At 42.0% G+C, this 104417-nt stretch overlaps 3 protein-coding genes across 6 annotated transcripts; 2 read left to right on the top strand and 1 right to left on the bottom strand.

The window, feature by feature from the left end:
* Positions 1–12292: 12292 nt before the first annotated feature.
* MYF6 (myogenic factor 6) lies at positions 12293–14036 on the top strand. 2 transcript variants are annotated; one of them, XM_074901490.1, is made up of 4 exons: positions 12293–12811; positions 13087–13177; positions 13425–13557; positions 13825–14036. In XM_074901490.1, the coding sequence occupies exons 1-3, from the start codon at positions 12293–12295 to the stop codon at positions 13541–13543; spliced, it is 729 nt and encodes a 242-aa protein (XP_074757591.1). In that variant the 3' UTR covers positions 13544–13557; positions 13825–14036. The 2 variants fall into 2 exon arrangements, with proteins under 2 accessions (XP_074757591.1, XP_074757590.1); XM_074901489.1 differs by lacking the exon at positions 13825–14036 and having other exon boundaries at positions 13425–13726.
* Positions 14037–20163: 6127 nt separating this feature from the next.
* On the top strand, positions 20164–21596 carry MYF5 (myogenic factor 5). The gene is made up of 3 exons (XM_074901488.1): positions 20164–20670; positions 21177–21252; positions 21403–21596. Exons 1-3 carry the CDS (start codon positions 20164–20166, stop codon positions 21594–21596), a joined length of 777 nt encoding a protein of 258 aa, XP_074757589.1.
* Positions 21597–44145: 22549 nt separating this feature from the next.
* Positions 44146–96250, bottom strand: LIN7A (lin-7 homolog A, crumbs cell polarity complex component). 3 transcript variants are annotated; one of them, XM_074902793.1, is made up of 6 exons: positions 95944–96250; positions 76679–76797; positions 58108–58179; positions 55548–55757; positions 49755–49963; positions 44146–47303 (listed from the first exon to the last, which is right to left on the bottom strand). In XM_074902793.1, the coding sequence occupies exons 1-6, from the start codon at positions 96221–96223 to the stop codon at positions 47261–47263; spliced, it is 933 nt and encodes a 310-aa protein (XP_074758894.1). In that variant the 5' UTR covers positions 96224–96250; the 3' UTR covers positions 44146–47260. The 3 variants fall into 3 exon arrangements, with proteins under 3 accessions (XP_074758894.1, XP_074758896.1, XP_074758895.1); XM_074902794.1 differs by having other exon boundaries at positions 44395–47303; positions 49751–49963; XM_074902795.1 differs by lacking the exon at positions 58108–58179.
* Positions 96251–104417: the final 8167 nt, after the last annotated feature.

The following is a 104417-nucleotide window of genomic DNA, read 5'->3' as shown; positions in this document are numbered from 1 at the left end:
TCCCAAAAACGCTAAGCAAGTTCACTGCTAATTAAACCCAGCATGAGGACACAATCACAGTACTGAACAGTTGGAATTCTGGAAAATAGTTTATGTGAAGTGTTACAAAATTCCTGGAACCATGCAAACATCAAATTTGAGATGCTTGACTGAGAAAGCTCCCCAATGAGAGGTGATAATCTGAGCATCTGCAGACTATTGTTTATAAATTTTTGCTGTTGCCTGTGTAAAATCAACTTCTGCAAATACACATCCTCTACATGGAAAGACAACTAAATATAAGCAGCCACAAGGCACTGATGCTGCTTGAGTGTGCTCACACACTACCTTCCAGCTAGTAGAATAAATAATACAGTTTGTAAAGATGGTGCTAACTGTGTGATCATTTAATGACTCCTTGTTCCATGAAATACTCAGGCCTAGAATCAGCTGAGTCAAGACAAAAGAGATATATGTATATATATGTGTGTATAATATATATATATATATATATATCTCAAGTCTTTCTATAAACTAACATGACTTTTGTATCTAAATAGAGCAACACTGGTGATCCAGAACCTTCAGAGGTCTCTCTCCTCCAAAATCGGTTTCAATTAATTAGTTACTAATTAACTGGCAATCTTTCTTGGTAACTCTTTACTAATGACACTGATATTCTTGGATGCTGATTTCTCATTCTCTTGTAATGATGAAAAGTTATTTCCTTGAGAGAAAATGTAGAAAAAGTTCATCTAAGGCTTCTCATGTCAGTTTTTTTACAATTTGTGCAGGATGGACCTTGCAGCTTGAAAAATGATAAAAGATTCAATTTTCAAGGACAATCAGCATCAGAGACAACTTCTCTCCTACCCATGTCACTGCTAATGATCATTCTTGTAAACATTTCAGAGCCTTTATACTCTTCACTGTGTATCTTTCAAATAAGACAAAGTTTCTTTTTCCTGTTGTTAAATACTTGTTTGATACTTGCAGATGAGAAACTTTTTTAGGTGATTCTGTTTCATACTGTTGAGTGGACTCAGCTGACCTTGTAGGAGCACCACTCAGAATCTTTAAATTGATACAAAAAAGACTGATGCTGTCCTCCACAGCCAAAGCAGAAATTGGGATGATTTTGTACTGTCCAGTGAATGTTAACACAGTTGAGTTTTCAGTGTTTGCACCCCTGACTCTATCAGTGATAGACATATTCCTGATTATGATGACCAGTTCAGTTTGATTACTTCTTTTCCTTTAGAGGTTTGCAGACCAGTAATCAGTTCTGAAATATAAGTTGTCTTGCATATCTTTTATTTAATTCAACAGATCCTGATTCCTCAAAGCAGGACATGGTTTACTGACAACAGCAATGTGAATGCAGGAAGAAAGCAGTCTGGGGTTAGACTCATACCCTGAAGACTGCCTCCTTGCTGTAAGCACAACTGCTCTCATTACCTCTGCTCACTATTGAATTTGCAACTTGCTAATTAACATGACTGCAGGTAACCAGTTCTGAAGGAAAAGAACAATAATATGCAGTTACATGAACCGGTTAATGCCATGCTCTGAACTCATCTGGTTTTAACACCTCTCTTTTCATATAATATCCACTTTCAGAAAACGCTTGCAGACATTACTGATGAAGTTTTTACAATTAATTTTATTCTCATAAAATGACATTTATAATCTATAGTCATCTCATTTAAACTGTCCCACATGACATCCTTCTAAATTGGAGAGACATGGATTTGACAGATGGACCACTTGGTGGTTAAGGTGGTTAGATAGTCACACTCAAATAGTTGCTGTCAGTGGCTCAATGTCCAAGTGGAGAGCAGTGACAAGTGTTCCTCAGGGGTCAGTACTGGGACCAGCACTGTTTAACATCTTTGTTGGTGACATGGACAGTGGGATTGAGTGCACCTTCAGCGAGTTTGCCAGTGACACCAAGCTGTGTGGTGCTGTCAAAATGCTGGAGGGAAGGGATGTGCCATCCAGAGGGACCTTGAGAGGCTAGAGAGGTGGGACCGTGCAAATCTCATGAAGTTCAAAAAGGCCAAGTGCAAGGTCCTGCCCATGGGTCAGGGCAATCCCAAGTACAATTACAGGCTGGGTGATGAGTGGATTGAGAGCAGCCCTGCAGAGAAGGATTTGGGGGTATCAGTGGATGGAAAAGTGACTATGAGCCAGCAGTGGGTGCTCACAGCCCAGAAAGCCGACTGTATCCTGGGCTGCATCAAAAGAACTGTGGAGAGCAGGTCGAGGAAGATGATTCTCCCCCTCTACTCTGCTCTCATGAGACCCCGCCTGGAGTGCTGTGTCCAGCTCTGGGGCCCCCAACATAAGAAGGACATAGACCTGCTTGAGTGAGTCCAGAGCAGGGCCATGAAGATAATGAGGGGGCTGGAGCACCTCCCTCATGACGACAGACTGAGAGAGTTGGGGTTGTTCAGCCTGGAGAAGAGAAGGCTCTGGGCAGACCTTAGAGCGGCCTTCTGGTACTTGAAGGGGGCTAAAGGAAAGATGGGGAGGGGCCCTTTACCAGGGAGTGTAGTGATAAGACAAAGGGTAACAGCTTTAAACTGAAAGAGGGTAGATTTAGATTTCATATAAGGAAAAAATTCTTTGCTGTGAGGGTGGTGAGACACTGGCACAGGTTTCCCAGAGAAGCTGTGGCTGCCCCCTCCCTGGCAGTGTTCAAGGCCAGGCTGGACAGGACCAGCAACCTGGTCTAGTGGAAGGTGTCCCTGCCCATGGCAGGGGCGGTGGAACAAGATGATCTTTAATGTCTCTTCCAACTCAAACCACTCTGTCATTCTATGAAACACTGAGTTTTTTAGAAGTCCAAAGCACTCTACAGCTCCCATTGAACAGAACATGACTAGGCTACTATGTTTGGACCTATCAAAATAAAATTATTATTTGTCATTTGGACTTTATTTAGGAACTGCTGGTGCGCAATTCCTTCCGGCTGTTCTATTTTTCAGTTATTATAGCAACCAATAATACTTCAAAGTAATAATTGTAATGCTTAGCACTTCCAACCAAACACTTCTATTAGGCTGCTGTAATACACAAATGTTGTTTACAAATAATGACACTGCAGGTCCACAGACTCTGTTATAAGACAGCTGTTTCACACTTCACAACAAAAATATTTTCTCACTATTTTCTCTAAGTCTAAACATAGCTATATGTGGTCCAGTTACCAGTTTCAGAATACAGGTTTAAGATTGCTCTTCCAGGGATTCTTTATCTAATCAGAATAGATTATGTTTCTTTCTTCCAAACTTTTTCTCATCATTTAATTATCAAATAATTTTCAAAAAAACATAATTAGTACACTTTCTCCAAGAATCCAAGCACTTACAGCAAGTCAGCTGAAGCCTTACTTTTGATGATTTTTGCAGACAGAGAGGGCATCTGGCAATTTCTTAGTCTACACAGTTTCTCTGAAATGTTCTCCAGAGTAGTCTGATGAAAAATTAAATACAGGCATTCTTTGAGTATGTTTTTGTGAAGTCTGGCTAGAATGAGAAGGGTAAGCCCCATTTTGTCATGCAGACTTTCTGAATACTATGCCCTTCTCATTCCTGCCTTGTGTCCTATGTTCCAGATGCAGTTTGTGTCCTATAGTGCCAATTGTACAGGAAAGGGTGTCAGCTCAGCCAAGATTCTTTCCATATCTTGAAAAATTTCTTTTACGATGACCATAAAACTCCTCTGCACTTTTTGAACATCACAGGAATGTTTTAACATGGTATAGACCTAGTAGTCAGAGCCATTTACTTATTTCAAAAATCTCAAACAACAAATCTGCGATTTTCTTTGTGCCACATACCCACAACATGTTGAAGAGACCATGTTACTTTAAAGAACACTTTTGAGCCTTCAGGAATCTCAATGCAAGTGAAATTTTAGTGTATAAACAAGCAGAAGTTATTAAGTGAAATTATGTGGAATGAACAGAACAGAGGTGCAGTACAATACAGACTGCTGTATTTCTTGCACTGCCAGATCACAGGTAACCAACCTTGTTTACAAGCATGTACCTTAAAGGACACACAGCTGAATAACAGAATGACCTTCACAGCCTAAAACAGTTTTGCAGCTGTGCAACAGGTTCCGATAACAACATGATACAATATATGTTGGATTCAAGGTCATTATAGCTATTTAATACAGAGCAAATTTCCTTCCGGAAGACTTTTTCTCAATGGCTTCCATTTTCCAAAACTAGCAGCTATTTTCCTTCTGAAAGCCCATGTAGACCCTGGGGATTCTGTATTGACCTTTTCTCTAGTCCCAAATGGATTATACAGAATTTATTTTTTAAGTTTGAAGGTGATACAGGCTGTCATGTTTCAGGGCTCACACCACTGTAATTGAAGGGATTAGGAAGAAACTTCTCCGCTGAAACCTCTTCAGAGCATCCTGCACCTTCCACTGAAGTGTCTGATATTGGCCTTTCTCAGAAAACACAGATGACAAATTTGGTGGTCAGTGGTGAGTCACCATGTGCCTTTCACCCCTATATTTGATCAGAGATAAAACTTTAGGGACTTTTGAGGTATTTTCCAGGTGGACAAATGACTAGGTTATCACCAGGAAGGGGCAGAAGTACGTTTGTCTTGCAATGATTAGAAGTTAGCAGATGTAGGAGACTGTAAGCAATGCAAAAGGGCCCCACAATACACCAGCTAGTGTACCAGCCCAAAGAAAGTGGAGATGGCAGAATTTAGAATGAATAATGAAAACATTTGAAGACCAGTGTATTCTTAAGGAATTAAAGAAAGGTAGATCTGTGAAAACATTTTTTTCTTGCTGTAATGCAGAAAGAGAGGGAGAAAATAGGAGAAGTTCTTAAGAATTAATATATATCCCCTTTTATTTTTTTTTTTTTTCATTAAAGCCCTGTAAAGCCTAAGGATTATGGACATACAGCAATCAAAAGACTTGTAAAAAGCTACACAGAGAAAGGAATCTGACTAATGCTTGGAAAGGGAATGGTCACATACCAGACTACACAAAGTACATGTTGTGAACATTACATCAGTCAGGAACATATTTATGGAAATTAAGATCATGCATATATTCTTTTCAAAGCTGAGATGACTCAGCAAAGCTAATCATCGTACCTAAGGAAGAACTTGGAGGAGAACACTTAAGACATAGCGCAGATAACTCTGCTAAAGCAGAAAATGTGAGAGGACAGCAAACCCAACATTCTGTATTTACCATATACTGTAAAAGATTGATGGCATGCCACCCAAAGGATCTCAAGCAAGTCATAACAAAGTACATGACACAAGTTTTATTTGTTTAATTAAAAGCAATGTAGTATGTGGAAAGCAAGAGGTAACAATGACACATGGAGAACAAAACCTTGAAGTGCAAACCATGTAAAATGTACCCATTACAAATCATGGTGAAATCAACACTTCTTCAAAATTATGAGCTAAAGTGATCGTCCACAAAGGCAGAAGAATACTGAAAATAAAATGAACAAATTCTGAAATTATAGACAACAGAGAAAATATATAAAACTCATGAGAAACAGGTAATTCTATAGGGCTACGACATGACTGCATTACTTGAAATATTGTAGCTACATCTTGGCAACAGTAATATCTCAAAACATTCCCATTTCAGTTGTGTCTGTATTTTAAATTCACATGTGCATGGAATAATTGAGGACTGAATTAATGCAGCACCAGGACACAAGACCAGGTAATGCCTGCATTTGACTATAGCTTATTAACTTTATCTTAATCATCCAATGCTATGCATATATAATGAAATGGCTCGTTAAACTGGCACACCCATGTCAGGGAGCTAACACCAAGAAACTAAAAGAATATCTGGCAATGGATGATGAAACAGTTGCATAGAATTTACATTCAGAAAGCAATCATTCAGCATAATCATTTCATGGTTTCATGATGTGCTGTTTTAAACAATCCCTATATTACTGCTGAGGAGGGAGTTCTCTATATCCATTACCTTCACTGTACCTTCACAGCTTCCACTTCCAAGCCACTATCATCACAGTTTTCCATGAAGATCCATGCTTCTGCACAAATCCCTTGTGGGCCCCAGAAAAATAAGCTGTCATTTTTCCACTGTCTGAGCACTAAGCTCTCTTTCTGTCCACAGACAGCAGGGATGTGATCAGCCTGGGTACTGAATTCAGAAACTAGCTCTCCACACACCCTTTCCTTCTTTTCATTTGCAGAATTAAAATGAATATTTATTTTAATTAGTAGTAGCAACTGTGGTTTAACTATTGCCCTTTTGACTGAGATTAGGTTTAGATGACACGATCATCACATCCTGAAACTACATAGTGTGAAAATGCACTCTACAATTCCAACAGTTTGTAGTGCAAACAGGCAAATAAGTACACGACTGTAAAAATGGCCTTTCATATCATTACAAAAATTGTGATGGCAAAAATATTATTGTATAGCACATGATGTGTCTTGTACTTGTGCCACAGTTCATGTCCCCCATTTTTTGCCTAATCACAAGTAGAAGACATCTGTCATTATTACCACGTTTCTTACTGCAAGGAATGCCTGCTTAGGGACAGAACCATGGAAAATGCTTGTCCCAGCCAGCAACAGCACAACAGGCCTCCGGTTTCTGATTGGCACTCCCTCCTCCCCAGGAAAACGTCTTGTAGTAAAATAAATGTGTTTGTGCAGTGGTGACTATTTGTCACTGTAGACCCTGACACAGGCATTAAAGCATCTGCCATTTAGAACTGTGTCTCATAACTGCCCAACATGAGAGCTGTAATGAAATCCTACCTTACCATACTGAACTAGAGAAGTCTGTTTAGTTAGCAAGGTTGCACCTCTCAGATACTAACAGGACTGTAACTGATATGAACACTAAAGTCCATATCCAATCAAAGGAAAACAGCAATAATTTGGAACAACTATACAGCCAAGGCCTCTGTGAATAAGAATTTTTAAATCTTCCCCTACAAAGACCATAACATTATACAAAGTTATCTTTTCCAAGTTTCTACCTTTCTGGCTTCGGAGCTCCAAAGCATATACTGTACCATTCGCTACTCGCCAAATTTGTGTTTGAAGGATGATTGCTCTCACATGCTTTTAAATTCTCTGAAGTGGCACATACTTACACACAAGCACTGGCATGCAGAGTACACACACTGCCTCTAGTCAGCTCCTAAATCTCCAGTGAGAGCGCATGTGATGGTGTGGACATGCAAATAGTATCATTCCTTGGACAAGAAGAATCTGAATAGGGTCAAGTAAACAGAGTCTAGGTAAGCAAAAGTCAGCCAATAGCGCAACAACATATAAATGAAAGTCAATAAATAAAGCTGGTGTGCTACCCCTACACACCTCTCTGAAATTCAGACATTTTAAGGCAAGAAGAGATGATGAAGTTCAGCTAAGAAGTGCTCCTACATAACACAAGTCATGAAGTTCCACATGCTCTGTTCCAGCAGCTGGAATTACGCTTCCATGAATGTCAGTAAAGTTCTTTTGCCTGTATTTCCCATAGGTCATTGTCAGCATAAGAAATGTTCATCACCCCATAGAATCTCCACTGCCCAGACTTTCTTAAACTCATGGAAAATCTCTAATATCTGTTCACCAAACATTTCTGTAATAAGTTGTAGATTCAGGGACAGATATGTGTTCTTTACCAGACTACCTATCTTTCATGCACCAACTTTCCCCTTACAGTTTCCACATCTCTCAGCCATTTCAAACATCTTTAGAGATCTCAATCCTTCCCATCTGCTTAAAATTTCCTTCTGAAGGGAAAGGAGAGATGAAGTGTCTCATCCTCCTTAGCTTTTGCAATCCTTGGAATAATGTACTACTTACTTCAGCAGCAAATCTCATAGTGCAGCAATATGTCAAGCTTTTCTCTAGTTCTTCCCAATGAATTGTGACTATGAATACATTAGCAGATAACATAGGTGCACCAGGAGCAGATCTGTAGAAACTGGCAGTGCTGAAGACCTAGCATCCACTCCACATTCCAGGATGCCTTCCATCTTAGCTTGTCCTAAACAGAACCCAGATGACACACTCTGAGAGCACCCTGTAATCAGTATCAAAAGTGCAGTAAGTGGGGGCTATTCAGAGACTTTCTCCACAAGGGTATTCCTGAGAAACTGAGGATGTAAAGACATCCTGGGTGAGTATCTGAGTGCACCTCTTCACACATTAGGAGGAATGGCAGACAAGTGACCTCTAACAGCTTAGACTGCTGTCTTACCCACGTAACATACAGGTTACAAGTGACAACAAAACACGGACATTAACAAATATCTGAAGACATGCCACCTACCCTTACCTGAATATGCTACCAAGCTCAGGTGAGGTGGTCTTCTGTATGAACTGGAACTGACAGAGAACAGGACAGGAGTAAGAGCCTAGAGTTTTTCTGTAGCAAAGAGGTACTCTAAATGGTTGCCTTGAGACTATAATAAGGACAGTGTATCATTTTCTTCTGTTGAGAAACTAGATGAAAAATGCTAAAATTATAAAAGGTATTATTGTTCCTGTGGGGGGGGGAAAAAAAAAAAAGGACTTGTTAGAAATATCAGTATAAGTTATCAAGTCAAATGTTAGAGGAATTCCAGAAACTTGGTGAAACACAAGTTTTGAAGAATATGAAGTGTTTAAAAAAGACAGAAATTAAGGCAGAAGAACAGCACTGTGTATTAACAATAAAATACATTGAAAAGGAAAGTTTCTGCTAAGAAAGATGCTGTGTAACACAAGTGTAAAAGGGGAAAAAAGGAAAGTGGGAATGTGAACAGAAAAATTTTTGTATCTGAAGTGCAAACAAACTCCAAGAACCCCAGTATGCCCACAGCCAGGCCTACACTGATAATCTGTTCTTCAGAAATCTGCAAAAAGCAAGATAAGAATCATTATCTGGTAGTCAAAGGTATCTTAGCATCTCTCAAATCAAGGGGAGTATTGTACGAGTCAAATAGGGCTATAACAAAGACAGGCTGAAAATTTCACCTTCGCCCAGGTGCTGCACAGGGGTGGACATGCCTCACTCCCACTGATTACTGATGCCCCTGCAAAGAAGTGCTGAAGAGATCAAATACTAAAAATACACAATGCCTGCAGCTGGAAGAATCTTGAGGAGAGTGAAGAAGAAAAAGGAGGTATTTGGAGCTGTATGCAGTGCTATGTGGGTCCTAGATGACAAAATGTTTCTCTATGATTCTGGGCTGAACTCCTGCTTAAACAGTAAGGTGTCAAGAGTGATCAGGGCAGTTCCAGGCTCATTATTCAACCATAATTATCCAGAAAATTTTATGTGGAAAAGTGAATTTGGAAGGATCAAAGTTCTGGGGATCAGCTGTGACTTTAAATGCAGTGCATCTTTCTTGGATTTGGGTCATCCTGACCACCTACTGAAGTTACTACTTATATAATACTACTAATATAGTACATCTCACATTTTACTTGTATAAATATATTAAAAGCACATTTTCAGTAGAGTAACACAGTATTTTGGTGGAAGAAGTAAAAACTGAATAAAGAACTGGCCTCACAGACTGAGTTTTTCTTTAAGGGGTTATCAAGCCAACTGAAGTTACAAGAGGAGTTCAGCAGTGATTCTCCTTCCAATTCTATGTCCAGTTGTTCTGATTCACGTGCTTTTACTTCCTCTTATGTCTTCGTGTTTATATCTAACATGATCTGGAATGCAAGGCATGAAGAGCAAAAAGACCATCACCAACTTTTGAATCCTCCACTTGATCCACTTTGGTAATAGGTATTTGGTAACTGAGGACATTTTGTTCAAATATGCTAGGGTTGTTTGCTAGCTATGTTATGTTCACCAAGGAGCTGGAATGGGAGATGCAGTGTGATGGCTACAGCAAAATTCAAGTTGCTGATGTGATGGAGAAATAGGCTGACTTCACTCAAATTAAAATTCAGGTACAGCTGCTAGGAGTTTTGCTCAATAAAGAGCTGACTATGCTGTGCCCACGTTACTGTGAGGAACCAAAGCTGTTTAGCACTAAGTGCTGGAAAGAAATAACTTCTTATTTTGTTTCCGTTAAAAAAAAATTTTCAAAATCTGTTGACAGCAGAAGAAGCTACTGTCTCTTAAACTTCCAGTTTCCCAACTCCCTAAGTCCAGTTAAAACTCTTGAAAGGGCAACAATTTGAGTATGATATTTCTTCCTGAAACTGTTTTCATTTGTGCACCTTACCAGTAGATCGATCTCATCTCTGTCTTGTTCCAAACATTTCCAGAGCAGTAGCAAAGAAACTAAAAAGAAAAAACTACTGTAGTAGATGTGAAAACGTTTCAAATAATCAGCAGACTTACAGTTTGGTGGTTTGTTTTTTTTTTACTACCATCACTAATGGTGTGGGACAAACACCCCTGTGGGACTCCAAAGCATATAATGCCAAGGGGTGCCTCCTCCCTGGATAATCAGCAAATTAAATGAGAAACACGAGGGATGGTAAAACACGAGGGTAAAGGCCAGCATTATATCCCTTTTTAAAGGTAGAAAATTAAATCACAGGGAAATTAAATGACTGGTCAAAGGTCAAACAGAAAGCAAGTTGCAGAGTATGGAAACTGAGAAACTGTCTTATGTTCAGTTCCTTAACTGCAAGACTACGCTTTCATTAATCTGAAGAGGAAAAAAATCTCAGTGATGGAATATTAATATCAAAGTTAGTTTCACTGAGAACAGTCTGAATTTCTCTGTCTCGTCCAAAACTGGATATTGTTCTGCCTCATTAAAGCAGAAATGAGATCCATTCCAAAACACCGATTTGGTCAAAACAAAATCACAACTACTCTTTAAGATTTTTTGTACTCCAAAAAAATTGGTTCACCATCAGTTCTGGAGAAAGTCAAGTCAATGATCAATTTCATTGTAGCTTTTGAAAAATTAACAAAAATGCCACAGTTACTTTCAGAAAGGATGAAATTAGAACTACATTCGAGAGATATTGCGGTGTTCCAGGGGCTTCATCTACTTTTCATATATTATTGTGAGTTTCTATGAAAAAGCATATACATATATATGTGCATATACATGTATACACACACACATATAAACTTACTTATCCAGATAAATATACATAGATATCTGTGTGTGTCTATAGATATGGACACATACATAGGCATATACACATATATATATTTAGGTAAGCAGAGAGAAATTACAGGGGATTTAAGGAACACGGGGCAGTCCAGGGAAAGAGGCAAACAGGCCATCTTCCCATACTTTCTCTTTCCTGATGTAAGAGAAGCTGAGACATGATGTGACATTACAGTATATGCTAACAGAGTAATCACAAGCTCCATTTCTGTCTCGGGGCTAGGAAGCTCTATATACCTTGCCAGGCCCGAGGGATTAAACTGCAGTTACACCAGACGCCTGGGCTTTGCTTGCCCTAAACACTGTCAAGGACAGGGGCTGTTCAGAGAGCCCCGTCAGACTGTAACCCAGTCACCTGGAATCACTCCTGTCACCTCACGGGCAATGTGGGAAAGTTCAGATTAAAAGACTAAACCGAGGTGTATAGCTGTGGGTGCTTCAGCACCGCGGCAAGGCTCTGCCTTGGCAACCTTCCCTCTGTGTGTGGAGGAAAGTGAGCTTGGCTCCTAACCTTGGGCTGGCCCGGGCGGCTTGGGTCACAGGAATGGCATGCTTCAAGGGGGGCAGGGGGGGAGGGAAGAGCAGGGACTTCTTCTGAAAATATTAACCCGTCTGTTTGGAGAATGATGACTGCCTTTGAAATCTCTCCGTAGAGATCTAAACTTAGCATTGGGGCAAGGAGCGCGCACGGGGGGGTGTGAGAGGTGGTCTGGGGGAGGGCTCCCTGTGAAGCCCCTCGCCTCTGTCTTCCAGCCGTGCCCCCTCGGGCCCAGGGACAGGGCAGACACCACTCCTGAGCCCCCACCTCACACTCCTTTGCTGCACCCAAAACTCATGCGATTTCATGCTAGGGGGTAGTTGAGTTGTATATTTCTTTTTTGCTTGTTTTCCTTTTTTTTTAATTTGCCTCTCTTCCCTCATGCCTCCCCCCGCCTCCCTTCTAAATAGGAGATGTTCCCAGGACAGCGCCCAGGAGACTGGCTGGAATCAGTTTTGGAGGGTGATGCACCGCGACAGCTAAAAGTTGGATAGGGTTTCAGCAGCTCCTATATAAAGCAGGGGGGACTTATGTCACCGCACTAATTAAATTCCATCTGGGTTGTTCCTCGGGGTGTTTTTGAGCCTGCCACCCAACTCAAGCAGGCAGAGAGGCCGAGGGACAGCATGATGATGGACCTTTTTGAAACTGGCTCCTATTTCTTCTACTTGGATGGGGAGAATGGAGCCCTGCAGCAGCTGGAGATGGCTGAGGGATCCCCACTGTACCCAAGCAGCGATGGCACCTTGTCCCCCTGTCAGGACCAAATGCCGCCGGAGGCTGGCAGTGACAGCAGCGGAGAGGAGCATGTGCTGGCACCCCCGGGACTACAACCCCCTCACTGCCCCGGCCAGTGTTTGATCTGGGCTTGTAAAACTTGCAAGAGAAAGTCGGCCCCCACGGACAGACGGAAAGCAGCCACCCTGCGGGAGAGGAGGAGACTGAAGAAGATCAACGAAGCCTTCGAGGCCCTGAAAAGGCGGACTGTGGCGAACCCCAACCAGAGGCTGCCCAAGGTGGAGATCCTGAGGAGCGCCATCAGCTACATCGAGCGGCTGCAAGACCTCTTGCACAGGCTGGATCAGCAGGAGAAAATGCAGGAGATCGGGGGGGGGGCCTTCAGCTTCAGCCCCAAGCAGGGCAACGTAAGCACCGCCGCTTGATTCCTCCCGCCGCCCGGGCATCCAGCTGCGAAGCCGCCGCGCCCGTCCCCTCCCCTCCTCCTCCTCCTCGGCACGGCCCCTGCGGCAGCCGCGGCGGGCGGGCGGGCGGGCTCGGAGGGGGCTGCTGGAGGAAGGTGCGAGCTCCCGGGGCCTCGGACGGGCGGCCCAGCCCGGGGAGCCGCGGCCCAGGCCCACCCCGCTAACGCCCGTCCTCTGTCCCCCCGCGTGTCGCTCCCGCCCCCGCCCGTGTGCCGCAGATCCCCAGCTCGGACTTCCTGAGCACCTGCAGCTCCGACTGGCAAAGCCTTTCTGACCATTCCCCGGCCCTGGGAGCCAGCCCCAAGGAAGGTAACTCGCTCCGCGGCCGCCCTCCTCCCCGGTCCGCCGGGCCGTGCGCTCCCGCCGCCGCCGCGCCGCCCGCCCTTCCCCTCGCGGTCGCGGTCGCCAATGGCCGGCGGCGGCCCCCGGCGCCCCCTCACCCCCGGCGCCCCCTCACCCCGCGGCGCCCGGGCGCTCCGCCCGTCGCCAGCCCTGCCCCGCAGGTCCGGCGAGGAAGAACCGTTGGCTCTTTAATCCCTTTTCTCTCGTTGAGCAGGAGGCTCCATCGTCGAGTCGTCGGCCTCCAGCAGCCTGCGCTGCCTCTCCTCCATAGTGGACAGTATTTCTTCCGACGAGCCCAAACTGCCCAGCGCGGAGGAAGTGGTGGAGAAATAAATCCGGTTGCTCTGGTAGTATATTTAACGGAGATGGAGCCCCCACCCCCTTCCCTCTAAACTAAGTAATGAAGCAAATTAACACAGTGGAGAGCCCAGGCAGGGGCCTTGTTAAGGTCGAGTCAAGGTACACCTACCCCAAAGAAAAAGAGCCCTCACCAACTCGAGCCAAACAGACTTTCCCTTTTTTCCCCCCCCCCCCCCCGAGTTTTTTTCCAATTGTGTTGCATAGACCACCCCCCCTCCGGTTTTTTTTGTTTTTTTTTTTTTTTTTAATTTAAGGTACTCACCTGTGTACCGGTGATCTGCTTTGTCTGCGACTCACCGGAAAGTTCGTTCATTCCTGTCTGAGTGAAGCTGTTGGCTGCATTTCGTGTTAGGCATATTTAAAGAGTTCCCACCTTGTTTCGTTCCTGTAAATAATTTCAGTACTGTCTTTTCTTTTGTAAACATAACAAATATATATTTAAATGGTGGAATGTGATATTGTATATAAGAACAGACGGATTTCTTGGATTGTAAAATAAAGCTCTTTGTGTTACAGTGTTTTCCCCCTCCTCGTAATTAAGTAATAACCCGATCCCAGCGTTAAAACCTGCCACTGACTTCAGCAAGATCAAGCCCCGAAGAGTCAGACATATGTACACAAGATATGACATGTGTGGCTGGAGGCAGCCCTCAGGACTGATTTTTCCCTCATTTTCTCCCCTTACCTAGGGTCGGACCCGCAGTGTTCATTACCGGCTTCCCCTGTCTTGCCAAGGGAAGCGGGGAGGGCCGGGGCTGGGGCCGCAGCCTGTCTGGCTGCCCGCAGCACTTCGCCACCCGTTCCCTCGCCATGGCTGGGGAGTGTGCTTCGCCCCCGCTCCCCCTCAGGAAAGCGGTGCTGCTCCCCCAGAATGTCCGACGCGGCCCCTCGTGTAACTCGCCAGGCAGGGACGCTTCTTCGGCCTTGTCCTGCACGGTGTGGGTGAGCTTGGAAAATGGAAGTGTGAAGAGCCCCCCCTCCCCCCATGCCTTGGTCTTGAGGGAGGCTCTACGAGTGTCACCTTTTCCTCTCGGCACTGGAGGCCTTGAACCCTGGCCTTGTCTGCGGCAAAGCTGGTGGGCCTTCTACCCCCAGCGGGGCAGCCACAGGCTGTGACAGGAGCCCGCTCCCTCAGGGGTCGGAAGCTGAGTTCTTCCCAGGAAAGGTAACTCCCCTTGACTTCCTTGAGCCTGAGGGAGAAGAGAATAGGGTCCCTCAGGGAGGAAAGAGTTAAGCGGCCGAAAAGGGGTTGTGGAGGGGGGGTAGCAACATATGAAGCCTTTCACTCAGTGGTGTAAAAAAACCCCAGCCTCGCTGCGGATGGTGAGCTGGGCTGTTCCCGGTCAGAGTGTTACGGCTCGTAACGGGCTGTTTGTACCCGCGGGAAGGGGCGACCACCGGGGAACAGTCACTCTCTGCCCTGCACACGCACGCCGGAAAGCGGGCAAAAGCTGCGGGACGGTGCTTCAACTCTGCCCACGGGCGCTCTCCTTGTCAGCTTTAACCCTTGATTATTTTGGGGTTGGTTTTTTTTTGAAAGATCGCAGCCACGTTTGGGGAAGGTCTCCCCCTTGGCGGCCGGCTCGGGCACGGGTACATCCGTCTGAAGGGGAAGCTCTGGAAAGAGACTGCCCTGAGACCTGGCTCCATCGCCGTGCCCTCCTTCCTCCGTGCCGCCACCGTGGCCAGCCTGCTTTCTAAACCAGTTAAGTAGTCGCTCTAATTGCTCTCTGATGAGTAAGGAGTAATGGCGCAGTGTGATGGGCAGGCAGCGATACGGCAGTTTCCCCCTGTTCCTCGTTTCAAACCAACGCCTTTGCCGCGGGGACCTCTCGGGCTCTTCAGAGAGCGGCGCTGCGGGGAACGCGGCTTTCTGCGCGCAAATCTCCGCGTTTTAGCCAAAGAGGAAAGACGTTGCTGTTCGCTTCTGTAGCGAAGGGGCTCGACCAGCAGCAGCGTGTGTCCGATCGGGTCAGCAGCTCGTCGCTTTCCTGAGCAGTTCGTTCCGACCCCCTCCGGGTCCGCGGGAAGGGCTGTGCGCCCGCCGCCGGGCCAGCCGGGCCCCGCAGGCCCCAGCGGGGCAGGGGCCGTGTCGGAGCGACCCCGATGCCGCGGTGCCGGGCCCAACCCGGCCGGGCTGCTGTCATCTGTCCCCAGCCCGGCATCAGCCCCGTCCGCCTGGTGGGACGCCCACGGCAGGGTCTCCTCCAGCACCAGGGTAACCCGAGCGATTGTTTGGAGTAAGGTTGCCTAAAGGAGGTTTGGGGGTTTTTATTAAATAAAGAAAATACCTCCCGAAGAGACTCTCCGTGACCCGCGCGGCTACGGCTGACACACTGGGCTTCCCAGTGAAGGTCCTCAGTGTGTTTGCAATTAAAATGTTTGTGTTTGATATTAATAACGATAATCTTTACTTAAGTCCCCAGCCAAAGCAAACAGGACCCTGGAATCACAAAATCAAAGGGTAATAACTGGGTAAGGACGAGGGGTTTCTGATTTAATCAAGTCTTTTATCCGGAGGGGCCACGCACAGAGCCATCGAACCTTTTTGCACGAGTGTTAAGTTTCCCGTCCCGCTCCCCCGCAGTTCACTTAACGCCAGAGGCGCGGGCCGGAGCGCGGCCCCCGGAGCGCCCGGGCCGAACACCGGCCTCCCTCGCCTCCACCTGCCCCGCTCCCCCGGGAGAGGGTGGGGAGAGGTGCGGGGGGCCCGGCCCGGCGCGGCAGCCCCCCGTCGCCCGCCCCAGCTGCCTGCCGGGCCGGGAGTGATGGGGACGGGGGGGGGGGGGTGCCCGCGGGGCCGCTGCGTTGCCACCGCTGTCTTCTAAAGCGACGCCACCGAGCGTCTACCGAGTGTTTAAAGCGGGGTTTTTTGTTGGTTTTTTGTTGTTTAGGTTGGGTTTTTTTGTGTGTTTTTTTTTTTTTTTTTTATTGTGCATCTTTATTTTCCTCCGCAAAACTGTCCGGAACCCCGAGAGGGAGGCGTACAGCCGGCAGCGGGCTCAGCTTATTTTGTGAAGGCAAAGGCAAGGCGGGCAGGCCCAGCAGCTATTTCCACAGGGAAAATTCCTCCTCGGATCGCTGCTGCCTTGGGGAACTCGTACGATTTTTCCAGAGCTTCCACGTTGAGCTGGGGAATGGGAGTGGGGGGCAGGGGCGGGAGGAGGTTGAATAATTGAACCATGTGCTCGCTGGGACGTCCCTCCCATAGCAGGAACTAGCAACTTTTCCCAGTCTCAAGGCTGCTAAGAGACCCCTCGTGTCCCTTTGATCTCTCTTGGGAGTCCCGCAGTGCCAGCAGAGGCCAATGCCTTCCTCAGCTGTCTTCTGTACAAATCCCTCTGGCAGGTACTAATGTGTTTACTTAGGTGCGCACGGTTCCCAGCGCTGGGGGGAACCAAACGTTTCTCACACGGCTGGAAGCGCCCGGCCCCACCAGCCCAACTGGGAAACAGTTTTGCTGGCGGGACGGCTCGGAAAAGCACACCCCCAAACCCCCTCCCACCCCCCGGACGGCCGCCGGCACCCACTGACGGCGCGAGGGGAGAGACGGGGCGATGTTGGCGGGGGGAGGGGGGCGGGAGGCGGCACCGACGGACCCGACGGCGGAGCCTGTTTGGGCGCCGCCGTCCCCGCACGCAGCATTAAAGAAAATCCAGCCCTGGGTAATGGCCTCGCTGCCGGCTGCCGCCCCGCCCCGGGCCCAGGCGGTGCGCGGGGGAGCCCCACAGCGCTTTGAAGAGGTGCGGGGCGCTGGCTGAGGGCGCTGCGCCCGGCCGGGCACGACGGGGCGCGCCCAGGTGGGCTCCAAACACCTCTCACCCTCCCAGCCCGGTAATTTCTAGTTTCGGACGGGTTTTCTTTGCTTACGTAGAAAGGCGTGGGGCTTGGGGGAAAAAAGAAAAAAAAAAAAAAAAAAAGGTTGTCCGCTCTGCGAATTGGTCCCCGCATGGGATTGAATCCCTCCCGAAATAGGTGCGGGACGGCAACTGCTGCGGAGCGGGGCGGGGGAGTTGGGGTGCACAACACCATTTACAGAGGTCCTGACGCGTTTACCATTTTCTCTGTGCCCGTCAAGAGGAGCAGACGGTGTCTGATGCTCAGGCTGTCCGCTTTCCGGACTTGAGCCTCCTGAAATGCAGCATTATCCGCTCAACCTCCGCCCTCGCTCCCCCCAGCACCCTCATTAGCCAGCCTTGTAGTTTGTGTTTTCTCTCCCCTTTCTTCAGTTCCACTCGCCTACTGCACTTCTGCAAATTTGTTTTGAGATCACTTTACCAGAGGAGCCGGGGGCTCTTAAGGGATATTTTTTTTCTTCTTGAGTGACAGGCTCTTCCATCCTTTCTTCCCCTTCCCCCAAAATGTTCAAGGAAGAAGGAAGCAAATTTTCCTAGCTCCTCAAAGACTTTTGTGGAAAAGCACGTTTCTTAACAACCCCAGCCCTTCTGGATTAAGTGTTAAAGCTGCGAGCTAAAGCTCTGCGGGCCAGGAGAGCGGGACCGAGGGGGTTGGCATTGTGCAGCGGGAAATCCACAGTGCATGCCTCGAGAGCAACCCTTGAGAGGTAATCAGAACCGCAACCGCACTTTAAAGATCGAGTTTATTTGTGCACAAAGCATAAATCTGTAAATAGGTCTTATTTTAGCCAGCGCAAACGTGGTCAATCAAATTGTGTGTGTGTGCGCGTACGCCACAGCCCAGTGAAGAGTTCAAGTTACTGCCGAGCAGAAGCGCTTCTCAGCGGCGGTTTCTTAGGAAAACAAGAGGGAACTGCCCTGTTTCAGATGCGGCCCAACTAAACAGCAACCTGCACCTCGGAGCGGCAGAAGTCTGAAATTCGGAGCTTTCCCTTTTCTGTAACTTTACTCCTTTATCAGCTCTCTGCTTTTCCTCCAGTATTCATTTCAAAGGGGGCTCCCCCCGTTTATGGCCCCAAATAAACCGAAGCAGTGCAGATGTAGCCTTCCCCAGCCTTTAGATAATTATGCATCCGCTCGTAGGAAGAACAGTGTGTGCATGGGTTTTGGTTTTCTTTAGGAAAAGATTTAGCCTCAGAATGGAAATTCGCCTTTTGGGAGGTTGCAGGGGGGTTGAAGGAGCAGGTGGGGTCTCTCCGGCCCCAGCCCCAGCCGCAGATCGATCAGAAGGCTTGCCAGCCGTGAGCGCTTGTGCAAGGCACCTCTCTAAGGAGATGTTCCCTACCCGCCTTGCTCGCTTAAGGAGCGGCTCCTTGAGCCACCGGATCGCCATGCCCTCCGCGTTACCTCTTCTTGAAGAGAGGTTAACCGAAGGCGCCTTTTTCCTGGGCACACAGACCGGCTCCGTGGCGTTTGAACCGCTGCTGGGTCACTTGCTCTCCAATCTGAGTTACCCTGGGTCACATAATTTTATTCCCAGGTAGGGAAGGTTTCCTTTGCCTTCTCATAATATTTTCCTCAACTACAAAAGCCACCTGGATGAAACCAAAGGATTCCTGAGTGTTAGCAAATGCCTGTTAAATGGCTTCATTACCACTCTAATGACCCTTGCACCGCTCCGCGCAGCTACTGCTGCGGCTGGAGCTCTGCAAAGCTTTTGTCCCCGGCTTGTGTAAAGTTACTTAGGGACTGCGGGGTTAGAAATTTTACACTTCCAGGAGGGGTTTGTTGCACTGGCAGCTGGGACGCATCTGTAACGGTACAAGTTTGCCTGAAAGCAGAAAATTAGCAAGCCCGAGGCACTGCTCGACTGTTGAGTCTCTACCAGCACCAGGTCACACGAGTAGGAGAAGGAATGGGAAGGAGGATTTGTTTCGGAGCGAACACGTACATTTTCCTTTTGTACCTTTCCCTAACAGCACTAAAATCTGAGTTTCCCCCCTCCTCATCTTTTCTGGCCACACATGGATGTGCATTTTTGTCCTCCGATTTGTAAATTTAGACGGTTGGTGACACAGCTTTAATTACAGGACAAAGCGCTCCTCAAGACAAATGAACAAATTTTAGGTCTGAGAAGAGGGGTAAATTGTTTCAGGTTAGACCTGGACCTCGGACTGTGGGGAATAAAGACAGGCAGGTAGACACTGTAGGTACTGGGGGGTGGGGTGGGGGGGCTGCGTTAATTCCCCCGTGGGGAGAGCCGGCATCCCTCTCGCTGCAGCGTGTGGTGGGAGATGGGAACATCGGGATGAGGAACGGGTCTGGAGGAAATGTCAGAGGTTCGTGCGCGTCCACTGCCCCTCTTTCTCTATCCACACCGAAACTGCAAAATCCCAGACTTGGTTTAAACTTTGGAGATGTCGCAACCAGTTCTGGGGAGGTCGCTCATTAGAGAAGTGTCCCGCTCACGGCTCTCCAACGGAGCGGTGCGGAGCAAATTGTCTCCTGGGGACTGGAGGAGGCTTGCCCAGACAGCCCCCGGCAGGGGATGTGGTGGGATATGCTAATAAAGACTGGCCGCGGCGGACCAGCCTCCCTTTACATGTATATATAAGGGCCCCCCGCATCAGCCAAAGGACACTGCGTCTCAGGTCGCTAATTAGTGAGGAAATTGCCCCAGCTCGCCTCGCCGAGAGCCGCTGGCTGCCACCCCACGCCGACGCCTCCGCTGCAGGGATGGAGGTGATGGACAGCTGCCAGTTCTCCCCGTCCGAGCTCTTCTATGACAGCTCCTGCCTCTCCTCCCCGGAGGGCGAGTTCCCCGAGGATTTTGAGCCCAGGGACCTGCCTTCCTTCGTCGCCCACGAGCCCCCCGAGCCCGCCTGCTCCGAGGAAGAGGAGCATGTCCGAGCTCCCACTGGCCACCACCAGGCCGGCCACTGCCTTATGTGGGCTTGCAAAGCCTGCAAGAGAAAATCCACCACAATGGACCGGCGGAAGGCGGCCACCATGAGAGAGAGGAGGAGGCTGAAGAAAGTGAACCAGGCGTTTGAGACCCTGAAGAGGTGCACCACTGCCAACCCCAACCAAAGACTTCCCAAAGTAGAGATCCTGAGAAACGCCATCAGATACATCGAGAGCCTCCAGGAGCTCTTGAGGGAACAGGTAGAAAACTACTATCACCTGCCAGGACAGAGCTGCTCCGAACCGACCAGCCCCACTTCCAGCTGCTCCGATGGGATGGTAAGAGAGGCGCAGGAGCGGTGGGGCTGTGGGGACCCCAGGAAGGCTCGCGGACAGGTCCCCCTCGGCCCAGCGTCGTGGGACCGGTCCCATGGGTGTGTGACGGGCCGAATGCAGCCGGATATAGGAGAGGGGGGATGGTTTACGTTAAAACAGGCCCCTTCCCAGATTTAACGCTGAGCATGAGCTTTTCGGGGACGTACGGGGGAACGGTAACACTGCCAGAGGGCACCCCGCAAGCGCCCCAGCCCCCGGGGGCTCGTCCTCCCATCTCCGGTCCCCGTCCCCCCCCCGATTAGCACGGCGCAGCAGAGGGGCAAAGTGAAGGGCGACGGGGAAGGCGCTGCCCAGCGGCAGCCTGGCCAGGCCGCTGCTGGCACGTTCCCCCGCGGGCGCCGGGGTTCCCTCCCCGCCGGGCTTTAAGGCCCTTTCCCTCCGGCCGGAGCGCCCCGCTGGTCCCGGGGTGGGGGCGGCCGGGCCGGCACTCGCCCCTCGCTGTCTTGCAGGCCGACTGCGGCAGCCCCGTCTGGTCGGCGAGAGGCAGCAGCTTCGACGCCGTCTATTGCTCCGAGATGGCCCACGGTAAGCCCGACCCGCCGGTAGCCGCGGGCGCGGGGGGTGGAGGCGGGGGTCGGAGGGGCCGCCCCGCTCCCCGCGGCACTTGGGGAGGGCAGCGGAGCCCGCCGCTGTAACGCGCTGCCCTGTCCCCCCCCCCGTTCCCCCCGGCCGCAGGGTATGCCGCCGAGCAGGGCAGCGCCCTGTCCAGCCTGGACTGCCTCTCCAGCATCGTGGACCGCCTCTCCCCGGCGGAGGAGCCGGGGCTGCCCCTCCGCGACGCCGACTCCCTCTCGCCCAGCGCCAGCATCGACTCGGGGCCGGGGACGCCCGGGACGCCGCCGCCCCGACGGACCTACCAGGCGCTATGAGGGGCCCGGGGGGACCCGGCACCCCGCGCCTGCCTCTGCCCTCCCGCCGGGGCCGCCCCCCTCGCCCAGCCCTGTCCTGCAAACCCTTGTCGGGCCAGAGGGGCAGCCCCGGCGCCGCTCGGCCCGCCGCCTCCCTCGGGGCTGGGGGCAAAGCGCCCGGCCGGCTCCCGGCCCGGGGTGCCCCCGGGGCAGACAGACCCCGCGGCTCGGGACGCAACGCTCTACCCTGGAAATCCCGCTGCAAATAAAACGTGCTGTGAGCGAGCTGTCTGGCCTGCTGGTTCTTTAAGTGCATTCCCTGGTACCGGGGGGGGGGACAGCGAGACTCGGCTGTGGGGTGATGCCGGCGTCTGTGCCCGGCCCCAGCCCAGACTTGGTCGCCCCCGGCTCCTGCCTGCGTGGGGCCATGCCCCGTCACGGCGGCTGTGGGCCGGGAGATGGACCGTCTTGCCGGGCTGGGGCCTGGGAGCTTGTTTCTCCCATCGCCAGTGGGTGTTACTCTGAGAGGCTCATGGAGGAACAAAAATGTGGAGGGTCAAATTCTACCTCCATTCCTGTCCTGCTATGGGCAGAGTTTCCTTTATTTCCTGCAAGAGTAAAGTAGTACTTCATTGTCGTATTTCTTCCCCCCAACCCCCACCCCAGCAAAGCCTTTGTTTCTTTCCCTGGGTGTGAAGTCTGAACACCTATTCCAGGATTTGGGCCTAAAATTGCATGGTGACTCTTTTCTGTAAAACAACTGTATGATCTAGTTGTGATGCCCTGTCGGGGAATTTTATTCTCCAGCACTCTCAGTGCTCTGGCAGAGACAAATTTAGTAAAGTTAGTAAGAACAAGCCTCAAGTATCTCTTTCACAATCCACAAGGCACATTTCACAATATTCAGAAAGCTCCTAATGACTTTGGTCCCAACAGCCAGGATGAAAATTCATTGCTCTATTTACATGGGTCTAGAAATAGGCAGGTCAAACCTTCATAAGCTAACAAGTATTTTCTTCCAGGCACTAAATCCAAGTCTTTCTGCCATAATAAATTTCCATCCCTTTGTACTGCTCTAGTTGTAATCCAAAACTTTTCTAGCCCCCCCCCCCCCCCAAAAAAAAAAAAAAAAAGACAGGGAAGAGGTGGAGAGGTGATCTCCTTCAGTGTATCCACAAATGCCTCCTATAACAAACACTCCTAAGTGGCAAAAGAGTGGGATATCTCACTAGCATGGGATAAGGGATGTATTTTCCATTTATGTTGTTAGCGCTGGGTGGCCAAGGGGCCTGGAAGTGGTGTTTCACCTCTGATAAATCTTACACTTGAATCCAGCCCAGCTTAGTCATGTCACCAAAAGTTACCACCTGTCTGCTCCTTGGCAGCGTCTCTGAACTGAGGATGAAGGAAGCCTAGGTTAGGGATAGCCCCGTCCTCGCAGCACTCCCAGGGGCCGTGTGCCCCTCAAAAGACTACCAGGAAAGTGAGGTGGCACCTCCCTGCCTGAGCTGGGCAGCAGGCAGCTCTGCTCCTGACACAGGGCAAGGCCAGCCTGCCCTCTCCCCTTCGCAGTTTCCCTCAAAATCACTTTCTGCCCTTGCTGTGTAACCTTGAGGTAAGTGTTTTCTTTCTTGCAGAGCAATGCAGGAGGAGCCTTTTCCAGAATGGGCTTTCTGTGTACATGGATAGGTCCCAAGTAATCATCGAGTAGGAAAAGTGGTTTGAAAACCCTGGATTGAGGTGCTGCAGAAGTACAAACAAGGTATCTGCACACTTTGTTATTACAGATGTTTCAGGAGTATGCAAGGGCCTTAACTCAAACACAGTAGTTCTTGGTTGTGGGCGATCACTTCCTGAGCCTTGTTTGTAGAAATCTTTATGCAAGGCTGTGAACATCACTGGTTTGATTCACAGTTTCTCACAGATTGCTGCAGTGCTCACCCCTCTCAACCAAAACACCATCTCAAGGACACTGCTTATGGCTAGGGTCTAATATAGTGCAGATCATTTTAAATGATGATTTGAAACGAGCCAAGCTGGAGAACTTTTCAGCATTTAATTCTGTACTGTGCTGACCTTGGCAAGCGATTGCCTGTGAAGTATGCAGAGTAACACTAGCGAATCACATGTTGGTAATGTACACCTCTCTTTGGCTGGCAGACATTTTAAGAGTTGCAAAAAGGTCAATACTTCTGAGAAGTAGCTTTTCAGAGGTGAGGAGTAGTATCCTGTCTGTGGGATGTTTGTTCACAGCCTCCTCAGTCCTACTAGACTAGATTACAGTCTGAGGGTTTTGTTATACTCACTGGGAAAACAAACTCTTAATTACAGGTCATCTATAAACAAAGCTCCTGTGAGCTGAAATGTGCCGTAAGCCCTGGAAGTATTGGAATTTAGCACTGTGAAACCACCTTTAGCCTGTGTATTGGTAAGAACAAGGTGTAAAAGGCTGCTCTCTTCGGAGATATGCTGCTGTGGTCACATTTTGCATACACAATAATAATAATTACAATAAGTGGAATTAAAAAGGAAGGCTTGTATTCTATGTGAAACACATTAATTTAAGGAATGCTGCGCCCACAAATACATCAGAAGATGATGGTCTAGAAAACCTGAGCTCCACCTCTCAACTTCTACTACCTGAGTGCTGCAGGGTCTGTAATGGCACGCACTGATCTTGCAGGCAAGTAGGCAGGTGGAGGCATGCCTCATAGTGTAGCACAGAAGTTGCAAGTTTTCTATCACTCACTATAATGAAGGGCATAATTCTGTGCATTTTTAAAAACAAAATATTTTTTAATTTTAATTTTGCCTCTGAAAATCGTGCTTTCTTGGTTTATATTTTGACTGAAGGAGGCAGCTGTGCTTTTTGTGTGTGTGTGCATGTGAAGAGCTTCTTGTATCTTTTACCTTTCATTAAGAAACGAAACAGGGATTTTCAATGAAATACATATTTTAATCTCAGATCAAAAGGCTACACTACAAAACTAACATAGGAACCTGGCAAAGATCTCTTAAGCATAACATCAGGAAAATTTCAACTAAAGTAAGAGATCTAAGGTACCCTCTGCAAAACAAATTTAGTCACAACGTTTTTAGTCACTTCTGTCTTTTTATAATGTAGATTATTTGAGTTTGTGTATTGTCTCTAAGTAGGAAAAATCCTGCTTGCTTTATGTTAGCATTTCTGAGTTGCTTGTGTGGAAAAACCACCCATTTTCCCATGTAGGAAAACAACCTCTTTCTTCTTCCTTGGTAAGGCTTAAAAGTGATAAACTTTTAGTAATTGGTTCTTGGACGATGAAGGGACCTTAATTCATACTGTTTGTCAAAATATGCCTAGGAACACCCCAAATTTATGGCTGGATTTCAGGGGAAATTCAGCACCTTTGCCTTCCTGGCTCAGCCTGCTTGTCAGGAGCAGTCAGAATTAACCACAGCAGGCACCTGACTTCTCCCCACCCCAGAGCTGCTCCCTCCCCTTCTCCTCCTCTGTAGAGCCCTTGACTTGCTCATCGCTTTTCCTTACTCCTCTCAGCTGGACCTTGGGGTCCTGCAGGAGGATTCACAGCTGGCCAGCTGATGACTGCTGACCTTTGGCAAACTCTGCACAGGATATCAGCCTTACAGCTGGCCACAACTGCCTTCCTGGCAACTAAAGACTTAATGATCTTGGCCAGCTGGTGACTGGGCTAGGATCCTGCTGGCTAATTTGACCCTGTGTAACGGATGGAGGAGTTCACCCCCAGGTGTGGAGGGGGCAAGCGGTGGGTCTGTCCATGTGCTGCCCTGGGGTGTCAGGGCCAGGCTCCTCTTGCAGCCAGCTGGATTAGTAGAATAAGTAAAAAAGAGACTGCAGAGCTGTTTTTCTTGTGCTTTATTCGAGTTTTCTGTTGGGTATTATCTTAGGCTTCACTAGTGGTCGCCTTTGCCCTCAGTACGTCTCATGCTGTTCTCTCCATTCAGTCCAAGAGTTGCATCCATCCACCAGTCCAGGGCTGAACTGAGGGGGTTATTCCCCTTCACAAACACAGTGTGATACATTTTCTCTTCATTTGGCAGGTGCCCCACTTTTCTTCCTCCAGGAGGTTATGCATCCTGGATGCTCGTGGACCTTATGCCAAACTTACTGCACTGCAGAGTCCAGCTACTTTCTCAAAGGTCTTCTGCTTTCTGTTCCCCAGACCAGCCAGTAGGCACCATCCAGTCCTGGAGTCTCATTTCATTTTGAGCATTAATAACATTTATGGACTCTGGCAATCTGCTGGAAGATGTTGGTGGCTATGATGCCAGAGACATTGCTCAGCTGTGCTTGAAGAAGGTGATAGTGGGTATGATATATGAGGTTTAGCAAGCCCAGTGAGAGATCAGAAAGGTAGTTCAGTGTCTGCCTTAAGTCAAGTGCATTTGAATCCAGTACTCTCTGAGAGGCCTTCAAACCTGGAGTAGCAGCATACGAGTAAATGTGTGTTTTTTCTCTGTATTTCTCTGATCTTCTGTGAATATATGCTTTTGAACTGATACGATTTTCTGTTTTAAAAATCCATATAACATGTATGTGAAGTAAAAATTAAATCCTACAAAGGAACCCTAAAAGCTTTCTATCTGATTTTCTTTTGAAGTGCCAAATCCTACCACTTGCAGTGGGACTTGGCTACCTATCAGGTACATAGCAAAGGTCTGGCTGTAATACAAAACTCAAACTGGCATGCTATAATATATTATAAGGAGTCAAACTGTGGATTAAATCAAGTTTGAATTCAGCCCATTGCCTTTAATTGTTTGATTCCACAGAATTTATTAAATTAATATATGAATAACTCCTTAGTTAATGGTGAGCAAACAATGACTATAACTTTAATTACACCTGTGTATAACTCAGTGCAAAGACCTCACTAGCAAATGCTCCACTCCTCCAGCAAAGAGGCTTGCATATTTTTGGAAATGGAAATATTTGAATCTGCTAAAAACTCATTCTGTTTCTCTCATTTCCATGTTTTAAGTAACCATATATGCAAGATGTTGTGGGTTTCTTTTCCCTTTGCTATCATGAAAAAAATACTAGCTTTGTTTGTTTTCCTGTCCATTTTGTGATGCTTTGAAGAAATAGGAAGACAAACAGTATTTCTGTTTTGAAAAGTATTTATTTCTACAATTGCTCTTTTGGAGCATCTTCAAATTGAGCTAATAGCACAATTCTGACACTTGCTGCCTGAGTGCTTTGAAAAGCAGAAGAAGAAACGTCTCTGCTGGCCATGTTGAAGTTGCATCTGAAATACAGATCTGAAATCTCTTCCTCAGATTTAAGGTTTATGTGTAGAGTTGTGGTATATGCCTTTATAGGCAGTAGAGATCACAGCAAAAATTCTTTCTTAGATTTAACTGAATTATCTCAGTGACTTGAAAAAGTAGCTTTAAAAAGATGAAAACCCCTGGGCATCTGGGAGGTGAGTGCCTTTGCTCTGATCCTCACTATCATGATTCTCTCTTTGTTGCAGAGTATCAAGCTTGGTGTTAGGAGCAGACCACCAAACTCCCTTCTCCCCCGGGTGTATCCCTGTTGAAGGCTGTCATTCTGGTTGTATGACTCCTACATTTCACTGAAGTTATGTCTCAAATAAGCATCTGTGAGTCCTTTAGGCCTGTTTTTCTCAGGTGTATATAATGCTGTGAACTCCCAAATGTAAACTGTGTATCTGTAAAGCTTCTGCACCTGCATGAGCACCATCCTCTTAGAGTGCCAGTGAGACCTCAGTAGTGAATACTTGAGCAGCACCGAAGTAGTAAGATTTGAACTCATAATCCCTGCATGATTAAATGGGGAATTTTGGGGCCTCATCCTGAATTTAAGCATCCACCCTCATCTTCCTTGCAAACTCTATGAGACTGTCTGCCTGGTCATGGTGTAATGTAGGAGTTCGTTCCTGTCATGCGACTGGCCAAGGAAGACACATCCCATGCAGGTGTCTCATGCAGTGGGAGAGGGGACACCTTGGTATTCTGAAGCTGTTTGACTGCCGGAAATATGGGTGGCTTAAAACCCAGCCTGGGAGAAAGTGTCTGTCTTGTAAATTGGGAATTCCCTTTGGAAGATGCACCAGATTACAGGAAAAAGGGCCCCTGCCAAAGCCAAAAAGGTGAGCACTGAAAGATGGGAGGGAAGTTGTCACACAGTTGTATATGCAGCTACTCAGTATGCAGTGAAGGGATGGTGTTTCTGGGCAACTGGGAAAAAGTTTAATAATTCTAAAATCCTCCATGCCGAGCCTGAAGTAGAGAAGAAACCAAGTAAACAAGGGCTGAGACAGCTGTATCCTACCAGTGCCTGAAATGCACATTTTTCACAGAGTACAAATTTCTCACATGTTTATTGCCTGGGTGAAATACAGAAATGACTGAACTTTGAAATGTGAAACTTGTTATTTCTAAACTTCCTAATAAGCAGGAGAGTGAAATCTCCTTTTAGAAAAGCGCTCGTGAAATTAGTCTTCTCAAGCAGAAGTGGTCTGCTCTGAGGGGTGTCCTGACCATGTCTGCCCCTCATGACTCAGGTTCCCACCTCTCCCTTTTCTGTGGAAGATGAGGACTATGAGAAAAAAAATGTTGCTTTAATACATCATTTCAGCAACACCATACTTCATTACATTCCTATTTATAAAATGAATAGTCCTGGTTTTATTACTCCTTTTTATTCTCCATTTTTTCCATCTATAAAAAGTTCTATTGTTTATAAGCAATGCTTTTGGTTACATGAATGAGTTTGAGTGTCATTTTGGTTTAATATACACAGAAACAAATTTTTATCTTCATGTAAACTCTCTTTTAATCAGAAATAGTGTATTATGAAGTACAGCTAGGCAGCTAAGTTTATTCTAGCTGCAACTCCACCGAAACCTCTGGAGTTTCACTAGAAATGGATTTGGGACAGAAGGCCTAGAATACAGTTACAATATATTCATTTTCTCATGCCTCAGAAATGGACTGTTTATGTGCCAAGCTGTAAAGTGATATTCATGATGACTGAAGCCTGAACAACATTAAAATATCCAAATCCTTGGCTCCAAATCCTCTGGTATCTGAAACTGTTCCTTTCCTTCCAAAAGGAGGGGGTTGCTGCTGCTAAGGGTAGACAAGGGCAAGAGCACAGCTTTAGTACGCAAGCTTAAATAAGGACTAGACTAGCTAATACTAAGGCTTAACTTCAGGGACCCTGAGTCTATGGTGCTGCCCCAGCCCTGAAGGCTGCCCAGTGCCCTCTCTACCAGCTCTGCCTTCCTGCTCCTGCAGCAAAATCTTCATGGGTTGACCCTTTCAGCTCAGCAATCCTTGGGAGATTTGCTGCGCCACCCCACAAAAAACACTTTTGAGAGGAATTTTTCTTTAAATGAAAAGGACTGTGAAAAATTGCTTTTTATTGCAATTATAATGGACACAGCTTGCAGTGTGCTTGAGAGCCAGGGCCTAGACTCTGTTCACACACTATGGAATATCAAGTACAGTCATGTTTTATGTTTTATTTGGATGTGATTTCCAGAAGTAGGAGCTTGAAATTATGCTTGCAGTAACTGCAGTGATTTTTTGACAGTTTTGAATGCCAACCAGCTCTTATTGCATAGCAGGATAGGTACTAAGTGCAAGGAATTCTTGAAGATCTCTTGCTCTGGGGCCTTTTTTTTTTTTTTTTTTTTTATTTGCCCATCTGTGTGTTTAAAAATAGAGTACAGTCAGAGAGAAAATTTTACTGAACACATAAAACCATTCACTTTTTAAAAACAAATTTTAGAATAATTAAAAAGAAATCACTGTGTATAAGATCTTAGAAAAAGATGCAACCAAGTTTATTTTTACATCATTTTGAACCAGTGCAAATACCTATGCACAGGCATGCATACATATGCAAGTTTTAGCAAGTTCAAGGCTTAAAAATAGAGGCAAGGAGTTCCTTCTTTATAATTACAGTGATTTGGTGGAAGGAAGAGAAACAGTATTTAAGTATTACCAGCTTATTTATGTATACTGATATGACATAGGACAACTTTGGAGATTGGTCATACCATGCTTGACTGAGTCTTCAACCCCCAATTAATTTTTATTATAAATAATCCTTGCATGTTGGGTATAAATGTCCTCTGGCAAAGCCTTTCCACAGTGTCTTTATTATCATATTGCTGCAGGCAACTGTTTTGGAAAACTCAGGAGCTTCACTAGAGAGCTTGGAGGCTTGTGGCAAGACAGTAGCTCTGCAAGGGTGAGGTTGTGCGTGTTTTATGGACAGGAAGAGCTCTGTTCGATTCTCCTTTTGAAGGTCACGTGGATAAAAGTTGTAAGCAACACCTACCACTCTTATTCCTCTAATTCCACAAGGAAATGTGCCTGGAAAATATTTTGTGTTCTGTGAATGCTTTTAGGTTCCTGTTTCTTGTTTCCTTTAGAAAAAGAGAACAGCGGTTTATAACCTGCTTGAAAATATGGGCTGAGAACTGCCTGCATTGTAAAAATCAGAGCAGCAAACAGGCATTGCTCCCACACTGAACAGTCACGAGGTTTGACCGAGCCTTCCATCACACAAAACATGAAGTTGCTGAGCTGCTCCACACAACATGGTCTTCCCCGCTGTGACCCTGTAGTGAATGGACATCTGGGATGGAGATTTCAAACTGCAGCATTTCAGTCTGCTTGGAATATGATTGTACTGCCTTTTAAAACATCCCAGGAGGCCTGCAACACCCAATACATCATGTAGAATCATAGAATAGTTTGGGTTGGAAGGGACCTTTAAAGGTTATCTAGTCCAACCCCCTGTAATGAGCAGGGACATCTTCAACTAGATCAGGTTGCTCAGAGCCCTGTCCAACCTGAATATTTCTAGGGATGGGGCATCAACCACCGCTCTGGGCAATCTGTCCCAGTGTTTCACCACCCTCATAATAATAAGAAATTTCTTCCTTAAATCCCATGGGTCAGTGCACTCCCAAGCTGGGATCCACCCCAAGGACTACATGCAGTGGTGCTTTCTGCCTGGATAATTAAAAATTTTCTGATGACAAGCACGCTCAGGCAGGACTCAGCCAGGTCTTGAGCTGATGTCGGTGCTGTTCTGCATGGCAGAATGGCAGACCTGGGCTCTAATTTAGAGCTGGAAGTGGGAAGAAGAGTTTCTGGATTAATTTTGAGACTTTTAATTCTCCCACTGCAATTAAATGAGATGAAGCAATTGGTAAGAGAACAGAAAAAAACCCTCAAATCCATATTTAAAGCATATGCTGTACATCCCAGCCAAATGTGACTCAAATAGCTGTAGCCTGGAAATTGGAATTTATAAGCATAACACTGATCCAGCAGAAAGTATAACGCACTAAATCTTATAAAATTAGAAATAATTCATCAGTACTCAGACGTAAGAACATGATAATCTATTTTCTTTTGGTCTGAATAGAAGTGCCTACCTTGAAGTGATGCCCTACACTTGCGTGAGATTTCAATCCCTTGAGCTTATCTAGAAGAGGCTGATGCAGCTGAAGCCCTTTTGGGTGCAGGAATTCAAAGCTGAAGAATCCTATTTCCAGTGGGATTATTCTTTTTATTAAACTCTCTATGTGTGCTAGAAAAGCAATTTATTTTGTCGCTAACATGGAATAAAACATCATTATGCTTCTCAGCTGTCACTGGGGAGTATTTGGAAATGGTCAATCTATTTTGGGCCCAGTAGTTCTAATCATGGCACAAATCTTTCTAGTTTGAATAATAGGAAGTGCAGGATGAGGTCTGATTTTTTTTTTTTTCCCAAAGTTCTGAATTTTAAGGAACAGATTTTCTATAGAATGTAGGATTTAAAAAAAACCACCCTGTTTCTCTAAAATGTTGCAGGGCAACATTTTGAATATATGACTTCAAAAAAAATCATCTGTACTATTTAAAGCATTTAAATCTATAGGAGTTAGGCACTTTTCAAAATCTTCTGGCAAGCAAAGGCTCAAATTCTCTAGTGGGATTGGGTGTTTAAATATATTTGATAATCAGACTGCAGAGCCACAAGGCAGGGGTTAGGCATACCCAATGCCACATGCATTGCCTAGCTTTACAAAATGCTGTAAATACAGGAGATTTAGAACACACAGAGAGGCACCTGGGCCCCAGTGTAATGTCTGGGAATACGTTATGCAAAGCAGGGCTCAGCCTAAATAGCAAGAAGAACTTGATGAAGAACATGTCTTACTTGAATGTCTTAATTTGGATTGGAATACAGTGTCTTCTCTCAGTGAAGAATTTTCTTTCATCTGCCTCAGTCCTTCATTTAATGGTCTAAGCATGAATAAGCAATTTACAAAGCAGAAGGGTGTGTGTGTGTGAAGTTGTTTCCTTCTTATTAAATAGGTTATCACTTACAGCACTCACGATGAGTGAAGATGAGTCAGTGTCCTTTTCTGCCAGTAGGGAAGGGAGTGCTTCGATTAGGAGAGAAGAGGGTATTTTGGGGCATGGTGTCTTCGTTGCATATTTGAGCTACTCCACTGCACAGACTAAACCAGGTTGCCCTTCCTGCTGCTCACAGGATTACTTTGGCTTCTCAGACATTTGATTTGCCCCTAAATCAGCTTCCTGCTTCCCTTTTCCCTAGGTTGTGGGGTGGAAGAATTGCGTGCCATATGATCCCCTTTTTCTGAAGGGCTCTGTGGGATCTTTTTGGTCATGTGGCTGGAAGCAGAGCTAGAAAATTACTGAACTGCTAGTGTTCTCCATCCTGAAATGTGAGCACATTCAGTCCTGTGACAAGACCCCTTGTATATGTTTGAGCATGTGGTAGGAGCAGTCTGCTCATCCTGACTTTCATGTGTGTCCCTTTTATGATGAGACATGTGTTTGGGTCACATAGGACGCATACTTCCCATTGTGCAGAATACTCAGGGTTAGGACTTACATCCCATGAAAGCCTCTCACCAGGCTGCACAGAGCCTAGACCAAGAGCTTTGCAACCATTGGTCTGCTGCAGAAGGTTGATCTCTGCTCACACGCTGAGCTGCAAACTGGAGACCCTGCAGCAGGAGCGGCCATTGACTCTGCTGTGGCCTGGGAGGGAGTATGAGCAGTAGTAACAGGGAAGTATTAATCCACCACAGCTGTTTGCTGAGTGACTCAGCTAAATATTTCTAGACCTTCTTGCTTTCTAGAGGAGGTCTCCTTGCCAAACCTGATCCTCTTGGGGCAAGCTAGAGCTCTAGGATGACTGCAGCAAGGCTTCTGATAAATATCAAATGTACATACTGGATTAACAATGTATAATAACTTATTCTTTGCCTTTGCCAAATATTGGAGAATGTCTCTTTCCAGTGGTGGCCATGTACTTTGAGTAGTCGTGTCCAGGAAAGATGAACAGGTTTGCTTATATCCACTGAATGAGAAATAGAGAAAGAGAAATCTGTTACCTACAGGTATTTGTAATCTCTGTTGTTGAGCTGCATGATGACTATATGTGAAGCAGGTTAATGAACTGAGCATGAAATGGCATCAGCAGTTAGCTCAAGCACATATGCTGAAGCATGTTGTTGTGTTATGTCTGTTGTATAACTGAGAAAATTCAGCTGCAAAGCGGAGTGTTGCTGGGACACGCTGTAAGGGCTGGGGAGCACCCTGGGATCCTGCAGCAGAGCACAGCATGTAGAGGTCTTTTTTCCAATGCTCAAGTAATTGCTGGCTTGTATACCCTCAGAATGAATGTGTATGCCACTCATGGAGTAATGCTGAAGGATACAGCAATGTGATTTTTTTTTGGTCTTCTCTCTGCATCATAGGCAGTATAATTTGGCATTATACCCTACATGCCTTTACTTTTCGAGCACCAGCATTTGTCACTTTTTTTTATTTATTTTTTAACCTGTATCCTTTAAAATCCTGTGCTGAAGTGACTTAAAGTTGTGGCAGTCACCCATGTGGTTCCTGAAATTTTGCATGTTTAAGGTTGCTAAAGCAGCAAGGTCCATCTTGCGGTACACAGGATGATTCTGTTTATCCTGCTTGTACCTGCTTATCTCTTCCCCAAAGGAAAAACTGTTTGAAAAGTGTATGTTGCCTTAATAAATCCATCCACTATTACTAATGCATGACAAAGAGCCAGGCTGCTGCTTATGCTTTTCAAAAACTGTTGTGAGGTGGAGTAGCAGCAAAATGCACAAAACAATCTTCCATCTGAGTCTCTGGGGAAATGGATTAATGAATCTGGATGCTGTCTTCATGTGCTTAAACTGAGGCCTTTTTTTCTGCTGCTTCTCTACATTCTAAATTATAAATAATGCTGATACATCAAATGCTACCATCTCTCCAAATTATGGTTCCCTCCACAGTCCTACTTTGAAATTTTGGGCTTTGTCAGATTAAACTGTCCTTTAGTCTCATTCTCACATTTTCCAGGGCTTTATTCTGCAAGTATTAGGAATTATGTTGGAGTAAACATGGGCAAAACTAAGTTTGTTATATGGCTGCACTCTAGGAAATATCTGCATCTACAAAGAACTTATCAGTCAAAATGAACACCACAAATGATAATAATATTTGAAACAACAAAAAAACTCCAAACAAAAACCCAAACCTGGATGTTTAAATTGTGTTTTAAAACTGCAATCAGGAAATCAGTTGATAAGGGACACTTTTGGGGGAACTACAGAAAGGCACAGAATCTTTTTTAAAGAAGTTGCAAATTAAAGTGTATAGAGTGTCAAAGCCCACCCTTGGAGATGACTCAAACTGTCCCGACCACTTGGCTTGCTGCAGGCCATTAAACTTTAATTTATAATTTTTAGAATTCATATTTGTAACTTGATTCATGGCATTGATGAAGCTGTGGTCAGTCCTCCTGAAATTGCCATCCCCAACCTGACTTTGCATCCGAACCTTCAACTTCCTGTTCCCATCCTCTTTGCATTTACTGATTGCATGCCAGGCTATTAAACAAGAATCTTTTTAACATATAGAGGTTTTCAGCAGCAGAAATGCTTAACTAGGAGGAGCTGTTTGATCCAAACATCCATTTGCTGGACTGTGCAACAGTACTACAGGGTAAATCGTGCCACTCCTGCAAGTCTAGTCACACAAGGGATAAAGGGCCACACAGAGTGGGAATGAACACAGGGCTGCAGTGGCCGCTTGACTCTTTTGGGGAAGTGGGTGATGTGAGAGCTTCTCTTTTGGGATTCAGGGTCACCAGGGAGGGTGAAACAAGGTGAGATGAGAAAGGGTGCTGTCGGGAAGAGCAGGCTTCTATAAACGTCCTTGTGGAAACTGAGACACAGGTAAATGTTGGTACCCTCAGGATTATGGACATCTGAGGGATTATCCTGAAAAAATTCTCATTTTTGATCTTAAATGGGTAAAAGGAAGGATTTTCCTAGCTCCTGTGATGCCTTTGGGATCTAGTCCTTGGATCTTGCCTCTACTTACAGGCACCTGATTATCTTAGAAAATCTGTCTGTAAGATCTCAATTCAATAGGATATTTCTGTGCATGGCCATTTTATTATGACATGGACTCCCTGGTGAAGCCAGGGGCATGCATTTTAAATCCAGGTGTGTGGTTGTGTACATTCGGCTATAGATGGCAATCATTTCTTCTGTTTTTGAGTACCATACTTCACAATGAAGTTGTGATCCATAATTGTGCCTTTAAGAGATAATCAGTACCTAATAAATAATAGCACTCTAAAAGTGCTAAACAAGCACAGTTAGTCATATGCTGATTGCATAAGTGTAATTTTGTCACCTTTTTTTATAGTATCTTAAAATCTGTGATAATTTGCTATTGTATCTAGTTTTATATGTGTAAACTTTCTGCAGAATGATTTATGAAGTTACATGCCATCTGCTACGAATTTTGGTAAAATTAATTTATCCTGACTAGATATGGTCATAATTTTCAGTATGAGCTTGGTTTCTGGAATGTTTTCTTTTAGCAAGAGGCAGGTGGTGCTTCAAACACTCAGGGAATGAATTTCAGACAGAGTTTGGATTTGTCTTTTTAGAGGATTTGAGGATCTAGTCGTAAAATACAGCTTTGGTTTGCTGTTTCATGAGCAAATAGTTCTCCAGACACAGATCCTGCTCACTTGTTTTTGATTTTCTTCAAAGCATCACAAATTCTTTAGGTTAAAGATATGAAATAGAGTGACTGTAGCTCTATGGAAAAACAGGCAGTGTTTGGCTTCATTACAGGTATACAGGATAGAAGGGAGGGTTAAACACTGGATGGACACTGTAGCCGTATCGGGCAGCACATACGTATATGCAGTAAGGAAGTGTATGGGTGCAGCAAGCAGAGCATCTCCAGGGGCAGCACTGCTTCTGGGGCTCAGCAAAGGCAGCAGGACAACTTGGGGAGCATGGCATGCCCCGAGGGTGTTTTCAAGCCACCAGGTGAAAATGGCAAAGGGGAAATAATGTGCCCACTGGGCTGAGGAGCCACCAGGTCCAGCAGCAGGTTGCTAACAGTGTGTTATGGTCTTAGGTGGTAAATGTTCTTGTGTTTTTCTGTCATTCCTATTTGTTCTTCTCAAAGCAACAGTTAGAAGGCACCAGGCAATCGGCCAAAGTAAATTAAATCTTTTTTTGGCAATATAATAATTTATTTTTCTCAAATTTTAATGAAATAAGGTCTTCATTCTTTTGGCCATATGTTTCTTTCAGCTCTGCTTGTTGAGGTTTTTGTTGTTAGCATTGCTTTGTAAAAAAAAAGGGGGGAGATGCCCATTACACAAAGTAAAATGTATCTAAAATACAGGGAGCTATTTTGTTTACTACATGGTTTGCTTTAAAAGAAAAAAATCTTCCTTTCCATATTGTTTTCCATATATGCGTGCCCAGAAGAAATTCGGTCTTGAGAGGTATAAGTAGCAGTAGCCTTGAGTAGATCATCTGAACCCCCTCTACCAGCTGCTGTCAAATTTGAGAGGGGATGTGAAACTTCTCTGGAGGAGGGAAGAGGTAAAATAAAAACAACACAATTTGAGGTATATAAAACCTCAAATTCTACTACAGTTAGAAATTGCTCTGTAGTAATTTAAGCTAATTTAATAAATAGTTTAAAAAAGATAACACTTTTAAAAAGTACTCAAAGTTGCATAGGAATCCTGTCATTCCTTTTGTTTGGATAAATAATTGGAGGAAAGTTAGAAAAGAGGAGGTTGAAATAAAAGGTTAGTTTTCACAGCAGAGTCACTAGTGAAGTCTTGCAGGGATCTGCACTGTATAACATATTCGTAACTGATCTGGAAAAAGATGTGACTGTCAAGGAGAAAAAGTTTATTGATGGTAATAAATCAGGGTAGTAAATAATAAATAATAAACCAGGACTGTCTGTAAGAACTGCATAAGGACTTCATGGGACTCAGTGACTGGCTGTTAAAAATGGCAGACGACAGTTTTGCTATATGTAAAATAATGCACATGGGGAAAAACACTTATAACTTTAAGTATAAAATTGTGGGTTGTCTTACCAGTTGCCACTCAGGAAGGAGATATGATAGTTATAATAAATGGTATTGGGTGTTACAGAGAAAGAGATAATGAGCAATCAGAAAATATCACTATGTTCCTATACAAATCTCAGTGTGCTCTCACACTATGCAGGCTCCTCTATCCCATATGAAGACTTATGTAGCAGCATAGGAAAAGATTCATGGCAAGGCAACAGATGTGATCAAAGATTCCCAAATGACTTCTCTACAAGGAATGTAGGTTGCAGAGTAGCCTAGGACTTCTGTTTTATTTTTAATTCTTACCATTTATCCAACATGAGAAGACTGATGACTCAAAGAAGATGCAGTAAACCTAGTAAAAGACCTAGATAAAAGATAAGGATATGATAAAAGCCCATGAATGGCAGAGGAAGGCAGAGAGGGAATGATTGTTTAATGTCTATCCCAGTAGAGTAAAGAGAGGGCACCAAATTACAGGGGAAAAAAAAAAAAAAAAAAGAAAAAAAAAGTTCAAAACAAAAGGAGATGGTTCTTTGCATTGTGTGTACGTAAACTGCGAAACTCTGCTTCAGGATGGGTGGCTGCTGAAAACACTGGCTTCAAAAAGCCCCTGGAAAAATTAACATAAGAGAAATTGATCAAGGGGTACCAAATACAATGACACCCAGTTTTGGTTCAAGAAGCCTCTGAGGAATTTCCAAGTTGTTGGAAGCTGGAAGATAGTTATGGGGGGGAGGTCACTGCAATGCTTGCCCCACCTTCTGCTCTTTGGAGTTGGATTACGAAGCTCCTAGTGCTGGTTTCAGCTGGTGTGTTCCCTCTGATCTTTAATGTTCTGTTCTCTTGAAACCAACAAAATATGTATCACTGGATGTTTTTATAGCCAAGTAGCATGCAATTTCCTGGAATTACATCCTAGCAGTTGTTGATTCAATATCATCTGTATGCTACAGACAACATGCAGACATAGTTCGTTCATCTCAGTTATTGCCCATTTGCCTCACACATTCAGAGAGTCTGCCTGGCTTCTGTGCACTAATCTTTGGCAGTTGCTATCCTGGCAGTAAACGTTTTTGTGCTCATCAGCTAGACTGTTGCATTAAGTAGCATCTAAAATGTAAACTTCCTATCTGATCTATTCATCTAAGTTCCCTCTGCAGTGAATGAAGAAAAAGAGGCATTTCCCATTAACAGTATTCTGAGGTGGGAGAGATATAATCACCCCATATATTTTCTTCAGTGACAAGTTGGGAATAAGATGTTCCTACAGACAAACCAAGAAAACACAGTACTTTCAATGGGAAAGGTGAGAGAAAGTTTTTATGCTTCAGTGGATGAAGCAGAAACCCTGTTAAAGCTGAGATGGGAATAAAGACTATCAATGCAGAGGGGAGAGGGATGGAGGAGGATGATTAGAAAATTCTTCCACTGTCTTCACTGGGAAAAAAACCCAAAACAACACTGTCAGTAACCATTACATGGATGAGGTGAATCACCCCTTGGACATAATTGTTCCTTCCATTAACTGCAGAGGCTCCTGCTTGGCTTAGACCAGAAAAACCTCTGTTTCAGAGAGGTTTAGCTGCAATTAATCGCACCTTCACTGATACTGGCTTCTTAAAAAAATAATGTCAGGTGTTCTGACTGACACCTGAGTCACTTCAGCCTCTTTAACATTTACTTCTACAGTCAGAGAAATTTGTCAAATCTTCATCTGATTTGACATTTGGGACTTTTTTTTTTTTTAACTCCAGCTTTGAAGATTGTCATTCTTTGACTCTTGGCTTGCAGAGCAAATTTGCTTTAATATTGCACTCATCAGGGGTATTACTCCTGAGTAACTGAGCTGAATAATTTACTAAAGGCAAGATGACTGCTTCTAAATCATGCTTTGGAGGTGTACTAATTGTTATGCAGATAGCTGCCAAGGGTTCATTAGTTCAGCAAAGAATCTGGTTGGAAACGCTTCAGTATCTCATGAAAATCACTTGCACTTCCATTAGAGCCAACGACTTTCTCCCATCCTTGCTTCATTCAGATTTAAGCTAATCATCCTACATTTAGTTAGGGACACAGGGAAGAAACCAGCTGCAGCTGCACCAGACTCAGTGGAAGACTTGTTTACAGACATCAGGAGATTATTATTTGAGGCTTTCAAGCAATCAACATACATCTTGTCAAAATATGGTTTTGGTCTTACTTAGCCTTAAAGTCTTTGACTTTAAATTTGGCAGACAATTATGTAATCACACTGGCCAATTCCAGGATAAGCATAGGTCTTGTTTTATCTCTCTTTGTCTAGGATTGTAACCTTTATCAGAGTAAGTGGCTTTGTAACAGGAGAATCTGGTCTGCTGTTAAGCCCCATACTCAAAACATGTAGAATGAAGAGGAGATCTGGCCCTTGCCTCACTCCCAGGTACTGTCCTTGAACCTTACATGTCAGGGAAGAAAAAGTGAAAGTTGTCAGTACCTGGACTTTACCACTGGAGCTTGCTGAAGGTAGGACTGTTTTATCAAGCTGGCTGCCTTCCTCAGGTGGTGTCCTTTTCTCTTTCAAACACTGGTGATAGTTTTCTGAGGCTTCCTGTATTTGTCAAGCTGGTGCTTCTTGGGTATTCCCTTTTCCCAGGTCTTTCAAAGAGGAGGAAGCTGTCTGAGAAGATAAACTGTGGTGTACAAACTGTAGCTCCTAGTTTGTTTCCCCTACTGAAAAAAAAAAAAAAAAAAGAAAACTTTCAAATACCTGCATACTTGGTTAGAGTTTGGGGAGAAAGAGGAAAAAATCATGGAGTGTCTAGAAGGGGAGAAATAAAATTCCTCTACAGCTAGTCCATAGATACACCTGGATCTAATGATCTGGGACTGTTTGGGTGCCACTCTGAGGAAGATAGTGCCAGGCAGTGGTACAGGCTGTTAGCATCTTCAATAAAATCACAACTACAAGAGAAACCCAATCTGATGACTATCTTTGGCAAGTTCCCCCCTGAAAGCAGAGTAGCTGCTGCAGTGTGAGATTCATGACTTGCATCAAATTATTACTGCTCCATGTGTTTCATGTTTTGTTTATTTCAGTGCAGGCAATACACTTGCCTAATGGTGCTTTGTGTAATTTTTTCATCAGCACGTGTATAATCTTCAGCAGCGGCAACAGCAGGTGTCGTATGATCAGACCCTGGCTGTGCACAGTTCACTAATCCCATTAGCAGTATTTACATTAACCATAGAATTCTTACCCAGGTAAGAATATTGCTTTTACTGCTGTTATCCTATTGCTATTTGTCACTTAGCACATTCACCCATGTGATATTATTGCAGATGTTAAATGGAGCCTTTTTGAACTGTCCATTCACTGTAAGATGTGTGGAAATATGCTGAATGAATGTTGCATACATCTGTGCGTTTCTGCTTTTTAAGGCTAGCAGGAAAAGAGCTCCGCAGCAGTGACACTGGAAGGAGCAGCTGAGATGCTATGAGCAGCGTTTTACACTAGGCGTCTCCCTTGGCGTATTTATTCAACTGAGAGCTGTACGGGGCCACTGCCCATGAACATACTTGAACACAAGTATAGGTAAGGGCAGCTAGATATACGCACACAACGAAGCTGTAAGCTTGCTATGTATACAGAGGAAACAAATCTAACAAGTTTTGGAACAAATTATTGAATTTTTCTCTTCGGTGCAATACAAAACAGCGGAGACAAATGCTGCTACAGAAGACCTAGTCAACACCTATATTTTAGTCTGAGTTTAATTGACGCTTAAGCCTCCTTCCCGTAAACTGTCAAGTTTGTTTTCCTTTAGGGGTACTAGGACTCAACGGTAAATAGTTTAATTTCTGTCAACACTACAGACAAGATAAGCACAACATGCACAGAACTGAGGCTTTAAAGGTAGTGCTGGCATAAGTTCTGCACCTGAAGCATGAAGTTGGTAGAGAAATTAATAGTCCTTTTCATTTGGTCAATCCATTGACATTTGGTCAAGAGTTTAAGAAAGGTTCATGGTTTCTCAGCTTATTGTTGAAAATGTATGTTGAAATAGAATTTTGAAACAAATGAAACATTGGTTCCTGGATGTCTTTATACAACATTATAAACTTTTCCAGATTAAATTTCTAGATGGCTGAAGGCTCTATCTGTTAGGATATTGCCAGGGGTTGGTTCCACATTTCCCACCCCCAAAATCCCAGACAGACATGGGTCGGCATGCCAGACATGCTGGACCTTCTTCATCTGTACACAACGCATGCCGTCAGTGTGTTCTCAGTAACTCTGACCTACTGTACATGTGTGAATTCACTGTGCAATGCATTCAAGCAGGTCTAGATGTCCATCAGTTCTAGGCAAGGAGCTGTTGTTTCAGCCAGAGGACAGTGTATGGCTGTTCCACAGTCAGCGTCATCGCATAGAGTACTTTGTCAGCAGGGAACTAAATGAAGGTGAAAATCATCACCTGCTGCAAAGGAGCTTACTCAGGAAAGAGTGGACATTCTTAGTGTACCCTGACAATTTTTTTTTCAATATTTATCTTCAATTTTTCGACCCCCTCAAGATATCTTTTCCTCCTGTACCCCTCATGGGTAGTTAAATTATTTTGTGTGTGGGAAGCAGGACAGCTGACTATGGTGGCCATGAAAGGGCAGCTAATGGATGTGGAGTGCAAACGAAGTAGCAGAGCACTCCAGGAAGTAGACCTGGCAAAGCCTAAATGCCATAGCTGGCTGAGGAGATTGCACATGGACAAGAAGTGCCACTGCTCAGCTAAGAAAAAACTTGTATGAAAGAAGAAGGGGGGGGGGGGGGGGGGCAAATACTGCAGTGGGAGAGTCACAATAGCTTTGTGGTGATATTTGGGTTCTAGTCAAAGCGAATTTGGGGGGCAAAAAGGTGGGGGATTAGATATGAATACACTTAGGGTAGTACAGACATCAGTGGGAGAAGTATTTCTGAGTTACTGTCATCTGAGAGGTAACCCTTACCCAACAAATTTTTCATGGCTACCTTAACATAGCCAGGATTCTTCCCATGCTGTTCCTCGTTCTCATTTTAGCTAGGCATCTTGCCTGATTCTTACCAGAACCTGCTATAAGAGAACTGGCTTATCCTTTCAGCATAGAAAAGTAACTTGTTTAGAGAAAAATAATATTTTATTTTCCTGGAGAAGTTTTCACGCATGTATGAAAAATCAGAAGTATTTTCTCCTTTCTGTAGCACTGCACTGAGTACTCTCTGTACTTCAGAAGTTATACTTCATGTTTGTCTTCTACATTTCTTTAATTTCAACAGAAATGTTAGAGAAGTGACTCCTGGGATACAGTTTTTACTTGGACCAGTTTACAAGCTATTACTAGGCTCCCAGCTGGATTATTTCAAGTGCAATAGTTGATCTGGTTTGGGATGTAAAAATTAAAAGGTTAGGCAAGATTTACAGCTTCAGACTTAGCACTGAGTTTTCCTTGAAATAAAACAAATTTGTGGGTCTATAAAACATGCCCACTTTGAGGAAACATACTGAGAATTGATGATGGGGAGGACTTGTAGTATGACTAACGAAGAAACTCTGTAGCACTGTAGTGTGCTTGGGTGTCACCTTTTTGCAGACAGAACCCAGCTTCATCCAAGCCTGAGAGAGGAAGGAAGGAAGGAAGAGGTATTCATCTACCCTATCAGATCTTTATGGTTTTGACAAAAGTAAGTGCAATTCCTGAGTCATATGCTTCCTTCTTGGTCAGATGAGTTGGTAAGAGTGAAACTAACTACAAGAAAGTAAATTAAAAGCAGATCAGAGATTAAATCCTGATGGGATTTTTTTTCTCTTGGATTTTGACCGTCTGCTTTTGTAATCTTTTCACTTAATTCTAGATAGCTGCAGGCTTCTAGATTTCAAAACTGGTCAAGTTTTGCTATAACTCTTGGTATCACAAATTCCTGCATTAGAAGTTTAATAGCTTTCATTTTTGTGCATCTCTGTAAGCAAAAATCAAAAGCAATTGTTCATCATTTTGGCTGCAGATGTTTTAAAATGCACACACATTAGCTCAGTGTTATGGGTGGCAGTACAGACTTCTGCTATTAGCATTCACAGACTGAAGCTTGTTGTAGTCTGCTCCTGTATATACCACAACCAAGGCATTTTGATAACAATACCTGTGCTGAGCTCTTCAATTCCTTAGAATGTTTCAGAACAGACATCTGTAGCAACAGGAATCTCCTTACGAAACAAATCACATGTAAGGGCTATTAGTCATCTGAGCTATGCATGTAGACATTTTAGACTAAGGAATTCAAACACTGCTGGCTGGATATTTATCTATTTGTTAGGAAGCTGTGTATGAGTGAAGCAGCAAAAAACCCCAAAAGATGTTACTTACTTCAAGCTAGTAATTCAAGCTGTTTTGTCAGTAGGTCTGCTTATAAACCCTTTCATGGGATGCGTTATCCTGTTTTAAGATACATGTCAGAGACAGGTGGAATAAACTGCATTCAAGGGATGCCTCTAACCGTTGGCTGTGAAAACAATCAGCGTAAACTCTGCAGCTTGCTTTTAGACAGCTGAAGCTAGAGGCAATGAATCCAACAAACATGTATCTAAATCTTTTTGCTAGTTCAGACTGTATTCACTTCATGGACAAGCAGGGTGACTTGGGTCTCCTTGCAAGACTGAACACATCCCTAATCCGACCTGACCTTCTCCTGGCTACAGAATGGGCTGTATTTCTCATCAGATCTGTGTCGCAGCAGGCAGCACATTGTTGCAAATTGATCCAGAGCACTCTCTGGGTTTGAAACTTGTTTTGTTTTATTGAATGCTAAATAAGAAATGCTCTCACTACTGCTTATGCAGGGACATTACTATCTCTAGCTGATAATCCTTTGCTTATATACGGAAGGATCCCCTTAGCTCTTCTAGACACAGTTCTGCATTAGGAACTTGTTTAGTTTTATTATCCCATTTTCAGAAAGATTCAGAAAGAATTGCTACTTTCTGAAACAGTCTCTCAACCTTTAACAAAATACATCTATAAGCATAATAACTATTCTAAATTCTGCAATTATGCTTAAAATCCTGTATTATTTCAAACACAGGCAAAACTATCCTTATTGGTAAGCATTTTTTTTTTTATTCTAGGAACCTTGTTTGCTCATGAGATCTTAATTCCATTTAGAACTCTAAAATTCCTAAAGTTAGTAGACGAATAAGCAGTTTCTTCTGCAAATGTGGCATATAAGTTCATGCCTTCTGCAAGAGTTCCCAAAGGTTCCTAAATCAGATTGGAAGCTTGGCTGTGATAAATACATACAAAAGTATGATGTATAGGACTATGGATGTATAGGTCTGCAGTATTCTTCACCAGGGAACTGCAGGTAGATTTTTATGTCATTCCTTTCACTTATGGGCATTCATTACTCTTTTATCTATGATTTGCCACTGTAGAAGGAAACCAGGAAAATGCAAGCTGGTGAGCTTCTCACTTTATCAAGGGCTATGAAATCAGATGTCACAAACAGCAAAACTATGGCTAGCACAGCAGATCCATCAACTTCAGTAAGGAAATGCCACCAACCCTGCATCTCTATCATTATTAAATCTTACATCTGCATCTTTGGCATAAGTTAACATGATGTAAGATCTTATAAAAATCACATGACACCCCACGTGAAAGACAGAAAAAGCATCTTGGATTTCCTACCTCAGTTTGCTGCTAGTGCAGAGAAACAGGAGGCAGCAATAAAACTCACGAAGTTGACTGAAGGAATATCAATTCAGTGTAGTGAAACAGCAAATACCAGGAGACCAATCAGTTAAAATATGATGCACAAGTACCTGCAGACCTGCATGTGGAAAGTTGTGGAAAGTTCTCCCTGCAATTATTTTAGGTCCTAATTCAGCAACACATGTGTGGAAGTGCCTTACTGCATCAGGAACAAGGACATTTAAATCACAAATGAAAACACTGTCTACAACTAAATGCAGATGATAGGTTTAGGGACACAGATTATTTTGTGATGAAGTGGCTATATGTTTTATTGCATGAAAAGTGGCCCTTAAAAAGTTATTTCTTCCTGCTTCCATTCAAATCCATTGACAGTTGTATTTTACTTACATTTTTCTTTCATCTTATCATTAAATGTTGGCAAAGACTAGAATGTTAATTTTAGTGTGTATAAATAATTTATTGAGTAATAATATATGAAAATGAATTTGATATGCTTCTCTATATGAATGACATTCTATTATTGAAATTTATTAATCAGCACAGTCCACTCCATCAAACCTAAATTTTTTGAGGAAGAGGAGGGGAGGAGGTGGAGAGGCAGTTTGGAAAATTGCAGTACAGTGGGCTGACTAAATCTGAATACTTGGTCTCTGAAAATGCAGATATCTGTGTAATTCAAATCATACTGATGAGATACAGAACAGTTATATGCAGTCATAATAACAATTTATATACCATCGATATTAATAGCAGTGTCTGTTTGAGAATACAGTTTTAAAATAGGTACGTACAATTTTATTAAGTATAAAAAGACACCGTGCAGAGCACAATACAATATATTTCATCTTTAGTTCTGGTAGTTCTCAAACTCCACTGTCTTAATTGATATTGTCACCACCGACCACTGGATAGAATTACTTCTCTGTATAAAATGAGGCTTCTCTGGATGAATTCACGCTGTTTGGTTTTAAAAATACAGTAATTTCCTTTCAATGGCTACTTACAGTAATCAAACACTGTCAAAACTGTTGGCTAGCCTGCATTTGGTTTCTAACATATGCTAGGATACTGCCAATTTCCCCTGTTCTGCTTTGGTTCTCTCTGTTTGAGAATAGATCCTTCAAAATATTGTTTCTGACTGTTCCAAGTTCACAACCAGAACACTGGTTCTGACCATTTCTACATTCCTCATATTACTAAACTTTCACTGACATCATCTGTAGTTTTCAACATGCAAGGGTTGTCCCCTAAGCTCCTTTTCTCCCCAAGTGTTTTTTAATGAAGCATAGAAGGCATGATGAAAACGATTATTTTTTAGAATTTGGGGGTTCAATTTTCTTATTTTCTTGAAAGTAGATGACATCTTATAGCCTTCCAGCTTTGACTATTTTCTTTGGAAAAGCAGACATGTAAACTTAAGAACACAGTTATATATTTTGCACATTCCAATTTGGTTTGATTAAAAAAAAGAAAGTCAGAACTCTTAACTTCATATTCATTTAACTGATAATGTGCGAGTCTTAAAAGAAACAACTTACACTTCCTCCTCTGTAAAATATATTAATATTAGACTGAAAAATAAATTAAAGAATACAGAAAAGCCAAGATTATGCTATCACAGTAATACCTGCCAAACAAAGCTTGGTCCTTTGCTAACATTAGCTTACTACATTTGCAATACATGCTAAGCAAAGACCCTACTTCTCTAACATGTACATTCAGACAATATATATTTTATGGAATAAATATATAATATATCCAGTTATAGATTTCTGAATAGTAACTATAATAGATACAAGCAATACCTACGTTTAAAAATACAGTTCTAGGATTCCCTAACTTTACTACTAATAAAATTAAAATTGACCTAAAACTTTCTCACTCTGTTGATGCATAATAAAATATATGGAAACACCAAGAGTAAAAAGCCAATTGCTTCTACAAATGGAATACTTTATAAATATAGTAAATTGCTATTTCCAGAGGGAAAATTGAAAATTATAAACAGGAAGTTAGATTAAAACAGCTCTACAATATATAGTACAAAGTGGCTATGAAGCATGATGTACGAGTTTGATGTCTGTGACAAAACCTGGAACTGATGTAGTTGTTTATTTCTGGAGATAACTGTAGAGAAAGATTCTGTCCCCAAAGGCAGCCAATCCTGACCTCCTTAAAACCAACCTTTCAACGACTACAGAAAGCCAACTTGCCAATTTATCAGAGTAAGGAGTGCAAGATTAGATCAAACAGCATTATTTGGAAGCCCTGGACTTCTCTGTTTCACAGGGTTTACCTATCATGCTGTTCTCATTAGGAATAGTCACAGAAGTACGATGTATCTGTGACTGCCCTGTGCTGAAAAGCCTTATCATGAAGGTACCCTCCCTATGGCTGCCTTAACTACATTATTCTTGTACTGCACATTCTCCAGATGAATTCTCTTTTGTGTTCCTGTAGTTGTTTCCTTTTGCTGGAATGCTGAAGTACAGCTCTAGTTGCTTGATTACTGAACTCTTGATCGAAGCTTTTTTTTTCTTGAGAAAAACCTAGAATTAAAGAAACACATTTCTCAGAACAAGCATAAGGAATTAAGTTGCTGGGTGTCTCTTTCAGTTTAAAGAAAAAATTAAAATCAGTAAAAATACCTTACTTGCCAATAAAAAGATTTGCATAACTAAAAATATTAAAAACTTCATGTGAGACTGTGCCATTTGTATGTCTGTCTCCTGCAATGACCCTATTTTACACAGAACCCCAAAACTTGATGAAATACAACTGTTTATACCTCCTGCCAGAGTTGAGGCCCTGAGGTGGTATTCAGATCCCACTCAGAGCCTTTGTTTGCACCAACAAAGCTGGAATTCTGATGGTCATAGGACAAGGAGTCTACAAAGGGCTTTTTCCCTAAATATCAGCAGAGGTCAGTGTCAACGTTAATAATGATGAAACCATCACTGGGAGCTGCAGTTTCTGACCATCTGGGGACTTTCTGAGCCACTTGCAGACTTTTCCTGGTACAAACATTCTGTTTTGGAAACAGCTGGTATGGGATGCGGAGGATGGGGATGGAAGTCATTGGGATAATGCTTCCTACCTGATTTCATTTGGGCAAAGGGAGTGTATCTATAAATGCATTCACCTCACAAACACTCACTGATTTCAGAATAACTGCATATATGGAGGATCTCAGTACCTCACATGCCATGTGTTTTGACTACACTGGGAAACTTGCAAGACTCTTGGAAGCTATTGTAATATTGAATGTCAGTCAAGTGTGAATGAAATACTTCATAACAAACTGGAGATGAGAACCTAGCACTTGTGGGTTCCCTGCAGAGGAACAACAGAGTCAGGTTTGGGTTCAGGAAAGGTACTAGGAAGACTTGGGAAGTAGGAGTGTTGATGTGTTTGAGGGTAAGGAGGCTCTGCAGAGAGACCTGGACAGGATGGAGCCCTGGGCTGAGGCCAACTGGAGGAGTTTCAATAAGGCCAAATGCCGGGGGCTGCCCTTGGGCCACAACAACCCCCAGCAGCGCTACAGGCTTGGGGAGGAGTGGCTGGAGAGCTGCCAGTCAGAGAGGGACCTGGGGATGTTGATTGACAGCTGGCTGAACAGGAGCCAGCAGTGTGCCCAGGTGGCCAAGAAGGCCAATGGTATCCTGGCTTGTGTCAGCAATAGCGTGGCCAGCAGGGACAGGGAAGGGATCTGACCCCTGTACTCGGCACTGGTGAGGCCGCACCTCGGTTCCTGTGTTCAGTTTTGGGCCCCTCACTACAAAAAGGACATTGAATGACTCGAGCGTGTCCAGAGACGGGCAACGAAGCTGGTGCAGGGTCTGGAGCACAGGTTGTACGAGGAGCGGCTGAGGGACCTGGGGGTGTTTAGTCTGGAGAAGAGGAGGCTGAGGGGAGACCTCATCGCCCTCTACAGCTCCCTGAAAGGAGGTTGCAGAGAGCTGGGGATGAGTCTCTTTAACCAAGTAACAAGAGATAGGACAAGAGGGAATGGCCTCAAGTTGCACCAGGGTAGGTTCAGACTAGATATTAGGAAGCATTTCTTTACAGAAGGGGTTGTTAGGTGTTGGAATGGGCTGCCCAGGGAGGTGGTGGAGTCCCCATCCCTGGAGGTGTTTAAGAGTCGGGTCGACATAGCGCTGAGGGATCTGGTGTAGCTGGGAACTGTCAGTGTTAGGTTAATTGTTGGACTGGATGATCTTCAAGGTCCTTTCCAACCTAGCTGATTCTGTGATTCTGTGACTTGTCTTCATGTGCCAGCAGCAAATCTCGATGTTCTGTTGCAGAGTGGTAACAGTCTAGTTGAAAATACATTAAACTATGTCTAAATCTGGTAGCATATTCTTGTCATAAATGCGGTGGTTTTTAATTAAGAAACGTTCCCAGGAACTACAGACTTCTTAAGCAGTCTTGCTTTCAGATAAGCTGGAGCTGCACAGTGGCTATTGATCCTGGGGTTATTAGCTGGAAATTGGCTCCAGTATTTGTTAGGGCCTTTCACCTGTTTTCAAAATGCATTTTTCTTGGGACAGACCATGTGGACATGTACCAAAGAACGAACTCTCCTCATCCTCACCGCAGTTAAGTGCTTTCTAGGGCCCAAGGGTATCTCCTACCCCCTGACTGTCCTCCTCGGGGCTCCCCTCAGCCTGCCCACAGCCCAGGACCCCATGTCAGCCCTTTGGGGCTCTCAGTCCCTGCCCCAGGAATGCTGCAGCAGGTGGGTCTCCAGCTCCCCACAGCCCTGCCCTGCCCTGTCATGGGCCCCACTGAGCCAGGCGTACATACAGGCCCAGCTCCTGTTCCTGGGCCCGTCTCCAGGGAGGTGTCCAATGCCTGGGGCTGAGGGTCTCCCAGTGCCCCTGGCTGGGGCTGGGACAGCCCCCAGTGCCAGCCCTGCCCTGACGGACCCCTGGTTGCTGCAGCCCAGGTGGGATGCCGTCAGTGGGCTTTAGGGAAGACCAATGAATTGTCTCACCTACGACATATGGTTTTGCTGTGTAGTTTGCTGCTGTTGCTGCTGCTGAATGAGCAATTGCTGCTGTTGCCGACGCCGAGCTGTTCTCAGTTTTTCGAAGCGAGCCTCCATCTCCTCCAGCACCTTGGGAGTGTAGCGTACCACCAGCTTGACGCTGTCCTTAGCCGCCTTCAGCAGCTCCACTGCCTTCTCGTGGTGCTCTCCTTCCACGCTCTGGGAGCAGGGAGAACAGACTTAATAATGAAAATGCTTCTTTAATCTAAAGCTCTGTTCTCTTCGTCATACAGAAAGGCTGTAGGGGTTTTAGCAAGTTTCCACACCATACGGTTTTCAACGGACCATTAAGGGGAAGTGTTGAGTTAAATAAGATTCATGCACTTCTAGGAATGTATTCATTTTCATATTTTAAATAACTCAGATCTGGTTTAGGTTGTATTACAAACCTAATTTCTGAGCTGTGAAAAAGGAGGGGAAATACTCAACAAGCATTATGCAAACAAAAGTAATGTTAAAAGCCCCAAACTCTGTAGTAAAAACCCAAACAAACTGTTTGCAAAGTACAAAAATAAAATCCTATTTAAATGTTGTTAAGAAATGAAGAAATTGAAAGTCTGAAATGACAATTTCTTTCTTACGCCCTGTCCCTGTTTGGATCCCACAGGGAACGGCGTGTAGTGATTAGCAGTCACTGAGCTGCAGGCAAAGGAGCATGCCCGCTGCTCCCAGGGACAACCTGCCTCTTAGAGTTAATGGCATTACTAACACATTTAACATTTATGTGATGGGGGTTCTCTACTGGAAATAAACTAGTGTTTATCTGGTTAGTTGTAAGCAACCAGACACTAACTGAAACATTCCAAGTTCTTGCTGAAGGAATATATATTTTCCCTCCCTTCCTGGAAAATGTTTTATAGTAAGATGATATCTGCTGTGAAACTGAAAGTATTCCCAAAGGGGTTCAAGCTTTGATTTCTATGCTAACATTGTTTAAAACAATAAATTTCCAAAAGGGGGAGGTGACTTAGCTGTGAAAAAGAGTATTTAGTTTCTACCACTAAGTGGACTGATCAGAGTGCTTTTCAGGCATGTGGATTGTTCCACACCTTAAGAGAAAAGAAGAAATTTTCTAATGGTGTATGACTGCTCACATGTGTTGTAGGGTATATTCCAACAACGAAAAGTATCTCTGTGCAGAAAAAAAACCCCTGCACAACTGAGATCTTCACATGGATTTTATATCATTTAAAAACAAGTAATTTTCTTCCCACATAAAATAAATCAAAGTTTTACTACATGCTGTGTTTTAAAACTCTTATGTATACCATGCTATTTAAAATGAAACCATACCCATAGGCTTCCAAAGAGAAGCAGCAGCATTCAAAATATCTGAAGTTCAGTTCATGCTAAAAGAATAACTTAGCATCTTATAGCAACTGTCAGAAGGAAATTCTTTCTATTTTCATCTCTCCTATTTGACTGAGTAGCACTGTGCAAGAAGAGTGAATAAGAATTACTTCTGCTGTGGCACACTATGAGCTAGAAATAATGATTTAAAAGTTTCAAAAAGACACCATACACTTCTACGTAAGTAATATAAAAAACAAAATTCAAGCTTATTGCTTTGCTATTTATCTTCCTTCTCCTATTAAATGTCCTTCAAAATATTAATAATTATTTCACGTCTGGGTCAACTGACTGAACTCAAGAGTTTCTACAGAAATGTTAAGATGCTTCGAAAATATTCATGCAATTTAGAATAATGAATGTCATTTCAGGTGCTGAAATGATTACCAGAAACAGAGAAAACTTGAAGTAAATATACATTTAATTGTTGAAAAAAATTATTTCATGGTTTTGAACTGTATGTTCATGAAATTCCTCTAGTAGGTTTCCTATTCAATTATCTTCAAGAAAATTAATGATATGTGATTACCAGATTTGTTAGAAATTGTGATTGGGATAAATCTGCTGAACAAGCACTGCTACCCAAAAGTAATTTGGAGAAAAGAGTCTCCTGACAAATATCTGAAAAAGAAGAAATTGTTGTTGCATAAGAAACAGTGAATGTGTCTAATGCTCCAAAAAGAGCTAAAATAAAAAGCTATAGATGCACAGGGTGTTTTGTGAAATTGCTTTAATGAATAAGTCACAAGTACAAATTAAAACTTCTTCCCCACATCCCCTACCCCATAACTGCTCAATGTTAGAAGAAGTGATTATAACTAATGCATGCTGTAACTAGCTATTTTCCATAGCTCACGGCTTTTTGACTGGTGTCATGAGTTTTGCTGTGGAACAGTATGAACTTAGAACAGGCTACAAACAAAAATTGCAAGCTCCCAAGCTACATGAAATAGCTAAAATACTCATTTGCTTTCAAAGAATTGGATGGTTCTAACCAACACCAATAAGCAACTGTGATTGTATCTGTTCTGTAGGAGAACAAGATGGTGTGCTTTAATACTTCATACAGCTTAGTAAACTGCGTTTAATTCATGACCGCCTGCTTTCCTTCCTATTTGCCTCCAGCTTTGTTCTTCCATTTACAGCCAGTATTTTCTAATGAGAAATGAAGGGTTTGACTTTGTTGCTATCCAGGTCAATGGAAAACTCCCATTGACTTGAATAGTAATGATTACAGAATTAAGCCTAAAGCTCTGAACCATAACGAAAGGGGTGAAAGTAACAAAGGCAAAGTAAAACATAGTGCTGCTAAATACAGATCCTACTCTCCAAATATACCTAGCTCAGGTCTTAAATTCAGATCCTACTCTCCAAACATACCTAACTCAGGTCTTAACAACTACAGTTTTCAGATGCTATTGTTTGCTATACTTGCTCTTAATGCCATCTTCATCACTTGCACTCGTATTTCCAAGGCATTACAAATGCTTCACCTGCATAGTGGTAGCTGCACCACTGAAACAGCAGAGCCCCTTGAAATAAGGAAAAGAGCTTATAATACCAACAAAGGAAGTTGTTTTGCTGTTTGAATTATTCCGCCGCTGCAAACTGTTGAGACTGTGCTGGCGAAGGACTCCTGCTGGTATCGGTCATGCCTGCACAAGGGATTTTGCTGACTGGATTACACTGGCTGGGGATGTTGTGAGGATCTGACACTCATGTTACTTTAGAACCACCCACCAAACATGGGATTTAATAAATTTGTTTCAGAACATGCATCTTTATTTAATATGTAATTTTTTATTACATATATTTATATATGCTTATGTCTGCACTTCCCTTATAGCATTGGCAGATTGCATCAAAAAAAGGGATGCAAAGTACTGTAGAGACAAGAACAGTTGAAAGAACTGCAGATATGGTGTGAGGAAACACCAACTATTACTGTAACCAGGCTCACAGACTTGTCATGAATATGAAAGAAAAAATCCCACTCTCTTGCAGACAAAAAAGAGAATCTGATTGTTACCCCCCAAGTTGAGAAACCAAAAATAATATTTCTATTAGATATCTCTAAGCAAATGCTTGGGTGAGAAATTCGCCAATATAAACCTATTTTGTATCCCTTTCTGTATCTGACTCACACCAGGTATCTGACAAATGCAGAATCTCTGCCAGATATGAAGAGCCACCAGCAAGTGCCTTTGCTGAGCCATCTGCACAGCTTACTGCTTTAAATTTTCTTTTACTTTTAGGGGGTGTGGGACAAAAGTATGTAACAAATTCCCCAGCATAATGAGAAAACACTTTTTTAACATGCGGTGAAACCGCTCAAGGAACCATTCATCCCAGTCATGCTGGGATAACAAATCTGGATTCTGAACACACAGCTCTAATTTTATGTTGATAATTATAAAGTTGGATAACCACCAACTTCTGAGCATAAACAAGTTACAGATACTTCATTTTAATTTTATGTTCCACTGCTGAGCTGTCTGTTGTATTGTACATACTGTATATTATTTGCTTTTCTCCAGCTAAATTGAGCAAAACATAGAGTGAACTAGTCCCAGTGAACAATGTTAAATTTAGACCTATTTCGTCCTGTTTCAAGCCGTCTGCAAACAAATTACTACTTCTATAATTTTGCCTTTTTACGAATTATTTTGTATGGGCTTAATTCAGCCTGAGATTGGTGTATGAACAGTTGCTCATAGGCATTATTTCAAGTATGCAACTGCAATTCAAACTTCAAATTCTGTTGTTTAGACTCTGAACACAGAAATATTTTAGTTGCATCTCTGAATCAACTTTCTTGTATGCCTACATGAAATTGGGAATTCTGTATTGTGGTTTTTTTGCTACATTAGCTTAATATATATTCTAGAGCACATTCATAAAATATTTTGAACTGAGTATCATGAAACAGAGGTGACAACATAATCAAATTCAATATATCTTGACATCTGAAAGTCACCACTTTCCTCCCCAGTATCTGGCTAGACACTGTTGACAGTAAAAGGATTTTTCAACAACCATCCATCAATTAGTGCATAGAAACTCTTTTTATCCACCTTTTTATTCACCTGCTGAAAGAAATGCTGAACAACAACAAAATTACTTGATCTACTTCCAATCAGTGATGTTCAGGCAATTTACTTTATTAAATGTTCAGTTGATTTATTTTTCCTTGAGACTAAATAATCTTTTCAGTGGGTTTTCTTCTTTGTTTTGTATCATTACTTTCTCATTGTATACTGGGGCAAGCAAGCTTCCAGATCTCTTATTTCTCTTTTGAGAACATGATGGTTGATAGAATAAGTAGAAAAAGTCTGTCTGAAGTGTTGTGCTGAGATTTTGTTTCAAGAGAAAGGAAATAGCTATTGTTGAGAGAAACAGATGACAACATGGAAGCATGTAGAAAACAGCACTTTTTCATTCTTTATGGGCTTGCAACAAAAAAGGAATTTAAGTTGGAAAGTCTTGTATTTATGACTGGATTCTATATTATGACTGACTCCTACGTGCCTTTGGTGCATTTACATATGAGGTTTAGATGGAAGTTTTGCATGAGAAAGGATTGTTTTTATTAAGAGAAGTGTAGGGTTATATGAATGAGTCTGCTTACTTTTTCAGTACTTCACATTCCCTTGCAAAAGGGAACAAAAAGCAAAATGAATGGCAGAATTTGATCTGTGTCATGTAGTCGGAGCCTTATTTTTCCCTCTCTATTCCAACAGCTCTTATTTTTACCTCCATATTGATATTCACAGGGAAACTACTGCAGAACAATCCACCCTTAAGCATTGACTTGCATGAAAAATGACTGTAAAAAATGTACCTTTTTACTGAGAATACATGCTCCCTGTATGTGTATATTTGTACAGCTGATTTCTCTGACAAAGAGATCATAGCTGGATGAATGTCACTGAAAGAAATCTGGAATGCACCTTCCATTGCAAATCAGCACCAAATGTGCTTGCCAAGTTTCTTTTAATTTTGTGTTCAGAGTCTCTGAAGGTCACAAGACTACATAAGTGTCACTGAGGCATCACTGTTCTTGGAAAGGACTGTGTGCCTCAGAGGCTGTGAAGTACAAGAATGACATAGTCTGTTATTATGGTTGTACTGCAAAAGGAATTTGCAGAATTATCAATTAAGACATAGCTTCCTTGCAAATTAAGCATGTGGTGAAATGAAGGACAACAGAATTGGTAGCGGCACAAAGTTGTCGATGCAGCTTTGCCTCACTGCACCACAAAGGCACACTGAAGGTCTCTTGCAGAGCTAATTCTTTTGTTTCATGTGGCTGCCTTTTAAATCATGGTATTAGAACAGCTGAGAAAAATGAAAATCCAGATGAAAATGAAAGCTCTATCAAATTTCCACATACCACTCCATTAACTGAAAGCAGCTGGTCCCCCCGTTTGAGCCCTCCATGCCTTTCTGCCACTCCTCCAGGAATGATGCGAGAAATATAAATAGGTGAATTTTGTTCCTTTCCTCCCATGACATTAAAGCCCAGGCCTTCATCAGTCTTTGGCAGCTCCACCACTCGCGGGTGTGAATGGCCTTCGCTTGCAGCAAACGCAGCAACTGTTGCCTAGAAGAAAAAAAACCAAGTGATTTGGCTATGTAGGGAGAACACTGATATGCACTCAGTTGTTCATTTGCAGGAAGAATCAATTCCTGTGAAAACGTTTCAGTATCTTACTCCGACTTTTTCTGATTATCTGAAAGTATTTAAAGAGTATTAACTTCCATGCCAATGCTTTTGAAATAAAGGAATAAGCAGAGAAGTAAAGTTTAGGAGACTTGTCAAAGATGACACAGAAAGTTAGCAGCAGAGCCAGAAGTAGGCACTGGGAAGCCTGACTACACAGTGGTGAACACTTATGATCACTAGCGCATTTCTTCTTCACCTTTTCACAGGGACAAAATTTATTACTGTGGGATAAGATAATGTGATGTCTACTGTGCTCTTAGTTCAAATAAAGTGGATGAACTGAATTGTTAACTCTCTGCTCTGCTTTCAGAGGTACAGAATTATTTATTTTACTCTTTGGGTACAGAAAAAAATCCCCAAAAGATAGTCTTATTTTTAAAAGTTTAATTCATAACCTTTATGAAATCTTGCAAACTACATAACTCCTGAAACAGGAATATGAGATTTTTTATAATATAATTGGATCAAAACTTTTATTGAAAAATTAAATCTTAAGACAATGAACTTATAAATCAATTAGAAAAATCCTAGATTGTTCATCTTACTCTAGCAAAAAAAAATAATCGAATGTAACAAACTGTAAGGCTTGCATCCAGAAAAATATTACATCTTATACTTCATTCTTCAGTACAAATATTTTCCTACAAACATTAAGAAAATCTTTTATCCTTTTCAATGTGTGTTTGTAGTCCCAACTGCTCAAACAATTCTTCACTACACTAATTTTTCTTGAGCATCCTAATAATGCTTATGCTTTATAGAAGCTAGTGGATGATGTGACGTAATGGATCATTCTCAGTTACATGTTTTTGCACATGCAGACCTTGTCATCATGCATACGTTTTAGGTCAGACATGAATGCACTAGGAGAATGCAATGCAGACAGCCCAGAAATAACCAGGAAATATTGCGATACTGAAACATTGCTCTGTAACCCTGCTGTTCTATATGAATAAGAAATGAGAATGGCAAACACTAATTGGATTTCTCCCCATTTACTATACAACATAGCAATAATTTCTATGTTTACTTGCAGTGTAGACAAATCAGGATTTCATATACACATTTCTCTATATAGAACCATAGACTACAAATTTACATTGTCCATTAACTTTCAATTAGAAGAAGGTTAATATCAGAACAGCCTACAGAAAAGAACATTCTATTTAGTATGGAAAATACACTGCAATTTTGTGTATATTAGGTTATTGCTGGCTACTATACAGCTTGCTTCTCTAAAATACTGTAGAAATAATTTTGTAACAGATTCCCAACCTTCATCTGCTGATACTACTTTAAAATCTCTTAACATAAATACACAATGGTTAAGATCTTAGATCCATTATGATTTCAGAGAGTTTTGTCACTAACTTCACAGGAGTGGGAACATAAATAAATATCTCTAAAAAAGATTTATGGCTTTTGCAGGTTTACCTGTTTTTGCACACTACGTGCTATATCACCCAGAAGGCAGTGTTGAGTACAAAATGATAATGGGAACAAGAAAGCCATGGTGGATCTCCCTGTTTGGAAGCATCTACCTTTGTGCATGTTATGAAAATACAGAGCATATTTCATACTGGCACACAGAATGGGTTCTTTCATGGTTGTGTGAATTCCCTTAGAAAATTATCATTTTGGTAGTAGCAGTAATGCAGCTGTCATGGTCTAAGGATATGAGAAAGGCAGGTCCACATGGATAAAGAGACTATATTTTATTAAAAGAGATAATGCATCAGAAAAAATGGGCTTGCATTTGGCTGTGGAGTCTCTTGATCGCGCCATTTTTGTCCCTGTTCATCCCTACCACCTGCTCAGTACCTACAGTTCCCATTAATTAAAAGTGGAATTTTGACTGGTTTCTATCTCCCAAATCATTGTGTCCTCTCTGGATGAGCCATATGAGAAAATAGTCCATTAAAATAGTGGTTGTTGCAGGCAGACTTCTACAGAATGAACCACTAGATTTGCTTTTGCAAAGCAACTTTTCAAAGAGCATCAAATTCCATAAAATCATTCTCTTTTCTTAAGCTACAGAAGCAGCATAAAGGTTGAAATTTTCCATTATGATTGTTACCTGGGAAGTAGCACTGGTTCTAGACTCTGGGCTGCCACTGATGTCTAAATTTTCTTACAGTGTACACACGAATACCTGAAACACACACGCGCACAGTCAATTACTAGGTCACTTCAGTAACACGTATTTCAACAGCTGCACGTATCCTACCTTTGCAGTGGCCCTGGCTCGGAATTCGGGGCAGCCATTAACAGTTATGGTTTCATGCATGTATTGATACACCTAAAATGTTCATGAAAATAAAATGAAATTAATTATATAAGCAAAACAAGGACTTTATATTAACCCAGACAGGACAGTCCCTTTCCCTCCTAAGACTATGTTTCATTAATGCTGTATTCATGCAATCACATAGTAAAGTGTCTGCTAAACTTGTGTGTGCTTAGGTTTATGGAGACCATCACTCTTTCTCATGACAGTTTGCAAACTGAACTGTACATCTTCTGACACAATTCCCTTCCCATCTCCAGCACATTTCCCAAAATCAGGACACTTATGTTCTACGTTATCAAAAATTGGGTCCCCAGGCAACTGATTTGAATGCAAATGATCTGAACTGATTTGAGTGGTGTCTTAGTCTCCAAAAATGGCTTGTTTGTTCTCTGAACTCTCCTATGAACTAAAGATCTAGGAGGCTGACATTAAAAAAAATATGTAAGTTGCTCATCATACAGATGTTGAAGAATGGAAGTGAAAATGAAATTTCAGAGAAAGGTCACAGTACTGGTTTCCTTCAACCACAGCTAGGAATGGTGAAAAGGGCTGGCAGTCTGGTGGGTCACGCACGGGTAAGATTATCCTTTATAAAGGAATTGTAAATTCACATGAATGCATAAAATCAACATTGCGAATATGTACAACTTTCTGTCTGTTGTTTTTATCTGTTATACACTCTTGGCCACCTTCTCTGGTCCTTAACTCTCCCTTTTAAACATCTTCAGTAACAAGAAAGGAAAAGACACTGCCTTTTTTCTCTAGAAAAACTCTTAGACAAAAAATATCAAAAAGTGCCTTGATACTAGCCAGTTATTTTGAAAGCAAACAAAAAATAAAAATATTTATATATAATGTATGGAAATGTTTTTTTTTTAAAAAAAGTGAATGCAAACAAACAAAACATTTTATTTAATTTTATTATGAAACCAACAAACCTAAAAAAAATGTTCCTATAGGCCACTGATTTACTCTGGACATTTTCTTGACCTGCTTTATCAGGAATTTTGTCTTTTCATGACCTTTATGTCTCAGGCTGCATTCCTCAAAGCGAACCTTTGCTGGTAAAGTATGTTAGCTTTTACAGCAATCTCTTTCTTAGGGTCCTTGAGGACTGTAAATTCAATCGTACTTTCCAAAATATATTTACTTTTCACTGATTTGGTGATACTTTAGCAGGAGTGCCAAAACTTTACATTTGGTAATGTAAATGTTACTTTGGCAGAGAGGGTGTCAGATCCTGTACTTAATTGACCTATCCCTGGAGGTATTTGAAAGAAGTGTAGATGTGGTGCTTAGGGACATGGTTTAGTGGTGGAATTGGCAGTGTTTGGTTTGTGTTTGGACTCAGTGATCTTAAAGGTCTCTTCCAACCTAAATGATTCTATGATTCTGTAATTCTATAAACAATGGCTATAAACTTCCCATCCCCCTGTCCTGATGACTTGTTATGCAGCATCATAATGCTGTATCTCTCCTCACTGAGCCTGTTATTATAAAACTCACATACCGATGAACATATTGCTACAAACATCTAAATGGAATTAAGATCTGTGGCTCATTTCTGATCTCACTGGACAGACACAGTGGTAAACAAACACTCTTGAGTAGTAAAATGTTTGGGATGACTGATCCCCAAACCTTTTTTGAGGGATATCATACACAAGGGAAAGGCAAAAAAGGAGATAACAAGTGCAATCCATTTTAGAGATCTAAAATATCCTAAAGACTGTTTGTCTCGACTACTGTCTGCACATAAGGCATTCTAGGACTTAATTCAGAAAAACTTGGGATGGTGAAGAAAACTGAGACTAGGGGAGCATGCTGAAAAATTTCTTGCTTTCTCCATTTGAAATGAAATCTTGCTTCCATTGGTACAATTGACATTGACCTTGGTAGATGCCAGGATTTTGCCATCAATTTAAAAAATATAGAAAAAGAAAGCTCTTTTATAGCCTCTAAAGGATCTCTGGTTTGTTCTATCTTTGTACTAGATGATGCCATCAAAAAATAGGTTGAGTCTACACACTCAGCATTATCCTGCACAGATCAGTTCAATGTTTATTGCATTATGCTGTAGGACATACTCATATATAAGAACAACTACTACATTATATAAGAATACTTTGTAACTGCAGTAATGAATCATTAAATACTTGTTACTTCAAAACCCATCATATATTGAACCACTGATGATGATGTATCTTCTTGCTATCTGCAGGTTCCCCTTCATCTTAAAGCAGAAGAGCAGATCGTACACATCGTTTTTGTTTGCACAGCTATAAATGCTGTGGCTGGCTATAATGTCTAAAAGAATGTATTTGATTGTTGAACTATTATGGCATTAAATTGTTTTGAAAATAGGTCTCAATATTTCAGATATAGAACAGTTACTAAGAAGTTATTTGAAATATTCATTACTAAGGTAGGATATCACAAAGCTGAGCTGATAATGACACAATCATGTGATTATTTGCTAGGTTTGCTGTCATATAACTTCATATTGTCTTCATCCTACCAGTATCTAGCTGGTAGACTTCATCATATCCAGTATTATGCTGGTTACTACTAGTGAAAGAACAAACTCACTAGTGTGTGATTAAACGAATATGTTAAAAAAGAATCAACTGACCCCAAAACTTGTGAAAAATATGATCAATAATGCCACATAATCCTTGGGTTTATTTGTAAATTCTCAATGATAACATTTAAAATGGTGTTCTGCAAAGAGTTATCAGTGATCATAGTATGTATAGCACAGTTCTTAGGAAAAGAAGTCTTGTATGTCAAATCTCACTCTCTATAAGCAACAGATGCAACCAGTCTTGAATAGCTGCTTGGGGCATTTGTAAATCTAATTCTCCAGTTTGACTGTTACATAACGTTTAATGTAATCTGAGTTTAAGAGGAATAAAATATAAACCTACACAACTTCCTTGCTATTAAGTCTGTTTAACAACCAGACCCAAATTAACTGTACATGTTCCACCAAGCTCCTTAAACTCTTTGTAGGGTTCAGATCTAATCATTGCTCGTTCTAGCAATGTACAAAAAGCACACTGAAGTCCATAAATAACTATTGTTTGCCTTTAGCCACACTAATGCCTTTATCTATGCTGTTCTCAGCACCACCTTAACCATGATTTATGCACAACGAATCCATTCTGCTGCCTCTTCTGTGTACACAGAACAGATAAACTGAAAATCTCTTTGTTCTCAAACTAAATAAGATGGCATTTAAATTCCCACAGATTGGAATACAGCTTCTTGTTCAATCCACTGTACATGACAAGTAATTGAAATGTTTTGTAAAATCCTTCCTTTCAGTGCCTACTATTATCTGTACATCTGATTACATTTTTAACATATAGCGATTCTCCTGAATCTAACAATGTTATCCTTAGGATGTCCTTATCAGACCTTCTGTAGATTTTCTTATTTGGACAAAATATTGCTCAGTGCAGAAGGCAAAGGTGGAGAATTTAATTGTAAGTATTTGAAAAGCTCTTTTAGGATATTTACTAAAGAAGTATTTTAAAACAGTGATCTTTGTTGACCATGGCAGATGAATCTTTTCAAAAGACATCACTGTGTAATAGGAATGAGTTGAAGAAAGACATTTAACATATCACAGTATCACAGACTTGTTGAGGATGGAAGGGATCTCTGGAGGTCATTACGTCTAATCCCCTTGCTCAAGCAGGGCCACCTAGAGCCGGTTGCCCAGGACAGTACCTAGACAGTTAATATATGTTACTAATTTGAAAAAGAGCTGCCTATCTATTTTTGTATGTTCAGCTATTTCTTTTTAGAGTGTCTAAAAGAGTACATGGGTGTGTAGTAATACTACTTGCTGATAGACTCCATACACAGTCTGATGGTCTGGTGTTAGTGAAAAGCATTTCCACAATTCATTAATAATAGAGATTAAATTACAGGTGAAACGTCCGTGTTTCAAAACACAAAGCTGCAGCTGTAAGGTAAAAGGTAATATTTCAGGTAATTTTCCCCCATAGCGATTTCTACCAAGATTGTCAGTGTCTGTACGCTGAATGTTCATTGGGTAAAAGTGTGATGCAGACAGTGGTTTGTTTACACAGATCTCATTCGTGCTGTGGAGCTAGATGTACTTGGCTTTGTTTTCTCTTTCCTGTGGTGCAGAGAATACAACACTCTCATTAAGAAATACTCCTGAAAGCACAAATATAGATCTCAGACTTTTTCAGCTTCTACAGGTAGTCTCCTCAGACACCATAACCTAAAGTTATTGACCACTGTACTCAAAAAATACAAAAAGAGTGAGGGAGGAAAATTGCAACTAGAAAATCTGAACTTGGAAGCGAATCCTCCTTGTACTGTGGCAGCTCTTGCTGGCACAGAGAAATGTACATTTTATTACTTCTCCCAGCAGGAGCTGTAGCGAGTCAGATGCAGCAGGTATAATTGTCATGACGATGGTCCTCATCCCCACGCATTCAGCTGGGAGGCAAAGCAGCTGGTTTAGCATTACTGAAGCATGGGAAGGGGGATGGCCTTACAGGTACTTAGGAGCTAGCTTCTTAACAAAAATTACTCCATATGGACTCATAACAAAGCAGCATGTACTGGGCTGTCCTATTTAAGTCAATGTGAAGCTTCAGAAGAAGGTCCAGGAATAGCAGTGCACTTAGTGGCCTGTTTTATAAAGGCAGCTAGAAGCAGAATTCTGTTTACAACCTGAATGATACAGCATCTTTTCTGCTGAATTCTAGAAGTTACAATTAAATTAAACAGATTTTGTTCCATTACCTTCTGTAAGAGGTATTCAGTGTTTCCTCCCCTGATGAAATATTATGTATTTCTAAGTGCAGCTGTACCTACAATAATGATGCTCAACAGATGTTAGCTCAAGTCAGTCTAAACATCAGAAGGGAAGAGGTGTAAGATAGAAATTATTTTATAACAATGAACAAGTGGCCCAGAAGAAACCCACAAACAAAACCCAAGAGAGATTACATTGCAACTTAGACCTGTGAAGCAGCAGGCCCAGATACACTTTTCTAAGATTTATAAGTGAGGAAGTAGCCTTTTTGAAAATATTGGGGGTTTCTTAGCATATGAGACAACATATGTAAGAAGTAGTAATCAGCTGTGTTTCCACAATGCCTGCAGTATGATAATATATAGAAAGACATAAAACTCTTCCTTCAACAAGTCACAACCTAAGTAAGTGCCATAGCTAAGCAGTTAAAGGGTGGAATGAAGAAGCAACCTCCAAAGAGATTGATAATGATGTTTAACACATATACTGGCATCATCTGGGTTTAGTTTATTTAGCTTGTCTGCCATAGTTTTTATTGCTTCAGTGTAGAAGAGAACTGGGTCTATTTTTGGAAGAAGTCTTTCAGGGAAGAAAAGAAGACAGGAGCCTGACAGACAGTACAAAGGGGGAGAGGTAGCGTGAGAATAACCAGTGCAAGGACGACATAATTAGTTTCATTGCACTTATGTCAATTGAACAGTATATATGTGTGCATCCTTGCAGAATTGAGGCTAAGCTATAAAAGAGAAATTATTATTTACATACACCTCAGTATGATGCTTCTGCCATCAACTATGCTGAATCCATCTTCCTAATTGCCTTCATATGTTGGAAATGATGAAGCAAATATTTCTCCCTTCGAAGACGTCAAGTGGAAAGGAATATTTCAATGTCTTTTACCATGGTGAGAAGAGCTCATGTCTGTGAGTATGTACTTTAGTCAACATAGCTGCTGGCCCCTCTCCTCCCCTCTTCCCAAAATCTGCAGCCAATTCTCATACCTTCAGCCTTCTTCTGACTTAAGGAGGTGAGACCCACAAATCATCTCATTTGGGGTGTGTGGCCCAGTCCTTGGGGCAAAAGGATGCCTGCTCTTCTGACAGGGAGAAGTTACAGTGCAAAGGTGCACTGCAGAGCTGCTGACCTCCGCTGCAATGTCTGTGAATGTCTTGTTTCTAAATGCAAACTTCCATCTGCAGCACAAACCAGCCGTGTCTTTTTTTCCCCCTCTAGTTTGTTTTCATCATTTCATCATTTGTTTTTACCTTTTCACATACTGTCTGGCATTTTTTCCTTCCTCACAAACTCTTCTCTCTATTTTCCATTCTTAATCCAATACATTCATGTCTGGGGGGGGAGATACGTTGGTTTATACGCCTGGACAGACTACCCCAGAGCTGTACTTCAGATCATACTTCTACCACATCAGTGGGCAAGAATATTTTAAATACTGCAATGATCAGGAGGGACTCTGGTCACCTTAACCTCTTGCACACCATGTTCCAACATGGAACCTTATCTAGTAATTTGTGCAGCAATCATATTTTTTGCTTGAACTAGAGTCTTTAGAAAGGTCTGTGAATTTCAAGCCTCCAGCTTGTTTAGAAAGTTGGTCAACTGCTGAACAGCATTTCCATTAAAAATGAATTATTTATAATCTAAATATGCCCAATTTCAAGTTACAACTGTTGGATGTAATTTGGTCTTTTTCATTTCTTTTGGTAATTTTTATTTCTTCTCCACTGGAAGTATTCGTAGATCTTTGTCTCATTTTAGATATATGTACACTTTATGATAAATTTGCTAAGATTTCAAGCAGCATTTGCTTTTCTACAAAAAAATCCCGCAAACCCATCACAGAATCATCTAGGTTGGAAAAGACCTTGAAAATCACCTAGTCCAACCATTAACCTAGTAAGAAATGCTTCCTAATATCTAGTCTAAACCTTCCATGATACAACTTGAGGCCATTCCCTCTTGTCCTATCACTTGTTACTTGGTTAAAGAGACTCATCCCCAGCTCTCTGCAACCTCCTTTCAGGTAGCTGTAGAGGATGATGAGGTCTCCCCTCAGCCTCCTCTTCTCCAGACTAAACACCCCCAGTTCCCTCAGCCGCTCCTCGTACGACCTGTGCTCCAGACCCTGCACCAGCTTCGTTGCCCTTCTCTGGACACGCTCGAGTCATTCAATGTCCTTTTTGTAGTGAGAGGCCCAAAACTGAACACAGGAATCGAGGTGCGGCCTCACCAGTGCTGAGTACAGGGGTAAGATCCCTTCCCTGTCCCTGCTGGCCACGCTATTGCTGACACAAGCCAGGATGCCATTGGCCTTCTTGGCCACCTGGGCACACTGCTGGCTCCTGTTCAGCCAGCTGTCAATCAACATCCCCAGGTCCCTCTCTGACTGGCAGCTCTCCAGCCACTCCTCCCCAGGCCTGTAGCGCTGCTGGGGGTTGTTGTGGCCCAAGGGCAGCCCCCGGCATTTGGCCTTATTGAAACTCCTCCAGTTGGCCTCAGCCCATGGCTCCAGCCTGTCCAGGTCTCTCTGCAGAGCCTCCCTACCCTCGAGCAGATCAACACTCCCACCCAACTTGGGGGTCATCTGCAAACTGACTGAGGGTGCACTCGATCCCCTTGTCTAGATCATCAATAAAGATGTTAAACAGGAGAGGCCCCAAAACCGAGCCCTGGGGGACACCACTCGTGACCGGCCGCCAACTGGATTTAACTCCGTTCACCACAACTCTTTGGGCCCGGCCATCCAGCCAGTTTGTTACCCAGCAAAGCGTGTGCCCATCTAAGAATGAGCAGCCACTTTCGCTGGGAGAATGCGGTGGGAAACAGTGTCAAAGGCCTTACTGAAGTCAAGGTAGACAACATCCACAGCCTTTCCCTCATCCAATAAGCAGGTCACCCTGTCATAGAAGGAGATCAGGTTTGTCAGGCAGGACCTGCCTTTCATAAACCCATGCTGACTGGGCCTGAGCATCTGGTTGTCCCACATGTGTTGTGTGATGGTACTCCGGATGAGCTGCTCCATCAGCTTCCCAGGCACCAAAGTCAAGCTGACAGGCCTGTACTTTCCCAGATCACCCTTCCGACCCTTCTTCTAGATGGGCGTCACATTGGCCAATTTCCAATCTGTCAGGACCTCCCCGGTCAGCCAGGACTGCTGGTAAATGATGGAAAGCGGCTTGGCGAGCACCCCAGCCAGCTACTTCAGCACCCTCAGGTGTATCCCATCTGGTCCCATAGACTTGTGTGTGTCTGTGTGATGCAGCAGGTCACTGACTGTCTCCTTCTGGAATGCCGGGGGGTCGTTCTCCCAGTCTCTGTCTTCTGGCTGAGGAGGCTGGATTCCCTCAGTACAACTGGTCTTCTTATTAAAGACTGAGGCAAAGAAGGCATTAAGCACCTCAGCCTTCTCATCATCACTTGTTACCATGTTTCCTCCTGCATCTAGCAGGGGATGGAGGCTCTGCCTGGTCTTTCTTTTTCTGTTGACATAGAAATATTTCTTTTTGTCCTTGATTGCTGAAGCCAATTTCTAGCTGGGATTTAGACCCGATTTCCACCCTGGATAGTCTCACAGCATCTCTGTAACCATTCTGAGTTGCTAGCCCCTTCTTCCAAAGGCTGTAAACTCTCCTTTTGTCCCCGAGTTGCAGCCAGAGGTCCCTGTTCAGCCAGGGTGGTCTTCTCTGTCGCCAGCTTCTCTTACAGCACATGGGGACAGCCTGTTCCTGTGCCATTAAGACTTCCTTCTTAAAAAGTGCCCAGCCTTCCGGGACCACTATACCCTTCAGGATCGTCTCCCAAGGGATCCTGTCAAGCTGATGCCTAAACTAGACAAAGTCAGCCCTTTGGAAGTCCAGGATGGCAGTTCTGCTTAGCCCTCTCCTGGCCTCTCTAAGAGTAGAGAACTCTATTATTTCATGATCGCTGTGCCCTAGTCATCCTCCAACTGCCACATCACCCACCAGTCCTTCTCTGTTCACAAAGAGGAGATCCAGCAGGGCACCTTCTCTGGTCGGTTCACTCACCAGCTGCATCAGGAAGCTATCTCCCACACATTCCAGGGATCTCCAGGACTGGTCCCACTCTGCTGTGTTGTATTTCCAGTAGATGTCTGGGAAGTTGAAGTCTCCCATAAGAACAAGGGCAAGTGATCATGAGACTTCTCCTAAATGCCTATAGAATATTTTATCCACCTCTCTGTCCTGGTTGGATGGCCTATAGTAGACTCCTACTACATCTGCCCCGAATACTGTACAACATCTTCATTATGTCTCTGAGAGCAAACTGACAAAAGGTCTTCTCTTGTCAGCGTCAAAAGGACAAGTCAGTGGATGCCTGTGAGTATGGTGAGGTTGAAATGGTTGAAGAGTACCTCTGAGGGGAAGGCATGTGATACTTTATTGGGCTTACTGGAAGTACCAAAAAGACTGTATTACATAAGTTATTTCCTACAGCTACCGAATTTGGACAACTAGTACAAAAAGCTGCTTTGTGACAACTAGTCTGTATTAATGAGCTATTTATATCTGACAGAATGTGGTCATTCAAGGTTGCTGGCATTCTGAATATTTTTACATAATAAGCTTTCACTAGCCTGTAAGCAGTTACATGTTTGGATTAGGAAAACTGTTGGTGTCTATTTTCAAAACTAAACATCTGTATCATTTTCACAATTGTCATAACAATCCCTTTCCATGAAGTAACACTGCATGGATGTTGCCACATGCAGTAGGGATTCTAACCCACTAAAAATCTCAAACCTGTAAGCAAAACTCAGTCTTGTTTAACAACCTGAGGAGATAAGACAGTTTTAATTTCACATGTGGAAGAAATATTATGAACGTTGGCTTTTACATTTTCATAGAAGATATCTTATTTAAAAGTTTCCTTCTCTGGGGACAGGGGTTATGGAGGAAATTAGGTCAATTTTACCAAAGTGAAAAAACCAATCCAAATCTTGATGCATTATTAAGCTGTCCTTAGGCAGTAGGAAAAAACCAGCACAGGCCTGAAACGTTAAAAATAAATGAAGTATAATCACTGTGAGGGTATAATATTTTAATTTAGGGTGGAATACTTTATGGAGGGTCCAGCTAAAATGCCATAATATTACTTGCTCCAGCATTTTTTCATTTTTTGTGTGTATAAGGGCGGTGCTCACTCTGCTGTGACAGTATGTGTGTTGAATTAAGTTTTGGTCCCTGAGTTCTTGCCATATGAGCCTGCGCCTGTCCAAGAAACAACCCAACAGGGGTTACAGGCTGGGGCCAGAATCTCTCTCTTCCCTTCTGTGCAAGCAGAAGAACATAGCAGATGTACCAGGAAATGCATGCTGTCGCATCCTCTGCACATATTGGATGAGTCAGTTGAAATACTCCTGGTGGTGTTGTTAGGACACACAAGACCTCTGTGCACCCCCTCTTTTTCCCTCCAATGTTGATTCTGTCTGGAAACATCACTCTGACACTGTAACGTCAATAGGAAATTGCTTGGCACCTCCTTAAGAATAATGAAAAATAGAGTTTTATTTGCAAATAAACATTACCCATATGAGGAACAATAAAAATATGACTTGGTCATTTAGTTTATTTCATGTCCCTTACACACTGTTCAGTACTTTGCTCTAAATCAATGGTAACTATGATCCTGCATTGAGGACAGTTGTAGGTGTCTCAGAAATTGTATGCTTTGCAGTCACTAAACCTTAGCAAAATACTGTCCTAAGTGTCTCTTTTGCTGCTTCAACTGCAATATACCAGGATCAAAAGAAATAGCAACATGTGATTAGTTAATTCCCATAAGACCACTTGGAATTCATAACTTACAATTTAAAACTCTCTCTCTCAGACCTCACTGCCATTTACTTTTAAGTTCAAAAGTATGCCAAGCATTAATAAACATTAATTTCCTCCACTTTATTAGTAAGTCTGTATAGCCTGTTGGGGCTGCCCTGTACCACAGCCATACTCCAAACTTTAGCAGATTTGGCTAAACCTTGCCAAAATCAGCACCTGGATGAAACATGACATAACCTGAGCCCGTCATGCAAATTCATCTCAAGTGTTCCTATTAAGCTGAGAAGTCAGGGAGAAGAAAGGAAACTGCTGATGTTTCTTTTTTTAAATACCAACAAAAAATGTAGCTAAAATGGAGTTTTAAAACAGTTTTACAATTTCCTTTTTTTTTCTGAAGGCACAATTAAAAAATGGAGACTGAGCAGCATTTCTCAAGTCTCATCAGTGACATCAGTTAAGCAGAAGCAGGGGGATACTGAGGCTTAACCAAGGCAGAAACAGTGGTGCAGTGGCTTCCAACAACCTGTCAGCATAAATATTCCTCAGTAGTTCACCTTGCAGCTGATTTCTCTCAAGAGGAAGAAGCAGGCTTGAGATAAACTGCAGCAGAGGCTACTCTGTTTATTCTTAAGAGTTTTATGTAATCAAATATGATACTGCAACAATAAACTAAAATGATAATGTGAGGAAAACAAGAAAGATGCTGACATGCACAACCAACGTTCCACTGGAGTCACTTTCTGCAGTAGATGCAACTGCACCTGTGTGCAGAACTAAGCACATCACCTGAGCACCACTCATCAGAGAGTTTTAGTAAATATGGTATAGCTATCTGAATAAACTGTAACATGAATGAGTCATTGCTTTGATTCTATACATTGCAGGACTCTTGTAGCACTAAAATATTTATCTTTTGTGAAAGGCACAACTACACAAGCAGAGCACAAATGTGTGTAGATATATGTGTGTAGATACATGGCTACAATAGTCAACTCTGAAAATTGATCTTTAATCAAAACCAATGGGCGAAAGCACTGATTAAAGACCAGTGATACAGTTTAGCCCCAGATTGTGGGGTAGTACATCTGTGAAATTGATGTATTTAGCTGTAGGCAGCTAAAAGAAGTGACAACAGCAGCTGTTTTAAATATCCTGCAGTGAAGTCATGGAAGTCATAGGAACTTAGTAATTGCACAGAGACTTAATAATGCCTTCTCTCAGATAATGCTTGGGCAGCTTGGTAAATTCATATAATTGCCATTAATGAAGGCCATCTGCTGAGTGACAAGGTAATAATTCCAAAAGTTCTCATTCATGCCATCCAGGGCTTGCAAGCAACAGAGTAATGCTTCAATCGCTTATGGTAAAGTGGTAAATGAAACTCCGTTGTTTTTCAAAATTCGCGTAATTTCTGGCTACATTCACCCTAAAATATAGCACATATTTTAACACAGTAGTATAATTTTGTAAAAAAAAATATTTTCTGTGTTTACTGCTAACTTAAGCTTTTCTGTTGAACTTTCTCAATGCCTAATACCTCAGGGTGGCAAGACAAAAAGCAGGAAGCCCGTCTTTTGAAATTTGGGGTTTTTTCTGCCCTAATTTACACGCATTACAAATCCTTCTCTCAACTCATCACTATAGATACAGTACTTGTAACCAGGAGAGGGAAAGCAAAACTCCGTAAAACATGAAAACATTACTACTTTGATATACCAGCATCTCTGAAGGAAGCTAAGCAATTCTCTTTTCAAACAGTGATGGAAGTACTCATTTACTCAATTTTAATCATTATTTTATGTGGCTTTTCATTGCTGGGACAATGGTAATGGAAAAGGTACAGCAAAAGATTCTTGCAAGTGCTACACAGCCCCAGAATTCAGATGAGTTGGACTGGTTCAGCTGACATAATAATATACCTCAGTATCTAAAAAAAGATAAAATGCTGAAACTTTACAATTAGCATTCAGGAATGCAAATTTTATTGAAAAGTTAGAAATCAATCCATGCATAAGCATGTGAAAATCTGAATTAATTTGGTCAATTTGCACAGTTCCGTATTTGCTACTGCATGAGTGCTACTGCTAAATGAATGGTGCTGTAATTGTGAATAAACTATCTGGAAGACCAAAGCAAGGCATAACAAGGTATCAGATTAGCCTAAAGAGAACTTTGCTTCCCAGTCAGTCTAATAGGGCATCATGCTAATATAACCATACTGCTTTTATGACCTGAGTTACAAATCTGAGCTGATAAATCTCGCTGGTTACTCCTATGAGTTGTCCTATTGGCCTTTTGTTTACTAATTGCCTTATTAGGAAGTCCTACATACCACTTTTGCTTAATCCTGACTGACACCTCTGTTTGCATGGGTAAATGTGACAGTAGAGGACTTTAGATGTCAGGCTTCCTACTGAGCCTTAATCACAATGCTGTGCATTATAGCAGTAAGTCTTCTTGATACATTTTTTTTTTTCCCCAAAGTTGCATTATATAATTTAAAAACTTCAAAAGCTGGGCTCACCCCGTGGAGATGAGACACTGACTGGAATTGTGTTTCTCCTCCTTTAACAAATATTCAGCTCCCAGTGATAAGAAAGAGTAACACAGGGCAGGATTTGAACTCGGGGGCTGCACTCAGTGCCAACCAAGACAATTTGGCCTGGTGAACCTCTGTTTTTACAGGGAATGTGATTCATCAGGGAGAAAACAGTGGAACTCACTTTCAGAGGCTAGGTCTGGGAGGCAGAGGAACAGCACTGCCTTGCCAACTGAGCAAACAAATCTTGAGATTTTTGAAACATGATGAAACCAGGACTTTAAATGACTCCTACATTAAAATCTTAAATGAATAATTTTAATAAAAGAATTACTGAGAAGTTTTACCCATTCCAGCTAATACCCAGATCGTTATATTTAGTACAGCCTGTTAAAATGGAGTATGCCACTGTACTGGGCCTTCTGCAATGAATAGCTAAGGGTTCCAGCCAGCCTCCTGCTGTCACACACTGCATCACAGTAAAGTAATGAACACAGTAACACCAGACACAGCTTTCACCACCCAGCAGCCTTCCTCTGGTTCCTTAATATTTGCAAAGACATATATCAGGGTTAATCATGAAAAGTACAGGTAGGTAGCTTTAGGAAATGACCAGATAATAACACATTGCATATCAGTAGCATTGGGATTCCAGGTGTTCAGTTTGCTAAGGCACGAAAATGAAAATTATTAATTAAAGGGAATCATTCCAGTATACCGACTAGGCTTGTTGAACTATCCTACCTAGCATATAGTGAAACTATGTTTTAATATTATAGAATATAATCAAATACATCCCTAAAGTATCTGGGGGGCATCCAGACCTAATCAGAAATGGGTAACTGTTCTGCCACTGCTGTTTTTTTGCCTGTAAGTCACTAGTGGTCTCTAAATGTTCAGGATACTCTGTCCACAAGACTATTCTATAGTAAGTTTAAAAGCTTTCAACTACTGAGAGTAGAAACTGAACTATTTTCAAAGACAGCATGCTGTTCCACAGACTAATTTCATACAAAACACACAACAGTATTTTGTGTTGACTACTCCTCCTTTTAAGAAACGATTGTCAGTGACCCAGTCCTGCAAAAGGGCTCTTCTGTGATGACCTGGTATTTTGGTGGGAGTCATAAGATAACAGACTGAAATAGTGATTATTTTTGTGTGTCTGGTTGCCACACCACATTTTTATAAAGAATTTCTGATCTAATTACTTTTGGTATTGATCAATGTTTCACCATATTTATTTACCAGTCAGATTTTCTTTTAAATAATATCCACACAGAAAAACATTAGATTTAATCCTGAAATGGAAAACAGAGTAGCAAAGGAAGGCTGGGAGAAAAGTGAGATACACCTGAATTTTATGTATTTAATGTAAAGGAATAGAAACTTGAGAATCAACCTGAAAGAAAACTTTCACTCATCAGGAGATGCAAGGGTTATCAAGCTGTATTGTTACTCTCCTGGAGTTTCAGTACCGATTACCAGATGTCAACGGTAAATGAAATTCCCATAATCTGCTAAGGCATGCCACATTTTCTTGTTGATTATTCACTGGCTTTTGCTCAACTGTTTATTCTATCTTCTGTGCCTACAGTTCTTTAAGGTTTCTTGTCAGACCAGAAGTTCATCTTATCGACTTTCTTTTTACTGATTTACAACAATTAAAGTCACTTTATCAATTCAGGTTGCCTAGTTTTATGTTGCTCATGAATATACCTTCTCAGTAGTTCATTATGCATTCACTTTCACAGCCTTTCCCTTCATCTATTCCCGTAACCCCCTGATTTCAGAAGACTATAACATAGCAACAGCTTTGAATAAACAGCAGGAAAATATGGAAGGGGAAAGGACTTAATGGTATAATGGACAAGATTCCTGAATCTTTTGTCAGGTGACAAGGCTATAGAAAGCTCAATAATCTTCATGTAGTTATGGAGCTTTTGAAACAAGTAATTTTAAAACACAATTAATTTTTTTTTCAAAACTCAATTTTAATGTGACCAGACTTCAGTTAACTTGTTTTCCGGTCTAGGGGTCTTCAGGTGAAAAGGAAATACTGAGCCATTACATACTTCAATTATTTCCATTATTTCCAGAGCTAATATGTATTCTTGCCTACTGCCAGACAGAACATTTCAGTTGGTGGTACTTATATTTAGCTAAGTGAGAAACATTAATCACCATTTCCTGACATAGCATCCTAGAAAAATGCCAAAGTACTTCTATTTAAATTTCATTCACTCAGTCACTTTAAAAAGATTTAATTTCTATGGGATATTAGTATGGGGATTTGAACTGGCGGGTTGATTTACTAAATAAGTTCCCATAAATACAATTCATTACAGTCATTTAATAGATTCCTATACATTAGATTGGAGTGTATGTCATCTAATAAAATATCTTATACTTTTAAACGCTAATTGATCATAAAGGTGACCTCCTGCTTCTGTAGTTAAAGAATTCCTCCTTGTAGAGGGGACAAATCACATTCAATCAATACTGTGTGGATTACATTTTACCTTTGATTCCTTCACCTGCACTCAGCCCAGCACGGAGTTTTTCTGGGACATATTTTAACAATCAAACTCAATGGATAGTTAAGTGTCCATAATTTCTTAGACTGCAGTTTACAGGACTATAGGTGTCAGCCTTAATCTCTTTTACTAGATTTTCTGATGAAGAAAGTTAGGCTCAGATCTTGCATTATACAATGAACACACCTCACTGCAGATCTGAATCTCTGCATACATGTAATAATCAGCCTTTTCCAGAATTTGCATACTAATACAAAGCCTGCCACTGTTCCTCATCCCATTTCGATTACTCCTACCTACTGTTCACACATGGTCTGCTTCACTGTGTTTGCCAAGCTCTTGTGTTCCAAACAACTCCCACTTTTCTCATTACTTCCAAATCACTGTCATTCCTTCTCTTGTAAGGTCAACGACTTTTCTCCTCTAGTCTATGTAGGTGCTAATAGAGGGAATTAAAAGCTAGTTGCCACACTCTCACTTCTTGCAATCAGGATAAGAGAAGATAAACAATGGGAGGGAGCATTTGCAGGGAGATTTCTGTCTATGCTCAGCTATCTCAAGCTCAAATACGCTCAGAAAAAACTGTGCTGTTCAATAATGTAATTATCAGTCTCTCATGAACTCCAGTGTACATGAAGGACATGCAAGGAGGGCAATCCCTAATTAACAGCACGATCCAGTTCAGATATCCTCCAAGCCCCTGCTGCAGTGCTTGGAGATGTCTAACAATATAACCTGATCAAAATATTCTGTGCTTTTCTTATTAGTTTGGTTTTTTTTTTTTTAAACGGAAAAAAATATTTTTTGCATTTTTCCAACAACTTCTCAACTGGTGGAGGAAAATAAGTTACAGTCTAAATAGTTGCCAAGGGCTTTGTAAGTAACTGAAAAGATGAGCCACATGTTGAACAACCTTCAGTACTAGCAATACATATATGTCAATTCTCCCACTCTCCCTAAATGAACAAATTTGTTACTGGGCCTTTCATATTTGAAGATTTCTTCTAAGAAAAGATTTTACATACATAGTGGTGAATAGCATTAATAATTTTTTTGTGGTGTAGAATTTTGTTCTCTGGTAGTGCTATATTAGATAGAAAGGTTATATTATATAACTATAATATATTAAAAATAAATAAATGTTTTCATTTATGAAGTTGGTAGAACTGATCTAACTGTTCATTCATTATTACTCAATTCTTGTGTAACTAGCTTCAGGTTTCTTAAAGTGACTATTAATTAGATAGTCTGCCATGTGCAGGTTGTCTTTACACAACACTCTATAAAGACCTTCTGTGCCAGTGAGATGATTTTGTCAAAATCTACTTTCAGTTCACTGAACTGAGAGTGCATTTGTCTAAGCCATTTTCCTACTTCCTAGGAAGGTAGGACCTGTAACTATTTCAAGAAGCTTAGTGTTTGTTTCTGCTATGATTATTTTCCAGAGATGAATATAAATTTAGTAAGATTTCACTGATGCTGCTGCAAAGATTAAAAGCTGCCTTTAGCAACTGGACTACCAGGCTCTGCTATCTGAAAAAGACCCACCCAACCCCACAGCTTTTCAATGCTCTGTGGTCAATTAAAGAAGCATTTAGTTGGTTAAATGAAAGGACTAGTCAGAATATCAGTTTTTCAGGGTACATAGTGCCATTATTTACTATCAAGGAACACTATTCCCTTTAAAAAGCCTTGAAAACTGTCATTTAATTAAGTGGAAGCCTCTCTGTTTCTCACATTGAAGAATATATTCCATAAAACAAAGAGTGTGTTGCATTTTGCTTATTAAACTAATGTCTGTTCCTCTCCTTCTTCCTTCCAGCCACCCAGCAGTCCACTGAATCAATGCGCTGCTGTTGCCTAGTTATCGGGAGTTCAATTCTGCTACCATCAAGGGAACATTAGATTCCCCATTGATTTCAGCGAGGGAGGATTAGTTCCAGGCAGTAGACAGATAAACTGAAACAGAAGTTCTTACAGATTTTCTGCTGAAAAGATGTTGCCTTCATTAGGGCATTTAGAGCTGCTTCTATCTGGTAGGCTAACAGCACTCACTTTAGTAGGTAAGTCTGACACAGTGTTGTATTAACTCATGCTTTATATCTAAGAAACTTCTAACAGAAGTATTTGTAATTTAACTGCTTTAAAGATACTGCTTGTATGCACATAGGAAGTGGGGTGCTTCTTCTCTAGCTTGGCTAGAAGAAAACAATAATCATTACCTACTATTGGGCAGACCTTAGGAAGGCCCTGATCACAGCTGGTGGGGTAATGATCACAGTTCTTAGGAACCTGACAAGGACTTCTGACTCCTGGAGCAAGCAAGGCCCACTGGGGACCTGACCACTGACTTCAACAGCAAGATTCCTGTCGGCTTCAGTTAACTTCAGCGCTTGCACCATTTGTCTCTTACAGCATTCTGATTTTATCAGCACAACCCTATCACACATCTGAGTTCAGAGGAGAGGCATTTAAGCTTGCACTGACCCAACCTGGCATGTACCCATATCTGAGCACAGTGCTTGTACAGGTTAGCACAGACTGAAACAGCACGAGCAGAATACTAAAGTACTAATTAATCACCCTTTCTCCTTAGCAAGGCTAATTGCCTCAGGCTTGATGCCTTGCTGACGCAACTGTTCTGTGTCTGCTTCTCAGTAACTTCAGCATTTTGCACGGTAGCAGGCAGCTACAGACACATCTCACATCCATTATCCTTTATACAAGGTAGTCCTGCTTCTCCAGCACTGAAAGGCAAATATACTTTTCAGAAGAGGGATATTACTCTGAGAGATAACTAAAAATCTCAGTTTCATACCTCTCTGATAGCTGTACAAAACTCACTCTGCAGCACCTTCTTTAGGGACTGTAGCTTGTGTACTGGTACTTCTCCAGATTCTTGCAGTTTCTCCAGTAACTCAATTGCTCTTGCAACATCTGAGAGGGGAAAAAAAAGGAATACAGATCAGTATAGTGACTAATAAGTGACTAAAAGGGGCATGCTGATAGTCATTTTAACTTTAAAATCAGCTTTACTAACACATACTGTATTAATCATGTGTTATACCAGATTCAGTTACGCAACTGCTGTTCAGAGATCTAAATCCCGAAGTATGGATGAACCACGTACGTACACATAGACAAAACACACACACAAAGTTCGGTCATAGTTGCAAGCATTCTTTGGGACAAAGCTACCGGTTCAAAGCAGCTAATCCATATTAGCAGACATAAAATATTTCTTACTTTCTACATAAGAGAAAGTAGCACAGGAACAGTCCTACTTTCAGAGAGTCTGAAAGAATGAAGCTGAGTCCTTATGTAAGCACCCTCAGGATGACAACACCTAAGAAAAATATTTCATCTTTTATTCTCATAAATCTAAGTCTAAATATCAACTACTGATAAAGAAAGTCTTCTAGACTCAAGTAAAGTCTGCTAGGGAAGAATGGGAAATCTGCTAGAGAAGAGAAAATGTGTAAGGCTCTTCTTGCCCAGGTCTCCAAAGAACTGATCTGCCACACAGAACCTGTATGACCCACAGAAATACGTGGAATAATATCTTTGGTGGCCTGAATCCTCCTTAAGCACCTATGTATTGTCAAGGGAAAGATCCTTGGAAAGCAGTCCAGAGGGCTTAAGTGAGTAGCCATACTGAGTGCTGAGCAAGAATCTGGTCCAGTTGAACAGTGCCCATACCCTCAGTCTCATATTTTTCCTCTTTAACCCTAGTTCCTAATTTACACAGTTATTACTAAGATACATACATACATAAAAACCCCAACCCATGAGATGCCCAATAATCCTTTATTGCTGGGGACACAGGGGCACAAGAAATAGTGGCTGGCCTCATAGTCAAGCAAGGGACACACTGACTTACACACAGGAGTGAACTGAGAGATACATATCCTGGTCAGTCTTCAGGAGAATAGATCTTAAATATAGGGTTTTCTCCTCCTGTGTCATTTAATGCTACCTTGCAGCTTTTCCTGTAAATTTGATGGTATAGTTGAACCTGGCAATGCTATTGTCTGGACTGTGTGATCATTCTCACATCTTCTAACATCTTTTCCATGGCTACAAGAGCCACTACTGGCCAGTTACACCACCCTACTAAATACAGGTCTGTATCCTAGTGATGAAATGAATGCATAGTACTAAATGATAGAACAATATTTGAGGCATTTTAATTCTGCACTTTAACTGCACAAAAAAGAAATAAACACGCTCCCCCCAACCACACAACTCCAAAATTACTACAGTGGCTAGAAGCAACCTTATATAATTGTCCTTTCCAATGACAAAGATTGTACTGTTTGTGACTGGGGATATTATGCTAATTGAAACTGTTCTTACAATCCTTGGCTTGTAGCTGAGCTATACCGACCAGATGTCTTATACAACAAAGACATGAGAAGTTTTCTGGAAAAAGAGATTACAGTAGATGAGCTGCATTAGGAATAAAATCATAATCATATATTTGCATTTATAAAAAAATAATTATTATCTAGATGCATCAGTATTAGGAAAAGAGAAAATGACACCTCAAAAATTCACAGTTTAATTAAAAGAGGCAGGCAACTGGTCAGCATGGTAGGTTGTGAAATAGTAGATTAACACCCAAACAATTCTCAAGGTTTTTCATAAGCCTCTGCCAAAAGACAGCTCAAAGTATGAGAAGAAGCATGGCAGAAAGAATGCAGTGTTTCTTTCAGAAGGATGTTTCCACTTACTGGGCTCCTCTAGTTTGCATCACAGGGCAGTCTTGGAACTCAAGCAGTGCTTCAGCTGTAAGTGGGCATCCAGTCCATGCTACTAGATCACAGCTAGTCTGAAACAACCCCCCTGCACAATGCACACACTGAGGTCTTCAGCACCACCTCTTTTGCTTTCCTGCTCTGCCCCTCTTTCTCCACTCCACACTATCTGCTGGTAGAGAGGCATAGTATCATTCAAAAGGGATCATCTAAGAGACAGAGACCTTGGTGTGATGAGAAAGAAAAGGTCTGGATTAATGAAGCAGGCTTGTGAACTGCCTATACAGAGGCAGCAGTTGAAGCTGTATTTGCAAACAAAAAGGGATGTGGAGGCGTACCAAGAAAGATCCCTATAAAGCACTTACTGAAGTGATGATCAGAAAGTTATGAGATCTGGGAAATAATAAGGTCATGGAAACCAAGAAAAAATGAGATTAGAAAGAATATGACTGATGGCAGCTAATATATCAAAGAGGCTGGTTTCGAGGTTTAAGAAGAGGTAAGTATACTCTTTATCAAGAACCATTTCAATGGAGTGCAAAAGAATGGCAATGCATTAAATAAAATATGATGCAACAGACAAATGTTCTCAGTAACAATGTCATGGTGATTTTCTAACAAAACTATCCAATCGTTTATCTTGAAATTTTTCTTTTGTATCTGCCACCCTTGCAGTTAGCTAAATACTAACTCACACTCCCCAGTTATTAGTATCAGTTGGTGCAAACTGGTATGTCAGACAGCACAAATCAATTAGATGATTTATCCTGAAGAAGCTTCAACTGCCTGCTGTAATAAATCAGATAAGGCCTCTGAAATTCATGTGATACATGATAGTTATTCAGGTATTTTAAATCATACTGGGGTCTACCAGTGCCAGTTCATGTAAGTTTCAGACTGTCTTTCCCTCTCACCAGCTATACTTGGAGAAGGTCAGTACTACTGATGACAGAAAGGTTGCTGTCTTGCAGTTGCTTAGAAGTTTCATTACTACACCTGAAAATTCTGTGAATCACCCCACACACGCTGTAGTCCATGAACTAAATGATATTCAATGAAAAATTTGTATTGACTGGGAAATCTGTTCTGATCCAGGAGGAAACATAAATAGCTTTAGGTACATTAATCAATCTAAAAGAGTTAAGTACAGGTCTAAACACTTCCCTGGACATTGACCAGACTCTAAATGACAACTAATCACTTCTAAAGTGCCAAGTGTTACAATACAAATGATAAATTCATATTCTGGTTGAAAAGTCTGGCATAGGTGTTTAGTCTGTAGTCTTGTAAGGAAAACTGGGTTGTCATTTGCCAATACTAGATCACTTAACTTTGTGATTAAGAAGTGGCTGGGAGTAAAGAAAAAGCAGAAAATCCCAAAAGCATTCCTACTTTCCACACCTCCAAATTCATCCAACATGCTAAAATACATGAATGCGGTTGCCCAAGTTCTTGCTTTGATTTATTATTCACCTATCATATCTGTTAACAATAAAAGTCTTCTTTCGTCACAATTAGGCCCATAGTTTGCTCAATTCGACAATGACTTGTGGGATACTGCTCACAGTAGAGAGAATACAGACAAATAAAGAGCTTCATGGGATAAAATTACAGAATGAAAACGAGGCATGTGTTCAGGGCCAAAGCTGTTTGTTACCAGCTGATGCTTTGTCAGGAACTAAATATAACAGTTGGTACAAAACAGAAGATTTTGAACAGACTACAAATGTATAAACATGAGTGTATAAAATACGACCTCATGTAATAGGCTGTATTTCCTTCGATTAATAACTCTGAACGGGAGACATGAACAAAAAATTGCTTTAGGACAGGTTAAGAAGTTAAATTTATCAGTGCACAAGAAGTTAAGTGATGCATAGGCTTTTTGCTGACGGTTCACTCAAGGTGAGTTCCAGCTAAAACTAAGTGCTTGCTCAAAGAAGTGATATGACTGGCAATGAGGAAAATTTCATAGTTACAATGAAAAAAAAAAGCATATAGCAGAGAAGCCACCCCTGCTGAAGTCAATTAGAGCATTGTCATATGTTTGAGAAAGACTGGTTCTTTGCTGGGCTAATTTTCTTGTCCCCAGTTATCCTTTGATTACAAACCTCACTAGCTTTGCTTGTAAACGTTATCATCAAGAAATTGTTCTCAAATACCATTTTCTTACATACTTGTGCAAAGTGCAAATCGATGAAAAGAGTGTGTGTGTGTATTTATATAGACATATGTCCAAAAAAAATCCTGGAATTACGTTGAATATAGTTAATTTCTATGTAAATAAAATACCCCTACTTTTTATTTCTAATTTGTCCTTTCTTTAAGCAAAGATATTGTTTAAACACAACTTCTGAAAAGGATTGTTTTGCCTACTCTCAAACATTTTCTGAAATATGAATTCCCTTATACTAACATTAAACTCATGGTAATGTCATTGAAATCTATCTTAATTTCTTACATTCATATCCCGCAGAAATTGGTGGGAATTTTGAGTAATGATGTGGGTAGAATTATTCCTCTGTATTCTATGATGCATACACTTTAAAAGGAATATGTGCTTATTTCCCCCCTTATTACATCCAACTCTAACCACACCTTTTTTTAACCTTTTTTTTCCCCTGATTTTCTCATACATATGCACAATTCCTTTCTCTCTCATTCTGTTTAACATTTACTTCCCTTTTTGTCTTCTCATCATCATGCTTGCCTACGGCCTTTCAGGAAATAATACTGTTTCAGTGTGGTGGGTCACATTATCAGTGAAACACAGAGAAAGCGGGGGTGTGTGTGGGTGGGTGGAATGCATTTTATCAAGTGCACTCATCAAAAGAAAAGCATGACTCTCAGAAAAAATCTCATTTCAAGTGTTCTTTCTGCATTTTGATTTGAATGAAGTTTCATTTCCATTGTTAGTAGGACACAAGCAGGAGGTTACTATACAAACGCTAAGAAAGAGAGGAATCACTAGAACACAGAACTAGCAAGATACCACACTATGATACAAGCAGAACATTCACAGGCTATACTAAATGGTGAATCATGTATACATAGCCATATAGCATAATGCGGTTGAAAAAAGAGGTGATCTTAGCTATCACTTTTTTCTGTCATATATTGTTTTCACTTACTAATTTTTGTTCAAATAGCTAGCAATGCACAATGTAGACTGATTTCTTTCATTTGCTGGATGTTTTGAAGAGTAAACACTATTTCCAATACTGTGAAATTCAGCTTTTACAACTCAAAAGCAAATTATGAATCCACAGAAAGAATCCTGGCTGGTCTGAACTTGGTGCTCTTTCTCTTTCCTCTTAAAATTGGATAGATCATGCTCCAGCATTCTGTGAAAGTTGTCCAGTCTGGGGTTTCACACTGGTGGATTTTTAGCAGGGTTTATGTTTGTTTCAGTTTAGTCAGAAAGGTTGAAAAATATTAGGAAAAATGTAGAAAATTATTTTAGCATGCTAAACATGTTTCATTTAATACCAGAGTCACTCTTTAAAAAGAATGTACGTGCATTCTTTGTACTGTAAAATGTGAAAACTGTTGTATATCTACCAGTGTCCAACCTTCCTTTCTTGTGCTAGGTCTGTGAGTTGATTTGCAGTCCTTAACATACATATATTGTCCTCTGACTTAAGAGACTACTAGGCAGTTAAATAGTAGCTACAATGCTGTGTAATACTAGTTTAAATGGCAATTACTCAGAAACATAGCATTTCTGTACTCTGATAACTACTTTAGAATCATGCTGTTGGGTTGCTCCCAAAGTCAAAATATGATGAACACTTGTTTATTAACAAGATATTAGAGAACAGGTTTCTCGTCTTCTTGAGGTTTTCCTATGCCTCATTCCTGTTAATTCTGGAGACTGCATTAGTGTGCCGGTTACTAGGAACAGTAAATTGTGCTGCATAAACACCAGCCTTTGGTACCTCAAAGAGGTGGAACGTCACTACAAACTGCAGCAAGGATACTCAGCAAGTCTCTAAAATATTCACTAGCTTCACCATGACATTACAGAATATTAATCCTGGCAATTTTCAGTCTCTGTTCTGTCATGCTTAAAGACCTTTAATCAGGCTGAAGGTGAAGAATTTGCATTGACATAACAGGTCCTTATAATCGTCAGTAGTTTTTCATTCCTCCAATACTTTCTTTCAGGTTTAGTTATTTCTTTAAGCTCAGAAGAATACATTCCAGAATTCTTAATGTTATTCTGTCAACTTTTTATCATATTTCCCAAAACGTACATGGGACACTTTATTATATTTAGCGATCTTCTCAAATACTATAAAATGACAGCAGGTAAGCAATGGTTGGGCAATTAGAATTCTGTGGTGATTAGCAAAGTTCACTCATAATTCATAGCCAGTAGCCCTAGTATATTGTATCAAACTATCTATGTGACTTTATGGTTAAAACATGAGCTCTGGAAAATTTTCAGTGTGTATCTTTTGAAAATTTTCTGTATTACTAGAGCTCTGCTGTCAGTCACTGCTTTGTACAATTTACTCTGGTGTCAAATACCAGACTGTCCAATATGCTTCCATTCACCTCTGTGATTCCTTACTATCAGCCCAGTGCTCTCCTGAAATACAAAAGTTCTTCTACTAATTTAACATATTTATTTAATCTAATATGCAGAGTTCAGAAACACTGAGGCAAAGAGTGGCCAATTGATGTTTGTGTTGTCCAAAATGTCATGCTAATCAGTAAGCACAAAGATGTACTTCACTATGGTAAATCAGACTCGATGTGCAGGGAGCAATGAGCTAAGCTGTTAGAAAACAGCAATATTAGTCAACAGTTTATATATAGTGTGTATATGTGAGGTCTATTCAAATTAATTATAGCAAGAATAATACTACTAGTGCTTTCATACCCTGATTTAGATGATACGTGTAGCAGTTAGATTTAATGCAGTGTCACTTTACACTCCTGTGGTTAAACATTACTATGAATGAACAAATAAACACAGTAAAGAACAACGATACAGAGCTCTCATGATTCATCTTGTGGTGAAGGGTTTCAAGCAGCCACACTTCTGATGTAGGCATTGACAGCCCAGCAACTCACCCTAGACTGCTGTTATAGTCAATGAGGAAAAACAAGACACTTCGAGGCTACAATTCATCTGACCTATTTTAGATGGGATGAATCATACTCTGGGTGTGCCTGTTCTCTTTGTTGACTATAAAGGGAGATTAGATGATTAGCTCAGATGTAAATGCCTGCATCCTACGTATTAGACATCTACATCAGTATGATGAAACCCACTCTTACTGTCCAGATATATAGCTAATGACTCATGCAAATTTATCTCCATGTGATCCAGGAGATACCGTACTTCAGAACAGTTACATTTGACAAGAACAGTGTTGTTAGCAGACAGGCCAAGGTGGTTTTCAGTTAAAGCTTTTGAAGATGCTTTAACCAATGATTTTATGGATTTTTTTCTTCTTAATGTGTGAGAAAAATCAACCATGAAATATGATTGAGTGTATCTCTGTCTTATTTTGCCTGATGTGAGGCAACTGCCTGCAATGACATTAATGGCATATCCACATGGGTTTCTACATACATTCCCCCGTGGCCTGGGGCAGGCTCATTTTCTACAGCTACTCATCAGACTGTAGTTTGGTCTATATGTTTCCATATGTTTGAGCTGCACCCAGGTTCTGTGTGGGTCTAGCTCCTCAGGCACACCATTAGGCATGCAAGTTCTTTGCTTCATTCCATTTCTCAGACACAGAGCCTGTGACCCAGCTGTTGCACAACCCAAGCCAGTGTTATATACCATGTCTTCCCAGCAGCTTTGGCAGGATCACCCGAATATGACAGCAAAGGTCCGAGTAGTTCTGCAAAATAACTTCTAGAAAGGACACAGTTTATTTGCAGAGAAAGAAGTGCCACCTGTGATCCAAATACAGACAGCAAACTGTGTGGAGAACCCCTCTATCCAGCATTCTCAACACCACAAAAGCCCTTTAGGGCTCTCTTCAGCAATTTCACCCACTTTTGCTGTTTCAGGCATACTGCTCCTGAATACTCTGCTTAGCTTGTTCAAACGCAAGATTCAGAAGATTCACTTAAAAAATATGCTTCTCTATGTTCTCTGAACCTCACAATGTCTACAATGTCTTGGGTAACCTTCCCACCCTTCCCATTCTCCTAAGTTTTAATTAGTGATTTCTGTTCTTCTCCTCAGCTAGGGATTTTCATAGCCTTAACCCACCACGAAGGCCAACTGGGAGAACTGGATTTACTTTATTTTGGTCAATCTTCTTAGCATATTCCATACTATACATAGATAGAACTAGTCTTCAAATTTTTCACTTTAGTCTTCACATAACTGATGTAAGTCACAGGAGCATCTTTGTCAGCAGTTTTCAGATTTTGTTTGCTTTTGTGTGTGTGTAAGATTGATCTAGAGAGTTCCTAAAACTATTAGGAGTTCATCAGATACTTAGAGAAAGTGGCTTGGTACTGTCACATTTATATTGTTGCTTTTTAAAGGAACGACAATAAATCACAAAACAGTAAAGATTGATTTAATGGATAATTCAGGATCATTTCAATGAGTTTCACTGGCTTAGTTCAAGGCCTGAAGAGTAATAATGCAATTCAGAATTTTCAAAGACGAGCATTTTAAATTAACCTTAAACCCTAATCACTTTTAAACACTGATATCATTTTAAATCTTCCAAATTAACTTCACTGCAATTTCTAAAGCAATTGGGATGAGGAGGTACATAAATATGAGTTCAAAAATTTTCACCAGAAGATTTTGCCGTTTGTGAGAAATCATTACAGATACACCAACCCTTTGCATTTGACAGCATCCACTGCTTTTGTATAGAAGGCACCAAACAGAGCATCAGTGTGAAAACACGTTACCAAATTATGCTTTAAGAGAAAATATTAAAAAATAAAGCTGCAAACCTAAAGAACAGAAGAGCATTGAAAACTATGATATTTTCTAACACAGTACTTAAAACTGAATATAATTTTTCCCCTGCATTAGCTGTAAAGAAAAGGGAAGGGAAGGTAAAATTCCTTTTTTTCCTTTGTATATAGTTTTGACTTTATATTGGTTAATCATACCTGCTCTTTGTGATCATAACTATCATTTATAGCTAGCCACTCACTGTTGAATAGAACAGATGAGACATTATTCTGGTCCTTTTTTTGAGTAGGGACAGTCACCTACAAATATGACACAAAAATACAACAGTTTTTTTGAAGTTTACTTTGTATTCAAATAAATATATGTTTATATATAATGAATATATAAGTATATATTCTTTACATAAAAAAAATAACCCTTGTTTCCTGCAGAAAACAGGATATTTTGTAGTTTCAGACTTTGTGTTATTTATTTTAATTCTCAGTCTTTCTGTAAGCAGTTTTTTTTAAAAAAAGAGAGATATCAAGTGTTTAAAAGCCGTTATTTGCCTACACAGGACACATAAAATGGTGTTCTGTCTGACTTCCTGAAACTATGTAATGACTGAAAGAAAATCCTCTGAAGCAAAGCTATAACCCCCTGAGAAATTCAGCATGGTGAATAGACCTGGTCTTAATGAATTAAGTTCCTACATGTTGAACTATATGAAAGCAAGAAAGCTGTCTACTGCTTCCTGTAGCCATAGATATCTCGTAGAGAGATGCCTTGATAACTCTCCACCAGCCTCATCTGTCCCCTGATCACAACATCACTTGATCTTATAGGATCAGTTCTGCCTCAGCAGACACCGCTCACCATGCTGGAGCAGAGCTGCTTTAAACAGTTAGATGAAAGCACACTGGACACTTTGCTGAAACTGCAAACGTTAACACTTTAGAGGTTCTGATCCCAGATTAAAAGAAAAAAAAGCTGGTACAATTAACATGCCCGAAGGACCCTATTTAACAGAATATGTGCTTTTGTTTTTTAAACCACAAGCATATAAGAGAAAAAACATTAAAATCAATGAATGTATTAAAAATTTGACTAAGCTAGAGAAGCAGAAAACATAAATAATTACAAGGAATAAACTTGCCTGAACAAAGAAAAACAGGATGAAAAACAACACCCTCTTCTCTCAGATTATCTATGTATCTAAATATCTATTTTCTTGCTCCCTTGCCTAAGCAAAACCGAGTATTTGTGCATCCTATGGGCACATCAGAAAACAAGTATTGGCCATATGGGCAACCTCATGTCTTTCCCACGATGATACTTTCAGCGAGTGTTTTTAGTTTGCATCAGAAGACAGGAAGAGGGAAAACAAGGCCCCAACAGGTGTCTCGTGAAGGGAGGTAAGGTTAACTTTGGAATGCTAATTCTCGTTCACAACAGGCACTGTGTTTGAGCCAAGGCAGTAACTCTCACTTTCTTCTATGCTCATATGTCATTACTAGAGTCTCCTGCTGCCTCTCCTCAGTTCTTATCTCTCCAGTTAATCTTAGTCTTAAATCTTTTTCTGCTATTACCAGAAAGATGAGAAAGATGGCTGTGGGCTACTGGCAATTGTACATAGCAACAATACAAATTGTCACTTGAAGTCTAGCATCACGATTTTTATCTTCTGTTTGTTTAGGTGGTTTGAGACTCTGGTGAGACAACAGAGAAAAGATGGCATTTGTGCAATACAATGGATGCGATGTAGTTGTTACGTACACATACCTAACACGACTTTATCTGTATGCTCAGGTAACAAGAAGAGAGTTAATATTCTCTCTTCAGTTTTAGTGGATTTAAGGATATTGCTTTTTGCAGATTGAATTCCTCTGGTAGCTGACTACATACTACTCTTTTCTCAGGAAAGGAAATAACTCTGTTCTTTGAAAATGTGCATGTGAAAAGTTACAACAGCAAGAATAATGCAATATAAATAAAATCCTTTATTAATAAATCCCTGCAAAACTAGGCAGTACAAATATGCCGCTAGTAGATGTCAATAACTGACCACTGTTAACTTTGAAACAAATACGATCTTAGAAGAAAGTTGTGACTGTTGAATTGCTGCTGCAAGTTAAGAACGAAACTTTGTAACAGAAAATCCCTGTGAGAAACAGAGAGCTCACTGTCACCTTTGCAGTGCTTGTTGCCTGGTGTCCTATGTGTTGAATGATGCTGAGAATAGGAGCAAGAGAACTGGAACTCACCTCAGGTTGCAGCCTGATTTCACCATTTATGTACCTAAGATATACACCTGGCATACTTTGACATGGCTGTACTGTTAGAATGCAAAAGGTGCTGTATAAATTAGTAGAAACTCCAGAGCTATTACTATTGGGTTACAATACTATCAGGCTACAGAGGGGATCAGACATACAACTGCCTCTTTTTCCAAAAACTGCTTCGTAGATTTTAAAGTCATCATGCCCTCTTCAAGTTTCTCTGGTCTGGCTCTGTATAAGAAGGATCAGCTACATTATCCTTTTGTTCCTGTGGTGGTTCAGTAAATACTATCTGACGAAAACACTGCTACCAAATCTATAGAAAACTAAAGAGATGATGGTATATAAATTTCCAAGGGCTAAGACTGCTGCTGATGGCCATGGTCATCCACCTAATCTATTTCAAGTACATTCTTCCCCAGTGCTGATTGTAGAGGGATTGATACCTTAAGGTCTAGGAGATTTACTCTTTTTCAGAAAACATGGTTGAAAAAGAGTATTAAAGAGTTAGTGGATGTGAAGGATTAGTGATTAAACACGGGCTTTTGTTGAAAAGAACCAGTAAAAATGTAATTTTGGTTCAGAAGAAATAAATTAAGAGCCTATTTTGAGCAACAGTCTTCCTTATACAGTTATCCATGTTTATACAGAAACAATTAAAATCAATGCTTTGATGCTCTGTGTATTCATGGATACTTAACTGTTCCATCTTTTAAATAATAAAGAATAATCCTCCTCCAATCTTGAGACACAAGATTTTTTTCTCTCTTTTTCTTATATTTAATAGTAAAGTAGCACTAGGGTAACAATGCACTACGAGAACCTGTATGCTCTTACTGGTAACATAGCTGAGTTATATTTGAGAAATCTGGCGTTTATTTAACCACTCTGTTTTAGACCTTGGTGAAACAAGTTCTCAAATATGTACATGCATCTACCTCTGTATTTAACACATCTAAGATCCAGTCTTGTGGTTTAAATACTCAGGAAAACACTGTCAGTATTTATATGTGCATTTCTGCATCAAAATCTTCTCATCTGAATAGAGAATTAACAGTTGAATGTTTCTCATTCAGGGGCTGACTCTCCAGCAAATGTCACTCCAGCAAAAGAAGATTAAGATGACTGAGATTAACTTTGAAAATGCCTGGATTTATACATACACGTACAGTTTACAGCACATCAGTACGTATTACGTTTAAAATGTCAAAAATGCATCATGTGAAACAAATTGTGTGTGATGGAAGGCAGACTTAAAAATTTCCAGCTACGTGCTTCTCAAAACACTGTCTTTGCTTCGTTTCCTCTTAAATCATCAACTTCTCATTATTTGTGCTTCTAATGAGTAACTAAAATCAATAGTTTTACATAATTCATAATTCATATTTCAGATTCTGTTCCATTACTTACAAGAACATTAATTTGTATCTGAATAACACAGGTCAGCCAAAAGCTTGTATTTATATCTTTTTGGTCTTGCATGATTGTCATCTGTGTTAAGGAGAGATGTTAATGTACGTGTCCTGAAACAGCAAACTCAAGAGGACAAATTATCCTCTGCACAAAGCTGATGACTTCAGTAGTTTGTCACGTTTAAAAAAAAGTTTATGCCTGATAGCATCACTAGAAGGTTCCAATTCAAGTGACAGGATGGAATTAAGCAAATTTTTTACTTATAATTACATAAAGAAGTTAATCCATTTTTCTGTAGTTACACAGATGTCTCTTGGACATCAATGTGAAACTTGTTTGTAGGATCCAGCATAGGCATGTTATTTATAAAACGAATCCTTCTTTTTCAACATTATCTGTATATGGAGAGTATACATTTACTGCATGCAAAAATAGCATCCCTTGTGCTTTCTAATTAACACTCTGGCAACTTGTTGCAAATGGTGAATCTCACACCTGTGCAGGGGCTTGTCAAAGCTTCTGTTCTCTTCACCCAGCTGCAGGCGCAGATCCCCTTTGAGGGATCGGATGCGGAACACATACAGAGGGGCTCAGCTTACTACTTTGCTCTACACAGGATAAATTCAGATAGACTAAAATGATTAATTCACTGCTACCATGCCTAAAGAATATTTTCAGCCTGACAGAGCAGGAGGAACTCAAGGTCCCTGCATAGCCATCAGTCACCCACGAGCCTGGTTGCGCTTTCAAAGGTGCCTCACAAACATTTCCTGACCTCATATCCAGCTTCTACAGAGATATGCCTTAGTACCAGTTATGTGTTTCTGAAGGAAACATGACTGGAAATTTAAGATATTCCCCCTCTACACTTCACAAAGGTGACTTAATGTTAAAAGATGCCACAAGTTTTGTAGAAGACACGTCTGTCTTCTTCTACACCTACAGAGAGGTGCAGCTCTCTCTCAATTTCCATACCTCGGTGAGTCGCTCTGGGCTGGAGGACAGGGCTCTCTCCGGGAGGGCTGTGCTCCCAGGGGTGCCCAGCCCACCTCTGTCATGCCCAGCCTGGCACCATGTACGCCAGCACCTCTTCAGGTCAGGCCTGTACTGCCAGAGACATTTAAGCTGGACTGCACATTTAACTTTTCAAACCATGTATGTTTACACCGCTCATGAAAACCAAAGATGACATGTAGGTACGTACTTGCTCCTAGTCCAGCTCCAGAGCTCAGGAGGCACACTGAACTGTACACTTATCTAACTAACACTTCGACTGCATGGATCCTCACAAAATGTCCCAGTCATCACCCATAAATCACCAGCTCAATCCACTTACCTTAATCCATCCCTTCATAAAAATGCATTTTAAAAAATCAAATAAATGTTGACACAGTGATGTAAAAAACCCCAAAACATCTCAGTCTGTGATCAGAACTGTCACTTTTTTCTGTTCCTACAAACAATTGGCCTTCTTTTTCTTCTTGGAAGAATGAATTTAGTTATTTATACGTCCTCAGTTGGCATACCAAACAGAAATGTTAGACTTAAAGCATGTGGCACTTGCAGAAGTACTTTTCAATTTTAGCACACTAGGCTGAAGAGCAAGAGAAGACATCCCTGTGACAGACAGGGAGCCAGGCAGGGAGCATCACATCGCTTAGCACTGCTCCACAGGGCTTCACCCCGTGTGAGAGAGATCTGGCCTTACGCTGCTCTTCTGTCAAGGACTGTATTTCACACTGTATGAATCTGATTTTTACTTCCTGATGAGTACGTTATATATTTTTTCCCAAGATAATATACATTATACTAATATATGCACAGTCTACCGCAACTTATGTTCAATACTATTTATTATATACATATATTTGGGCACAGATGGGGAAAAATCCCCATTTATGTAGGCTATGAGTATGTAACAAGAAGAAAAATGACAGGAAGAGGAGAGGAGGAAGGAGGAGTACTCTAGCAAGTACCAATGTATATTAATGGTCAGGCACCATCTGGTACCACATCTGACAGTTTGTCTACCATCTCTAACAGCTGATGGCAATTCCAAGCCCATTTGTATTCTTATTTATTGTCACGGAACATGGTGCTTTATAAAGGATTTTCAGGAAGTTTGGGGACACCCACTCTCCTGGAAAAATATTTGCTTGAATTCATAAAAACCCAACAGAACTCAGTTACGCATTACAGCCAAACAGCAAAAAGCCTTTCCAGTTTCCATTTGAAAGCAAGAGAAATTTGGTTGTCAATAGCCAATAGCTATGACCTTGTTATGAAACTTCACAGGGATTAAAATATCAGCACTGTATATTCAGTCTATTCAAATTTCTTCTTTTATCCCCAGTCAGATGAAGAAGTGAAACCATCAGTGACATGAATAGTAACTATATAAGGAAAAACATAATAGGACACGGATTATTAACAAAAGATAGTTGAAAGCCCCCCCTTCTCATGAAAAGATATTCCCTTGCTCTTAATCATGAGATGGTCTTCACACAGGCTAATTGTACAATATATTCAAAAACAAGAACAACTTTTGAAAAGTGCCCTTTTAAAGCTGCCACTTTCATGGTCCTATGCAGAGAGTAAGTGGGACTGAGGTTTTGCAGCAATTTGAGCAAATACACTGTCAGTTTTCTTTCAAAGCAGATTTTCATCTTGGAAGGAAGAGCACAGAGTAAAATTCAAAGATAAGCTTTATGAAAAATTTGCCAGATGTTTAGCAAAATAAAAAAGTTCAGATAGAGAGAAACATCTATTATGCATAGCTAGAAAGATGTCTGCTTCAATTTGCAGGCCTCCATATGACCACTCCTAAAATGAGTGCCAAGGGAAGCACAGAAATCTATTCCCTCCCAACGTATTTCTGGGAGCATAATGGTACTTGCAGAAAATGTTTCCATCAGACTGTGCCAACACACCCTTTAAGTGATCCCACCCACACCAAGCTCCCTTTAATTTCTAACTGCTGACAATGCGTACCTGCAGCACAGAGGAACTCACAGGAGGTCCTCGGAGAACCGTGAGGAGGCTAAGCTGGCTGGGGCAAGATGACACTACACTTGGAGAAAAGCAGAGCATTGCCACCTGATGGCTATGCAGCATTTGAGACAACGTCAAGCTGGTGAGGCACTGACAGTCATGGGGCAGCAGAACAGAAGATCAGAGTAGGAAATTCGGTTGCTGAACAGTGAAAATGGAAATGGTTACAGGCAATGCACAGAGCGATGGAGTTAAACGCACTGAGGCTTTGAGAAAAGCAGGGCAACAGAAGACACCATGCAAGGGAGACCAGGGGCTCTAGATAATAAAGGGGAAGGCAGCAACTGCTGGTCACTGGGTAGATTGAGGCAACGCCCCTGTGGAAAGCAACAGACATTGAGAGGAGAGGCAAAGGCAGCGCTGCTTGTCCCATATAGAGAAGGACGAGATGCAAGACGTGACAATATAAGTGGTATGACAGTACAAATAAATACTGTTGGAAAATGCCAGTTAATTGCAACCAGAGCTCTCCGTAACCAAAACCAGTGTCAACCAAGTTTTCAGTAAAGACACACCCGTTGAAGAAGTAAAAAATAATTGCACAGGTGTTTTTAAACATTCCCATTTTGGTTTGGAGCGACTGCTTTCGTTTGTTAAATGGAAGTAAATTAAGCTAGGAACATATGTAAAAATCTATAACCTCGAACATTAAAATAATAATAAAAAAAAAAAGTAAAAATCCCACCTTGTCATTGTATGAAAGCCAGAACTGAAATTTTCTATCTCAACCTGGAACAAGTTATAGCTCCCTACACCTTCAGGGTTTAAGCTTTGAATCGGCCTAAAAAATTCCCCTAGTTAGGTCTGATGGACACTGGAGATTACTGATGGGGTGGTATCAAATCAGGATGTAAGATGCTTGCAGTATAGATAGGAAGGGTGCACTTTTTATGGAGGATACTTACTTGGCTGTTGGAAGACACCCGGCAGACAGACTCTTCCCTCTCCCAAAGCTCTCAAACACAGGGGCCAACCCCCTAAGTGATACCCACACGTAGCTCCGCTGCTTTACATTTCCTCCCTGAAACAGTTGCTGATTCCTTCCCTTCCTCCCAGCAGAGCACCCCACAAAGGTCAAGCAAAAGCCTTTGAGATTAAATTGTGATTAAAATTTCCATTATTTTGTGAACTTGTTTCACATATTAAAGAGCCCTAATGGAACTTGCACACATTTGTGCAGGTAGAAAGGTACATGATGACAGGAATTAAGGAAATTAATTCCTGTGCTTTGGACTAAAGTAATCTTCCAGAATGTAATTGGCTTTCAATCATTCACACACAATATGCCCTTCACCTTTAAATGGTAATTCATTTTACCGTAGAGGTTTTGAATTCCATTTACATCAGGCTTTAAGAAAGCCCCCATCTCCATACTAGAATACAGTGTGGATATTTTGACCCAAAGGAGACCATGTCAAGAGCGTGTTTCATATTTCTGATGTATGTATCTATCTATATGATGTTTTACCGTTTCAGTGACCCTTAGGAAGGGGAAATGAAGAACACTTCCTGGACAGAGATCAAGCAGCAATTCCCCCAGCAATGTCTCCTGAAACACTCGTTATTTTCTCACTGCACTGAGCTCTCCGTGGGACATGGCAAAGTGGATATGAGAGTAGAAGACTTTTCAGGGATGCACCTAGATCACAGCAGACCTATGCAAAGCATAGTGACATTAAATATAGCTGTGTCTATTTTAATAAAAGCATTAAAAATCTGGAAAATCTCACCATGTAGCACTTTAATTCTTCCACGGCTGTGAAAGAAGGACTACAGAGGAAATACCTGGAAGCACTGGGCTTGGTGTGGTCGTTTCTGGGGTTGCTTCAGCCCACCCTCTTCAGCTGACATAGAAGCAACATGTTATAGATGATGAAGTATATCCCTCTGGTGAAATGGCCTTCTGCAGACCAGGTGCAGTATTTAAATCTATTTCTTCCTGTCTGTATTTTCCTTTTGCACATCACATCCTATCATTCTGCAATGTTTTATCTCACTCGTGCTAATATCAGCCCTGGCTGACAACCAGGGAGACTCTAATGTTGTCACCCCTGCCAAATGGTTAGGCATATTCTGGACACAGTCAGCGGATGCTTGTATTTAAATTGAGACTAATTTGCATTTTTGTGTATTGTGGATTTTTTTAAAGCATAATTTTAGTAAGGAAAAGCAATGTGTCATTCTGAAACAGTAATACTTTCCTTTGAAAAGCCAGGTTTGCTAATGGATTGCCATCTGTTCAACCCTTTGCCAGGAAATAGATTTGTCCTGCTTATTGAAAACAGTATTAGGCGGAAACTGTAGATTACACAGTGGATTTCTGAGCAGTTTAATTTAAAGTACATGCTAGCACTTTCTTATTTCAGTAAAAATAACTTTGGATTCTCCTTTTCTACTAATGTTGGAATTCAAGCCATTGAGAAACTGTACTTTGTGGGCTGTTTTGCTCTCAGCTGGGTTCCAGAAAAGGTGCCTATCTCTCTATCATTTTGAAACTGAGTTCATCAGGTATCTTTTGCATAGGAATTACAGCAAGAAGCTTTCTATCTTACTTCAAAAGCCCATCTTAATCCTCTGGGAAAAAAAACAAAAAAAACAAAAAAAAAAAAACCCAAAGGCACTGGCCTCAATCATGCTTTCAAGAGTACAAGATTTGTATGTGCTGGCTCTGGATGCAAGTTAGGAAGAAGGACACCCCAGCAGTTCAGGATGCTGTATCGGGAACTGTTGGACCTCTCTGACCGACAGAGCTGAATGAGCAAACCAAATCAGAACCGTGAGTTACTCTCCTCTGTAACCCACAGAAATCTAATAACGTTTCTCCTAAGCCTTATTAGGGGCACAAATGCACCGCGGGGGAGAGGTCCAGTTTTTACAGCCTGGTGGCAAAAGCTGAATTTTAGCATAACTTCAAGATTTCAGCACCCTCTTCCATTACCTCGGTAAGGCTACTGACACACTCTCACGGCTAGCGAACACCAACCGCTCTCCCTACCCGGACCGAGCAGTTGCCTGCAGGAATACGCAGACGCGCTATTTTGCAGGGTAACATCATTAACGGCAGCGAACACAGAAGTTGCAGGCGCTGATCCCTTCGCCGCACCGCCACCCCCGTCCCCGCTCCGCCAGCCCCCCGAAACGCCGCACCGTGCCAACAAACGACTGTCTCCCGGGCAGGTGCGAGCTCCTACCTGGCCGCCGGGAAGGGCCGGCCGAAGCCGCTGCCCCCGCCGCGGCGCACCTCCCGCCGAGCCACCTGCGGGGACGGCGGCGACGGGGCTGGAGGCGCCCAAGGGGGAGCGCCGCAGGGTGGAGGCGGCGGAGCGGCACCGGGGGCAGTCCCCGGGGGCAGTCCCCGGCGGAGCGGCGCGGAGCGGCGCGGAGTCACATCCCGCGCCCCCGGCGCTGCCGCGGGTGGGATGCCGGCCCGCCCCCCCTGCCCGGACAAAGTTTTATTGCCTCCGTTTCAGCCCTTCTCCCACCTCCCACCTGAGCCCCGCGGGGAGGCGCCTCCCCACCGCCCCCCGCCGCAGCCGCGGGGCCGGCAGAGCCGCGGCGGCAGCGCCCGCCGAGCTGGAGCTGCTGGGGGGAGCCGGGGCGGCGGCGGCAGAGCCGGGGCGGCGGCGGCGGCCCCCCGGCAGAGCGCGGGGCGGCGGGGCGCGGGGCGGCGGGCGGCGGCAGCCGCGCTTACCTCTGTCCAGCGTGAGCGGCTGGACCGCTGTCAGTGTCGCCATGTCTGCGGCGGGGCTGGAGCCCGAGTGACGCGCGGCTCCGGCACCGGCGTGGAGTGCGGGGAAGGGCGGGGAGGAGGCTGGCAGGGAGAGGGGGCGGAGGAGGAGGGTGGCTCCGTGGGAGGAGGAGGCGAGCGGGGCGGAGAGGGCGCCCAGGGGAGGGCGGCTCGCCGCAGACGGGGCGCCGCGATGCTGCGGGCGCAGGGCGGCCCGGCGCGGCCCGGCGCGGGCTGCCGGCATCGCTGCGCCGCCGGAGCCGGGCCTGGCGGGAGGCCGCCGCCTCACCGCGCTCGCCTCAGGGCGGAGTCCGGGGCCCGCAGGGGCCGGGGCGGCCCGACCGTGCGCGGGGGTGGGGGGCGGGCCGCCGCCGGTCCCGCCGCCCCGGGGATGCCGCAGCGGCCGGCGGAGGGAGGGAGGGAGAGGGGCGAGGGCGGGGAGCTCCGCAGCGCCGCGGGGCGGGGAGGACGGGCGGGGACCGGCTCCGGCGGCCCGGCCTCGCCTGGGCCGGTGGCGGCGGGGCGGGCCGTGCCGCCCCGTCCCGTCCCGGGGCTGGGGTCTGGCCAGCGCCCGGGCCTGGGTGTGCCTGGCTGAGGCAGGGCTGCGAGGAGCGGCCGCAGGGGGTGGAAATCCGCGTGCGAAGGCGGGAGAGGAGGCCCCTGGCCCCTGTGCAGGGCCTCGGCCGAAGGGGCGCGTCCCGTAGCGGCCCTTTCTGACGGACCGAGCTGCCGGCCTCACCACCAGTCCGGCCATCGCCTCTTTTCTAACTCCTGGGTGCAGCCCGGCCATCCTCAAGAAACCCAGGGTCCTCTCATAAAGCGTCCGCAGAGAGGTGGAGTTGGGTCCTCACATTTGCAGAGCAAGAGGTTGGCCCCAGACGTGGCGGCCGCCTCTTGCAAGATCAGCTGCAGCTTGTGCCAGCTTGGGGGCCTTCACAGAAGACCATCGGTGAAGGTGGAATTTCACACCAGAGCTCTGCGAGGTTTGCCCGCAGCCCTCTGGTTGTCCACCCTCGCCGTTCACGTGAAGACAAAGGCACTTGGTCAGCTGCTTTCCGAGAAAGGTGCGTCAGAGTTCCTGCTGCCTTCCCTACGGTGGACAACGGTGTAGAGAAATGACTGAGGGAAGAATGGTGTCCTCTGCCCTGTGTAGTACCTGCAGTCCTGTGTCTACCCAAGGAGCGCTGGAATGGGGTGGAGTGTCACTCTGAACGGGAAGGTAGCACTCTTCTCCTCACCTACCAGCATCTGGCAAACCACAGGGGACTTGGAAGTACAGCAGTTCAACACTGCACATCAAGAAAAGCTTTCAACCGAGAGGATATTTAAGCACTAGTATAGATAATTAGGGAAGCTGTGGAAATTTTGCCATTGAAAGTTTTCAGAGCAGATTAAAAATACATTCAGCTGTTTTAAAATTAGAGAAGTTTAAATAATGTTGATGAACCACCCACTTCTTCTGATAAACTGAATTCAGCACAAATTATTCTCGTTAATAAACAATAAACAGTAGCCCATTTGGGTGTTTTGACAAGAAAATGTTTCAGTTAACTAAAATATAAAAATCGAGAAATAAGTTCCTGGCAAGCAGTCAGTTTTTAAAATCAAAATTAACATAAGAAATTTTATTATGCAGTTTTTATGTACTTGCATAGCAGCTGGATTGACATAAAGTGTAACAGTTCCTCTTAAGCAGTCACTTAATTACAGTATATTGGATTCATAGTCCTGAACAGAGAAGTACACATTTGAAGATATAATAACCTAATGTGACAACTCTCAAAACTGTTACGATACTTGAAAAAAATCTATTACAGATATAAAAGTGTGTTTAAAGAATATTAAAAGCAAAATACCAAGTTCATGAGCCACCCAAGGTACTTTCCACATAGGATTTCATAAGCCTCAGACTTGCTCTTTTGAACTGCTATCTTGTGAACGGACATTTGGAAGCAAAATACAGTTGTAACAGTAATTTTTCTATCAATAAATATACCAAATATATAACTTAGAAACATGTAACTTTGGAAAAATCGATCTTTGGGTTTGAGCAGGATGCCTGTGGAAAGCCATAAACTTATTCTGGGTTTATCCTTTTTTATCTACTGCTGGTCAGATTTTTGTACTCTGCCACAGGGGCTAATTTGCACTTGGATGAAAGACTTTAATGGAAGTTTTTGCTGCACTTAAGGAAAATGAAAAGCAGCTTTTGCTGAAATGAAACATTTCCTAATCAGCATAGCTTCTTCATAGTTAATGCTCAGGAACGTTGAAGACCTAGCTGAGGAGTACTTTAACTGGCTGAACTGGGAAAATTGCAGAAGTTGTCCAGCTGAATTCAGCAAGTGGAGAAAGGGGGTGGAATAAGGCAGGGAGCTGTGCAGTAGCTCTTGCTTTGTCAACTCCCAGGAGAAATAGTGGACTCTAATTACAAAAGTAATAGTCAAAAAGAATGAGTGACATCTTGGAAGGTGGATCTTTTTAGACAGAAGCAACTGGTCTGACTCTCGGTCTTCTTGTTGATTCCTTGAGCTGTATCAGAGTTTTTAACTCTATATCACATGATGTTTACCAAGCCAATGAAACTAGACTGAATTAACAGATATCATAGGGACTGGAAACTGGCTTACTGACACATATTTAATGTATAGTCAGTGGTCAGGTGCCAGTGAACAAGGCTACTGCTAATAAGATGCCTGTAGACTTTTTTTCTCAATGTTTAAACAAAATTTACTATTTTATTCAAAGATCTATAATGCTAATAAAAAGGCTTTAGTGGCTATGCTTTTAGATAACAGGTTATAGGGAAAAAAAGTCACCATGAAAGTGGGTAAACCTTGAAAGATGTTGTCCAGAGTGACTGTGAAATCTCAGTCCCTCAAGATTTTCAAAATGGGAAAGGTCCCAGGCAACCTGCTCTTACTGTGAAGTTACCCTGGCTTTGAGCAACAGGTTGGACTGGATATTTTTCAGGTCCTTTTCAAACTAAATTATTCTATGGTGCTGTATTGTCCAAATTACTGGTAAGAATTATCTGAATAGCTGGATTAAATTGTTACATTTTAAAAAATAATGTGTTTTAATGCTGCTGCAAGCAAGCAGTGAAGACACAGTGCTTACTTCCAGGACTAGAGACTGTTTTGGGAATGGGTGTTCTTGCATAGCAGGCTCAGTGTAAGTTCTTGGTGTGATGTTGCCAAAAGGGCTAAGCAATCCTTGAATATATAAGCGACAAATGGCAAATACAGCTAGGGAAATGATCTTTCTTGTGTAATTAGCATCCATAAAACAACTGACTAGAATACTGTGTGCCGATCTAGTGTTTGCCTTTCAAGATGGAAAATCAGCTTTGATGTGAGGTTTAAGGACCTCAGTCAAAGCTTATCAAAGAAAGGGGTAAGAAGAAACTAAATCACTGTGTGTAGGTCCATGTATATGGTAGAAGTGGAATAGTGGAGGGATTTATAGTCTTTAAATTTATAGTCTTATGACATAAGGTGATCCTGTGACTGGAAGTTTAACAAATTCAACCTTCAGTAAGATGTACTATTCTAGCAATAAGGATAACATAGGGACCAATTACTCACTGTTGCTTGAAACCTTAACAAAAATCAAAGGTCTTTCTAAAAAGCTTGCTTTGATCTAACATCTAAAGAAAAACGGAATGGCTGAGGTATTCAGGAGGTTACATGAGCTAATGATTGTGATCTATTACTCCCATGACTTTTATGACCCTTTGGTTTTCCTGAAGAACTGGTGCTACAAGGGCCAGAGAATTATTTCTACACAGCACAGTGCAGTGCAGTGGGAGAAAACCCAGCACCATTCTGAATGCCCTTGTTGGCTAACAGAGTAGCACATCTCCCTTTGTCCTAAGCTTTGCGTGGGATAATTACTTAAGATGCTGCCCCATGACTGGAATACTGAGGTAAATGCAGCTAGCTATTTGCTTCAGTACCAGAGCCACCCCTATCAGAGGTGGAAGTCCTGTTCATGGTGCCAAGAGGCCATACCACAGCGACACAGCTAAATCTGTTTGGGTTACACAGCACTGGTTTATGCCTTTTAGCTGTATTCTGGATATTAGTCATTGGACTAAATGTCTTCCCAGGGCTAAATTTCAACTTGGGTACTTACATCTGGGTTCCTACCTATGTTTCCTGTGAAATGCCTGTTTGCTGCAGGAATTTTCACATCCAGCTTTACATTAGAAGGTTTGTTGAGTAGCTGCTTTATTTTACCCCGAGGCTACAAAATAGATATTTTTAATTATATGATATATCTTGTTTATACCCCTTTTTGTTAAATACGATGTGTTAGACCATTGTTCTTGTATCGACAAGTCTGGGGAATGCCACACACTCAATTTGCAGCATGATCAGCTGTATCAATCATGCCCCCATTAAACATAGTGTTCTTATTTTTGCACATTGTGTGAAATTCCAGGTTATTTCAGAGAAGATTCCAGGTACAGAGAACTTTCCAGACCCTAGATCACCTCTTAGGACTGATTCAGGACATGCATTCAGCCTTTTCTCTTTTTTGTGCTTCACTTGTGCCTTGCACTTCAGCATAACTAAAAGCAGAGGTTGCGGTAGTCTTGTAATACGGGCTGTGAATTCTCAGAAGACTGAGAATTTTTGTCATCATTCAGATTTGCTTTTTGAGTGGCATTTTGCATCTACAAGGGAAATAATCCTTCCTTTTTTTAAAATCCATTGGTTATTTCCATGCAGTTTCCATGGCAGAACTTGCTATTTGAGAAATCTAATGGTTTAACAGCAGTTCGTTTACTGGGCAAAGAACTACATCAGTTACCTGTAAGAAATGTGACTGAGTGCTTGCTGAGAAACAGATACATTACTCACAAGTACAGTTCATTTTGACCCAGGACAGCCATGGCATCTCAAATAATATTTTGGGTGAGCTAGAAGTGGGTGCATAGCTGTATTTTTCCACTATACCACAGGACTGTACTTCCTGCAGGACTCATTTTACATTCTAATATCGTGTAATCTGTTACTTTTTGTAGATAGTGCAGTTACTGTTTTTCCAAACACTGAAACTAATCTAACCTTTTAAAATACTTCCTTTTTTTTTTTTTTTTTTTTTTTTTCCAGTTTTGTTAAAGATTCAACTGCAGTTGACAACAGGGAGAACAGGCTTGAGCTTTGCTGAAACTCTCCTTGGGCTGCATTGAAATTCAGGTGGAAGGTCTAATCAGTCCAGTGAGTTTCTACCTATAGTCTGTAGAAGCCTGTATGTTTAGGTAGCATCTTTAAAAATACCTACCGCAAAAACTAAGAAAAGCAAACCTGTTGCTGGTTGGCTTACGTTTGCTGTCTGGGAAAGTGGGCTGTGCCTTTCTGGGCAGTATCCACCCTTTCCTTTAGGCAGGGAAGTAGTTTAAAAGCAGTTACAAATCAGACCTTCAATCCATGATAAGACCTTCAATCCATAATCGTCTTTGGATACCCTTGAAATCTGAAATTTCAGTCTATTTTTCTTTGTTACTTCTTTTGACTGTTTTAAGGATTGGATCTCAAAATTCGTCAGTACTGAGAACCTTTGAGAAGAGTGCAAATTATCCTCTGTGAGGCCGCAGACATCTTCAGTTAGCTAGTTTAATGCCAGTTCAGGCTACATCTGCAAGCACTGTACCCGTTTGTCTTAACATACCCATAACACATGAATTCACACAGTGTTTTTAGTTATTTGAACAACCAAAGGCATTGATTTGCTCTTCTCATAGACCAGCATAATGAATTATCCACATATCTTCTTTGTCGAGTCTACTAACATACATTTTGGGTAGAATTTTTGCATCACTGTGATTTCTTAACAAGAATCCTTTGAGTGAATAATAAAAAAAAAAAAAAAAAAAAAAAAAGTAGACTTGTCCATGGAAATGTTTATTGATTGTGTTTCACTGGGTTTCTCATTGTTTCCATCAAAAAATCCCTATACATAATGATGACAGAGAAAGGATATCTGGTCAAGAAATAGATACTTACCTTTACAGGAAGTTAAAACAGCAGAGCATATAATTTTAAGTAGTTTTAGAATTATCAGCGTTGAACTAATAGGATAGTCACAAGGAGGTGCACAGTCAAGTATGTAGGCATAGAGAAAAAAAGAGAAGTGCAAGGACAAACCACAGTTCCATAAAATTGCCACAGCTAATTAATTTGGGAGTGTGAACAGCGCAACAGATAACACTTGCTATCAGCCTTGTATTTCCTGAACCTGTTAGTCCTGTGTTAATTTTCATGTGAGATCAGTGACATTATGATATTCATCTGAAAATGGGTGCGACCTTGATTGCAAGGAGCTATCTGATTTTAGTATACTCTCTAAGTACCTTTTTGAGCCATAAAAATTAAAATATGATTAAAAAGCCCTTTTGGGATCTAGAGTACATTTTCAGATTTTAACTGAGAAGTGAAAAAAAGCAAGCTGTTTGCAAAGCTTGTGTGTTTATAGACATATGAGGTTTAAGTTAAGCTTAAGTATTATCTGAAATCTTTGATTACCTTATTAAGGCTAAACAGATAGCCAGGTTTATCAATCTGAGGATTAAAAAGCACCAACAAACCAGTGAAGAACAAAAAACTGACAACTTGGAAGAAAAGTGTTGTGACTAAAGTGAAACTCAGCAGTACTTCTGTTTCAGTTCTGCTTTTTATTAAAAAAAAAAAAAAAAGGAAATTATTAATTTTATTTTAGCTTTCAGAAGACATAATGATTGTACTGAAGCTTTCCTCTGCTTTTTTAGTGACATGCTCACAAGAAATGACAGTATTTAAGTATTGCTGGGGACCAGAATGTCAGGGATACTGATGATTGTTGTTGAGAATAATATTTTGTCTTTGGAAGGAAGGAAGGAAAGCCAAGGGGAAATATGATTAAGTTGTCTTGGTCTAGGAAGCAGTTTAATGGTAACCTCTGCATCTCCAATCAACATCACTTCAGAGCTGATCTGTGTGACTTTGCAAACAATTAAATCACATCTGGTCACTGCAGTGCAGTTCCACTCACTTGCCAAGTTACTCTATTTCCTTGTGCATCCCAGAGGCAAAACCAGCATCAGGGCATTTGTGGGGTTTAGATGTGTACAGATGCTGATATGACTGTGTGTAGTCCCAGTATCTGAGGAAGCTTTTTTTGTCTAGAGACAGTTTGAAGTCTTAGTTCCTGAGCCAGAGAGTCTGCAAGAATAGTCCTGCAAACATGTGGGTATACTCTATCTTTGCTCTCACGGCAAACTTACTTGCTTTAGTTCAGTTAATAACTAATGTGAGAACAAGTGCCTGACTCGGTTCAGAATCTAATTATGAAATATTTTCCTCATGGAAAGCCTGAAATGTACAGATTTAAGGTTCCTAGCTGACTTTTCTGATAACTTATTTTTAATATTCAGAGGAACATCTCTTCTTGGCACTATACTAACAGTATTCTCCAACACATGCTGTTGTCCATCTGCTCAGAGCCCTCAGATGACACCATCCTGGTAAATTTGCTCTTCACTCACATTCAAAGCCATCAAATTTGCCTTCAAGTTGGCCCATGTTATGTTCCAGACCAGAGAACAATTTCTCAATTTCTTCAATTCTATGGCTGCAGCACTGTCAACAGTTTATATCTAACTTTTCTAACTTTTTAAACAAAAAATATTTGAAGAAATAGATAAATACTGCTGGGATTAACACCAGGTACCAGGGTTCTTGTGCCTTGCTTTCTCCACAGCCACTGATGATAAACAAGACTCACTGTAGCAGCACTCCTGTCACATCAACAGCTATCATCAAACACTGAGCCTCCAGTTTTTCTCCAGGTCTGTCATAATTGCTGCAGTGATGATCAGAACTCTCTCACCTAGTCAGTGGCTGTAATGAGCCTGTAAATTCTTCATACTGAAGCCCTGTTTGATGGTACCATCCCTCTGTGTTGGCACAAGAAGCCATCGTTTGTTGCATCTCTTTGCCTAATCAAGGAAATTCCCCTCATGGACGTATAGTTAATTACGCCCTTTGAGCAGCCCTTGGAGGCAGTGGCTCTGAGCATAGTGACCACTGGACAGTTGCCAGCTTGTTCCTGTAATGCATGTGAGGGCATCCGAGGCTGCACACTTTGTGTTTCCCCCAAGAACACGCTCAGTCTGGCAGTGATTCACAGGTCTCTTTAGCATCTTTCCAGTAACGCTCTTCTGCTGTGACCTACTGTGAAACTCTAGATCCCTGACAATACCTGTTTTGAGACACAGGAGACAAGGCAGTCACTCCTAAGTTGGTGAGTGTTGTGTGATTTGGGGAATTGTACTGGACTCAGTACAATTACAAGTACTCCTGCAGTTACACTTGCATTTCACTCATCTGCATCAGTGGAATACATTTAGTTTCCTTGTCCAGGATCCTCTCCACTAGATACACTCATTGACT

The sequence above is a fragment of the Athene noctua genome, chromosome 3 (genome assembly GCF_965140245.1).
Source record: "Athene noctua chromosome 3, bAthNoc1.hap1.1, whole genome shotgun sequence".
In the NCBI taxonomy this organism is placed as follows: Eukaryota; Metazoa; Chordata; class Aves; order Strigiformes; family Strigidae; genus Athene; species Athene noctua.
Note: the sequence above shows the minus strand (reverse complement) of the source record. Positions and strands in the feature narration are given on the sequence as shown.

Excerpts from the sequence above, each read along its gene's own strand:
- MYF6 (XM_074901490.1), top strand. The coding sequence starts at position 12,293 with ATGATGATGGACCTTTTTGAAACTGGCTCCTATTTCTTCTACTTGGAT. Across the intron at positions 12,812-13,086 it reads TCAGCCCCAAGCAGGGCAAC|ATCCCCAGCTCGGACTTCCT; the intron begins GTAAGCACCGCC and ends CGTGTGCCGCAG. Across the intron at positions 13,178-13,424 it reads GGGAGCCAGCCCCAAGGAAG|GAGGCTCCATCGTCGAGTCG; the intron begins GTAACTCGCTCC and ends CTCGTTGAGCAG.
- MYF5 (XM_074901488.1), top strand. The coding sequence starts at position 20,164 with ATGGAGGTGATGGACAGCTGCCAGTTCTCCCCGTCCGAGCTCTTCTAT. Across the intron at positions 20,671-21,176 it reads CCAGCTGCTCCGATGGGATG|GCCGACTGCGGCAGCCCCGT; the intron begins GTAAGAGAGGCG and ends GCTGTCTTGCAG. Across the intron at positions 21,253-21,402 it reads TTGCTCCGAGATGGCCCACG|GGTATGCCGCCGAGCAGGGC; the intron begins GTAAGCCCGACC and ends CCCCGGCCGCAG.
- LIN7A (XM_074902793.1), bottom strand. The coding sequence starts at position 96,223 with ATGCCGGCAGCCCGCGCCGGGCCGCGCCGGGCCGCCCTGCGCCCGCAG. Across the intron at positions 58,180-76,678 it reads TTTGTACAGCTATCAGAGAG|GTGTATCAATACATGCATGA; the intron begins GTATGAAACTGA and ends TGAACATTTTAG. Across the intron at positions 47,304-49,754 it reads ACACAGCAAAACCATATGTC|GTTTTTCTCAAGAAAAAAAA; the intron begins GTAGGTGAGACA and ends CTTTAATTCTAG.